This window comes from Corvus hawaiiensis, chromosome 3 (genome assembly GCF_020740725.1).
Source record: "Corvus hawaiiensis isolate bCorHaw1 chromosome 3, bCorHaw1.pri.cur, whole genome shotgun sequence".
In the NCBI taxonomy this organism is placed as follows: Eukaryota; Metazoa; Chordata; class Aves; order Passeriformes; family Corvidae; genus Corvus; species Corvus hawaiiensis.
In genome coordinates, this window is record NC_063215.1 from 42485153 (window position 1) to 42628554 (window position 143402).

A 143402-nucleotide genomic window follows, 5' to 3' on the forward strand; every position below is an offset into this window, starting at 1 on the left:
TGAAGTCTGCCTGTTTACAGGTCTCCTGTAAATACAGTATAATTCATGTAGTAGATATTTGGATTTTTTTTCTTTTTAAAGCTAAATAAGGACTGCTGAAAGGGCTCAAAAAAGCTTGTCTCGACAGCAATGAAATATATGGCAAACTTGCTTGATTTGTACCTGCCTCACTTCTTTACTCACCTGCTTTCTATCCAAAAAAGCTCACGGTGCACTACAGTTAAGAGTCATTAATAACGCCTCAGAGCTACTGATAAAAACAGAGCTCCTTTATGCTAGGATAGTCTCCTTAAGAGACAAAACCAAGCCTTCCTTCAAAACAGGCATCCTCATATCATTCAACTTATTACTTGTCATTCACTTAGCAAAGCAAACACAAAATCTCAGTGAGAGAGACAAACCTTACGTTGGCATTGCTTTTATATTTGTGATTTTAAAATCAATTACAAGCCAGTTAATACATGCACACTGGCAAGTAATAAACTGATAAGCTCATTTGAAACTAGAAGTAGCTATTCCATGAGACAGAGCCTCAAAGACAGGAACAGTTTTTGGTATTGTGCCATATTTCAAAACACATGTTTAAAGTCAGAATATTTTACCCAACTACTCTTTTTTGGCCTATCCCTGGCCACAGCTAATTCGTGCTCTTACATGGTCTAGTGAGCACCTTGGGGCACATATCAACATTGGCTTGGTTGTATTCATCTTCAAAACAATTTGTATGGAAATCATTGTTCATTTGATTCCACACTATCCCTTATTTATTAAAAAGTTTTCAAGGGAAATGCCTCCAACTGTCGTGTTGCTCCATGATATTCAAAATCCTATGTATTGCTTTCCTGTAGTGCACTGAAATGTTTTTGCAGCGTTCATTTTAAAATGATACAAAAATGGGAATGTATGTATTTGCACATTTTGGGATCACTTAAGAGGTATGGAATTAAAAGAGCAGTTGTTATTTTAGCCTTTTCTGGTGAAAGACATTCCTAAGGGAGTTTCCAAAGCCCAGAGAAGTCTAATGTATGTGATGCTGACAAGAGTACCGACGTGTATTTAATTGCTGAGGGATGAGTAGGCCGTCATAGTAAGATTTCTGAAACAGTTAAATACAGAGATCGTATGCTCTTTTTATTGGCATACAGTCACTACCCATAAGTGCATTTGTGTCAAAAAAATAATTTTCATATTTACAGGAAGTGACAGAATTTCAGTTGTTGGAAGAGTATATAAAGCTTTTCATACATAATCTTTTTTATTATTAAGACAGAGAATATAAAATCTGAACTGAAAATCAAATTCAATGCATCCTGGAAACTGTATTCCTCAACAGCTTTTCTTAAGCTTATTTCTAGTTTCTTTCTGCTTTCTCAAGACATCCGTCTAGGACATCTGAACTGTTATGATACCTACTTTTCAAAAATTCCTCACTCTTACCCAGAGTCAAGAGTGTAGTGAGATTGGATCAATACATCATTATTTATATGCCTACCACTGCAAGTAAAAGTCATGTGTTGTAAATTATGCCTTATTTTGCTAATAAATACAACTGCTTACTCTATGTGAAAGGATATAATTAAGGGGGGGTGTTATAACTGATTATTTATCTGTAGCAGTATTTTGATAAACATGCATGTATTCACTAGCCATTAGCTTGCTTATTAAACACATAGTTAAACCGTGTTTCTTTGTACTGAAGCAGTTGATTTCTGCATCTTATTTATGAAAAAATTACCGTTGAAAAAAGCTGCAGAGCTGAGTTCTGACTTAGTTAAATGGATTAATTAATCTGTTCATGAAGACATGCTTCGCAAGTTGCCTGAACTAGTATAATTTTTTCTTAGAAGATACAGCCAATCAAAGAGAACTTACTTTGATGTTAAGCCTTTTCTTTTTCACAACTGGTGTCACACCAGACCTTTTAGGCACAGATCTCTCCCTGAATTCACGTTCTTCTGTAACAGTCACTGGCCTAGAGTTGGGTATTGTTGGTTTGTTTTTTAACTTCTATTATTTCACACTCTTGTTTCTAACAGCAATAGTCAGTTTCTTTAAGTAGGTAATCAGTGACCTCTTTCACTGCATGGTAATATTAAGATCAAAAATTCAGTGACATCATTGCTAATACATCAATGTATTAGCTCTACAGGAGTCACAATTCTTGTAACACTAAGAACCAGCTTTAATATTCACTGTGCATTTGATGCATGTGCCAAAATGTAAAGTTAGCCTATTGTCAGTTTTCCAATGTGTACTGAGTGACATTTATAAACATATTCCATAAAAACATCTAAAATTCTGAGATGTGTGTAATATCCCTGAACATCCAAAGATCTCTCTGAAAACTGGGTGAGGAATATAGTTCCAGAGCTTAACACTGCCACAGGAGATCAGTTAATCGCACATATTCCTAATGGGGTTCAGTCTGTTTAAGTATAGCTTGTATTACAGTGACCCATATTTTACACACACAGCATATAGTACCAGCTAGACCAAAAAAAAAAAGTTACTAAAAATCTATTACACATATCTAAAGAAAACTAAGATGTCCTTTCTCTGTTCTTCCACACCCCCAATAAAGTAATCTCATCATGTCCATGGATTACAAGTGTTTCACGTTAAATCTTTTTCAAGTACTTTAAAAATTTGTTATACCAAAAAAGCTGCCTTTTTCTTTTTAAGTACTTTCTACCATTTAACACAAAATTCAGGTGCAAGAATTTTAAACAAAAAATGAACTAAAGAGCTTTATTGACATCACAGTACATTCAATAGTAATTTTAAGAACATTACAGCTGAAAGAGAATGGCCTGTTTTATAGTCTTAATAAGCACTACCGTTCTTGAAAAAATGTAATACAAAGAAATCCTATTAGGTATTTAATTCTGAGCAGCATTTGGAAAAAATACACCTATTTACAGATAAAAAAAGGATTCTGGTTTCACCTACATAGCCACAATGTGCCTCTATAATGAGACAAGCCTTTTATAACTCATGGAATTTTTAAACGTCATAGCACTGGTGCCATAAATTCCTCAGCGTTTACGACGAAGAGGAGTTGTTGATCTGAAAAATAAAGGAAAAGGGGGAGAAAGTTAATTGGAAAAAATAAAAGACCCCCAAACCCACACACACTTTAGGCTTAGTAATTAATAGTTTTAAAAGATTTTCCAAAGTTACTTTTGCCTAAGACAAAAAGTTTAATAAATACCATACTTTATTTAAAAAGTTCATATGCCGTACACATGAAGACGAATATAAAAAAACTTTTTAAAAGTCAGACAAAATACTTAAAAAGTATACTACCTTGATCGTGACTTAGACTTGTGTTTGCGGCTTGCCTTCTTACCAGACCTTTGAGATTTCTCCATGGAGCATGACCGAATATGCTTCGATTTCTTAGCCTTCTTTTCTTTACTGCTTCCTGGTGATTCAGAACTACTCCTTGCACTAGATTCAGAGCCTGATCGTTTTTTGCTATCTTTGGTAGTAATTTTTTTGCTTTCTTGTCTGGAATCCTGTCTTATTATTTTCACACATATTGAATCACTGCGAGAAAAAGTTCTTTCACTGTCTCTTTTTCTCTTTAATCTACTGTCGTCATGATTGCCAGCCTTACTTTCTTTTTCCTCTTTTTTGGGCTTATCTTTTCTCTTTTCCTGATCTCTCTCCCTTTCTCTGTTCTTCTTTTTGTCTTTGTCTACACCTCCACCCTGCTCCTTCTTCCTTTCATGATCTTTGCCCTCACTTTTATGTTTGTGCCTATTTCCAGTAGGGCTTCTACGCTGATCTTCGGCTTTACGTCTGTCCCTGCTCCTGCTGCGGCTTGCACGGTTGGCTCGCCGGTCTCTTGAGCGGCTGCCGCTTCTACGTCTATCCCAACTTCTCTCTCTCGAAGGACTCCGATTTCTCCGCCTCTCCCCTCTTTCAGCACTGTGATTTCTACTAGATCTTCTCCTTTCCCTTATTTTCTCCCTGCTCCGACTCCTCTCTCTCCTGTTTCTGTGGGAGTAACTCCTGCTTCTACTGCGCCTAACTTTATGTGACGGTGTCCTACTGCGACTGTGTCTCTTCTTCCTTTTGGGAGAGGAAGAACGTGAAGAGCTGCGACTACTACCTGAGCTAGTGCTATAGGATGAACTGGATACTGTGCTGCTACTGCTGCTGCTCCTGCTATTGCTGCTGCTGCTACCACTGCTAGAGCTTCTTGACCCACTCCTTCCTGTCCTCTCTTTACCCTCTTTCTTGAGTTCTGTGTCAGGTGCGATTGCATTTGGAGATCTTTTCTTTTCATGAACCATATCTGCTTCAATTTCTTTTGCCTCCTGTGATGCTAAGTTACTATTTTGTTCTTTGATGATAAATTCATTCATCTCTTTTGAAACTTTTTCATTTTGTAGCTTTTCTTCTGAAAAAGGAAGTACACAGAAGAAAAGATGCAATTAATTTGGAGCAGTATGTCAGTAATTTCCACACTGTTACATTGATGAAACCAAGTTTCCAAGCACCTCTCATAATACTTACAATTAAAACACTGCCACCATACCAACTACTTACCAAGCCACTCTTTTTTTTTTTTTCTTGTAATTCTAGAAAAGTTGACCTCCTGCTTAGAGAAAGTGTAGAGCCCAGTCGTTTTTAGAAGTCCTTGATGCTATTTCATGTTTCAGTGGTTTAAGATGAAGTTATCAAACAAATATCCTGAAACACCAGAACTCCCAAACTGATCTACACATAAGACCTTTTCCTTTTGCAGCCTTTCTGCACATCTGCTTCTCCCCTTGTCCTTCCTACAACACTCCTCTAGTGGTACTGATGTTTCCTGCCTTTCTTTGAGCCCCATTCATCTGGGTTTGAGGATTACTGACTGGTCTGAAGAAGTTGTATTTCTCACATAGTGAGACCCTCAGAGGTTTCCAAAATAAAAATTATTTCTATTCAACCTAGGATCCTTTGCATCACTGCCAACTTTATCTCCCCATTTTAAATTGAATCTAGAAAAAATAACTGACATACAACATTTTTTGCCTAAAAATGGCCTTTTGATGTGGGCCATCATTTCCTGAGTTAATTTAGGGACTAAAACTGCTTCCAGAAACCCAGAGTGCTCCAAATGGCAGCTGATGGTCAAATTTAACCCAGAAAACAATTCCAGCTGGTCCCTGAGTTATTAGGCAATACAGGCAGAAGCCAGTGTATGTTAGAAGATGCTGTATTGTCCATTAGAAATCTTCTGCCTTTCCAAAACACTGCTACAAATGAAACTCTGCATTAGCATTCTTTGGTATTTTGGATGTATAGAATCAGCTGCTTTACACTCTAGATTTGTATTTCTGCAAATAATCCCATGAAGATATCTCCACACTGACATCTGGCTTCCTGCACTAGGAAGACAGAGGTCACAGGCCACCACTCAGTCACTCTCCATATGGCTATCCTTTTATGCATACATCTTAAAACACTCAAAGAGAGATAGGAATATTAAGAAAACCAGAAGTTTCGCTAGTCCAGCCTTTTATTAAGGGCTCCATATGTCCTATTTTATTTTCAGGTGGAGGAAACCATCAATTTTAAGTTCTATTGCAATAGCACTTTCTCCTCCAGCCTGTGAACTTGGTTCATGACTTCTTAACATTGCATCCATCTCTAGACAACTCTTCAGCACTAGGAGCCGACTGTGCTACCCTTTTGACCTACATTATTTGTACAAAAGGAAAACCTTACCTACAGAGAAGCAGAAGTAAATCACAGGGTTTTGGGGTTTTTTTAAAATTTTAATTAAAAATACATTATTTATATATTTCGTTTTGTATTTTTGGCTTAAAATGTGTTTCTTTGCCATCAATTTACATACAGTAAGTAGTAAACTCCATATACAGTGGCACAGTAAAAGCCATTGTAAGATTTACCTTCTAGCTGTTTTTCTAGTAGTAGTTGCTGTTCTCTCTCTTTTCTCCAAAACGCTTCCTGTTTTTGCCTTATTCTGTGTCGTAATTCCTCATCATCAGTATCAGATGATTCAGAGCCTCTGTCACTTCTCTCATCTTCACTGTCTCCTGATCCATAACCACCCAGTCCACCTGCGTGCATAAAGTCCAGTCTATCACGAGGAAAGATTAAGCTTTGTTCTTAATACTTCTGTGAGGCAAAGAGGAGAGTAACATTGCCCTTCCTTCACTTCCTCGTCTCTGAAGAAGTCACTTTATTCTGGTAAGTGCCAGTGTTGTTTGCCAGTGTGTTCAAGGCCCTCGTATCTGCATTGATGCTCACTGTCTGGTTCTACTCCTTCTGGAACAGCTTGTCTATTTTCAGCAAGCAACCACTGTGACCATGGTACTTTTTTCCCATTGTATGGAAAGGCAAAAGAGCTCCCTGTGGAGACTGTAACAGTGCCTGCCTCTGTATCAGCAACCGGACAGAAAATGCCTGGGATCTTTCCCAGAAGACACCCCTGAAATGACTTCAGCTGCCTCCGTAGTCCAAGGCTACAGAAATTCTGAATGCCATATCAATTTTTCCATATGATTTAGAAAACACTGCACTTTGACAGGTATGGAGATGGAAGAGAAACAGACTTTCTTCTCCCCCAGAGATATTAGTAACTACTGGACTGAAAAGGATAAAGTCAATTTAAACATCTGACATGGATTTCTTTCAGTCTGAGGTCCTTAGGATCTTTACTGAGTTAGTTTTGAAACATGAATACTTGTGATGATAATATTCAATCTAATTCATCAATATTCCATGTAATGAACATATAACTGATCACTGACACTGCTGTAGTACATTTTAGATGATAAAAGTCATGTTGGGAGAAATCTCTTGCAGTTGTGTCTCAAGCTGGAATTTCAATCTCTCTTTCTGTGTTGTTTCTGGTAGTATATGATATGGGAGCCTTTGTGTTTATGTAGCTTTTCAAGAAAATAGTAATTGCAAAGATTACAATATTTTTATTTATAGACTTTCACATTAGTCTTCTATCAACTTTCCCCTCTGGTTTGCTTGGATCAAAATAGAAGAAAAGTATGAAATAGTATTCCTTTCTTTGAAGACTGCAGTGTGCTTCTGAAACTATCATACTTTGAAAAGTAAATTTATCTAAAATTTTTCCAGATTTTCAAAATTAGGGCAAGATTCTCATATACTAAATCACTGCCTAGTCCTTTACTCCAGCAACTATCCCACTATATATCAGTAGGATCACCTGTGGAACAAACAAAGGTGCTGATAATGATAAAGTTATCAGAAAGTGACCCATACTCCCAGGCAATTAAAATCTAGTTTCAAAATGCAATTTCTAGAAATGCAAGGCAAAAGTGTAACTCCCCCTTTAAGCCCTCTCAAAAATAAGGAACATACTTACCGAGTCCAGTGAGGGAAGCCAGTGCACTGGACTGTGCCAGCTGTTTTGCAGGAGCTTTGTATCACATCAACAACAGGAACAACATGTTAACACAAATAGCCACGATTTCATAGTCATGAGTCTATGGTATTGTTAAATCTACTACTATTGCTGTTCTTTGGAGGGAGAGAAGAAACATTAAAAACGCATCATCCATTTAAAACCACTTCTAGATTTTTTGACCATGAAGATTTAGAATTTAACTGCAATCAACAGTGAACAGAAAAAAACCAAATAGATACTCATAAATCACTTTTCAAGTTACAGCATCTGCACATAATTTTCAACTTCAGTAGTTACATACTTAGATTAACTGTGTTATGTTAAAATAATCTGTTCTGTAAGTACAATACATGTTAATAGTGAAAGCAAATTAATTACTAACTGAGGACTCAAAGTTCATCTCTTTTCACTTCTGAACAGCTTTGAGATAAAGATGATAGTAGTAAGGAACAGCTACAACTCAAGAGCCATTAACACACAGGTACCGTTTTAACTGAAATGAATTGTATGAAAAAAAATGGAATAACTCAAGTAACTCACAATACACTGCACAGGACGACAGTACATGATTACTGGATTTGAACTCTACCAAGTTGGATGCATTATACTGGAATTGTTCTTGAGGGAGAACTATGGGGGTTAAATGTTCTAAAGACATGCAAATACAGAATTTTCGCAGAAGAAACTAAAAAAAAAAAAAATCCCCCAAACCCAGCATACCTTTAGTTGCTTTACGGTGAACATCTTTGGCCACATAATAGATTTCTTCATTTGTGACATCTAAGAGAATCTCTGTCAGCAGCATTTTTGTCAGCATCATCTGAAGAAAATTGCATATACAATTAAAGGCCAAAATACCTTGAATAAATGCTGGATTCAAATTATATCCATACAGCTTCACTTCTTTTGATGACTATGGAAGTGGTCTCCTGCATATTTTATTTAATGACCTCTTTCAAAAGACATAACTAGAAAACCAAAGATTGAAGCTGTTTAAATGTCACCTGATTCCACAACCTTAAAGTTTGTATTTTGACTGTGAATTGTATCTGCCTGTATTGTACACAGCTATCCAGGGCACTGATCCTAACGTCTAAGATGACATAACAAATGAGTATGTAAATCAGAAACGTACTTAGACTGATTCCAATTATTCTTCCAAAAAATAAAGAGCACATTTCTGACTGTAAAGATCAGAGGTTACTTATATAGCATTTTATTACTACATATTTTCTACAAAAATTGAAATTATGGTAGCTAGTTCTCCAAGTTGTTTATGTCTAGCCACATGCTCTACAAAAATACATTCATCAAACTTAGTAGAATTCAGGATCTTAATTAACAAGGATTCGGTTGTACAATTTGCATGCAACTGTCATTTCAAAGTATGAAGGTTGTGCAGACACAGTGAAACTGCTGCTGATCTAGGATTTAAGTTTGTAGCACTTCCTTGCAAGAATACCTTTCTTGAATTCCCTTTCACAGGAACTGAGGTTGAAGCATAGATTTGAGATAGGTGCATTTAATCACTAAAAGTTTTCAGAAATTTGGTAAGTGAAGCAAAACCATAGAATTAATAAAGATCAATGCGAAGATTACAGTCATTACATTCTTTCACTATTGTGCTAAATTTGAGTTATATAACCGATATCCTTGTTTCCATGAGAAAGACTGCATGATGAAGAGACATGCAAATATAACCCAGCTTTAGTGTACAATGCATACTGTACCCCAATGACAGTATCAGGCATAGAAAAAGTGATTTACTTTGATATGCCTGAAAAATATGAGCAATTAAACAGAAATACTTATTGAGAACACCAGTATTAATACCATTTGATACTCCTTTTCTTCTTCTGTCATTTCTGGTTCACTTTGCTCCTCTTGAGGAGCTGGGGATGGACTCCTGCTGATTTTCCCAACACTTACAGCCTCTGTGTTTTCAGCATCTTCATCTTCCTCATCACTGTCCTACAAGAACAGCATCATACATTTCAGGAAAAACTTAAATATCAAGCTCCTTAGTCTCTATTTGTAATAGTCAATTTCATTTACTTTGTACTGAAATCTGTATTTCAGTTATCATAAAACCATTTATTTTCTCCCTTCCTAAAAAATATGCGGGTACCTCTACCCACACAAGCTAAGAAAATACTTAGTTGTCAGTTCCCTGCCAAACATGTACTTTGAACTACAAACAAGATAACTGTGGAAGTGAAGGCAATGCAAGGCTTCCTAAATTGGCTCAGTTTAGCAAATACAGCTGAATTTTTTCAGCTGCTGATTTAGAATTCTTTCAAAGGATCTGTATGTTCCAAAAGGAAGGGAAAAAAAAAAAGGAAAAAAAAAAGTCCAATTTCATCCTTGTTTCTTTGCTACTACAGGCCAAATTATATACTTCTACCTCTTAGCCATTAAAAACTTCAAAACATCAAGTAATTATCAACAGAGCAGCAGCTTAACCTTACTTTAAGCAACAAAACCAATGAGGTAACCACAAACACAGTCTCTTCTTTAAAGAGACTAAAAAGGTGATCTTTCAGGAAATACAAACCTGAGCAAAAAACAAACCCTTCTACTTACAAATTTACTTTTCTGAGGTAACCGTGGACCATCCCCTTCTTCAGCATCCTCACTTCCCTTCTTCTCTTTTTTAGACATCTGTGAACGCTGCTGCTCCATTCTCTCTTTTTCCAATTTTTTCTGTTTTTCTCTTTCCATCTTTTCCAGGCCCTCACGAATCCAGGCAGGCAGAGTTCTACGCTTCACAGCATCTACATAAGCAAGGTTTACAGTTTTGCAAGACGAAAAAACCTTCCCCCCAAAAAAGGAACAAAAAAAATCCCCCAAAACAAAGAAGCAAACCCCCCACCCCCATCAAAACAAGTCCCACATCTGATTGTGGGGAAAAAAACATTTATAATGGCTTTTTCTTTCCCTGCTCTTTTACTTTCTATTAAAAAGACAAAGGTCATCAAATTTTGCAATTCTTTATAAAACACAGCTTTTAGATTTTTTCATTAAGGAGTGGTTAACATGTACCAATCTGTGGAGGCTCCTGCTTCACAGGCATCGCAATAGGTGAACGCTGTCGATCTCTGAATGAGGGTCTTTCCCTTCGATTTTGAGTAGGTGCAGGAGGTGCTGGAGGACCTGGTGGCCCTGGTGGTCCTGGCTGCCAATAAGGTGGGTGAAATCCACCTTGAGGTGGACCAAAAGCAGCCCCATGCTGAAAGAGTAATGCAGTTTATTTTTCTTCACATGGTAACACTAAATGCAGCATGTGAGCAAGTCGGTCTACAAAAATCCATGCAAGTAGGAATCCACGATTTCTATGCTATTGAAATCTCTCAATCTCTCTTACTGTGGTCCCCAAGAAACAAGTTTCCTTTAAATATTTAATGACTAAACTTAGATTTAAGCAGGTATTCTTAACAAACCTGAAAGGGCTTCAACCAATCTCCTTTCATATTGTGCTAAATACTAAGCCCTATAATCACCATCTATCTCCATCAGTTCCGTGCCAGCTTAGCACCAGAGCATGCAGTTAAATCAAGAGTATACAAAATTAAGATTTAAAAGTCTACCTATGTTAGCAGTCTTTTAACTACAGCATGAGAACAAGAATTTAAAGTTCAGCCTTTTATTACATAAGAATTTTGCACTGTGCACTTTCTAGTAATCCTTCACAGATCTTATTAATATGGCTGATTAAAATATTAAATACATAAATATGAAATTTTAGTACAGATCCTGGGTTTTGGGCAAGCTGTATACAATCCAAATGTCGTAGGTCTTGAGGCATACATGCAGAGTTTTTTGTTTTAATATTTACTGCCCAGAAAAGCCTAATGAAACAATTTAAGAAGAGAGTGTTTAGGAAAAACGGTATAGCATCAAATATTCTACTGAGTATTTAACTCGCTAGTACTGAAGCACTCTCCATTACAATTTCAGGTTAAGCATCTCTTTCATTCACTGCAAAACAAGTTTTCTGTAGTATTTAGAGAAGCTAATTTTAAGAGTTTTTCCCATGACATAAACAAAGAAAATTATAATTAACTCATGTACTGGAAAATTAATGGTTGCCTATTTAACAATACTGCTGAACAAGAAAATTGTAACAGGAAAAATAAACAAGAAGATTAAAAAAAAACCCCTTTCTGCCCATCTTCCCTTGTATTTGTTTATGAACAGGAGGTAGGTTTTTAAACAGCTAGTCTGTCATTTATATCAGGAGTTTTGAAAGAAAAATATTGAAAATAGAGGGAAGATAAAAAAATTATTTGTGTTTAAAGATCTGTGCAATGCACCCTGCTATTATTATAAAACCAGCTACATGTTTATTATGCTATACAACTTATATGCCAGAATGAAGAAAAAAGTGGATATGGATTTTATTTTTAGAAATACCATTGTTTATTCAAAGAATCACAGTAGATAGATATGGAAAAGATCAATGGATCATCCAGTCTATCTGTCTGCAAATACAGGACTGTTTCCTGTGGTACATTATCTAGCATATTTAAGCATATCTTTCTGAACTTTATTTTTTTTCCTTCTCCTCTTTTTTTTTTTTTTTTTTTTTTTTTTTAAACACAAAGCTACATAATGTTAATTTATATACTGGAACACAGTGATTCATTTTAATACTGCAGACAACAGCCATTTCTCATTACTACTGGAGAAAAATAAAACCCTTTGGCCTCTGAACGTAACAGAGAACTCTAAAGTCTCTTCTGTAAAGTGTTTGGTAAAAATGTGTCTTAGCAGATAACAGATTCTGTAGATGTTTGTAGAACTGAAGAATGAAAGTCGCCGCTAGATGATATTAGAGGAACACATCCATGGAAGGGACTCTGCGCGTCTACAATATTAAAGCAACAAATATGTTTCACCTGATAGTCAAACTGGTTCACTGGCCCCATTGCAAAGTTATCGGGAGGTCCCCCAAAGTTGTGATTGTTCTGGTTAAATATATGCCTGTTGTCGGGAGTAAATTCCCCACTGTCCTGACTGTTGCTGTCTTCAGACGGAGGAACAATTTCCATTTGACCTGGGGTTGGAGTCATCCACTGCTGATCTGGAGGTGGGTGAGGGGGTTGGTGAGGCATTCCCCATTCTGTTTAGGATTTAGAATACAAGTCAATACCAAGTTAGTATAATTTGTATGAGTCATCAATCGCTCAGTGTTCTTGTATTTATCACAAGGTTCCTCAAAGCATCACGGATGATAAAGTAATGAAGAATCATCAATCTACAGACTCTATTATACTGTCTCAATAATTTCTTTAACTAAATGAAGGAAATACAAATGGCTATAGCTGAACTAAAACATGCAGTATGGGGACAGAACTGGACAGGCACAGACACCCTGTAAACTTGTTTTTATAAATTTCTAGTGATAGTGAGTTCACCACAGGACTTGTTTAAATTGTTTAAACTGTTAAAAAAACTGCTCCTACTTCTCTACTTCAAATTTGAAAGCAAGGACTTGAAATACCTCTTATGAAGAGAAAATGGTTTTGCAAGCAAGCACAACCACTGAAACCTGTGCTCCAAAGTCCTGTGTCTTGATAATGGATGATTTCTTGGATTGTCCAATATCTAGCAGAGGTCCTAGAATAAGCTGTAGTCATAAGCCCTCAAACATACGTTACAATTGGCTAACAGAGTGAAAAGGGTCTAAGGAATGAATTAATAGCTCATGTGGCCATAATTTTTGAATGATTCCTTAAAAAGACAAAATTTATGTGCACTATACAGATACTTACAGACCATGACAGAGCTGCGCTATAACTTTCACCAGTAACAGAATTAGTATCTAGCCTCTCAGGTTAATTCCCACCTTCCATCCAGTCCTTTAGTACATTTTTCTAATTTTTACTGTCCTTCCCATCTGCATCATAATTGGATCCATTACTGTAGCAACTAAAAAGTGTTATCACAGTTTTTCTATTTCTGTGAAAATTTCTACGTACTGTACAGAAATACAGCTAGAGTACACTCTGCCACATAGAAAAGTTAAAAATTCTTACATGTGCCTACAATAACTCGTAGCCCAGCACAGGTAGGTGAAACCTGATGGCTACCTCCCTTTTATTATGTGCATATAAGAACTGCCAATAACATATTAAGCCTACTTATATTAAAGGTTACATTTCAATAAATTTGGATAGTGACAATGAAAACTGGGAGTATTATTCTTTCAACCATTAACAGAATCAAGCATGAAGTGCAATTGAACACATGCACATAACTATCCTGTTCATACACTTCAAATTGCATTATAGTGTAGTGTCATAACCCAGCTTTCAGAAAACAACTTCAGAAAAATTCTTGGCAGAAAATTTCCAATTTCTATCCCATTCTTATTACCAATAGTATCTTAAGAAGTTTTAAAAAGAAAATTAATTTTTGGAAAAAACTGAAGTTTTGAGGAACTGAAAATAATTGATACTAACAGAAGCGTCCAACCAACTTTAACCTGCAATAATTGAAAAATGCTGACAATCAGATACCTAAGCTAAAAAGGGTAAATCCTAAGTATATGAAACGTAATAAAAACATATTTTTCACACAGAATTTTGCTGATCTCCCTTTTTAAAGATTTTAAGACACCTAAAGCCATCATCTACCCGTTATATTGTGAACTCATTCTACATGTCAAGATCATGCCAGAAGCACGTATTACACTACAGGAGAGGCAACAGTAGCTCTCTGAGGGGCAGGTGTGATTAATAAGTCAACTGGTAGTTTTGTATTTTGAAGCCTGAGGGACAGGGCATGTTCACACCAAAAAATGTCTGACACGAATAAAATGAAGAAACATGAAAAACGGGAATGAACCGGAAGGGAAACAAACCTGGCTGCCACATTCTGTTGAAATTGGGATCCCCCTGAAAATTATTATGGTTGTTTGGACCAGACTCTATTCCTGAAATATCCTGTCCGTTTGGCATCATTCCTTGTTGTTCCACTACATTCTGCTGCCCTGAGGCTTCTCGCTGAGCAATCCATGCTTGAGCTAATGCAGCCCAGTCAATCTGGCCTAAAATAAACAGAGGAAGTTAAAAAGGTTAGAACTCACATGTCTGAAGTTTAACACTGTTTCTCAATTACATGTCCTATTGCTCAAGATAAACGGGCAACGTTTACCTTCAGCAAGTACTGTGAGCACCATTAAAACTTACTCACAGTGTACAGTAAAAGAAATCAAGCAAATGTCAGTGTACAGACTTGCTGAAGTACAGTTGCTCTGCATATGTTCAAAATGTCATAAGGCAGATTATTTTACATTCGCATTAGCACTCAGTGGGTGGTAGAAATGCACTTTTTTCATAAGTGAGCTAATTTTGACATCAGAAATTAATATACATATCCTTAAATTATAACTTCATGAAGATTTGAGAGCAAGAAAGAGACGTAGTTAGAAAATTATTTTTCAATGTACACTCTTCGTATAACCATTGCCATATATTATGTTTCAGTTCTCTCTCCCATTTTTTTCTTTACTGCCATTCCTACCAGTAAATAAATAAACTGCACTCTCAGGTAAGAACACTAGTATGTCTTCTGCTTATTATCAAGTCAGGAAAACTCTCCAGTGAATTTAACAGAAATTAAAGTGACAATAAAACCCATGTGCCTGATCACTTTGCCTTAGTATTAAATACACACCTGTATTTTCATCCATTTCTCTATTTCTCTTGATATTTTGATTTGTTGTCACCCCATTCTCAATTTAAGGTATATTACGTTCTACTGTTTAAAACGTTTGGTGGTTTTGGTGGGGGGAAAAAAAAATCCAAACAAGAGATCATGATTATCACTGCTGTAACCTAAATCAAGAATCATATTAGTCTTCCAGTGAGGTTTTTTTCTGTATATATATCTGCATTAGTACTTCTGCCAAACAGGTATCGAATAAAAAAGCAGATTCTCTCAAACAAAGGATTCAGCTTGGCTAAAGAACTGACAGGGATACATATCTGGTATATGAGGTCTAAATGTTGATCTATATGACTGGTAAAATGTTGGTAATTTGTCTAGGATAACTCAGGTTTCTTGCCTGTTTTTGCACATTATATATTAACTATGCGAAAACATTTGGAATCAATATGTGTTTTCTATGTTTTCTCTTTTTTCTAGTTCAGAAAAGCATCATAAATGCATTATCTTGAGAGCAGCTACAAAAGGCAACTATGAGTCATACTCTGTTACAAAGATTGAAAAATTCAAATGACAACATATTAAAAGAATTAATCCACAAAGCTTTCTATATACTTACTTGGATCTTGCTGGTGCTGAAATGACTGCATCCACTGCTGTTGGTTCAAAGGCCATTGCTGCCAAGGTTGTCCACCTTGATCCCACATCTTTTAAGTCTTTATATAGTCTATATTTCAACTAAAAATAATAGTTGTATGTTTAAATAGATGCCCATGAAATATCACATAACTGAAACTTACATAACTGCAGATATAGTTAAGCCTTGCAAAGCAAGCTGAAGCAATGCTGGCTTAATATTTTAAGCTGGAGGAAATGGTTCATCCTTCAGAGTAATATCTCAAATATTACTGTAAGATTTCAGGAGTCTAGTACGCTTTCTCTGTATTTTCACCAAGAAATTAACTACAAAATGATGTTCAAGGAGAGATATGACAAGTTGGTAAGACAAGATCTCATCTGGCAATAAATGCAATTTAAAGCAAGTCAAAATATAAAAGGCATGATTGGTATCTTTGCCTGCTTCTTAGGGAAAAGATGTGTATTTCTCTAAACAAGTGTCATGCAAGGCTGTTAAGCAAGACAAAAGTCACCAAATGGTAAAACACATTGTTTATGATTGCACAGGAGAACTGCACAGGTACAAGACAGTGCCCACATGCATTTTAGGCATTGTACAAACTCATCTTAATTTCTAAATAATATATTCCTTCAACTCTGAGAAAGAAAAATAAATGACCACACAATTACCACATTGTCCCTTAAAATCATGAGAAATTATTTTTGCCGTGCTGTATATATCCTCACTGAGCAGGCAGCAGCAGCCCTAGGTCCGGACGGCAGGCAGCAGAGCTCCACAGCCTGCTTCGAGTAAAGCTCCAGGGGCAGCTCGACATGAATTTGCTGAGGCACAGCAGAACAGGCAGGTGTGCCCGTAATGGCACACTAGCTCCTTCCCGTCATTTGTACCTCCGGCACGCACCTAACCTGCCACACATGGAAGATCTGAGAGCAGCCACCTGCACTGCTCTGAACAGTTTCTCTGAAGATATAAACTAGGCACAGTTCTGGGAATACCTCACTCCAGAAGCTGTTCCCAAAAACCAGTATGGGTAGGAATGCACTGAGTGTGACCCCCTCCGTCCTACCCAATCTGTTAAGAACTTCTCAACAGGCTTTCCACTCAATGAATATATCATCGTGGAATTTAAAATACAATCCTTAAGCTCACGCTATTAAAACATCAAGCATGTAGATTGTTTCGAACACTCCAAACTTAGAAGAGAAAAATTCATTCCCTGAGGTCACAGGAGCAGCACACAGGACCCAGTTGTGGCTCACAGCCAATTGCAATAGAGAATAGATGAATAGAGCCTCTGCTTCAGAGCAAACCAGCTCAAAGCAGCCAATGCCACTTGGGTGGCCAGCCAGGAACAACGCCAGTGGCTCCAAGGGAGTGGGACACACACACCCCACAAACAGCCCGCTCTCAGCACATGGACAAAGCGACTGGAGTGGAACCTGCTTGGAAAGGCATCTTGTGCTTGCCTGCTTGCACAAGGAACTGCATGACTGCATATGAAGAGAGCATCACTCTACAAAAGTGCACCACACAAAGAGCTGCACACAACATCAGGGGGCACCGGGCCACGGGGAGATGAATGCAAGTTTGTATTTTGCATACTTCTGTCAAATTAAATCTTTTATCTGAAAAACTGTAGATCACCTTTGTTCTGAGACCATTTACTGTCAACACTGTAGAAAAATTACATGTGTGGCTCTGAAACATTCAGTTGCAAATGCCTTGTGGGGGGGCTTTAAACAAGACCAGATCAACTTTGGCAACAGGGGAAGTATTGGGCAAAACCTACCTAATACTTTATTAATTTCACTATCTTTTCTTGCCAAACTAAGTATGGAGGCTTTTTCCCATTTCATGAATGCTTTTATTATATTCAAACCTTTAATAAGTGAAGACCCTGCCCTTTCTTTTGTCCCTTTTTATCCACAATTTTATTTGTACCTAGGAAATTAACTTTTTTACACCAGTTGAGTGTAAGGGTGGCTACTAATGCACTTAATGCAACATTTTAGCTGACCTCTTAAACTAGTTCTCCAGGTATTCATATATACATATTTCATACACTAGGTATGAGGAAGTAACTGCAAATACTATTTGCCCCCTAAAGTAAGAAAAAGGTAATTAAATATTTCTTCCTTTCCTCAGTTCATCTTTCTATCCAGAATAAAAATTCTTTCAATTGTCAAAATAAACTTGTTTACACTTTCAAAGTTGTACGAATTGGGGTTCAAGACTACTACTGCACTGCACAGCCTCATCGTGCCGCTCCCTTTGTTTCTAGCTGTTAAATCCCACTAGCAATAATAAACATGGATTTCACTAATTCTGGTAGCACTTTTTTACCTCAATACATAGTACATTGCAACAGGTTTGTGGAATTACACTAAAATACACTCAGCAAAAGGCTTAAATTTTTTCACTAATAATTTATAAGACAGCTTTGCATATAACCAAATGCAAAAAAAAAAATGTACACAGTTAAACATCAATTTCTCTTATCAAAGTGCAAGAATATTAAGACCATTCTACAAATTCAACTAAATTGGAACCTCCTACACACAGCTTTTACGTGATAGGATTAGGTGAGATTTATTTGTACTGGACTGGCTCTATCTCTGTCCTAAATTTTTCAGTATTCCAGATTTTTTAAACATGCTCCAGCTAACACAATTATATATCTATTTCTCAATTGAAATGGACACTTAGTATTCTGGTCTTTTTTTTTTTCTTTACTCTCAGGCCTTGATCCTCACTATGGACAAACTGAAGCATTTGTTTAGATCATTAATACAGTCTAAGGCAACAAATGTCTCCACATCTCAGTATAACCTGCCCTCAAGTCAACAGCTCCCTTATTATTTTACAAGGTATTCAAATCAATCTTGTGGGAAAGATAGATTACATTGCAGCCTGTACCAACTGGCATCTGAAATGGTGACCAAGGGATAGAGCAGACAGGCAGTGACCTCAGTCAGCAGCAGCATTCATTCATCTCCTGGCTGCTCTGTCAGCAAGTTATTATGCCCTGGGACACCAAGGCCAAGTCCACACTCCTACAGAAAGTGGTGCTGAACGACCCCCACAGTCTCCCCATCAGAGAACAGCACTGACCCAGGCCACCTTGCACTCTCTGGGCTGCTTCCAAGCACATTTCAGGTGTCAGCATGGACCTGAGACCCAACATGCAGTTAGGACATGTCCATTCTGGTTTGGAAGGTCAGAGGCTTTCACTCAGTGCCAGCTGGCTGCAGGGCCAGAATAAAATGCACAGTTGGGTTTTCGCTGTTAGCATACATAGCTGTTTCTCCACTGCTCTGCAACATAATATGGCCCGGACTTCAACTTGCCCTAGAGAGATTATTTCACCTTATTACTGCTATTCTGGAGAGAGAAATCAGGTGGGGAAGTGCAAAGCAATAGGTCAAGGCATGGAAATGGTTTCTATATTGATACACAACAGTTTGACAAGACAGCAACAACAGCATAAAACCCTGAAGAACTTCAACATTTGATTAATTCAACTTATGCCATTCAGAGCAAACTAATTTAAAGTCACTGCTATTTGAAACAGATAATTTTAGTTTGTGAACTGTATTTGAAAGCTTTTAATTCTGTACTGCAGTTGTACTTCTACTGTTTTCCTGAAGAAATGTTGATTTTCATAGGTTGGCAACCATAAAATATGCTGGTTTCCAAGTACACAGATTTATTACCAAATTCAGTGTAAAAAAATTCTTTACTAATCAGAAATATGTACTACACAAACACTTAAGCAATGACATCACTTTTTAATGCAACTGTACATGCAAAAGCCCTTTTTCAAATATAATGTGAAAACTGTCCAAAACTATTTTTCGTTTATTTCAATTCATCTTCCTTATTGAGCAATGTTTGTTTTACAAAAACAGGAATTGGATATGGAAGGAATAAAATTTGCAACTTAAAATGTTTATAAAACCAACCTTAATATATACAGGCTAAAAGAGAAGATCATGTGTATTCCAAAATTTTAGTATTGAAGACTAGATGATGTGTTTTAGTATTGAAGACTAAATGTGTGGCTCAGGGCCATTGACCAGAAGAGGTTGGTTCTAGGGCCCCTCTCTATATGGTGACCTGGAACAGAAGGACACTGTCATTTTCAGGGAAACAGACTCCCCTGCTTTTTAGTTCTCCACTTATTTTCCTGCATTTTCTCCAAGTTTTCACCAACTGGTACAAGGTAAACACAAAAAAGGTACTTGATAATTTTTTTTTTCATTTACTACAGGGAGGCTACTGGCATTCAAAGATGGTTCATTGACTTGAGAAACTGTTTTGCTAAGCACTACAGTGTCTAATGGTTTCATCTGCTGTTAAGTGCCAGAGGCAAAACCCCCCTGGTTTTAGCTCTTCATTTTCAGTTGCCTTGCTCTAAAAGGTAACTAAAACAAACACTTAGGCTATTCGATGTTACTCTTCTCTATATAAAGGGAATGTAACTTTGTATTCTGCTTGTAAAACTCTACTGAGTACGCAAGGACCTTTCAACAGAATCTCAGTATTGTCCTGTCAGACATCACTGAGTTTCCTTCCTAGTGATGATATTTTAAAGATGTCAAAAATAAGAACAGACCAAGTCAAGTCATACAATAATGAACAAACCAAATGTGAGAGTTACCAATGCAACACTTTTGAAACTCAGTACCATAAATGGAAAGGGCACAAATTACTTCAAAAAGAACTCACAAAACACAGCAGAGAAAATGTAGCCTGTACTCAGTAATTTTAAAATTACTGCAAGGGATTCACCTCCAGTACCAAGGCAGGAGAGGAGGAAACAAACCCAACAAACAATGCCTCTCACCCAGCAAATCAGTAACTTAAAGGTTTAAAGCAGCTGGAACCTTTTGTACTGATGTATGTGAAAAGAAACAACCATTATTTTCCTGAGACACAAGTAGTAATTAATAATGGAGAAAAGAGACTCAAAGTGCTCTCCCACCTAAATAAAATCTGCATTGACAAAACTAACTTAGGATGCTGCCACATGAACTATAAACAAGTTTTTATTTCTTACAAAGTTCCCAAATCAGCATCACCTGAAAGAACAGGCTTCACCTAACACAATGGACAGCTCTATTTCCCAATAGTGACACAAGGCCAAATACACAGCAGAGCATCCAAATCGCAGTGAAACAAGCTTTATTTTCTACTGAAGTTGGGGGGGGGGGGGGTGGGGAAGGGAGATGAATACTGGCTAAAATTTACTCAATTCAAACATTAGAAGACACTAACAGAAGGGTACCTCAGCTGAGCAGTCATTAAGACACACCCATTCTGACATCACTAGTGCATACAAGAGGTTTGAAAAGCAACAGGTTCAAAGAATGGATCCATTTTGTAGGCACCTACTTACAAAGGAAAATGCAGTTACTACCCCTCCTTTATGATGATGCGTTAAGGTTCCTTTACTTAGCTGTTCTACCCTCCAATTCAATTGGACATAGCCTTTTTTCTTTCTCTCTCTCTAACACACACACAAATAAACAAAAGAACATTTATTGGTGCTTCAAGAGCTGTTCCCTGATGTCAGATCACAGAACAGGAACCTGAATCTATTAAAAATCTGTTTACCAATGAAGAAACAGAAGCCAATTCAGGATTCTTTTTGTTTTATACAGAAGCACAATCACATGAGCAAAACACCCCATCAATTCACATTTAATTCCAGTTACATGTACTTAACAGATTAGGAAAAATTCATATAATACCTCAAAATTTTGCTGGAGTTCTTAAGAGCAAACATGTTCTCAAATATGTTCTTTCACATGTTGGGGTTTTTTATTTTTAAATTAAATTTGTACTCAAAGGCTGGACCAGGATCTGCTGAAGTTTTATTAAAGCAAATTACCGGTATGAAAATGTGCCACTCTTGAGAGGACTGCTAGTGAGGGTGCCCCTGCTGATGATAAAAGCTGAGACAGTAACACAGATAGGACTTACCTTGATCTCTACCAACCTCTGAGAGCCAATAGCACTCAAACATTTAAATGTGGTGTCAAACTCTCTACTACAATATTTAAACTAACTTTTCTTTGGGTAAAGACATAGAAAGAACAGATATTTTTAAAGGCACCTTTCAACTCCTCTCCTTGATTGTAACACGCATCTCAACTACAAATTACACCTCAATGTTAACCTGTTCTTTTAGGAAAAAAAGGCAACTCCTTCAACCTATTTGTTTGCATAATAAGTTATTTTCCAAGACAGTTGTATGATGTGTCCAGACACACCACACACTGAAAAGCACACAATCACAAGGTACTTACCAGTAAACAGAATCTTGAGTGGTAATTCACAAGCTCACCTTTCTCTCTGGGAGACTCCCCCAAGCACTTCCCACAAAACACAGTTATCTTGCAGCAAATTACATATTTCCATACCAACAGGAATGTACCCTGTCAAGGAGAGCATGGTTTCCTGAGAATTTGCCAATGGCACAGTGCTTAGTGAAGTCCCCTGTAGCTCAGTGCCCACTGATGTCAAAGATGTGGCCATCTTTTAGACAAGGCCACCAAACAGAACTTGAGCACTAACAGGCTCATTCAGGTTCCCTGGACAACTCTACCTCAGCAGTTTCATAGTGTAAACTCATAAAATCTGCTATCAGTTCAACAGTACTTGTGGCAGAGCTAACTGCACTCTGACCTCTCAACAATGGAAAGGAACAGTCTTAAGGAGCAAGGCTCAGTCCTGGGAATGTCAAAAGACAAAGCCTGCTTGTCATCCTGGAGATAATACCTTCCTTAAATGCCTTATGACATTGGCTGCAGCAGAACTGAAAAATACCAAGAAATTTCCCCTGGAAAGATAAGAAAGATCTGTCCCTAAATAAAATTTAATACAGTTAATGGAATAACTGAATTGTTCCAATTCATGCAGCTAGTCCAAGACAAGAAGCACAGACTTAAAAAGTTAGCTCAGCTCCAGAAAAGCATCAAGAAGATAACTAACCATACCAAGCTGTCCAGATGAGTGCATCTTGTGCACTCTTTCTTGCTCCTTATAAGTAACTCCCATCACTCTGACAATCTGCTTCTTCCCAGTATGAATGTTATACAACATCCTAACTATGCAGAACACCTTACAGTTCAACAGCTTCTGCAGCAGATACACAGATTCTGAATGGCTTGCCTGGAAATTAATGAAAGTGAAATATCTTAGCAATGAGGAAAAAAAGCATTGTTTGGAATACAAAATCAAATATTTGTTAGAAGCTAGACTATCTCAACTCCAAGAAATCAGGAGACAGCCTAGGAATAAAGCTGTCACTAGAAGGAGAGTGGCACACACCTTCTGCTGCATCATGAGCTGAAGAGATCAAGGTGAGGAACTCCTATGTCAGACATCAATATCATTCGACCTGATCCTCAGGGCACAATCTGGCGGTCTGATTTATTCAACCTTGTAGACAGACAGACTAATGATTCTGGAACCTACAGAACCCACAACCAATAATCAACAGCTTTCTCATGCTGAGGGGAGGCTGTTGCATCACCTTTCTGATCATTCTACTCATCATTCCTGAACAGCAGGTCAATATATGACACAAGATGGCCTGACAAGTTTTACTTGCAAACTGAACTCTTAACACACTGCTGCAGAAGTTTTTCTGGTGACTAAAAATCTTGTCTTGCAGGCATTCCAAACAGGCATTGCATTTAGCAAAGAAATATCCATTACCTAAATAAACAAGGAAGAGCAGGCCACCATGCATACTTGGAGAATCCCTATACAAAGAGTCTTTGGCACTCTTTCGTACTCCATTCACAGGTCAGATATCTAGGTCAAAACCAAAACCAACCAAAAAAAAAAAAAAAAAAGCCAGACAGATGTTCCACATCCTCCAAGATAACCTGACAGTCCAGCCATGACTTTTGGACTATATTTAGGTCTACATAGTTGAAGGGAAAGACCCCAAGAGGTAGGAGTCCTGGTTTGTAACAAACTGCAATTACTGGTTTTGAAACACATTATTATTAAACATTCAGTGTCATTAGCTAGGTAATCTTTTGGTGTGAGCTTAAGACAATACAAGCAGCAAAGGCACATTAATCTCTGACACTCTTTGTAGAACCTGGGCTACAGAAGTTATCCAAGTCACATCTTGAGAAGGATCTCAAAAGCATCACACACTCTGTGGGCAGAGTTTCTTTATCTCATATAGACTTAAGCTCTGAAGGTGAACCCAAAGGAAAATGGAGATGTTTCAGAAGCAGAGCTCCTTGAAACCAAGAGCCTGATTTCTTGACCTTTCATGTGGGTGCCTTGTTCTAATGTAAGGTTTTTATCTTTCCTTCAAGGTAGCTGGTATTGACCCCGTGAAGTTTCAGCACAGTGACTGAAAGCTTATGATGAGTTTCCATGATGAATTTTGTCTAACTGTTCAGTTGCAAGCAGGATAAATCTAATCCTACATTCACCACGCCAGGATCAAAGCAGTTACCAGAAAGACAGGAATTAAGCCAGTACCACCAAGAGTTCAAGCTGAACAAGTGCTGCTGGAGAGCTGTTTCCCCCCATTATGCTATTGCTTCAACAGGGTCATGATAGGAAAGACATCACCAACGAGGTTGGAAGGACTAGTGGATAAATACTCTAGGGATACAACACCAAGAGTTCACAATAGTTCTCCCAAGCAATTAGAAAGAGCAGCTCATCCATGGTATTATCACTATCTAACCAAGCTGTAATCCAAAGACAATAATGGACACACACTGTACAAACTCCAAAGATGTCTATATCAAAGTACTCCAAACTGGAAGGAGATGTAAACTGAGCACTTCTTCCATGACTGTGTCACTGGAATAAAGGATACTCTTCTGTAAGAATTTGTACAATTGAAGAGAACTGCACAAGAAAAACAGCTTTGCATACCCAAAGGAGCCCCCCCACCCAGAAGAAAATTTAATGCATAAAGGGTGTCACAAGAATTATCATCAGCTGGTGGTCTTGGCATAGGAGACCCAGGTAAGTCAGAACACTTCTGCAGCTAAAAATATCTGGGAATCTGGAAAAGCACTGTATCCTATGCATCCACATAGCAATGAACCCCGCAAGTTACGACAGAGGGTCTGCAGACACATTCACTCAAAACAAATGCATATCATCACTCAGACAAAAACATACCAGCTTCCATTTGACTTGGGAGAATTAACATTTACTACTATATTATACTCAGCTGATTGGAAAATTAAGTATTTATGGCGTGAGTTAAGTCTGCAATAAATCAGAAAAAGCTGAAGTAAGTGTCTTGCTTGCTACTCTGTTTCACTCATTGCACTTTCACTTGGAGGAAGACTTCTATACATCATCTAGGGCACCACTCTTAAGTTGTTGCAGGTATTTAATGCCTAGATACTACGTATCTTTTCTCCTCTTAAGAGCCAGAAGCTATATCTATATGCCTGCTGGGATCTGTTAGCATGATGTCAAGTCAAAGAACATGTCAAATCTTCCAGCTCACTTATAGTTGTGTATCACTAAAATGCTGGAGGTCAACTTTGCTCCACTCCATTTTTAACATCAGAACCGTTCTCAGACTGAAGAACAGAGGCTTTTCAAATGTGTAACCAAGATCCAAAATACAGGACCAGAAAAAGAACTGATGAAAACAGCTTGCTCAGTATCCATGAAGTTCTCCAGAACCTAGTTCACACATCACTACGTCTGACTAATATTTACAGTGCTAACAAGATAAAGCAGTGTGAACAAAGGTCAATAAAAAAAAAGAAAAAGAAAGAGAAAGTACTGTGAAATCTTCAGGGAGTCACTCGAGCAGTACAGCTTCCAAGATCTGCCATTTCAAACTTAAATCCACATATCCACTGAGCTGAACACAACTCTTTTTTAAAAGAGAAAAAGGTATTGGCAGCCAGGTATCATTTACTTATTTTTTGTATTTCTAAGACATAAGGAAGAATTTTTGTATTTCTAAGACATAAAATCAAATCAACATGATTTGATTACCATAAAGTACCAAAATCACTGCTAGAACATTTACTACCACAGAAACATTATCATAACTTAGGCAGTTTAAGTCAAAACTCAACTGGGTTTGGGGGGCAAAAAAAAGGCCAGTCTGATTATTTTCTTCATGTATCATTATGCTGGAAGTCCTGATGCAGGATTTTCAATTACCCCTGTAACCCAGGATTTTTTTTCTGAAGTGGATGGTCCATCTGCAACTTCCTCTGCAATGAACATGCTCTGCACAAAAAATTAATAGTACCAGTAGCTAAATAAACTACTCCTCGCTGGTCATGAGCAGATATCATCCTCAATGATAACTACAGTTATCACTTAATAAGGGATCAGCTAGTGATGAAAGTAAGAACACTTTAATAACACCTACCCAAAATATTAGTTTTCACCAAAAGCAGACTTAGAATCATTACATACCTCAGTCATGAAAAGAAGTGAGATTGGACACTCCTGTCCCCATAGTACCTTTGCATAATCCTGCACCTAACTAAAAATCAAACACAGCTATGACTCCACTCTACCACTACAGCTTATACGGTGAGTTAGTCACTGAAAAATTGTGGAACTGTGCTAAATTTGTGGACTCTTAAGTCCTACAACACCTCTGAGCCCAAAGCAGAGAAAGCACTCTTACCAGAGCAGTTTGTATGTCATCTGGGACAAAGACACTACAGAAAGTCTTGTAATGGCATAATAGTAGAGATGGCACCAGATTTGCTGCTGAACCAAACAAATTAAAAACCAGGAGCTTGTCTGTCAGTAACCCCAGCGACCTGTCCCCGAACAAAGGCAAGACTTTCAGTTCCCCCTCTGTTCTACAGGCAGGGGAGCCACAGCATCCATAACCCCCATGAGAGCCATTTTTAGCACAGCTAGACTCCAAAAAGAGGTTTCTTACTCGTACCAACAACACAGGTGTTCGGCTGGACTGGAATGGCATTTGTAACCCTGTCTTTGGAAAATTATGTTAGATTACTATCTGCTGGTACACATGCCTTATGCTTTGAAGACCACCATTCCCCCTCTTCAAAAGGTGGCTGACTCTGCCTTAAAACAAAACTTTTAGGGCAACCCATGTTCCCTGTATCTCACACCTTCCAAGAGACTGTTTGCTTGAAAACATTTACAGGTATAACTGTAAGAGAAGCAAACAACAACCAAGGTGGCTGAATACTCTGCGTAGTAATTTGTTACAGAAACTTAGTACATTTCAGCTGGGGTAGCACATCATAGAATCACCCAGTGGTTTGGGTTGGAAGAGACCTTCAAAGACCATCTAGTCTGACATCTTGCATGATATGACGTTGCCGAATACTCTGTCCAACCTGATCTTAGACATTTCCAACCATGGGCATGTGCGATCTCTCTGGGAAACCTGCTCCACTGTTTCACTGCCCTTATCATAAGAGATTTCTTCCTTATATCCAGTCTAAATCTAAATTTCATTTTAAAACTGTCATCCCTTGTCCGGGGCCCTGATAACAAGTCTTCCTCCATCTCTCCATCTTTCTTACGTGCCCCCTTTAGGTACTGAAAGACTGCAATAAGGTCTCCCTGGAGCCTTCTCCAGGCTGAACAATCCCAACTCTCTTTGCCTGTCTTCACCGGAGAGGGGTTCCAGCCCCCTGAACAGTTTTGTGGCTCCATCCTTAACTGTAAAGCCTAGCACATCCCATTAAAGTTCACTTCAACAACTTTGTGGGATTGTCTAATGAAGTACAGGGAATCTGCAGGGATAAGTGCCAAAAGCAAAAAGGCTTTCAAACCCATCATCTGTCTGAGGCTCCATTTAAAAACACCCTGCGTTTTCCAAGCTACTAGTCCAGGTATCTTACAAATGCTGCTCTGTGAATTTTAGTTCTCTGGAGCCCTCCAGTGGAACGAACTCATAGGAACGGCCACGAAACCCATGAAACAGCACAAATATCCCACAAATACATTTCATCCGCAGGAGCCAGGCTGCTGACACAGCCAACTACCAAATCCCAGGGCACATGTTGCTTCCCTAACTAGGTTACCGGCTAAACCAAGTAGCCACTCTCCCCCGCGCATCCACGGACGCTGCTTGCCCAGCAGCCAGCGGCTTCCCCGCCTCGGCCGGGCCGGCTGCGCGCTCCCAGCATCCCAGAATCGCCGTCCCCGCGCGGTCGCGCGCTCGGCACCGGCCTCTCCGGGCCCCGCCAGGGCAGCGGCGGCGGCGCGGGGCGGCCCCGGGACATGCGCAGTGCCGGCCCCGGGCCCGTCCCCACCGGGGACCCCCGCCGGGGGGGGTCGGCGCAGGACGGGGGGGTCCCGGGGGTCCCCGCCAGCCCCCCCGCGCCTTCGCCGCGCATGCGCGGCGCGCCGCTCCCCCCGGACGGGCGGCGGGGGAGGGCGAGCGGCTCTCGGCTCGTCCCTTCTCGTCCTGGCCGCCGGTTTCCGCTGGCGGTGCCACCGGTTCCTCACGCCCGGCGAGCAGCTGCTGCCGCCGCCGCGGCGCGCGGTGGCCTCCCGGCTCGGCTCGGAGCGAAGGGGAACAGCCGGTCAGCGACACCCGCCGGCCTCCCGGGAGCGCTGGCGAGCACAACCCGCCCCGCTACTTACGCGCTCCCCCGCCGCCGCCGGTGCCGCCGCTCCGCGGCCGCGCTGCCCCGGCTATCGCTCCTCGTCTTCACGGACAAGACAATATGGCGCCCGCTGGCGCTCACCCGGAAGTGAAAGTCGTCACGGTGCTGACCCTCGCCGGTGTACACGGGCGCCTGCCGCCGCCATCTTTGTTGAGGGCGGCCGAGCGGCGCTTCCCGTTTCCCTTGCCCGGGGGCGCCGCAACGCCGCCCGGCCGCCATCTTTACTGCGGGCGGCCCCGCCGGTTCTGCTGCCCGCGGCTCTGCATGGCAGCCGCGGCGGGAGAGGGAGGCGGGGACGGGCTCCGGCCTGGGAGCGGTGGGAATCAAGCGGGATTCACGTTCCCGCCTGCAATAGTGTGAGGAGGCCCCGTGGCTCCACAGGTAACTGCTAGTCAGAGTGTGATCCGTGTTTCCAGTGCGGGGCCGACGTGAAGAAGTATGTAGAGCTGGTAGCTAAGCGTGGAAGTACGTAAGCGGACAGGCTCTGGGCAATGGCCCTACACTGAAATACACAGTAACTTCTGTGTTGCACAGCTGCAGGGTGTCAGCATTCAAAGTCAGGCCAGCGGATGGCTATCAGGAGTGTTTGTGAAGCAGGACAATTCTCTAAGTAGTTTATTCTGAATATCCAAATTAACTTTTGTGAGTTCTACCTTGAATTTTTCCTTTTGTTTTAAGGTACGAAGGAAAAACAAAAACACCTGCGGTAAACAGCTCTTCTTGAATCGTCACTGGGGATGATTCTGTAGGCAGGGACTGAGTAATTCCATTCCTTTGTGTGGAGCAGAGGTTTCCATTAGCTGGCACATTACTTACCAATGTGATCACTGCCTTCCCTTCCTTCAGCGTCATGGATGCAAATGCCTAAAACATCCCCAGTCTCTCTGATCATTGCATAACACTTTATATTAATACCCACACAGAGTAACACAGTAAGTTAACTTTTATAAATCTGTAGAAAACTGAAGGCTTCAAGAAACTTCTGTAATGATTTCAGTGTAAGATTTGTCAATGCCACTTAGGCTACATATTAGTGTTAGCTGAAGTGTTCTAGATTTTTCCCTTTTTGTGTCACGTGGAATGGCAGAAGTGTTGTGGAAGTGCTTTCCATGGACAGAAGTGTTGTGGAAGTTTTAAGTCTGTCCAGTGTCGACTCACAGAACTCTGGAGTGATGCTTATGGATGGACAACCTTCCTGCTGCTACTGAAACTGGGCATGTGAGGGAGTCCCACTCTTGGTCCTAGTCTTATCACAGAATTACAGAACTCAGTTCTTGTAAAGGGAACAAACTTTATGCCCTTTGTTACAGGGGGTAAGGCCAGGGATATAACCAGGGTAGCTTAAGTGTTCAAGGATACAGATTCATCTCTGGGGAGCTCTTCCACAGGCAGTGATGATGTGAGACAGGACAAAAGCAAAAATACGTGAACTCAGTGGTACAACATACAGCTTATATTTAAATAACACAGTTTTCCACATGGCTGGATATTTTATTTACATATTTTTCTAACAATATATAACAGATAAAAAGACAAAATAAATAGATGACAAATGCAGCTATACTCTCAGAAACTTGTTAAAGCACCTAGGATAGACTGGAAAACTGGTAAGACTTGTGTTTTTAAAATACAGTCTGTATGTAAGACCCTGTTTACTTAGTAATATTTGGAATTAGAAATCTACAAAAGAAATGTACCATGTATCAGCACTGTAGTCCAATTCTAAAAATACTATTTGTTATTTAAATACCTGCAGAGTAGAGTCAGACTATTAGTTCAAACAGATGAAAAAAAGAAATTAATGAAAACTAGATGAAACTTTTACATGCTTGATTCATTGCTCACAAGTATTTTGGACTCAGCAACAAGATTTTTGATTACTTTGATTGCCTTTTGTGTAAATGCAGGCACACATGATCAGGCATTATCTCCATGCATAAATGACCGTCGAATCAGAACTCAGCTTTGTGGAATGGCTAAATAGGGAATGGTGCCTATTGACATAGTGGTTTCCCTACTGAGTACACTACAATGATTCCCAGGTTACACAGCCCAAAAGCAAAAAAACTCCTAAACTAGCAAAGCAATGAGGTAATTACTAAGAAGTCATAAACCCACTCAGAATAAATGCTCTTCTGTTTTCTTTTAAAAGCAGTGCTGCACCTTTACCTTTTGTACTAGAAAAATAGTAGAAGCTGCAATAGACATAAGAGACATTCTTGACACTTAAAAGTTAGTGTTTTCTACTGCTATAAATGAAGACGGAAATATTTGTAACTTTATATAAAGTAGAATGTACACCAAGTAGTTTTGAAGTGGTTGCAATGCATTGCAACTGTTTTATTAGAACATACAAATTCACTTAGACGTCTTATATAATGTTGTGCAAGTCAAGTGTTTTGACTTATACTAAGACATCCATCTGAAAATATATTTTATAATCTCATTTACAAAAAAAATAGATTACGAATCATTTTGAATAATCACTTTTCCACCATTTCTGCAATTTGTTTATACACCAACAGGAGAGGTACAACAGCTAGAACAGCTGGCAAAATAACAGCCTAAGATACAGCAAATAGACACAGAAGCAATAATAATTTGTTCTAAAATAATTCGACTAAAATGATTCTACTGAACAGTAGTGGCATTTCTTTCACATAGATATATAAATCTTTGTATGAAGGCATGAATTTGTACAGGGTACAGCAAAAGAGGGTCCAGATATTGAAAACTAAGGAATATCAAATCTTTGTTTAATCAGGGCTGCTGTAAAGCTGTTTTCTGAGGTGTGTTACCACTTTTTAATGAAAATTGAATTTATTAATTTTTGTTAACAGAAGAGTTGTATTTGAATGCTTTCTTTGTTCCCATCTAATTTGTTCCCATTTTAATACATCTTAGAGTTTCTACTAAAGAAATTACTCCTTTCTTAGTTTGTTACCAATATGTTCAAATAAGATTTTTATAATGGGTTGAGAATGGAGATGCATTAATTTCATGTCCCTTTATGATCCAGTTTGTGTTAGTATAAAAAAGAAGCATACAGAGAAGCAAATGGTGAAGTTAAGACATTTCAGCCTTTTAATGAATTTATAAACCACTCTCACCTGCTACCACTTGAAATCCATTAGCAAGAGCACTTCATTGATACATACAGAGGGTGCAGATGGGAAAGGGGAGGAAGGTTTGGCAGACTGCATGGATGTAATTTTCTAAACAAAGGCGATTTCAGTGTGTACATTTTGGGTGGCAAAGTTCAGGGTTTGTTTTTCCTTCCCCTCTATTTGTAGCCATCTCTTAGGAGAACAGACTAATGCAAACATAGTGTCTGTACACATATTGTAGACAGGTTAGTATAATAAACCTCCCCATCACTTTTTGCCACTTTTGGCATAAATTATATATAAATCCAAAGATAACAAAGCTCTTTCTTATAATCTGTACTAACTGCTTAGCTGATGCAGTGGTCTTTGTTGATGTCTCTGTTCTGGGGAAACTTTTGTAGGGGGTTCCAGTTGTCCATATATGTAAATCAGGTAATTCCCATGGGTGAAGTTTACTTACTGGTGAGTGAGGAACTGTTTAATTTTAATCCTTTGTAATTGTTTTACAGGAGCTGTCTTGTGACTGGTCAGCAGAGAGCTGCTCAGGAGTCACAGCTTTTCTCAGGGATTGGTGTCGCAGCCTGTAGGCAGAGCCAGTGTGGTGGTGAGGACAGGCCCGACTACAGCTACAGTAGCTCTTCCTGCAAGAGCTTTGCAAGTTCACAGAGTAAGTAATGAGATTGGGAACCACTATATTATGTTTAAGGATCAATGAAAGCAAAGAGATTGACACAGAGGCCTATGGAGACCCCAAAAACATAAAGAACAGATGGGGCTGATGAAGAAAGTAGTGGTGCCCTTGTGAGAAGAGAAGGGTGGGACGAAGAGAAAGCCCTTTTGAAACTATTCCACACGAAGACACAGGTTACTGCATTTTCTCAGGGTGGGGGACCACAAAAATATAGTGAAGCTCTGTAAAGAGTAGATGCTGTAGGCCTGAAGAGATTTTTGGTTGGTAACATAAGATATTTTAAGGAGAATCTTAAACTTTCAAGCCCTTCACTTAAATTCTGAAAACACATAGCTTTTCAGTAGTGTGCACACATCTGGCAGTTGCAGGAAACGGCAGCTCCTAGACTCTAGAATCATATTTAACATTCTAGCACATACAGGATGTACACCCTTGTTTTCCCAGAATTCTCTGAGCTTCTTTTCCAAGTCCTGATAAGGAACTATAACAAGTCTTCAGTACACACATTTATGTAGTTTCTTTAGAGCCAAACTTTACACAAAAACCTATGTCTGTCTAAAGGACACCATGACTTGCATCTACAATTGTGTGTGACGTCTTGCATTGGTCATCAGTTTTTTCACTTCGAAGGCATAACTTCACCTGTTGCCTTCATTTTTAGAGAATGCTTCCTTCTGTAGTATTTTCATACCTGTTCCTGACTCAAGGCTTAGAGCTCCTGCCAACACAGCTTTTTATTTCAAGTCAGAATGCCTCATCCAGGGGCAACAGTGATGGCTATCTTGGATAAAGGCATTGGCTCTTTTTCATGGTACTCTCTCTCCATGTTCTGTAAAATACCTAAACACAAGTAAATGGTCCCTGGCTGTTAATGAGAAAATAATCCTGCCAGCATCTTTTATGGCATCCTAGTCAGTTATGTCCACTTGGGAAAATTTCAGCAGTCCAATCTGCAAACTCCAGATATAAAGAAGCAAAGACCACCTCAGGAATTTCCTGAAAATGGCATAAAAAGTAAGAAGTAACAGGTTAAGAACCTTGTTCAGTTTCTCTCCTAGTTGTGCAGTCTAGGGAAGTAGTTCTAGGCTAAAAAGTAGATCAATACAGGTACTTAAATTCAGTAGTTTTACAATAGTCAGCAAAAGGAGGAAGGTCAGGCATCAGCTACTCAGTCTGTCTGCTTTAGGGTGGAGTTCTCCTAGCAAGATTGTGTCACACAAGTGACACTTAGTTGCCATTTGCTATGACTGTTGCCTGTAACTAATTCTGAGTTTTAATCAATTACATACAAAGAGAAGGCCGGTGTGTGTAGGTGGATGAATGGTACGGGAAGATAAGGAGCTAAAAGAGAATTAGGGTATTTTAACCAACTCTCCTCTAAACATCTTTCTTTCTTACTTAGTGTAGACTCAGGTTAAGATGTTGTTAGCTGGAATACAGATGGCTAAAGCTGGCTGCTTGGTTTCTCTCAGTTTTACTACTTTTGGGTAGACTGAGACAATTTTCATTTGTAGAAGGAAAAAACCCCATTGTTTTGGCTAAAACACATAGCCTAATTTTGATCTGAACAGAGGAGTTTTCCTTTTAAAAATAAAATCCTGTGCAACCAGGGGCTCACTCCGTTATGACAATCAGTTGTATGGCCTACAATCCTTAGTGCCTGCACAAGAATGTGCAAGTACTGTGGCTGTAAGATACACCTAAGGAGTTTGAGCAAATGCAATTCTAGCAGGTTCTGCCATGTTCTCATGCAAAAGAGGGAATGCAAGTGGGATGAAGCTCTGAAACAGAACTAGGGAATAGGAGAGTCAGGCAGCTAGGTATGACAACATGTGCTACAGACAGTAATAGGGACAGGATGTTTTTTCATTAAAAAAATATTACTATAAATGAAAACAGTAAGCATGTATTAACAGTTTTTTCTCTACTAAAGAGCAAGTCATAGAGGATGGAACTGTTACAGAAGTAATTTGTATTTCAGTAACAGCTTATTAAATAAATTAATTACCACGTAACTTCAAGTAGTCATCAGGTCTTGACCGTAGAATGTATCTGTTACTCTCTGGGATGGAAATAAGAAATTACCAAAGGAAGTAACACCTCAAAACAGGGCAGTCAAAAAGTCTAGAAAAACCAGTTCTGCCACTAGGACACCTGCTGTCCCCCACTGCTGACAAAAGGAAGTCCAGACATGTATCAGAGGGCAAAAGTCATCATTTACTGTCCAACTCATACACACAGTGCAAAAATAATTTATAGTTTATTACTCCTGTCAGAAAAGTATTCAGGAACAGATAAACCAGTTCATGTTTAGAACCAAAAGTAACAGCATTTACTGAATTATGCTTAAACTCTGTACATACACAAGCTTATATGCTGTACATTGTCATAATTGTGAAGTTGAAAAATTACTAAATACAGAAATTATTTGCAATTCTCTTTCCTAGAAGGTAAAATAACAATATCTGTTGATGGATTTATGGTGTGTGTATGTATCTCGGAGGATATACTTACGCACACCAAGTACATACTTATATTGAAACAGGAGTACATTGCTATACCAGTGCCAGTTGCAGACAACTGAAAGGGTACTGGGTATCTGAGGGTTCACTGCCACTATTTAGAAGCCATCATTTTCCCAATCTATTCCCAGCTCTTATCAGGAAAGTGCATTACCCAGAGACAGCTGTTGTTACTCCACTCTGGAAGGACTCTGCTTTCCAATTACTAAACATGGAAGCGACACACTTTGACAGGTTCTTGTTTGCAGGAATCTTAACAGCTGACATCCAACCCAGTGATGGGAAGGGTCTGGGCTGGATCAAAAGAAGTTGAACACTTTGTATTGTTACTGTACACCAGCAAATCCAGGCACTTAACGCTATCAGTATTTCTATTCTCAACTGTTCTAGAGCTATGGGCAAAAGCTTATCTTTATTATAATCAAAAACAAACTTTCCCTAGACCTCAGTAGGATAGGACATCATCTTACATTCTAATGGTACTGCATTTTAATGAAACCAGAATTTTAAAAGTTTGGCAAAGTGCATACTTTAAGAGAATCATTCAGATATTTATGATAGTTTAACTGAACTTCAGAGTCAAAATATGATAAATTCTCTACAAGATAAAGGCACAATATTTACAGGTACTCTTACCACTGCAGCTTTAAATAAGATAAACTAAATAACACTACCATCTTTGAAATTAAAGTGTTAAGAATTATAGTAATAATCTTTCATAAAAAAGTAGATATGCTTGTGCATTTAGTACTCTTGATTCTGGAACCATCTGAACATGGGCATCACTAACGTACACCCACTGTCCTCCTGATGTTCCCATGGCTTCTTTTAAACCTGAAATGCAGAAGCAAAAGAAATTTTTTCTTGTCTTTCACAACATTATCAAACAAATACAGTGGCTATTTCGAAAAGCAAGAAAAGCTTCTAACCCACAAGAGTAATTCATTACTTAGATGCAGTCCACTATTCATAGTTGGAATGTAAGTTTGACATGTAAGTTTGAAACTTACACGTCAAAGAGCACTGTAATAGAAATTGGTGGAAGACAATGCAATGATGCTGCCATGGCTTTTTTCATTTTTTTTTAGAAAGCCAAAGACATTTCAAGTACAGCTTGCTGAGTTCCAACAGGAAGTTATACTAGAACACAACCAGTTCTGACATTGAAAAAAGATCCTATTTTAAAAGCTGACCAGTGTAAAATTAAGAACATGAAAAGATCTAATCTGTTCTAATAATCATTGCAAGACAAGCATTAGACTGAAGGAAACTTGGATGTCATGAATAATGTAAAAGATTGTCTTACTGGAAATGAGCTTCAAATGCAAAGTGATACAACATAGGATAGAAAAGATAATGCTTGGTTCTCACTTTCCCCCAAAAGGGAAAGAGTAAATATATTTACCCAACTCTTGACAGCGTAACATATTATTGCTGCCACAAATCTTTTACTAATAGATTCTGATTCTGTCCTGGCAACTTATTTCATTCTGCATATCCATCAAGTATTAGTAAGAACTAGTGTGCTCTTCTCAAACAGAAACCCTACACCAAACCTTATATCTTCCATGAAAAAGATTCCTGCTGTTCACATTAGACCAGAGTATTCCAGATTTTTAAGTATGAAAAAATTCCCAATCCTAAAATACATAAGATACATAAAATGCTCAAATATTTAGAAAATGTAATTTAATTTAATGTCATGGATTTGACTGGTGTACTAAACCATTTTCAAATACTGGATGTATTATTTTGACTAGGAAAGAGAGGAAAGTTTTCCCTCAATTATCTGTTTAATGGCTGAATCAAAATTCCATTGTTCACTCAGCTCTATATGGGATTAACAGCAGAAATAGGATATGCATTGTGTGCAACAACAACAAAAGAGAACAATTAATAGAATCATAGGTTGGTTTGGGTTGGAAGGGACTTCAAAGATCATCTCGTTCTAACAGCTCTCCCAAGGACAGGGACACCTTCCACTAGTTCAGGTTGCTCAGAGTTCCATCCAACCTGGCCTAGAGCACATGCTGGGATGGGGTTTCTACAACTTGTCTAAAAATCACAGATTACTCTCAGCTAAAAAATTATTTGCTATAAATCCCTGTAGACAGTTGCTTTTGGTTTACAGTGAAGGAAAGGAAGCTCTGTCTGTACGTACCCAGAACGGTTTTAGTGGTAGAAATATGCTCTAGCAATTTCTTGGAAGATGTCCTGACTTTCACATACGCCGCATAATGACCACCTCTCATTGACCCACTGTGCTCCACTATTCCATAAAGACTATACAGCACTCTTGCACCATCCATAACGTTCTGCATTCCCAGAAACACAGAAAACAAAGGTGAATTATTTCACAATGAATTTTACAGGTGTCTTAAGTACCTATCAGCAGTACTATTCCGAAAGAGGCAAACAGACATCTACAGCATTTACAACAGTGAAACACCTCTATTACAAGTACTCAGTAGTCTTGTTAATTTAGTTACCATAGAGGCAGTAATACTTGTCCTTAATGCTGTTAGATACACCAACATCACCAGGGCACCACAGCTTAACTAATACTAGCTAACATCTGTGATATTCTTGTCATGAATGGAATTGCATATAATTACAGTTCTGATCTCAGGACACTATTTGAAAAATTCACTCTGTAATTTAATTTAAAAAGGAAGAAATAATCATCATTATCGTCATCATCAATCCAATTTAACTTGTGATCAGGACAACAACTGCTGAAGTACAATAAAGATTTGAAATGGTACCTTGCAAGATGCAGCGCAAAATGGTGCTAAGTCTAAAATCAATGGGAAATCCACATGCCTGTTTACTTTCCGTAGACTCAAACCAGCCTTCAAAAGAACAGAAAGGAAGACTGTAAAAGAAATATTTTTACTACGAAGCTTTTTAAAGATAAGGTATATCACTATACTATTAAAATTAACCAAATCCAAGAGTAAGATTTTAACTGATTTAAACCTTGTTATGTTTTCAATACAGTGTCTGCTACACATAAGCATGACAGACACATAAGGGGTTTCCCTGGATACATCAGGATGGCTAAATGCACTCTGAAGGTGTTAGGATAATCACAACATCAGCATGTTTCAAACAGTGCTTCTACCAGGTCTCCATCTAAAAAGGCAGCATTGGGATCACAATGGCACTTGAAGAATTGCTTGTTCACCAGTGGGGCAGAGGAATATACAAGAGGGGTTTGGCCTCTTACCTGGTGGAATCTTTTCAGGTGGAGAATAAGAATAGCAGGAACTGAAGAAATCAGCAGCTGTTTCCGAGCATTTGTGTAGACACCTTCCATTTTCTTTTCTGTATTTATGAATATCAAAATAATTTTTAAAGTGAAGACAGTCATATGGAATTTTTAAAATATTTTCTAAACATCTGACAAAATAGATCTATGCTATGATGGTTTTGTACTTGTTATATAAAACACAAGGGAAATTTTGTGGAGTAACAGAAGAATATTTTCTCATTTTTCTAGTTATTAATAAACATAATCTGCAAAATCTGAGCATTATTTTAGCCAGTTTTGTGCAAATCAGATCAGAAGCAGGAAGCCTGTACACTATCTAGGTCAGCTTGCACACTGAGATACCTACATTGTCTGTTACTATAGCACCCAACTTTCCTGTTAAAACCTAAAATAAATGGATGATCCCTGGACAAAAACTGGAAGGCACAAGTCTCTTTATCTATGCTAATGTCCTAATCACTGAGAGTTTAGTTTTCCATTCTTCAGTTCTTTCTGAATGACTACATACTTCATACTTATTTAAGAGAAAGGTCTGAGGAGAACTGTCTACTTCAGGAAGCCTCATAACTTATTGGTTTGAGCATACAGGATTGGGATATGTGGCCTCCAAACCCCGTATGGTGCATAAGGCACGGAACACAGGGCTCTTACCAAAAGTAGCACAGTGAAAACTCCACAGAAAAGCTCCACAGTAAAAGAGAACATGTCGCTAGCATTTATTTTTGCTGACAAAATTAATTTACTGGTTTTACATATGTTCAAAAGAAAATAGTTCATTTGAGGTATAATGGTTAATTTTTAATCAGGTGACCTCTTACATCTTCTGTTTTAGAAGGAAAAAATAAATAATGATTAGTTGTGAATTGATTTTACTTTTCCGTTTTTCATGGTGCCCATGGAACCCAAGTGTTATTTATATAGCACAGTCCAATGATGATTACAGGAATGATTATAAAATATTATGTTTAGATTAATTTTTCTGAATTTACTCGTGCTTAACTTGTATCTCTTCAGGTATCTATAAATGCACAGCAAACAGGCAATTTTTTGTTATTATAAGACATCCCTCTATATTTTATTTACAGATTATGAGAAGAGCTTAATTTCTTCATTATTCTGAATTTCGATACCAAAAAACCCCCAATCCTCTTAAAATGTTTATTTTTCATGAAATTTAAATTGTTTTTCTTATTCAGTGAATGCTTGGGCTATACAAGCATCAAGGAAAAGATTGTCAGAAGAAGGTACTTCTCTCTCATCTCCATTCTTACAAATCCTGGAAGTTTTTTTTCCTCTCTTCATTACAACTCTCTTTTTTTGCCCCTTTTCCATACATAATTACATTACTTCCCTGAGTATGTAAGCTACTGGGGCTGAATATTACAGCATTTATTTCAAAGCTTTGAGGATTGTAAGGAACAGAAACAGCAGCAAAGATTAGTATCGAGCAGTGCATATACTCAGTTTATGGTCATCTTTAAATTCATTATCTTGGATAGAATAAAGGTGCAAAATAAATTCTATGTTACATCTACAATTATGTTCTAATATAAAAATTAGCCTTGTTGCCATTGCCTGATGAAGTTTTAAGTTGTTACAAGCAAGTTCTGCTTGGGGAGACATTTTCTGTTTAGCCACAGCAGGGAGGCCCGTGCTGGAGCAATGGAAGAGCAGCCAGCACACAGGCTTTGGGAGGCAATGCTGGAAACGGTCCAGAGGTACAAGCACTTTACCTGTGGAGCTGGTTTTCTTCTGATACTTCTGTTTCCTCTCTGTGCAGCTCTCACATAAAAGCTTGTTGTTCCCCATTAAGAGCTCTACAGAGGTGAACTGGTAAAGGCAGGACTGAACAGAACATTCCTTTGAGCTAGTTATGTAGCTTTGGGAAAGTGTCTGGAAAGCATTTTGAGGGGTTTGGGATAGTGAGGATTTGCCTACTGAGAACATGGAATTATTTGATAAGCCCAATGCTGGATCGCCACAGCTTGGTCTCTTATCTTCATTTACAGGCTCACAGAAGCTAAGCTTGGATATGGCACTGGAAATCATCTCTTCGTTGCTGTTGCTCGGCTTGTTGTGTGGTGTTTTAGGGTTTAAGTGGTTGACGTGCACACCAGACACGCTGCTGGGTGGGCTCAAAGTTGTTTGCTTAGAAGCACTTTCGCTTTCTGAGGCTTCACTGTCTGCATCAAAGCTGCTTTCAGAGCGGCTGGCTTCCTTCTCACTGCCCTCTGTCTGGCTTCCATTGACAGCTGCCTCAGCAGTGGGGTCTTTGGAGTACAGGACACCAGAGCTACCTTCCAGCTCAAGCTTTTTGGCTTTTTCCTGCATGATAACAGGACTTCTTTCTTCTTCCTTTGAGGAAGCTTTTCTGGCAAGCCGTCTCTCATGGTTCAATTGATTCTGTAAATCATGGCATTATTAATTCGGTAATAGAGGGGAGAAATAGAAAGCAGATTTGTAAGCTGACATCTTTTGAAACATGATTCAAATTCAAAGCAAATTCTTGGGGGGTTATATTGTTTTATATTCTTCATCTCTCATGTTTAAGATAGCTGTGTTCCTTAAGATGTTTTAATACTAATTTAGGATTAGAAACCTACACCCCAGTCAGCTAAGAGCATTATACTTACTGAGAGATCAATACTTCCCACAACTAATTACTTTCACTTTGTGACAGCTGTGGATAGCACATTTGAAGTGGTATTCGCTAATCTAATTTAAGCTTCTAAAAGGTTCTCAAGTTTAAGCTACTCCCCTCACCTCCCATGAGAGGCGTTAGTTGATGAACAGCCCCAGAAAAAATTCAACTCACCTTGCAGGCATTTATCATAGAATTAACTAAAGCATCCCTAGGAGGATGTTTGCTGATTTGAATATTACCTGAAATTGACTTTTTAAAAATCAAGATTGCAAGAAGAAAAAAAAGATTGCTTCCACAGAAAACTACTCCTATAGATTGAAAAAACCAAACCCACAAAGCTGCCATAATTTTAGGTGATTTGCAACTGTTCATGACTCTTTTCTTGCCTTCTTTTTTTTGGCTGCTTTCCAGAAGAAATGAGCAACTTTCCTTCCTCTTTTTTATTTCCTTTATTTGAATTGGATCAAAATTGCAGTGGTACCAATGGAAATCCTTCCACTCACCTCAACAGGTTGAGTTTTAGGGCTTTTCTTCTAAAACAATGTTTCTGCACTACTTCTTTCCATCCTTTCCTTTGTTTCTACCTCATGTCCTTCTTCTACTTCTCTCTCATTCTCTTCTCCTATCATTGTTTTATATGGTTATTTTATATGGTTATTTTTTCTTCACATGTGTTTAATGTGTTAGGACCTGATTCAGGAGAGTTTTTATGGTACTCAACAGAGCACAGACATTTGCAATAGTCCCAAAAGCAACATGAATTGAAACTAGCCTGCAGATTTTCTTTTTCCCTATAAATGAAATGCTGTAACTGAAAGCTAAATGGTTACCAATGACTGTCATTTCTTATGCTTCTAATGATGACCTAAATATTTTAAAATGAGTCTATGTCAGCTATATGTATACTATAAAACCCGACTGACATGTGTCAAAATTCCCTGGAAGTTCCCAGTCACCCTAGAAACTTCAGTTAACTCAGGATGACTGGTTAGTGTGAGTATATAAGTTCTTACCTTATCTTTTGTTAAAGTGTGTTTCTTGACAATTTTGGGTTGATTATTCAGTGTACCGATAGAAGAACAATTATACTGACCAAGATCTGCCTCCTGTACACTTTTACTTTTACCTGTTCTTCCCAAGGGCACAGGTTTTGCAACCTAAGAAATTAGACAGGAAATCAGGAAAGGCAACATGTCAATTTTGTTAATCCTTTGCAACCTACAGAAAAGATGAATGTAGGTGGATTTTTTTTGTTTATTTTAGAAAACAGTGACCTACATAAAACAATTAAATGGCCCCCTGAATTGTGACATAAGACTACTTTCTAATGTTTTTTTAAATCATAAACTCACTGTCATTATCTCTGAAGCTTCAACTGAAAGCCACAAGGAATATGAATGATACAAAATTTCTGTATGTAATACAATACAAAATAATCTATTCTATTATTGTATAAACACATGTGTAGCTGTATGAGATGTGACTTTATCAAAAGGGACACAGGTCCCCAAGTCAGTGCCTGGTGCAGTCTGTGACAACAGAACTGCCACACACACACCCCCATCACATTACTGGCAGCAGCACATCTCAACTGTAAAGGAAAGTGATGACTATAAAGTAATGCCCATCCTCAAGTAAGTGCAGCAACTGCTAAATGCCCACAGAAATTGCTCTCAAACAGAACCCACAAAGTTTCCTTGTTACACATGAGAGCCAGGAAGCACAAGGGCCCAGATACTCAAAATGCTGCTAAAGCCTTAATTCCCACAGGCATCTGCACTCAATGCACCAACGAAGATGAAGAATTTGTTGTGGAAAAAAATTGGTGTTTGGAGGAGAATACATTTTATATAGAAAAAAATATTACATTAATTACTCTCCCTTAAATGTAGTAGATGGATATATGCAGGATGAGGGAAGAACCACTCTCAACCCACCCCCACTACTCTCAAATGAAAAGCCCAAGTTCTGAAAAAACAGTTTATGCCTTCAAAGGAACACAGCTCCTCTGCAGCTAATGGAGGCAATCCATGAAATGCTGAGAACACCAGAACAAATATATTCAAATATCCATTTTTACAGTGTCTCATCTTGTAGGTAAACATCAGCCCAAGGGACTCAGGTTCTCTAGATGCAAACCAATAGGTTAGAATCTGCCTCTCTGGACCTCCAAAAAAAGAAAATGCTTATAATCATTCTATTTATATAAGTACACACGATTAAATTAAGCTAATATCAGACTTATATATTCTCTAAGTTACTAGGGGCATTTGATCCAAGTTTGGACTAATTTAAAGATATATGCACTTATGACAGTGTATGCCTATATATATATGTATATATGTAGAAAATCATATAAGGAATAGATGGATAACAGTACATGTATTTATGGACAAGGTTACATTTTTAGGCTTGAAATCAAAACTATGTGTATATGCATAAATAACTTCTTAAGGGTATTAAAAACAATCCACTGGAAGCAATAGTTACTTATTACATATTCTGTTTCTTACCCTCTCCTCTATTATAGGAAGTGAAAGATCAATGAAAGGTTCTTTTACTGTTGAAATCTTGAAGAAAAAGAGAAAGTTCACTTAAACACAAAGAACAGTATGTGGGCTTAGTACATAGCTCCCTTTATTTAATCAATGTATTACCAAAAACTATACAAAAAGCTAATTACTTACAAGATGTATGAAACTACAATGAAGAACTTCCCACTAACTTTTTAAAAAAATTTATTAAGTTAGCTCAAATTTTCTTTCTAATACCACACAAAGCTTCAGCACACAGACACAAAGGGCAAGGCCATTCATCTGGGCATGAACTGACTTGAAGCAGTGTGGTGCTCAGTTTATCTGAGCTCCAGATGGATTTTCAAGTCACATGGGCCTCTGTGGTACCATTTTGCAGAAAGCTACCTTTCAGAGTTTCTTGATTCTGACACTTCTGCACAGGTGTTTGAGCTGTTATGCAGCAAGGACTGGTTAATGACAGTTAAGTGACAGGTTCTAACCTCATGCTCTCAGTTAAGATTAAGTCAGTCTTACTGGTTATAGTCAAAAGCTTTGTTAGATCTTTTCACACCATATAGTAATTGGTAAAATAAATGCAGTTACAGGGGAAAAGAGGACTAAAAGAAACCAACCTCTTTTTTTGTACTAAGGTTTCATTTTGCCATGTATAAGCTGGAAATACCTTGCAAAGCATACCTAGACAATCTCTTTCAGCACTTTCCATCTGCCTTTATCACTAAGTTCCTTAGGCTCTCTCCCTTGCTGTTCTTGAATTCCTTCCAAAACTGACTTATCTTACCTCTGGAAAGACTGTGAAAAAAAACCTTAAAAAAAGAAGTAAAAATCACGTTGTACATTTAAGTCACAGTCATGCCATCAATTACCGTGTCCCTTCTCTTCTATCTGTGACCCCATCTTCCACCTGTGACACGTGGTATGGACTGCAGGTTTATATGCAAGGGACTCAGGAACGCTTAGGTTCCCGAGGTGCAATAAATGAGATCAAAAGCAGTGCAGCTCTGGTGACTGACTGCCTGGTGAGCCATGTTCAAACAGGGGTTCCTCTACAGTGTCAGTCTGCATGGCCAAACATGTATCAAAAATATCTTGCCAGTGCAGGCAAAGGAGAATGAAAGCTAAACTCTTCCTCGAAGGACTACAGCTAGCATATTCCCAAGTCCTGTGCAGGCAGAATGTAAGAATCCAGCAAAAATAGATGAGACATGCAAAATACATACAACCTCTGTTTTTTATATAGTCAAGGTTCTTCATTGGTACTAGTAGCACATTGAAGAGTAATCTACACATCACACACAGGGAACTTTACCTGGCACTGCAGGACTGTGCTTAATTTTTCAGATTGATTAATTTACTTAATCTCTATAATATGAAATAGAATGTTTTAAACCAAACACAAATGTAACATTCAATTAGAAAAGTCATGCAAACAAGATTTTTCTCTTTCAAACTTAAAAGAAAATTATAAGGATCATGGAAAGCATTTTTGATGGAATGTCAGTAATATTAATTATGAAAGGAATATACTGTTCATTAGAGTTACTACATTAATTATAAAAAATACTTGAAAGAAAAAGAAGTAAATTTTTAGCATTTTCCCACTCATTCTAATTCAAAGTAAGTAATTTCCAATTTTCAGGAGTACCCCAGAAGAGTAGGCAGGAGGATTTATGTTTTAAGATAGGTAAGTGTTTTAAAAATATCAAATAACACTGACGTGTAACACATATGATTATAAAATTTGGAACCTCCAGCCTTAAGTCAGATGTAAAATCCAACCCAGTACTTGAATCCTTTTTGAATTCAAAGGATCCCTCTTCTTAGGTTTGGGAGAATAATGCTTTAAAGAAGGAATAAATAATTTCAAATGAGAAACTTTCAATAAAGTCTTGTTTTTACAAACAAACACACAAGTATAAAATTGGCAACACAATTTTATACTTTCAAGACAATGTAATCAAACCAGTATGTGATCTATTCCACATCAAACCAAATTCCAGAATACCTACATTTTCACATTCCTCACACATGACAGTGCTAGTCAATTCACCAACAAAGATCCTATCTATGAAGTTCATCTTCACACCCTCTCTTCCATATGCTGAAAAAACATTGCCTTTTTTAAATGTGAAAAATAACACATCCAATGCCACACTATAAGTACAACAAAATTCTTTCCAAGATATATTATGAAAGCACAATTTTAAACATATTCAAAATGTTTTGAATACAGTAACTAATACATCATATACTGTTATCTCAACACTTGAAAATATTTTAGTGAGAAGGTTCCCTTTCATCCTTCCCTTCCCCATCTTCTGTAACAGAATAGTAATATTGCATCTCTTAAGAAGAAGCTTTTTAAATAAAATCTCAGTTTTCTTTTGAATACATAATACTGCATTGCCTTGATATAGACACTGGGGTAAGCAGACAGGTTATCACCCTTTCAAAATGTTTTTTTTCAACTATAAAGCCCTAAAAAATGTAAGAAAATCCTCTTCTAATACATCTTTATGCCTTAACATTTGCAGATTTGGGAATGATGACTTACAAAACATCTTAACCATTAGGACTTTAATTAAAACAAAATCCCCCGAATTAGAACTACTGAATAAAAAAACACACGCAAAAAAAAAAAAAAAAAAAAAAACCAAAAAACCAAACAAACAAAAAAAAAAAACCCAAAAAAAACCCCAGAACCTCTTCTCTTGAAATAAAATGCCTTCTTTAGAAACTGCTGCCTATCTTGACTTTGTAAGTGCATTTAGAGTGCTCACAGTACCAGTCAACTAACAGAAATCAGTTTTATTTATGGAAAGTGGCCTCTCTGAGTATAAAGTAATTATGACTATATAACAAATATGGAGCAGGCTATTTTAGAAAACAAAATTAAGTTCTACCTATTATTAAAAGATGCATTATTATCATCGGGGAGCCTTTCTCCTGGATACAAAGACGCAAGTCAGCTCTCTATACTTTAGGTACGCACTAGGCGGCACTAGAGTAACACAGAATAAAGCCTAGCAATCACAGCACTTCGGATTTGTTCGCAATAGGCAGTTCTGAAGAAAATGGTATTTAAAGACTAGTGCAGTTTTAGAAGTTTTCAATAAGGAGTTGCATACCTTTGACTTTTCTTCTAGTTTCTTCATCTGCTGTCTTAGTAGTTGGGTTATTAAACGCTTTTAAGATACCAGTTTGTATACGCTAGAAGTAAAAATAAAACCAAGTATTTTAAGTGTAAACATTCTAAAAACTAGTAATATATTAGACTTTATCTTGTTTTATTTCTATAAAATAAGCATAATTTAATATTGTAAAACTACTGTTGTTATTCACTAACAATGTCAAAACTACATGAGCTTAACTTTAGTAGATCATCATCTAAAAATTTCCTTTTCTTAAAAGGGAACCATCATAGGGCACTTTACAGGTTACCAAGAAACTATGAGATTTTTAGTAAACTAATACTATCCATTTCTCCCATTGCGAATGGACTAATACTGATTGACTAGGATACAAAATACTTGGAAGGCAGCTAAGTGTCTTTTAGTAGCCAGACTTCAGTGACTGCGTTTGGGCACTATTTTTATCACTTCTTTTTATTTTCTAACACTGCAAATTCCAGAGGTATGTTAGAAAACCTTAGAAGAGAAAGAAAACTTCTTATGAATCCACGTAAATGTTATCAACATTTACTCAGAAAAAATCCTAAAAACTACAGGTTTGAAAGAAGGATCAGAAAAAAGCAAATTCATTAATGAATTTGTAGCTGCCCCTCCAGACAGGGAGTGCTTCTGCCCACTATTTCTCAGCTGCCTGGAGGTGAGGAGATGTTGTGTTCCTGGCAGCAGAACTGCATGGGCTGGTAGAAAAGCCCAGCCTCTGACACACTGCAGAGAGAGAAGCAGGAGGATTAATCAGGTCCCCTGACTCCAGTATGCATGACCTGTACTTCCCCTTTTCCTGGCAAATGTCCTGTCTCTCTGATCTACAAATTCTAGTAACCTGTACAAGTCTCCCTTGTCAGTGTGCAAATGACATTTATAATCAAATACTGAAGTCACACTTAGAGCAAAGTACATTCTAAGAGACAAATAGTTATACCAAACCTTCTGCAACTCAAACCCAATGTCCTAACAGAAAGATTAATAAATGGCTCTAGTTTCCAGGCAGCAAAGCACACTTCCAAGCCACATATCACAGTAGTGTGAGGATGACAGACAGCATCGGAGGTTTGGTTTCCAGTTCAGACACCCATCAGACCAAGTCATACTCCGACCTTATGAGTATGTGACCTGGCTTGTGAATTAACTCCCGCTGCCCCGAGCTCAGCTTTGTTCATCTTAAAGCCAACAATATACTAAAAGGATTAATCAATAGGTAATTCATGAAGTTGAGCACCATAAATGGGTTTAGGGCCATAAGCAACCCTTTTGTTGGGATTAGCGCGTTGAACCATTTATTTAGGTCAAAGAAAGACATAGTCTTTGAATGGGTAGGGTGCTGTGGACAATGGCAGCAGACATTAATCAATTAGCAGCAGGGTTCAGCCACTTCAGGCCCTGGTGTGAAACCATCTCCAGCCCACATTGCTGGAAACAGCAGACACTATGTCATCTTTATTGTTGTATGGCCAAGCTTTTAGCTTAAAAGTCCACTTGTGTACAAACACACTTTCTAACTTTTTGCCACAGAAATATGAAAAAGTTCAGCACTGGTGTCAGATACAAACACAAAACCACACAGAAGAGGCAAAAGTACAACAGGATTTTTGGTTAGCTCCTATAAATAGTGTCTTGTTACTTATTATATGTATTTCTCATCAACACTTAGGGTTTAAAAACAACTAATCCTGGCAGGGATAGGGAAGTGGGGATGGCCATGTTCAGCTGTCTCATAGGTGGATGGCAAAGCAGCCAGCCACCTTTCAGCAGGGCTGTTCCCTCTCCCAAGAAGGAAGTTTAAAAGCAGCATGAAAGAGGAAGTTTAGCAGCTGTAACCCCTGCTATGGGGTTCTGGTGGCAAACACGCTGCTGCAGGCAGTGCCCAGCCAAAGCCCACGTGGTGGAGAGGCCACAGGGGCAGCTGCTGGGCTCCTGCCTGTGTCCAGCCAGCACAGGTCTTATGTTTGCTGGTTGTCTGCCATCTACAGACCTGAAACATGGGATGATTAAAAAAAAACTGAGAGGGAGGGGGAGAGAGCTTTTACTAGTGTTGTCGGTGGCAGAGCACCCCGAGGTGATAAAGATGTGTCTGCAGTCATGCACCATTAGGGCAGCAGTGGGATGTAATTGCAGGGCAGGGTGGCACCCACCTCTCTCTGTCTGGTGATGGGGTGGCAGAAATACTGCCCAAAAATCACCGTAAATTCTCGCCATCTTCCATCACTCTTTTGAGGTAGGTACTGTAGCTGCTCTCTAATAATAAATGATTCAAAAGGCAAATGGTAATGCAGGTTACTGCAATGATGGCACATCCGCTGGTGAAGCTGACAGGAGACTGACTTGAGGGGAAAGCACAAGCACCTCCTGAAAAAGCAGCTTGTTGTAATAATCCTGCTTTCTGTGAATCCTCCTTTGTCAAGAAAATATAGTTTTCACCTTTTATTACACGAAAATCAAAAAATAAAATAATAAACTTTCCCTCTGCTGCAAAAACATAGCAACTGTTTTCTAAAGAAATCAGCTGCTTCTGTTGTGTACCCTGTTCCAGACATCATTTTCTAAGTGTGACAGTGTCAAGGTTTAACTGTTTTTTCTTGCAGTTCAGTTCTGTTTATAATCAAGAATGCTGCTGACAAGACCAATAAATATTAGTATTCTGGCAGGATGGGGACTTGTTCAGCTGTACTGTAGTGCCAGGAACTGGGCTCAGACACAGCTTTACATCTTATCTGTGAGATAATTCAGCTCAGGATCATGACATTCATCAGGTTACTAAGTGAAAGGGAAGAGGAAGTACTCTGCTCAGTACAAGATTTAAGGCCTTCCTTTAGAGGAGGCCTAGAAAAGGCTATTTACCACAAAGTATCATCTGAAAAGAAGGGTCCAAGACTAAGTCAGATAGATTAAATCTGATATGGTCAAAATAGCAACCAAACACACCCTTTCTTGCGTGAACAATGCAGGAAACATAAATAATGAAGGAAAATAAACAAAATTCACACAGGGATGTTTTCAATATAACAAACTGCTTCTATTCTTCACATACTTGAATGTAGATTTTAAGCAATGAAAAGCAGCACCTTGCTGATAAAACAAGGAGTTCCTCACACTTTCAAGAGACACAAGAAACTTTGCATGATTTTTTTTCTCCTACAATTTTCAGTGAAAATTTTCAGTTAAAATTGTGGGCAGGGCCATAGCTAAGAACTGTTAATTTTTGTTCCAAAGCTTTGAATTCACTTTGTCAGCTAACACAGAGGTCCTAACTTTATTTTCTTGACATCTCAGCTGTCTTTTTTCCCCCCTTTTCCTTTTTGTAAAGGCAAACAACTTGGATTCCTAAAGTTGTCATGTTCTACTTACAATACTCCTACTACTACTAACTGAAACTTTCATTCCAATCAACTATCTTAACAAATCAACATGAACATAATTAAATATCTTTCAAAAAAATATATTTTTCTCAAGACAGTGAAAATAGACACTCCTACTCCATTAAGCACATCTTTAAAACACTGGGAACATGAAGAACATTGAAGCAATGACTGGTATTTCACTTTTAAAAGACACACAAAGACGTTACTTTTGTCTCCTCAATCCTGATTGCATCCAACAGATAGTGCAGAAGCTCCTGGCTGTCCTGCTGCTGGAATCCCTTAAATCGAGGAGCCCTATGAGAGAAACAGTAAAGAATTTTAAATTATCTTGGGGGGTTCTTAACAAGACAATGTCAACATCAGACACTTGTTGGGTGCCAGGGTACAAATAGGTACAATCCCTGCTGGACCCCACGGGGCTTTAGGAAGCTCCTGATGTGGCAGGCAATTTCATCAGCAAGGCTGCACTTTAACCTGGGTTGCAGTTTGACTTTATGGAGTATGGCTTGCCTAAAATACAGATTTGCCAGTAGAGTCTCATCCATGCTAGCAGCTCTTTCCTGACAGACTACCCCAGTACATCTGTACCACCAGACATTCCCAATGTCATGGAAGAGAGAGAAAGAAGATTTTCCAAGTGCTTAACCTCCTTTGCTATCTCACCATTGAGGAGAAATCTCAGATGTGCATAAACAGTCCTTTTAGATCACTGGCAGCATCCACATGATCCTCAGAAGCCAAAAGAGGAAAAACATCTGTTTCTGACTATGCTCCCATTTACACTGGTGATGTTTTAGGCAACTGCACAGGGGTAATGTTGCATCTGTTCTGAGACAGCCATTCAGTAGTATCAATCACTACTATTAAAGAACTGTTGAATTCTTTTTTTACTATTCACAGCATCTAAATGTATTCTAAAGATCATATTTTTCAGGCACGGATTACATAGAAATTAGAAAAAAAGAACTTATGAGTACATGGATAGATCCTTAACGTGTTCTCCTTACAAAGATAACCACAGCTAGAAGGCTTCTAATAAACAATTTGAATCTTCAGGTTCTTGCAATCCCAAATGAGGCTGTGTAAATATTCACTATTACCACATCTCTATTCACATTCACTGCAATTGACTGGCCAAATACCTGTCTTTCCAGGCAGGTTACCCTTTAGATCTTTAATTACAGTCTTGAACTACCTGATCTAAAATGAGATTCCACAGAATCACAAGGAGTTGGAAGGGACCACTGGAGGTCACCTAACCCAACCTCCCTGCCCAAGCAGAGTCCTCTAGAGCAAGTTACTCAGGATTGCAACAGGTGGGTTTCTGAATTTCCAGTAATGCCACCAAATGGCAGCTGTGACTCTTGTTGCAGACTGAGGTGAGCACATGCAGGCCTAACCATGTGCACCCCTTCCAAAACCTAGCACCAGGACAATTGGATTAGCACAGCTCAAACAGGAATTTTATTAAACTGGCAGAGCAGCCAGAAAAACCAACCACTCACTCAGCTCCTCAATTTTATTAAACACACATTGAGCCAGTTTTCACTTTGAGCTGTGGATTGTGTGCTGTGGCTAATCAGCACACAGAGCTGCAAATATATATTGGTATTTTCCCTGGCACAATGATCTCACATGCCCAGCAAAGCTGTTGAGGGTTCTTGAGAGTGAGTGAGGCTTCCATCCCACTCATACTCTAAAGCTGCTCAGATTTGCCTTGGAAGTTTGTGCTCATGGACAGCAGTAATTAAAGGTGACCAGAAAACACACCAGATGTGCAACGTGCCTGCAACAGTAAAATCTAAAGCTGGGCAAGGTGTCAAGATGCCAAGTTAGGGCACAGCAGACATAGGCTACAGGCACGATAGTGATACAGGGGTCTCCGTTTTGAACGGCTCCTTGGAGGCACTTTGGGGTGTAACTCAAGAAGGATTGAAATGACAAGGCAGATATGTAAGGTCAGTGCCTAAAATTAAGTGGAACAGATCTGGACCTGCGTATGCAAAACAACATGTTCACATTTAAATAGGATAGGATAATTTCACATTGCACTTCATATCCAGTTTTTGACAGAAAGTTGACAATATCCCTAGTTTAAAATGATTTAATGATGCTACTGTACTGTAAGACTATAAAATCTGGAATCAGTATCAGACTTTTTTAAGCATTCTTTTGAAAGTGAATTTTTCTTTCACAAGCAAGTCAACCTCAAAAATTAATTTCAAATTTAAAAATTAAAATAATCTTAGAAATTAAATATTTTGTTTGATATTCCTAAAATTCACTCTTTTCTTCTATTGAAATCACATGTTTTATTTCTAATAATTTTGATTATAAATTGCAAATACTTTCTTAAAAGCACTGAACCTTTATTCTGGCTCCAATAAAACACTCAATATACATTTAAACAATAAATAACATATGTAGCTGCATGCACAGGTTTGTATGCATGCACAGTTTCTCTCATTGAATGTCTAGGAATCTGAAAAAACTTTTTTTTTAATCCAGATGGCAAAATCAGTTCAATTCTGAGAAATCTGGTTAGTTCGCCATAGTATTATCATTAACTTATGAGAAATTTCTTGTTTTCCTGTGGCAGTGAGAATCAATGAGTATATTCAGCCCATCTTCTGCAGTATAGGCACATTAATAGCTCCAGTATAGCAAAAAAACCTTCCATGTATACACATTCTGGATCCTGGTACTATAGGGATTTTATTATTTTTTGGCCACAAAAGCAAGACCTCTGTAAGAGACACTACAGTACAAAGGAAGAAAAATTAATAATTGCTTGACAAAGGACCAAGCAAAAACTCCATCACTGTTACAGGAGGGTTTTCTTTCACTGCAGAGACACCTCACAGAGCTAAATATTCAATGCAAATAAGGAAAATGCCCACACACACTTCTTGTTACTGCCTATGATTTGCAGTGCAACCTCTCACTGATGAGTATACAATAATCATTTCAGAGGAAAATTAATTTACTAATTTGTATTTCAAAGTAAAATAATTTACCTGCATGTTTCACACAATTTTATCAGTTTACATTAAGAGGGGAGGAAATTAACTCAGCCACAGGAGTTTTTCATTTTTTGTTTTGGTTTTTTTTCATTTTATTAGAATATAGTGCATTTACAAGTACAAGATTATTTAGGCTTCTCAGGGCCTGTACTAAATCTATATGCCTGAATTTTAATGGAAACAAGGATGATGGGAATGTAACAGCTACCACTTTAAAAGTGAAGTGGTAGGGAAAGTGACTTGTAAAGATTCCCTGTAAGGTTGAGTCATTTACTTGGACTGACAAATGATGTCATTGTTAACACTGCTTAAGATATAGTTAATCTGTCATTCATGTACATAGCATACTATGTAATGTTGCATATAATTCTAAATATCTCATGTTTTGTGGAAAAACATTTGAGATTAATGCATTTGTTTTGGGGGGGAAACCACAAGAGGAAACCAAAAAATAACAATAAAAAGGAGGGAGGGAATTTCACACCTCACAATGCATTTACTGGAAACTTCCTACACTTAAAAACCAGTATTAGAGAAGAAAAAGGAATTAATCCATGCTGATACACAGAAATCTGACAACTAAAAGATGTGTGCTCTCGTCTCCTTGAAAATATGCTTCAAGCAATATCCTTGGCAAAAGTGAGGGACTTGGAGATGGTTGGTTGAGTTGACCGCTCACAGATGTGCTGACATATGGAAGCCAGTGCCAATGCGATACAACCTGTTGTACAGTGTCAGCAGGATAATGACAGAACAGGTTGAACTCCTGCTAATGGCCATAAGTGGTGAAGGACAACTGTGACATCTACATGCATGCTACTTATCTAGCCTCTCGTTGCTCATCTGGAGACCAGTTATAATTGCTTGACTGTCAGTTAAAGAAATACTTTTCATTATGATCTACTTCCTAGAACGCTGTAGTAACAAAAACTACATAGTAACATAGTATTTCAAAGAAAAAAAAAACCTAATAGTTTTAATTCCTATATTATATTCATTTGAGGGAAATTAAGCTATGATTTAAAAGCAGAACTGGGATACAATTAAAGTCATTCAATCGTACTGCACAAAGCCGACATACTTTTACTGTCTCTAAAAAAAATCTTCTCCAAAATCATCCTTTCAAGGATTACTATCTTTGTGCAGAAGATAGCCTAATACCCTGGAAAACTTTAGAAACAACAATAAGTGCTTGGAAACAGAAAACAGAACATACTATTTGATTTTTTCCAGTAGGGCAACATGCACAAGAATCCTTTAATGCAGTACATACACTACAGAGTTCTTCTTGCTAGGAGGTGCTTGGGAGGAGCCCAACCAAACAAGGGCTTGGCCCCACATGTAAGTAACAGATAACACCAGGCACAACTGTATTATCTCAAGGGCATGGATAGACAGCACTTAGCTCTCCTTTGGATGTTCTGGGTGATTTATTTCATCTTTTTTGTCTCACCTTCCCCCAAAAGGGAAAATGAGATACCTCCACTTTCTTGCAATGCACCAGATCAATTCTTTCTTCCTTTAAGATTTCCAACAGCACTCTGTGACAGCAAGTTCCACAGGTTAACCCTATAAAATGTTTAAAAAACTACTCTTTTTTTTTTTTCCCCTGGCTCTAAATCTGTTGCCTTTCAGTTTCACAGACAGCTCCTTGAACTCTTACAAGGGCAGTTAAAGAAGCACAACTAATTTATCTTCTATCATTCATTGTCTTCTCTTGCTGTCACGTCTTCTTTTCATGTTCTCTCCTGCCTAAACTCCTAATATTCAAGTCCCTATTGACATAAAGGCTTCCTATTTTTGTTACCTCTGCCAAATTCTGGTTAACCCAAATAGAGAATACACCTCCAATGTACCTAAAAAATTTATTTCTTCATTTTATCTATAACCTTTGCTTACAGAGCTCACCAATACCACACATTGAAAATACTTGTGTTCTCCAAAGTGCTACACAGGTCTTCCTCCTGAGCAGAAGTGAACATAAAGCTCAGGAACACATGCAGATGATTTCTGCCAACACACACTTTTACATGCAATTCGTCTACTTTGCACTCATAAACTTGTTCCTAAAATTATGAAAACTTTGTCAAAGTTTGCTGAAAAAAAAGACATGCAATCTCTCAACTGTTGCTGCGCAGGGAAGCTGTAATCTCCTCTGTCAGATCTCCTGAACATGACACAGCACCACCAAGCAAGGCACACAGAGGCATGACAGGGACACAAAATAATTCGTAACATCAACTGTGTGTTCTGCTGCTATTATACTTAAATGGTAGAAGTCATATGGGAAAAATAAGCAAGCAAAAAATCTTTTCTAAAAAGATATTTTTCCCACAGAAATATTATTTTGCCGACAGCAAAGACTCAGAAAGACTCCTTAATTAATGAGAAAAATCCTGTTTCCTTTATGTCTTGTATCTTGTATAACATTACCTTAGTTTTCCTCAGCATTTCCTCTCAGAAGTGATAAATGTGGAATTGTTTAGGTTTCCCCTCCAAAACTATAGTCCTGTTAATATTAACAGTCTTAACCACACATGACCTCCATTCTGCCAGTACCACCTCTGCCTTCAGTTCTATTTTCTGCTCATGAGAAGGAAAGATGAATAGTCTTTGGAGAAGGAAGACATATGTAGATTTTGTGAACACCAATAAAATCTTTGTTAGGGAAGCATTTTTTCCTGCATGTTAATGTAGCAATAAAATATCTCTATTAATTATTATTTGATGGAGGTTTGAAGCAGCTAAATTCTGTAACTCCTTTCTGGACTCATCACTTATATGCTGCAACATTTACTTGCTAGGCAAAGCTAAGCTTTCTTCCACCAATAAAATTATTCAATCATAAAAAATAAAGGAAATAAAATGTATGTCCTCTTAATACATCAGTGTTGCATTAGTCACTAAGTCTCCAGATAAGTCAGAAATCTGCAGTCCTGATATTCAGCATAGTGGAAAACCAACAGAAGGGCCCCGTAGCTATGCTCACAATCTGTCCTTGCAAAACATCTGACAGCTGCAACACTAACAAAATTAACAGTGGATGAATTAGTACCAGACGCTAAACAGTTGCTATAGAAAGACTCATCCATTCCTTTTCTTCTTCTCCCCTTCTTCAACCTGGCTACTCCACCACTTGATAAAATTAACACTCAGTATCATTTTTTTCTTTTGTTATTTAATAAAAAAAAGAGCACCACAAATGCCCTTTCAAACACAAGATTATGAACTTCACACCATGATCTCCTCAGACTCTTGAAGAAGCAGTTTGCAGCTGAAAATGACTGTGTTCCACTTCTCTTACTGCTTTTGAGCAGTGAACGTGTATCCACTTGCAGGTTTTGGGATCCCACTCGGACATGCCAGAGCTGCAGCTGAACAAGGCAGTGTCTGCAGCCTTTTCCATCCTACACTATCTGTACAATCTCCTCCATAAATTCCTTACCGAAGAAAGGTATGGTCATATGCTTTACACTTGTACTGAGACAAGATTTGTGATGGGGAAAGAATGAATTTAGAAAGAAAAACGGTTGCAACTGGAGTCAGCAAGCTTTTATGCAATGTATATAAACCCAAAACATTAGTATTAGAATGCCTCCTCCATGCCCTCCTCCCCGGTAGTTAACTGACTTGTCTTTCTCTGATGTATCTCCGTCATTTTGTGTCACTGTAGCTCTCCCTTTTACACATTCATCCTGTCATCTCTTTAGGAAACTTGTTGTTTGAAGTTTGCTTGTTGAATAAAAAGAGTTCATGCTAATGCAATGTGAAGACCACAAGTAGTGCCTGCCTCTAGGATTACTTTATTAGCATGACCTCTTGGCAGCATTCAAGAAGCAGAGGATGCTGCAGTAACACAGACTTCTTCCTAGCTGAAACTCCTGCAATCTTGCTCTGTGCTCTCTTGCATTTCAACCTTGCTGAAGAACAGAAAGCCAACTTTAAAAAAAAGGGGGAAAAAAGGCTTTGTAAAAATGGCATGACAGAACACTGCATTCATACTGTTAAAGCTAATAAATAGTAAATACATTAAGTTGGCTAAGATAAAGATTTCTTATTCTCCTACTTTTACCATTGCACACCGCTGAATTTTCTGGAACCACCCCCTTTCTTGCTTATGTCACCAACAATTATAAACAATCCAAAGACCAAAACCTTCTGTCATACCTGTCCAGCCCCTTACTGCCCCCAAACACCTAACTTCTCACTAACAGGATGTGGCTGACACTTTTCCTATTGATAGCAGGGCTAGTAAAGGGTTTGTAACTACGTGGTGTTCTGCAAGGATAACAGAAGTAAGAAGTAGGGATGAAGGCAAGGGATGGTAGGAGCTGGCAGATACATGTCTAAACACCAAAAGTCTGCTGACCACATTAAAATGTTTCCATTTTAGCTGCTAGTTAAAGTGTATGCACATCTTAATGATCAAAAGACAACAACAGAAGAACAACTAGATAGCTGAGATTTAACACTGACATCGTGTGATGACTACACAAATACACACAGAGCAGATACAAAATACCTGTCACTTTTAAAAATGCCATGCCATCTGAAGTGAACTGCATTGTGATTATTTCACAATGAATTTGCTAAGGTGAGCTTCAAAACATGTTTTACATCATCTTTTCCCTTCGATCCTTAACACTTACTGGGAAAGAACTACTATTGTTATTCAATCATTTCCCTTCCATTTCTCAGCCAAATTTAATTCTTACAATCACATTTTTTGAGACAGCCTCAAAACACAAGGAGGAGGAGTGAGAAAACAATACAGTTTTTTTCCCTATATATTTTTCTTCCAGGTAGATAATGCTAAACAAAGAACACTGCTGTTTGACTCAAAAATGCTGTAAGGTCACTTTATACACATTTCCTTTTACAGCTCAAAAGAATCAAAAGGGAGACAAGTACAATAGGAAAAATATAATATTACATTTCTGAAGTGGAATTTTGAGGATAAAGAAAAGGCAAAGACTTATTTCTTTACAGAATTAAATTGTCCCTGCTCTAGTCTAAAAGCTTTTTAAATCCATTCCTGCTCAGTAAGGTTGTCCTGGAACACCATGGTAGGAGGCTGCAATTTAAAGTTGCTTAAAGTTCCTTGCAACAATAATGTAGCAAGTAAATTATCATGCAATATTATTCTTTTTTAAATATGAGATTAATATATACCATCCTCCAGCTACTCTGCTTCTACAGATTCTGTTACTTTAAAGTCAACGTTTAAATATTTGTATCAACTTTTAAGTAGGTCTTCTACAGGTGTTTTGAAAAGCAAGAATGTTTGCATCATCATTGAAAGTACCTACAAAGCACCACTGTAAACATTTTCCACACCAAGGAACTGGAGTTTCTTTAGGGTTTGTAAGCTCTTTGCAATCTGGAGCCATATGCCATTTCAGTACTGCTTCGAGTCCTTACTTGCTAGACCCTTTCTAATTTTGAATTGATGCCAAGGTTAGACATCATAGCAGAGGTTCCCCATTTTAAAATCTTACTCTTTTTTACAAAATACCTACACACACTTTGCAGTGTTTGCACAGCTTTATGCTAATAAACACAAAACCTGGAAGGTAGTCCTATGTTCTTTAGTTTTACCATGCCCTCTTCTGCCCCCTCACACTCAGTTTGAAGCCAATTCAATGTCCATGGTTATGAACTGGGCCACACATTATGGGAAGAGCAGGTACAACCCTGGCATGCAACAAGGAGTCCTGCAACTTTAAAACATGAACAAGCTGTTTTCTGGACTGCCCAGTAAAAATCTAACAGCTTCTTTAGAAAGGACAACAGACATTGCACCCTTAGAAACACATCACTGGAAATTAAAAGAATAAGTGAAAGATACTGACAATACATACTTTTGACAAAGCTGGCTGAACAGCACTTTGGGAGAAAGAGGACCTTTTCCAGCCTCCCTCATGCTGTGAAGGAACAAGAACATTGCTGAAGTCAAAGGTCCCGGGCTGGAAAGGTTTACCACCAAAGGATCCTAAAACAAAGGTAAATTACGCATCAGATTTCAAAGGTGATGACACAAGACTTGTTCGAGTTACTACACACATGATAATGAGCAATATATCTTTCAGTCTTAACAGTGTTTCAGGGTGTTTTTTTTAAATGTTGATGTCACCTATTTGATTGAAATAGTTTAAGAGCAGGCTTATTATTTAAGGAATAATAGTCACAAAACCAAACAATTCTTGTTGAGCAAATTGGTGGTAACCAATAGCTTTGCAAACAGGCATGTCAATGAGCTGGTCTCATTCTCACAAAAACAGACAACCTTTGTATTACCTGCTTTACTCTTATGCCCAACATGCACTGAAATTCAACTGGAGTGACAACCCAGGTGACCACCGCAGTGGGCCAGCATAAGATTGTGCTCAGTGGCTCTCTGTTACCCAGCCTTAGGAACGGGGTGTCCAGCTTCTCTGATCTGTGAGCTACACACTGAAATTTCCACACATCCGTCAGCCACAGAAACGCACCCTGTTCCTCCGTGAACCAGGTGCTGTGAAGGTACCAGCAGTGGTTCCCAGCAAGAGATGAAGGCAGATCCCACACATTCCCCATGGCACTGTGAGAGAGGCACAGGGTGCATCCTGCACAGCCCCTCTTGATATAACATTTACCCCGCCGGCACTTCTGGGTTTGAAAAGATCCAGCCAGCAGCCACTCAAGCCAGTCTTAAAGCAGAAGATAGTCCTGCATTGCTTACACACCAGGTAAGCAATGGTCTCAATGCGGTCTCAATGGCCGCACACCACCAGCACTCCAAGGTTCGTATGTGCCCACAGTGTTCCCTACCAGCTGACCTGACTCTCAGAAAAACAGATATCAAGTGCCAGATGAACAGTTGGAGAGGATGCCTTGTCCAGAGAGCAGATCCACACAAAACGTAAGCCCGATGGACGCACGCAGATATAAAGTACGTGCTTTATATACACTATCAAAAGGTGGGAAAAGGCCCCTTACCAAGCAGGAAGCTACAGGTTTCTACATTACTATTAATTAGACTACTGCAGCAGTCTAATTCTGCATTGGCATATAAAGACCAGAAAACACAGTCTTTGCTCCAAAGACCTTATTTACATTGTAAGCATTGTCATGAAACTAAAAATAAATCTTTCAACCTTATGGCTGTGCAAGTTACACATCAAGCATAACCCAACACCCCAATGGCTTTCTAAGCCTTTGGGCAAAAACAAGCTCCAGACTTCTGTTGTGGCTCAGGAGAACTTAGTGAAACATGTTGCTGCTCAGAACTGCCACTGGAGGAAATACAGACAGCAATGCAGTGAATTTCACACTGCTCTCGTCTGGAGAAGCTACAAACATCACCTACAGCAACACAGTGAAATCTTCATCATTTTAAAGGTATCTGAAACAGAATACCACTCTTCTACCCTCACTGCCACCAGAAAGCTCACAGCAAACAGCAGGAGAAAAAAGGAAAAAACTAAGAAAAAATCCTCTGTAAAATATTTGCTTCAGCTAGCAGAGCAAAAGGGGTATTATCTTTATTGCCAACAACATATAATGAAACCCCAAGTCTCTAAAACATGACCAGAACAGCAGAATATTCTTTGGATAATAGCCACAGGAGACACTTTCCCATATGCCTGCAATGAGCTTGAGGAGAAGAAATTTGTTCCTCACTGAAATTTTCGCTTCTCTCATTTTAATCCCCCAGGCTGTGAAGCACGCGATAGACTTTACATGACTTATCAATGAAGGGTTGGGATGGAAAATATTTCATGGACACATTCTAGAGCCGAACAGACTATATCCTTTATCATATGTTCATACTGAAGAAATTAAATGGCAAAGAAAAATAAACCTGCTGCTCTTTCTTGAGATCAGGCATTATTTGATACTTCAATATGACAAAACATGAAAGCAAGTAATTCTTCCTCCTCCTCCACGGCTGAGTAATGATTTTTGCAAAAGAAGTCAGTTCACAGGCAACATAAACCAGCTAAAAAATTAAAATGCAAAGGAAATGGGAGAGTAACAGTGTGCTTTTAACAGTGACGTGATTTCCTGTCCTCCAGCTTCTTCCCACATTTTCCCAAATTTGTATTTCTCAGTGCATACTTACCAATTGAGAATCTGAAGTATGACAGATTTTTAACTTTGTTCCTTTCTCCTTTATCTCATACATGAGTTCATTTAGTACATGAGTCTGTGCCAAGTTCTTAAAGGAAAAAAACCAAAAATACACAAGAAACATGCTGATTATTCAGATACACAGTTTCTTTAGTTATATATTCTAGATTCAGAGGTAGACAAAACCAGATATATTTCATAATGTATAACTGAGGTTTAGATCAGACCACTAGAAAGAGTTCTAAAAAAATCACTGATCTGGCTGTATCTAAAATTGTATCTATTTCTTTTTCTGTAATTTCAAAATAGTTCACTAGTAATAACTTTGTTATTTATGTTGAACAAGATTTTTTTTTTTTTTTTTTTTATGATGAGGACATTATTATTAGAAACCATTTGCCTCTTTCAAACTCTGCAGTCCCTCTCATCATGCCCCATGAAGCACAAAGGCTTTGGCACACTGAAAAGTATTACCTCCCTGAATTTAGGAGTGAAACCAACTCAATATATCTCAGCTTTGTTTCTTGATTTTTGGTCAACTCTGATTGCAGATCACTTAGGTTTCTACGATGCCCTAAGTATGGACAGATAACGATTTGTAATTTTAGTATCTCTTTGATGAGTTTTGTAATCAACATCATAAACACAAGGTAAAGTGTACCGGTGCAGAACACCTTCGTAGCAGTTTTCTTTCACTTGTTCACTCCTGTCTGCAGACATAGAGATGTCTCTGCTCAGCTGACAAGCAACAGAATGGTGCAATATAAAACCCGCTAAGGCTGCTGCTTTTTTTGAGGACATTAGATTGGCTGTACACTTAACATCAACAGATGTATATTAGTATAGCTCATTCCTCTTATTCTAGTCAGAAAAAACCTCATAATCAATAGAAGTAATTTTATAACTGCATCCATTGTAGGGGTTTAAAATCATCCCAAAGCAGAGTGCAGAAATTTACATTATGCACAAAGTACCACTATTTATATGACCAGTATGGTAAATACCCTGCATTAGTCATGACTGATAATGCTGAACTTCAAATAAAACCATATGCTAGAGTACAACCCACACATATATGCAGTGTGTAAAACACTTGGCATTTTCACTTGTCTCATTACTGTGCAAAATGCTACTGATCCAGGAATTCTTTTTTATTATAACAGGAAATACTCCTTGGATAACAAGGAGTAAAAAGAATTTGTAAAGGACTTTTAGAAAGCAGAACGAAGACTCCTAACACTCAGAACCTTTTCAGAAGCCCATAGATATTATACAGATGTAGTATTTCTGAAATCCATTAAGATAAAGTGGTATGATCTTTCCATCTTACCTGCATGACAGCATTAAAAAAGCATGTATTTCCTAAATTATTTATCCCTTTAACTGGAACTGATGCACCATTACCAGAGCTTTTTCCTTTCAGTATTTCACTTGTTTCACTGTTTTCTTCACGAAGACGTATGATTTTTGATGAACCTATAATTAAATTACAGATTAATATGACCACATAATTGCATAGTTTAATGAATTGAGTCTTTTCATGACTATGTTTATTAATTTTAACATACGTGGAAAGATACCTTGATAATACTCTAAGCTCCTGTATGCAGTCTTAAAAAAACCAAAAAACCAAAAAAACAGACATCATCAGATAAAGCCCTGGGGGGCAAAAAAAACGCCCTCAACAAGTACATATATTCTACAAAACCTTCCATCGTAATCATACTGTCCTATAAGACTGTAACTTCCACAATTACACAAGCAATAAATAAACTGAGTTCATTTATTAGCAATAGGCAGCTGAGTTATATGTTCATTAGACACACTAGAAACACCACTGAAAGGCCGCTTTTTGGTGCATCTGAATGGAGGTAGCCGAAAGTTACCACTGAATGCTGCAAGTCTTTATCAACTATAGTGTTCCATTCCAACTGCCTTGTCAACAGCCCAAGCAGATTCATTATCCCTACATTCGCTCCTCAACCCACCTTCTTTTGTCACAGCCTGAGGAATTGCTAATGCAACCCACATACATACAATGCTAGTGTTTTAATTTCAAGTAACAAAAAATTGATAAAACTATGCTATAACATCCACATAATTCCCTTTTTCCCTTATTATTTAAATAGATGAGGGGCAGCAAAGTTAGACAGTCATTAACTTGTAGCCTAGAGGTAATAGAAAGACTTGAGATAACAATATTTAGCCTTGAATTCTACTAGCAACTTTCATATTGTCATGGTTGCAGGACTAAATGTGAACATTACTGACATCTGCAGTGTCTTAAATATTGATTAACAATGCACGTCAATGTAAACGAGTTATGGACTTAATAGATGCCAAGAACCATGATGCTACAATCTCTGTCTTGACATATGAATTCATGTATTTGTTCTAATGAGTTTCACATTGAAGTCTCATTAAAGTGTTCTTGAGAAATAACTAACAGACCTATTTACGTTAATGAAATTCTCATACCAAAAGGTTCTTTTATGTACACTCCTAAATACCTTCTTCCTTGGAAAATGAAAAAACAATAATTAAATAAAAAAGAAGTCATTCAAATATCTGTTGTATCTGGCAACAAGCTTCTGACCCAGTCTGCCTGCACCCTACAGTGCCATCGAGGTGCAACTATTCTTCCAAATTGTATCAGAGTTTTTCGAAACAGAGTTAAAGGTGCTTTGCTGTTTAAAAATATTTTTGAATGTTCTTGTTAACAGTGCTTACACAGCTTTAAATTACTCTCCTTTCCACTCAGGTGGAAAATTAAGAGAGTACAAGGACAAAGTAAAGACCGAGTTCTCCTTGAAAAAGCAGACAAAGTGTTTTTGAATGTAACAAACAACAAATGAGCTGCTCATACCCTGAAACAGTCACTGTTTTATGGGCTACATGAAGCAACACCTTTTAACTGGCATGCTTAGAAGGGACATTCTACAGTGTCTGAGGCTTGTCCACCCACAGAGCTCCAGAAAACCACAGCATAGGAATGGGAGCTGCAAGTATCTGCAACTCAAAGGCACTGCTCACTCTCAGAAGTTTAGTATTATAACTGGAGATGTTTTCCCCTCAGAGAAGTGGGCCATCCAGAGTAGTGCTGGGGAAAAGAGATGGTTAAAAAAAAAAAAAAAAGAGGGGAAAAAAAGGCCAAAATTGTGGAAATGATTTGTGTATTAGTATACCACAGTTGTTGCATTTATCCATCGGCATTCAAAAACATCTGGGGCAGCATCTTAAAGTAAACAATGTTCACAAGGCCATCTGGACAAAACTGCAGGCAAAAATTAAAGCATAAGCATATGGAAAAGCAGATTTTTCTCTTCCCTTTAGCAGTACAGGATGACAAATGTCAAACCTAGATCTGTCCACGCTTCACTGTGCTATGCTTTGCAGCACCACCTGGCTCTCCTTGCACAGCCACCAAATATGGACAGCACTGCCACAGCAGACCATATCTGCAGGGCAAACTCGATAAAAGCATTTCACTTCATGGTTAAATGGCAGCTTCACACAAGTAGCAAGGTTCCATTTGCTGAACCTTACATATAAATTATTTCAGGGAGGGAAAACAAAGCCGAAGCATCCAGCTTTGTGATAAGAGCTGGATGAATACACAGTTACAAAACACAATAAATGAGAACCAGACATCCGATTGCCACAAAGCTGGATAATTAGTATAGGGATAAGGAGAAGTAGAGGAAATCAGAAAAATGCCTGGATGTTGGTATCAAAGTTAGGAACCTCCTTCCATTCAGAAGGTTTTAATTACTGCCTCTTGATTTTTAAATAATTTTAAAAGCACAATCCACATGACATTTTACTATGTTTTTGTATCTGTGAAAAAGTCCTGACAGAATAGCGCTGCTTTGCCATTACAACCATTATCTGCTGCCTTGCTTATAACACACAGATATGTTTAAGTACATATACAGAGCCAGAGGAGGGACAGCAGTTTTTAATTTAGCTCTGTTCAGTGTCCCCGGCTCAGTGATAAATGACAGACAGGCCTGAAGCTGAATGTTTACTTGACATGTGAAGAGTTGGTCAGTCTTAATAGAACATGCTGGTAATGACTGTGATAGCTAATACTTCTACAGATTGGGGCTAGAGGGTCCTTCTGCAAGATTAACCCAAGGCTACAAGCATGTTATTAATCAAAAGGCTAATATGTAATTTTTTAAAGTGAATTTGCACTGAACAACTGTTTCCTGGACCCTTGCCGTTTCAGTCTTGCAATCCTGTAATTTAACAGGCGTGCTTTGGGGTATGAAAAGTGACTTTTAAGCCAGTATATACACAAGGATCCCAGCTGAAGGATTCCATCAAAATGGCTGTCATCTGCTGCTGCCCACAAGGACCTTCAGCTCCTGGCCAAACAGAATAAAAGATGTAGTCCAACTCATCCATCCACATGCAGTAGTATTTGTTATAAAGGACCTTGTTAACATTAATGACAGCAAGGCAGGTGAAAAGCACAGAAGTAATCAAATTCAGACTGATTTCTGTCATTAGTTTACTCATCTTTTAGAAAGTTGACATGGTGACCCTTAAGCTCTCTGCCTTTCTCAGGTAGTGTGGACATCGGCCCTAGGCAAACCTGTCCATCCCCACTGTGCCTTGGACTCACATTCAGACCATGCCCCTCTGTCAGACTCTTTCTGCTGTTTTCATGCAGAGGTGACCTTTCTAATCCAGCCATAAAAGGAAGACTCTCACTTAAGTTGTGCCTTGATCATCGGAACCTTCTTTTCTTTTGACAAAGTGTATCTGGCTACAGAGACACCCTACTTGAGCACTCTGCCAAAACCCACTGCCCAGCTCTCCATCCAGATCATCACACCCTACTGACCACCTCTCCATAGGCACCAGGTCAGTGCCTGCCTCTGGTCCCACCACGATATCCACCTCCAGCTCTCAGACAGCTGCTTTTGTACAGAGACACAGCCTTCATGCTTGGTGAAGCTTCCTGACACCACCCAGCTCTCCGCCATGGTAGAAACCCCCTTCCCACCAGAGCCCTGGGAAGAAGGGCAGCAGAAACTGCTCCTCTGCTACAGCTCTTGCCTGCAAAGCACCCTTTTCTTGCTGCTCTTCTCTTCAGTTTTTCTTGTGCCTGCTCTGCTCACCTGTGGTCCTGTCTCATAAGCTCTCGGGAGGCAGGGAACACTGCTTTGTCCCACAGCTGCTCAGTACCAGCCTCATGGGTAGTGACTGAGATTCCTAAGCCCAACGTTAACATGGACAACGATTCATTGCACAAAGCAGAGCCACTTACTGGACCAGGTGTACAAACACACACGGTGCCGACACATCTGCTTGCAAAAGAAAACTTATTGTGGGTTCCCTATCAATTTGTTTTACCAGCATTTCAAACATTTGCAGTGCACACGGACTTCTGTAGCGCCTTTGCGGAAACTGAGCTGTGTCTGGGGGTGCAGATGGTATGTAAGCAAGAAGATAAATGACATCAAATTTTTCTTTCAGCCAGGGGAGTAAGCACTTTTGCTCATCTTTTCAACACATCTTTTTTTTAATTAAAAATAAGGGCTCCAGGAATACGCACTTTTATTCCAAGGTCAAGCCTTTTCTATTGAATACAACTCTGGTACTTCAGCTGAAGGTCTTCACAGTAAAAGCAAGGTTAATAGACTGCCTTTCTTTTACCAAGTTCTCATCATGCTGTTCTACAAAATGCTACTAAATTGTCTGGCACTCCTTTTTTATCTAAAACATTTAGATTTTTTTTTTGACACTGTACAACAATGAGAATCCAACCCTTAGAAAAACATCCTGGTTTTCTTCTGAAATGGGCACTAGCTTTACATTTTAAAAGCCCAATTTCTCTTGCAGTGTTACAACCCTAGCAAATCAAAGATTATAAACAGTAATTTTATTTCTTTGAGTCTTTCCACAATGTTATAAACTAGAAAAGACATCTGCACAGTGTGAAAGAGCAACCTGTTCAAGGACTGCTTTTGACCCTCAGATGCTCAGATGACTTGTGTTACACCTCACAAGTAAATAAGTGGACAGGAAAGGTAAGAATCCATGGTTAAAAATGACAGAATGCTTAAATTTTTTTTTGTTGTTGATGATTCAGTTTTCATTCCTTTGCAAGGAGCTTACTAAAAAAAAAAGCAAATTTGAAAGAAATTTCTGACCAATAACAGAAATGTCATTTTGCCAAAGTGTATTTCAGATTCAGAAGATTCAGAGAAACAACATAATCTGTTTTATTTTGCTAGTGAATTTTAAGTAGATAGAATGGTCTTCTATGACTCCAAACTACATGTAGTAAAAGTCACTTAAGAAAGAATACCATTTTTTTCAATATGATCTTTTGTCAACTGATAATATCCACAGCAGAATGCAAACCTGAAAAGTTATTCATCACACTACCTGTTTTTCCATACAAGTCAGTAACTCTCACTTGTACTGTAAAATTATATCTATTTTTATACATCAGTTATAGCCATCAAAATAAAAAACAAGTTTCTAACTTTCACTTATTGGCAAATCCGGGCAGCTGAACTTACTAGCAAAATCTCATTTCTCTCCTTGCCCCTTCCCAACAATAAATTTAACTACAAAATTCGAGAATATATCTTCTTCCTTCCCATTCTATTGCCACACAAATCAATTTAATTAACTGCTCTATAAAAAGTATGCAATCTTATGTTTCCACTGACACATAATTTGGCTTTTGTAAAGGAAAATACACATCAGATTCACTTTTAAGACTGCAAAACAATTTGTTGTCTCCAGTAAATGAGCAGACACACAGATTGCAATGTCTCAGCATGGTTCCTGTGTACTACATGTGCATTATGTCCATGTGAAGCTCACAAGTGTGCCACACAGACAATACTGCACCTGCCTTTCTGTGGAAATCATCGTGGCCTGCTAACCTTCTCCACAAAACAAATTTCTGGGTGGTACACCCTAGAAAGCAATCTTGCTTTTTTCTTCCAGCTTGTGCCCAACATGACCTCTTAACCAAACAGACTCCTCTAAAAAAAAGGGGGAAAAAAAAGAAAAGAGCAGGCATTGCTGGGTACAACAAACCATAGGATCAGATGTGAAAATCACACAGCTGCAAGCATTCTTTTGGGAACCCAGCACTGGGATTTATCTCAATCGCTTAATGTAATTACAAAAGTCAGTCATGTAGTAGTAATGTAATTTGCACATTTTTACAGCTGAAGTTGAATCTTTATGAGAGGCCGAGTGAAAAGCAGGGATCCTGCTGCCACACTATTCCACCACATTAGTACCAAATGACAAGCATTTTGCTTTTGTTTATTTTCCAAGATGCATTAATTAGGAAATCTATATAACCCTCCCTCACATGTTTCAACTGATCATTTTATCTTTAAATGAATCCTGCACTTCTGAGAACTGAAAAAAAAAATCCTAGCAGCCCTCACTTGCTACTTAATCCATGTTCATACTGCATTTCTACAGAAATTTCTACACAATGCTATTTGAATTTTAATGATGCACCATGCCAACCAGTTGTTACAACAGAAAGAAATCCAGACCTAAGATGAATTGTTGTTACAGTGCCACATTCTGCCATGAGAACTGTCTTCACTTTGACTGCTTTTTTAGAAAGAAATGGAAAAGCAGTGGGGAAAAAAGCACAAGATTGATTTTTAAGTGAGAAATATGAATTAACTGTCAGTTTTACACTACTTGTTTCTCACAAGTTATTTTTCCTTTTTTTATAAATTAGCTTATGTTTTTAAGGGGTGAATATACAAAATAAATTTTAAAAATTACACCAACTAATAATTTAAAGAATGACAGTTACACTGAAAATATCAATGGAACATGAAATAAAATGCTACACTGAAAAAAATTAAACCAAAACAAAAGCAGAGTGAATTTTAACAGCTATACATCTTGTACTTTTGTGTTCTGGACAACAGCATGAATTTCATTTCAATTTCAGGTTTTATTTTTTTAGAATCCCTAAAGGTAGTCTAATGAAAAGAAAAGAACCTTAGATAGATTTCTGTAGGGGAAGTACCAAGTCTGTCATTTATCAAAATGAACCAGGAGTGCCGATTCTGGTCAGGAGTTCCCTGTCATGCACACCAGTCATTTATGAACACACGGCTGTTTTCCAGCCTCTTCCAGCAAGGAGCCTGGCCCAAAACAACAGACTGTCCCAGGCAAAGAGCTTTTCTGTCTTTTCCTTGCGACTTAGGAAAACCCAACAAATCATTTTTGGGCCCATGTTTCCAGAGCTATCAGGGATGCAATCCAAACTGCTCAACACAGACAGAGTAGAAAGGGTCACAGACTTCCACCTTTAAAACATCACTGGAAGTACACACACACACTTTATGCATGAATCCAAGCCTGCACTTGAGCCTCAACCCTTTCCCAGAATGGAGCAGGAGACGTGACTGCCCTGCAGGAGCAACCCTGGCATGTTCAGACCTCTTGCTGCCAAGGCAGGCACCCTGCAAGGCTATGTCTAAGCCCTAAACAAAAAAATATATATAATTTTGGTTCCAGTTACAGCAAAGTTCCCAGTTATATCAGCAAACACTTACATGAAATATATGTGTTTTCAAAACTGAGTATCAAAATTAAACACAAATGCATATACAGCAGAAACATATACATATGCCACCCTGCTCTGCTATAATACACTTACTGTTCCTGAGTTAGTTTGGAATTTTAGTTGCTTACTTTAAGACATTTCACAGAATACGTCTAAACTTCATAATTTGAAAGCTTTAGATGTTTTGAAGTTTCACGAATTAAGAATCTAAGCCATGAGGCACAGAGTTGTATCACTCAGAAAGTTGTATCACTCACTCAGTACAGTAATGGAATAAAATTGTTTTCATTACATTATCTGAAAAAACACCAGAGCATTTTCATCTGCAAGAAAGCTGCAACACCCATTTATTACACATAAATTTGGAACTAAAGCTGTGAACAAAAGTGAAATCACATGCTGTATTTTAACTGCTCCAAGAAAAAAGATGCAAAAGGTAGCAATATATCAATTTATTAAAATCAAATAATTTAACATACAACCTGTGACTACATCAAAATATCGTATTTCTAAGTAGTCCTTCATCTTCATCCCTCAAAAAATACATAATGCCTCTTAAAACCAGTAGGATTTATGCACATGCAGCTAGAAGAATACTTAGTGTCATTCAGTAAGGCAACCCTTCTCCTTTCTTACTTCTAACCAGTTGATTTACTCAAGGTGGTTTTTGAGAAGCAAATCTGGAATTCAATGCACTCTCTGAGTCACAAGCCAGAAATGCTGCCAAGTGCATTACAGTAGGGATGAATAAAGTTGACATTATCAAGAGTAGACAGCTGAAGGCCAGACATACAAAGTTCTATCAACTATCACATATATTGAAAAGGTATATTAGGCTCCTAATACAAGAAAATAATTTAATACTATCTTATTTTAATAGAAATGAACATTTTATCAATTAAAACTGAATAGCAGAAAGGGACATTACATCCAACAACAGAGTACTAGAAAATCCATTTAAACAAATCTAGCTAACTGTGGAGAACAAATTTAAATCTGAAAAATTTAAGTTGTGATACATCCATACCAATAAAATTAAATTTATTTATAGTGAATGTATAGTGTACACTTTGATATATTTTTATGCATTAATTTATATGGCCTTATTTAAGGTAACAACTCTTCTATGGTAAATTTTCTTTGTTAAAGACAAAATTTGGAAACGCTGTCCTACAGTGCCCAAAATATTTTTAAAATGTAATCATACTGGAGAAAAAAAGTGACATTATGTTTTGACAGGCATTACTTCCCCAAGTAGCTCTGCAATTATAAATTACATTATGGTCACATTGTACATAATTTTTCAATTGTATTTTTAATGGGACTCAAAATCTGAAGTGCTTATTTTTAGAGACAGTACATTACAGGTATCTCCAGATAAAATTGTTTGTGCAAACTTACTTGGTTCAGCCCTGGCACCATGTTTTTGAAGGAAGTCAACTATCTGAGCCAGAACCTTTTTGTTGCAATGTGTTGACAGCTCTTCATCACATTCATAACACCTAAACAAAAGAAGAGACAAACTGGAATCCAGGGCTATCCGCATGCACATCTCAGCTTTGGCAAATTTGCCAACAACCTCACACTAATTACTTAAGCTCTCAGTTTCAATTTTTCACGCTAAAAATTGGAATAGAATTGAATTCCTTCATTTCTTATACGCTCTTCTATAGATCAGTCCCAATTCACTGTGGTCCTTACAGATTTAAATAATTTCAGAGAACGCAATGGACCAACGTATTTTGTCTCCAGAAAGCCTGCCCTTCCTCTACAGAAAGTATTAATTTTATCTGTCATAATCAGTCTTTATCATGAGAAGAAACTACTTTAAGTCATGTGAAGTCCTTACATACAAGCACACACAAACACCTGCAGACTGATTCTTACCATATGATCCATGTGCTTAGGTTGATAACGATGCAGTGAGGTTCTGTGCGTGCAGTTTGGAAGTGTTTCAGAGAATGCTGGCCTTCCGAATTCTTACTACATCCCTAAAAATGGAAACATCAACCCAGTAAGGGTGGGAAAAGGGAAGGAAAAGACTATGTTATTAGTAAATAAATTACAAAAACTCCACTTTTCAAAATTAGACAAGAAGCTATTCTGCCCTGTTCGTTTAGCATTCTTAATGATTGAGAGGAGTTAACGTTCTCATCTTCTCTACTTGAAAAAATCAATTAAAAATATAGAGATTTATTAAGTTTGTTCTAAGTGAATAGAAATAATTCCTAGCTTTTGGATAAGTATTGAATAAATACGAATAGACAAAAATTTATACCATTCACAAAAGCAAGAATTCTCTAGTAATTGTGAATGAAACAACTACATGGCATATTTAGTCCACAGAATACCAAGAAAAAGGACAGCATAGGTAACTCTCACTGCTCAAGAATGTCAAATGCATTCCAGACAGCAAATGAAAAAAGTACATAAAGTGCTTTGTACTACAAAGCTGCTCCGAACACACCATTTCTGTAACAGCAATTTCAAGAGAAAGCATTTGCAATTGTTCAAGTATTAACAGAGTGGGACTTAGATTCAGGACTGGCTCTGAATGAGGCACGAATTTTAGAAGCTTTTAACAGCATGAAGAAGCAGACAGAATTAACTCCTTTTAAAAGCCCTCCTTAACTAGAATTTTTCAAACAAGATATATGAGTCCTCCTCAGATCTAGTTAACTATCTTCCGAACCCTGTGAATAGCACGTTTCTTTGCACAATCAAGTATGTTCATATTATACTGGTAGGAGCTGGCTTCTGTCCTTACTATAGTAAAACCAACTGAAATTCCAAGAAAATTGTGAAATGTTTTGTTCAGGCAACTATTGGCTGAATCAAGCCTGACAATGACCATAAACTGAATTTTGCTGTATCAATCTTTACTTCACTCCCAGGGCAGAAACCTGTGCAAGCCGTTGGGGTCAGGACCTACCATTTTAAACTCTGAGGCCATGATTTGACATTATAACTGATCCAGTCTAATGCCACAGAAGCAGCATTCTCACTCCAGCACAGTCCTTTCTCCCTGGTTTCAATCAAATCTAGCAACTGAGTGTCCACAGCACAAGCTCATTCAGCAATACACGTTTGGTTTTTCATTCATTCATTCCTATTTGTGGGAACTTCTGCAGAGGAGCCAGCTGAACGGATGCATTTTGCAGCCACATAGTTCCCAGAGCCAATTCTCTCTAAGTGGCAACAGGATGCAGATAAGAACAGAGAAAAGGCAGGACTGTCACTTACTAATCATGCCACACCTCACCGTGACACATAAAGCTAACCCTAAACTCTGCCAAAAATGAGACAAGAACATAAGGTCACATCCCACTTCCTGAGGAAGCTGAAGCATGGACTCTCACAACTAAGCACTTATGTCACACTGTTCCTCTGGAGGTAATGAGATGCCAAACAGACAAGGATCCACAACAGTTGTATCCTTTAGAAACTCCACCTCTGCAAAGTGAGTGCACTTGTGTACCTGAGAGCCACATTTGAGACACAGCCAGATGTCTGAAGGCGCCACGGGTTCACCATCGCTCATGCGCCTCTCCTTCAGGCATTCCGCACAGATTGACCACACGCTCTGAGCCACCGCTCTCTTCACATGATGCACATCCACTGCTTGGCTCACGTGCTGGCAGGTTAAGCCTACAGAAAATAACACAGACTCACTTTCATCCATCAAAAATAATAGCTATGAAAGGCAGCACATGTACGCTGAAAGACCATAATCTTCAACGAATTCAGTATTAGGAAAAAAAATCAGCACAGAATTAAAGTAGGAAAGATCAGCCAGCTGCTCCTCACATACTGAATTTTATGAAGGAATCTTTTTCAGTCTTTCCATAATGGAAATTCTTTTCAAGTCAATAAATGCCACCTCTTAAAACCAGATAAACTACTTTGTACAAAAGTACAAGGATTACTTTTGTACAAAACTAATTTCCCCTTTTTTTGACAATAAAATAATACATAAATCTATTTTTGCACATAACACAGGCTTTTGACCTCTTTTCAACCCATAAAAAAAGATTTTCAAATACCCATGCATCCCTACTACAACTGCTCATTCTGAATGTGAATATCAACCATTCTTCTCTGTCATATTTTTTTGCACAAATTCCACTAAGTCACAGAATAACCTAGGTTTGACATAACCTCTGAAGGCCATTTTGTCCGAGCCCTCATCTAAAGTAGTCCCAACTACTAATTTAGATCTGTTTGCTCATAGCTTTGTGCAGCTGAGTGTTGACTATCTTCAAGGACTGAGATTTCACCAACTCCCTGGAAAATCAGATTTCTGTCTGACCACCCTCAGAGTGAAAATAAAATAAATTTCCTCACACCTAGTCAAATTTTCCATGCTCTAAATTTGGTCTGTTGCCTATAGTCCTCTCATTGTGGACCTCCTAAAAGAATCTGGTTCTGCCTTCTCTGTAACTACCATCAGGCAGTCAATGAAAGAAATTACACTTTCACTCCTTTGGCTAAACAAAGACATTTGCTTCAGCCCCTCATCCCACAGCATGTTCTCAATCTCCTTAAAAACGTGGAGGGGGTGAACCATTGGCCTCACTCTGACAAGTCAGCCTTTCTTGGACGAGGGAGCCCACAACCGGACACAGTTCTTCCAATGAAGTCCCACAAATGCGGAAAACATGGAAAGAATCCCCCACCTGCCCTGCACTCTCATTGATACAATCCTGCCTATAGCAGGCACAAACAGCACAGCTCGGTTTTATTCAGCGTGTGCATGAGGACCCCCAGGACCTTTTCTGCAAAGCTACTTTCAAGCCATTAATTCCCACCCTGTAATTGCATGTGGTTATGCCCAGGTGCCAAACTCTCCACTTGCCGTTGTTGAACACTGAGAAGTTTCTGCTAGCCCATTTCTCCAGCCAGTCTAAGTCACTCTGAATGGCAGACCTATCCTGCATATCAACTGCTCTCCTCACTTTGCTGCCATGACTAGATGGCAGAGCATAGCCTCACAATGACGCCAACCAGTTTTCTCAGCAACTTCAGATGCATCCCATCTGACCCCATGGACTCGTGCACATCCAGCCTGTTTAACAGCTCTCAATCTTCTACTCTGGACAATATTTCTATCCCAAAGTATCCCATTAAGGTCAGGAGCCAAAGAGGATCTAGTGCAGAGCTTACATGTGAAGACAGAAGCAAAGGAAGAATTGAGTTCCTCAGCCTCTTCCTCCTGTGTCCCTAGGACCCCTGCCCCCTCACACAGGAGGTTTGCACTCACCCTAGTCTTCATTTTACTGTCACTGTATCCATACAGGCTCATCTTACTCTTCACATCCCTCATCAGATCCAAATCTAACTGAAGCTGCTTTACCTAATCCCTAATCCTGCACACTCCAGACCTCTGCAAGGGCAGCCCAAACCTGTCTCCACCCTCTCTGCCCTTCTTTTTCCCCTCTGCGCTAAGCTGGAAGCTCCCTGTTCAGCCAAGAAGCCTCTTGCCACACGTGCTTGACCTTACATGGAGAGGAAAGGACCATTCTGCTTTGAAGAGGTTGTCATCGAAGATCAACCAACTCTCCAGCCCTTCAGAGCAGTCATGCAGCGTAACAGCTGATCATGTCATAAACACTTGACTGGGGATATTTCTGTTATAAATTCAAGCAAGGAAAGTATTTCATGGTACCATGATTTGTGGTTTTCATCAGTCAACATGGAAGTTATTAATCCTCAACCTCAGGACAAACATCACCTAATGTACTTACCTGAAATATCATCTGAAGAGTCCTCATCCTGTGGCCTGTTAGGCCTTTTGCTTCTCTTTGGCTTCTCAGGGTTGGTTCTTGATGGATCTTTCACCCGCATCTGTTGCTTACTAGGAAAGACAAACAGAGGTGGCTTTATTGTTATTGCTATTGAAATGTTTCATCGAATGTAGCAAGTTTGAAAGCACAAGATCAAACCACACATTCGAACCTGGCGAACGCAGTTTTAGACTTGGTCTAATGTCAGCTACTATGTAACAAGGAGTATGAACGTGTCAGGAAGGAAGTCTTAGGAATGTCACTAGATCAGTTACAGAACATGATGAATTGTATCTGTAGGAAAAGGGGACACACTCACTTCTAAGCAGTGATGTTAAATATTTGAGAGATCAAGATTTTCTTCATAATGCTATTGCAAAGTAAGTTATTACAGAGCTACAACCATAACATACCAGAAAAACTTCATCAAAATAAATGTTTCTCTTCCTTAATATATATCCCTTATGAAAGGTTTCAGTCATCATTTACCCTTGGCACATTCCCTAAAAGTTTTTGAGCAATTTCAAACACTATAAGAAAATAAAAAAGTCTTCCAAATCTGATTAAAGTGTTCTATCCTATGAGGGACAACAGATTGGAGTGCAAGCTGACCCCTCTATTAAACATTGGAGAATCCATAAAGATGAAGTCTCTCATAGGAAGTTTGTGTCATTAATCAAGAAGTCCTATGAGGAACAGAATTAAAGCATAGATATTTGCCAGTAAACTTTAAAAAAAAATCCTCAGAGATTTTGACACACCAGTCATTTAATCAAAATCCAAATGTGAATTCACTGAAGGACTGTAGTTGTGCATCAGACAGACGCTGGGGCTTAGTTTACAGTTTGTCTTTTAACAGTGTTGTTCATAAAAACAGATTTTTGTTTTCACATACAAAGCATATGAACATAAAATAGTCAAATATTCATACACTGCAAACATGTGAGCCATTCTGTTCAGAAATAAAATGACATCTTATTGTGCACCAGAAACAGGCTAGTAGTGTCACCTGAGCCACCAGGACCAAAGATTTTCAACTGTGCTACTGCATTTAGGTGTGGGAAACCTCTAAAACGCCCTACATTTGGGAATACCAAAAGGTATATTCTTACTACAGATCAATTAGTTAAGTTTGCAAAAGTTTAGCAGGTTTGTCTACTTAAGGTTTTTTAATCTTTTCTGTATATGCGTTTACACCTTTGTACCACTGAAGCTCGAGAGACACAGGAATCAACCATTATGTTGAATTCAATATTCCCTCTCCTTATTTATCCATCAAGCCAATCAGCAGAACAGTCATCAATATCGGTATTAGAGCACCATCACCACTGGTATCTAAACAGCCTTCCCTGAAGTGAAGCAGGCAATTTGTACCTCCAAGTTCCTGTTCCCAGTTCCTACAGATTTGGATAGATGTCCCTGCATTTGCCACACATGCTAATAGTGCTGGAGGTTTTCTGCATGAACCTACCCATTAGAGATTTGCTTTGGACAAGTCAAATTTTTGTAGAGTATGAAAGAAATCTTTACTTGCTGCTTCCTTGCATCAACGGCTTCACATCTCCTCAAGCCTTGCAAAAACGCAACGCATTTTTTGCAAAATGCTACATTTACGTAGAAATTAGCTTACACTATATTAAATACCATGTTCTTAAATCACAGATTTCAAATTTTCCTATACTTATGGTTATAAAGCTTAGACATGCAAGTGAACAGTGCCACTGAATTCAGCTTTGCTGATTTCATGGGTTCACAATTCCTGTTCATACAGTAAGAAAGACCTACATATTCCAGCTCTTGATTATGTATTTCCAACAGATGTTAGCACACGTAATGTCCATCAGCAGCCATGCAACCTGGCATCCCTAAAACATGAGGAGGTTCAAACAACTTCATCTGTGTCTTTCTGCCTTGGCAGCTTATCATATATACCCAAGTTTCATGTGAAACTACCCATCACCACTTGTCGCACTGCCGCTTAACTGAGCACAAGATTAATCGAGACATTCATCAAACACTAAGGCCTATAGAGCTGCTGTGAGAAAACACAAGGTCCTACACTAAATTATGTAAAGAGTCAGTAGCAAAGACAGCAAAAATGTCCTCCCTAAAGGAACATGGTTGTGTTTAGGTGATTCAACGTTGACATAAACAGTCTATCAGTTCATCTCAGCATAACAATTTTGATCTCTTTGGACAGATTATGTAAAACTGTCCAAACCACAGACTTCATCCCAATGAAAGTGATCTTCATATCAGTACATTTAGAGGGCTCAAATAAATAATTGTGGGCCCAAGCAGCTGAAATACAAGCAAGCCTTTACCACCTGTGAACTCCGGTGACTGACAGCACAGGGGATAGGATCTGGATCAGAGCACACACAGACCACTGCTGGACCCGTATCCTAGGGACCCTCAGGACACTGGGAAAAAACAGCGTCAGCTGATACCCACAATGACTGAAAACATGGCACTTCAAGCCCAACATGGCATTAGAAATGAACACTGGTGTAAGAAGCTGCATTCACACTGCACAGCCCAGACACTTTTCAGTTTCCTTTCACTAAGAGCAGGCAGAGGAAAAGACAACATGGACCATTAGATTAATTACTTTTCATGGACACACACATAGATGGACATCCATCACACAATGTTTACTGACCTGTGAGCTCTTGGAAAAACCAGAGCATATCAAGGACTTAGCCAGCCAGGGTTTGTACCTGATTTTGAAAAGCACGGCAGTGTGATGGAAGGGTAAGAGCAATGAGCTACTCCACACAATCTACGATGCAAGTAGCACAGTGTATATGGAGTACTGTCTGCCCTTTTCCAGTACATTCAGGGACTGCAAACATTACAAATTAAAGATCCCATTTAATAAAAACATGATCAACATCAATCAACGTAATTTCAAAATCAAAATGTTTATGCCAGGAATTTGATTGTTATATTTAATTGAGTTAAATGAGGAAGAAACTTAAGATGCTTCAGAAATAACTTCTCAGAAATATTTCAGTTCATGGGAAATAAAAGATTTGAGATTTTATTGGAATGAAAATCCTGAACAAACATAGATTCAAGAAAGCATAAAATACAGCTAAGAAAAAAACAAAAGGGATGCTTTATAGCTTATTGTTGGCCATAGGCACAAGCCATTCAGGACAAGCAGGAGAAAAGGGAAAAAAAAAAAAGAGAAAAACAATTCAGACAAAACAAACTTGACACACTGAAGATTAAAAACCATGGTAGTATTCCCATGATTTGCCTCTTTCCAACCCATTCTCATTTTTTTTTACTCTGTCCAATGAGTATTTTGTGTCTATAGCCACCAACCATGGAGTATCCTAAACGGGACAGACTCTCCTCCTTTTCCTATGCAGAAAAGCCACCACAAGCCCTTGCTTGAAGTTTCCTTTTGTGATGGAAAAACAAATACATTTAAGTTCTTCATTTTGCACACATAAAATCAAGTCATGGAGCACACGATATTTGACTAATGTATCTGACAGATAAAAAGACACTGATTTTTGTGGTAGAAAAACCTGAGTTTAGAGGGTATGTTAGCTCTACCCTCATCTCTACTTGGCACACAGTAAAAATCTTAAATAGAAATTATGCAGTTTCATTGGGAAAAATCAAAAAATACAAAAACCTAGATTAGAAAAACCTAAACTTTTTCCTTTCAAAAAATCATTTCATACAAACCTAAGAACTAATCCTTGCCAAACGTGGTCAGATTCTTTGAGCTCAGCATACAAGAATTTGAAGTGTAATCATCACCATCACTAGCTATTCTCAGTTGACTTTTCACTTCTTAAAAGACTCCTAATGTCAGTCTTCCTACAAAAACCTGATTAAGATCAAAACCTCCTCACTCAACTGCTCATTTCCACCATTCTAGAAAGAACAAACCACTTCAAAAGCAGCAGAATGATCTGCCTATCTAATTTTAAACGCTTCAGATTTGACAGAGTGCCAAAAATCAATGTGCTGAATTTGTTAACTTAAATCTATGGTGTGCCTAGACTACTTTAAATGTAAGATATGCTTGAAATAGTCTCTATTTAACAGCATTCATATTCCTATATTTAGAAATTGACCCTCTTCATAAAGTATATATTTAGATACTTACAAGAGTTGAATGTAGTTCCTAAAATAAGTAACTGCTACTTTTAAAAAAAATTGCATTTTACAGTAATTCAGTACAGCTAAGACAAATAAAAGTTACAAGGCTAGTATGACCTAAAATCACTTTTCCTTGGGAAACCAAACCAAACCAAACCAGCCCAACCAACCAGGTTATTCCACTTCACAACATCTTTATGCAAGGGAGTGGGAGAAGCAAACTGTCTTCACTTCCCAAAACCTTTTCCCATCTTATCATCTGGCACTTCTTACCCGGAAGCTGAGCCCCTCCTCATAGAATGTCTACAGTTCACTTACTAAATGCTGAAATGTGTCACCTTAGGGAGTTTTTCCATGCTGTACCTTCACCATGATGCTTATAAGAAACACAAACCAGACCACCAGTATGTTTCAGAAACAACCTGCTGCACTGATTAATACCATATCACTGCTTCCATCTGCCTAGATCACTTTTCCCCTCTTCTTATAACCAGGGTGTGAGCTCTTTCAGACAAGTGCGACATTTTTGTTCTTATTTGTGTAATACCTATTACAGTATTTTTCTGATTCTTGATTAACTAGGATTACAGTTGCATTACTAGAATGCAAACAAGACAAAAATTATGCAAAACCCACCAGCCTAAGCATACTTACTCTATAAAATGTACCCAAGTGAGTCTACAGATAATCTCCAGTACTATTTCAGATATGGGTAATGCTCTCCCAGTAGGACTGCCCATTAACTGTGGAACCAGTATTGTTAATTATTTCATCAGTGAGCACCTAAATTCAAAGAAGCTGGGGAAAACACATTTACCTCAATCTCTCAATTCATCTGAGGTATCCTGAATTCCAGCTGTCTCACCACTTGTTGTCAAACTTTCAAGTTAAAATTGTATCATTTTATATTGCTAATGCAAAGAAAAACCTGTGTCATACTGAAAGGGCAGAGCATACACTGAATACTGGGAAAAATTAGCACTTCATGTGAAAGAAACTTTCATGCTAACAGAAAGACAGCACTTTCATGTTAACAGAACTGTCCAGCTGTCAACAGCAGCCTTGCACCAAAGGGATTAAGGAACAGCACAGATGTGCAGATTAAGTCCAAAGATGCTTTGAAACACATCTGTGAAAGGTCCCTGTATGGATCAGTAATGCCAGATCCTCCACAACTGCTGCATGTTTTGATGTAAGCTGCAAGCTGATGTATTTCGGACATCTGTTCCAAGCGTTACCTGTGGCATTTTGGCTTGCTCGCCACTAGACCAAGTGTCACGCAATCAAAACAGGCCCCACATCCATCACGGTCAGCAGCCGGGCAGTGTCACCCATCAGCAGGCCGGGAAGCTCCGTGCTCTGACAGCCACCGAAACCTCTGCGGAAAATGAGCCCCCGCTGCCTGCGAGAGCAGTAAAAGGACCAGAATTGCTGACTGGTAGTGGCAGCCAAGCTTCTTCCCCTGGAAAATGTCATCTGAAATTCTGAAAGCGCCATCTCCAAGATTCCCTAGCCCAAAGGTACATCACACATCCTACACCATCACCGGAGCTCAACGCCAATCCTGACGTCGTATCACAGTCCTAAAAGGGTGAGACACTGATGTACTTTTTGAGCAAGGAGTGAGACAGAGGCTTTGGACCGCTAGATACAATTTTCCAAGTGACAGTAAAAATCTCATAGCATCTCTCACTTTCATTAATCCACTTTATCCAGCTGCCCATGCTAAGCATGTTTCATCAACTTTCGTGTTTGTATCCTGCACAATCCTCCTCAGATTTCCTTCTGAAACCACTTGCCACAGAAAAATTACCTCTAAAGATGAACAGAAGCCAGATGTGTCCAGAAACAAAAATGAAAAGACTCTGTAACTGGGCTTATGACTAGAGTATATTAAAGCATTGAGCGGGTAAAGAGAGTAGTACTTTGCTGACATATTTTTGCTAGTATTTTATAGCAAAATTATATGGAAAATTTCAGATATACCTGTCAACATCCAGCCCCATAAAGCAAATTGCAACTTTTGTTTATGTTCTCTATCCTGCATTAAATGTTTGGGGTTTTTTTATAATACACCAAAAGGGAAAAACATCTGGGTAGATGCATTTGTGGTCCAACACAGGTCTTCCTAGAAAACTCATCCTTTAAAAAGCAAAACACCTAAGTACTATAAAAAGAGCCATAGCTTATAACTAATGATGTTGGCTTGCAAGTGAAAACTTTGTATGTGAAAAGGCAGTCAGATGACAGACTGTGGACTCCCATGATACAAACACCAACGTTACTGTGCCATCACCATAGAAAATCTGAGGGCATAAGAACTGAAACAGCTGGAGAGTAACCAGTGAACCCACAGTACCCTGCCAGGACAACCATGTGGCCAAAAACTGGGGAAAAAGCAGTCCAAGATGTCATAACAGAAAATAAGGGCAATATTTACTTTAGAGGACTTTTAGAGAAATGCTAATTCTGTGAATTCGAAGAAATAAAGGAACTGTGGTTGCAGCATGTGTGTGAGACAGAAGGCTGAAACCCACACAAGACAATACTTTAAGCTAAGACTCCTGCTGTACCTCTGCCTAAAGGGCTGAGCTGGAGCAGATGAAGGAAGACAATAGCTGCATATAACTTCCTATCTACTCTGTAAGGGTGTTGTGGGAGTTGGTTAATCAGTGAGGGTAGAACAGATAAAACAGTAAGTTACTACTAGTTTGAGCTCTTTGAAAGTCTAAGTCTTGCCACCAAGAACAAAAAATTTTATTCCATTTTCTTCCTCCACACAGACTGCCCCAGTTTGTTTTGATGGCATGTCTGAAGTGGAACAACTTGTCCTCGATCTACAATTGATGCTCAAAACAGAACCCCTGAGACACTAGCTGCAGTTCTGTGAACCTCATAGAAATAAAGCTACAGAGCACCAGGTCTTCAATATTTCATGAAGAAATCTGACAAAATATTTACAAATGTAGTAAACACCAGAACAATTTCACAAAGGCATATTCTGCTTCATTCTTGCACATGCTCGTGCCATTACTATGCTTCTATTTAAAAAGCTAGAAAATGAGAAGGGAAAGAATCCTTTAAATACAACTCCACTCTTTATGTTTGTATGAGGATTATTTAATGGAATCGGGAAATACTTGTAGTTAAAGATGACATGCAACTAGAATAGAGTGCTACACCTGCAGCTATTGCCATCTGCTTCTATGTTCTTGATGTCTTCATTCTACTGCATCTATGTTTAATATGCTGTCGTGCATACCCTGCTTAACAGCACAAGTAGCAACATAGCTATAGCAAGGGCAGGACAAAGTCCTAAAGTAAAGGACGTGACAGCGAAAGACAGAAAGAAAAAAAACGGAATCAAATCAGAGAATCCCAATAATAAATAAAACGTGGAGAGTTGCAGCTATGGGTTTAGAACACCACGTCTCAGATTAACCGCGAGCACCGGCACCGGGCTGTCATCTAATCCCCGGGCACGGGCGCGGAGCACCAACTTGAGGCGGCGGCGGCGGCGGCAGCTGCAGGCCGGCACAGGCAGCGCGGGCCGCGGGAGCCGCGCAGCGCGGAGCCGGGCGCGCACCGCAGCCCCGTGCCCTCCGCCGGGTGACCGGGCCGCGAGTTCTACCCGGCCACAGGCGCCGCCACCGACCGCCCTCAGTCTAACACACCGCGAGACGCGCTGCGGGTCACGGAGGCGGCCCGGCGCTGCCGTTCTTATGTCTCGGCAGGCTTAACCCGCTCCACACCGACAGCGGGAGGTCGCCACCAGCAGCTCGTCGCCGGCGACCCAACACGAGCCGCACTTGGCCACCAGCCCGGCGGGAGAAGCGCCGGGCAGCGCTCCGTGGGTGCCGCCGGCAGCGGGGAGGGGCGGCCCGCCCGGCCCGGGGCCACGGCGGGGCAGAGCCCCCTCCGACCGCCCCCAGCCCGCGCCCCGCGCCCGCCCGGCGCCCCGAGGGACGCGGCTCCGCAGGCCGCGGGCCCGGCCGCCGCCATGGCGAGGCCGATCGGCCCGGCCCGGCCCGACCCTCCGGCCGCGGCCGAGGCTCCGCGACCCCCCCCCCCGCCGGCTGCGCAGGACGGGCCCGGCGCGGCCCCGGCACCCCCCGCGCTGTGCCGCCCGCCCCCTCCCCGCGCCCCGCACTCACGGAGCGGCGGGCGGCGGCGGGCAGGCGCGGCGGCGGCAGGAAGCGGCGGAGGAAGCTCCGCTCCGCTCCGCCCCCGGCCTCGCCGCGCCGCTCCCCGCCCCAGCCGCAGCGCGGGCGGCTCCCCGCGGAACCCGGGGCAGCCGCACGAGTGGCAACGGGGTTGGTGCTGGTTCCAGGGCACAACGCATGTCCCGGGTGGGAAGAGCGGTGGGGAAGCGGGACCGCCCGGGAGCGCACCGGGGCCCACTGAGAGGCAACAGGTAGCGACAGGTCTGGCTGCGGGGCACCCTGGAAACTCGGGGCAAGGACGGTGCAAAGGGTGGGGTGACCTTCACGTCTGAATTTTGCTGAAAGACCCCGAGACGCTGCGCTGGGTTTGTACCCGTGGGTAGTGCGCTAAGAGGGGGTTTGCCAGCGCGCAGGGCTGTGGACAGTCGTGCCCAGAGGTTATGCAGCAGGGGCTGGGCCCTGCGTGGATTTCCGAGGCACCCACCGTGGGAGGGACATCAAATGTGCATATCCCCGCCGAGGACAGGCAGAGTAAAGGGTGTCCAGCACTGGAGGGAGGAGCTAGTGGAAACTGGGTTGGGTGCCACTGAGTTTCAGTGTGGGAGGCTGTGCAGAACGGGAGAGTCAAGTGAAGGAAAGGTGAAATGGAGAGAGAGTCCTAAGAGGTGAAATGAAGGAAGCTGCTGAGGAGGGGTTGGATGGGTGCAGCCATGAAGACAAAAGGAGAATTGAATGTGCTGCTCCCCACCTTCTCACCAAGCTGCGGGAGTTACCCAAGCTTGATCTGTTCTGACCTCAAATTCTCAGTCTTTCACAAGACAGCTAGTGGATGCTTCCTATTTTGGCAAACGAACTAGTTTCAAGAACAAGTGTGTTCTCTCCTTTTGTACATAATATGATCCAGGGTCAAATTAAAACCATAAAAACGCATCTTCCTGTGAGTATGCATTTCATATGACAAGTGTTCTGGTGCTTCACATTGAACGCATTATGGTCCTTATGGTGATACATGCAATAAGTGGAGATGAACTGTGGTCATTATTTTACTACAGATAAAATATACAGTAAACTATCCTTCAAAAGATAATTTCTAGAAGCAGTGTGTTCTATCCTTACCTTGTGGGAAATGGAAAATGCATAAAACCTCAATTCATTTATAGATATACTGCTTCAGACAGGCAATTTGCAAATGCCTGTTAAGGAGGCCATATGGAGAGGCTGGCAGAAGGGCAGCTAGTGAACCAGTTATATGTGCCAAGTTCAATTTGTCACACTTTACAGTACAAAGAAATATTTTGTTCTTGTTTTGAGAAGGAAAACTCTTACTAGTAAAGATTCCACAACATACTCCTCAAAATGCATCTTTTATGAAAAGATCCAGCATGCCTGCTTTCAAATAATAGAATTGCTGGTATGTAACATCTACAAAGGTATGCAGTAAATACAGAGTACTGATTTAAAATGTGTGGAACAGAAGGACCCTCATTTCTCCACTCACATATGTCTTGGCCATTAGTCCTTGTGGCTGGAAGACTGACAGCTTTCAAAAACAAAACAAGGGTCTTGGTTCAAAACTGAAACGTTCCAAACTGAAACTAGGGATCATAGAATCATAGAATATCCTGCGTTGGAAGGCACACACAAAGTTTGAGTCCAACTCCTGGCTGTTCACAGTACAGCCATAAGAATCACACACCATGTGGATCAGAGTATTGTCCAAACACTTCTCGAAGTCTGGTGCCATGACCACTTCCTTGAGGAGGCTGTTCGAGTGCCTGACCACCCTCTGGGTGAAGGTTTTCGTAATATCTAACCTAAACCTCCTGTGATGCACCTTCATGCCATTCCCGCACATCCTCTCACTGGTCACCAGAAAGGAGACCGGTGCCTGGACCACATCTCCTGTGGCTCTACGGGGACAGTGACAGTGGTGAAAGTTGTGCAGGCTGGTGCTAAAATCACCTTTTCTCCTCGGTATAACACTCAGAGGCTAGGTTTTTTAAAATTAGATTTGGCATCAAAATTCCTCATCTGTTTACTCTCCCAGCCTTTGGTACTTCCAGGCGTCTCAACAGTTTGAGTTGGCCGGTAGAATTTACCCCGCCCAGGCAAGGCAGCAGTTGCTGGATGTACCGAAACCGGAGGCGGTGTCTGTGTGACCCGGCTGCCCGCGGTGCCGCTCCCCGATCCTCTGCGCGGGCCAGCACCGACCAAAGCTCCGAGCCCCCGCCCCTGCGGAGAAGGCGATGTCTCCTCCCCGCCGGCGGGGGCGGGTGGCGGGGCTGGGCCGGTCCTGGCTGCGCGGCCGCCATGGCCGGGATGGGGCTCGGGAGCTGGTGGCGGGCGGCGCGGGCCCTGCGGGCAGCGGGCGGCGGCTGGAGCCGGGCGGCAGCGCCCGGTGAGCGGGGAGCGGGGGCGGGCGGGGAGGGGTCTGTCCGGGGCGGGCGGGTCTGACCGGCTGTGCCTCCCCGCCAGGCCCCACCTGCCGCAGCCTCTGCGCCGCCGGGGCGCCGAACCTCTCCTACCAGGAGCTCAAAGACTTGAAGAAGGCCAGCGTCCTCCACATTGACGTGCGGGAGAGGTGGGAGATCGACAAGTTTGGAAAAATCCCGGAGTCCATCAACATACCGCGTAAGTTGTCAACGCCGCTGTGTGCAGGCGTCGGGTGTTCCTTGTTCCTCCTGGCTGGAATGGGCAAGGCTGCAGTCAAGTGGTGGTGACTGAGCAAAGAGGAACGGTGCTAGAAAGCTGCTGGCATGTAATAAGGCTGAACTTTTCCTCCAGAGCAATTGGAAGTCTTGCAATGTAAACCTGTCTGTGGATGGAGAATAAACAATACCTTGTTTTCTGTATTTCCCAGTGGGTGAATTAATGGAAGCTCTACAAATGGACCCAGCAGAGTTCAAGAAGCAGTATAATCAAAAGATGCCATCCAAGTCAGACCCTGTGGTTTTCTCCTGTTTGGCAGGAACAAGAAGTAAACAAGCACTTGGTTTTGCCATGTCCTTGGGTTTCAGCAGGTATGACTTCGTGTGTAAGGATGGGATTAATGCTACTTCCCCCCATGAAGCAGAACACGTACTCACCTTGTGGGCAAGGGTAAAAGTTTACATGTGGAATATGAACAAAATGATTGGTATTTGAGTTAGACACCTCCTCTTGTCTCCACTGAAACTGAAAGATAACACTGGATGTTCCAGCTAAGTGAGGTGTACCACCCTCTGAAACAACCCCTCAGCAGCTCTGCGCATGTGCCACTGGTGACACAAACTGCTCCAAGACCACGCTGCCACTGAAGGGTCCTTCTGCCTCTTAGGGCTCCCTTGCTGAGATGCTTCTTCCTTATACAGCTTCATAAGCACTAGTTCTGAGATGGAGGAAGATTGGAAGGGTGGAGAATTGCTTGCTTTGGTAGAAGTACAATCTTAAATAGTTTATGAAACCACACCCTTTGTTGAATTGCAGTTCTACCTGTAATGTTCACTGTTGACAAAGGGTGCCTTCACTTCCTGAAAATCTTTGGATTATTTGCCAGGAGTAAAGCAGTGAAGGCAATAGCTAACAAAGCAATGAGATTATGATAGAGTGAAATCAAATGCAGCATTTGGTTTGCAGAATTGTTAAACCTACCTTTGGAAGGTGCCTTGCTGTTTTGAAGACTGCAGATGAAATCTAAGACATTGGTTATTTGCTCATGTTTTCACTGAACTGCAGTTTATGAACTGGACTATTCCTATTAATTCTAGTCAAAAGCACGGAAGCATGTTCTTGTTTCAAAGTGTAAAATATCCTCCATTACCTGCTTTTCGTGCTGCCTAATTGAAGGAGTCAGCGTTGTTTTGCGTGCTGGATTTTTGTTTTCCAGAGTTTAGTTTTGCACAGGGTATGTCAGACCTATAGAGTACGTAGGTTTGCAAGGAAGTAAAGATCAGTGTGCCGGGTTTCTTTGGTGACATCTGAAGTATTAGACACAGTAACACGTAAATCTCCCACTGCTGTGAGTCTGTGCTCCTGTTTTTAAAAAAGAAGCGGCAATTGTTTCATTAAGCCAGCTGCTATTTCTTGCATGATGTTTGAACTCCAGCAGTGTCATTTGGAAGAAGGGAGTTACAGAACTCATGGCATGGAAGCAGGCAGTATTAGAGTACCAGGAATGTCCATCTGGCTCATTGAAGCTACGTTCAAGTGTATATGGTTGCAGAGAATTTCTGTGCGTTTTTTTAAATCTGGTTTTTGTGGGGTTTTTTGTTTGTGGGGTTTTGGGTGTTTATTTTTTACTTTTGGTTTTGGTTTTTTTGCTGTGTCCTTGTAAGAGACAATATTAAGAAGGACTCTTCTTGAGAAAGGTATCTTCTGCATATTTTCAGAGTTCAGCAGTATGCTGGTGGCTTTGATGACTGGGTAAAACATGAACCTCCAGAAAAGAAATGAAGACAACTGCCCCAACCCTTACCTCATCAATGCTTCAGGATGGCTTGTAGGTTTTAGCAAACTGCACGCATTCCAGTTCCATAATAAAGCTTACTGCTGGCTTCTTGTGTAAATGGACGTTCACCTTCAAATAGCCATGCAAATCAACTGCTTGGTTTAAATTATACCCAAAGACTACAACACGAACAGAGGACATTAAATTTGCTCAACCTTTCAACCTTTACTTTGGGTTATGGTTTTGGTGAATGTATATGAAGAGAACCTAAGTCTGATTATGTCTGCTTTTTTGTATGATGTAGTTTATGACTGTTGAAACTAATGATGATAAGGACAAATAAAATTACTATTTCTCAAATACTTGTGTTGGGTACTTTGTTTGGAATAGTCAAACTGCAGATATTCTAATGGAATCATGGAACCCTAAGCACAGGTTTAGTAAACTTCACATGTAGATGAAGTTTTAAAATAGTTGCTGTGCCATCAAAAAATACGAGTACAAATTTTTAGGTTTGTAATATGTGATTATATGGCCAAAACATAACTACTGGTCAGAAAATATAAAAGGAAACTGTCCTGATGCTAAAATACTCACTGTTGAAAATGCTGTATGATTCTTTATTTTAAAAGTATACCCACTCTTACATGCAGATCTGCTTCTGAGCCCAGAATGCTGTAAGATTCAGTCAACAACTTCTGTTCTCTCAGCAACTCTGTATCAAGTGAGAATGTGCCTATAGTTGAAGTTACTATTTCAGAGATAGAATCATTTTAGGCTGGAAAATTGGAGGTGTCCAAGGAAGTAACTAAATTCCTTTCCTTCTTTTATGTTCAGTAATTTTCATGTCTTAACTTTAAAAAACATAACAACCCATCCCCACCTAAAAATTTGCATAGTCATAACTTTAAGTTTGGGGTTTTTAAAAATTTATTTAATGCTGTAGCAGCTCAGGGAAACTTGCAAAGGTAAATTGCTTTGACCTCTAGAATGCTAAAGTCCCAGCACAGAAGTTCAGGACTGTGTAGGATATCTGGAAAAAGGAATGAAATTTCTGGTATTGCAAGCAATTTGTGCTTATCCTATAGCTCTTCCATTCTGGCAGTGCAATCTGCATAGTTGGAAGAGGCACTAAAAATACACCCTCTCAAGTTCAGAGAGATAAGAAGCAGAAGTAACAAATGTTACTAGAATTTTATTTCTCTTCAGTCATTGGTTTATAGAGGAGAACCCCTACAGGTGGCACAGCCAGCTGTGTTCACCGTGCTGCCCTGGGGGTGTCTCTTAGAGGGGTTTCTGTGCTCTCATCTTTGCTGATAAGTATAGACACTTTGGTGCAGCAGTCACAACAGAGAGTAATGAGCGCCTTTTTCTTCAAAGTATCATTGACTTTTTAGTGATCTTATTGCTATGCTTTATTTCCAATCAATTTAAAAAACCTCAACTTTTAGAATTTAGACTAACTTCCAAAATACTGGTTTAGTTTAACTGATGAATTAATGGGAATAAGATGAAATTAAAATGCCAGGATGAGCATAAGTATTACCTTGCCGAGGTCAATTACCCTGCAATTCTTGCTCTCTTACTCTCAAAAGCTCTTTTTCAGACTGGATCAGGAGGAATAATGGATGCCAACTGTTTCCTTGGAGTTAGCCAAATCCTGTGATCTATTAATTTTGCCTGTTTAACATGACCTAGACTGTCAGTTTCACAATGCTACAGGCATGTGGTCAAGGGAACAACAGAAACAGAGTGCTGGCTGTGTTGTGCCAGGCCTCACCAGGACTAACAATGCCTTTTGAAAATCACTAAGGTCAGACTGTAGAGAGGATTTCAGAACCACTGAAAATATTTAGCTAAATGTGTAATTCATCATGCTTGGCTGTATTGATCAAGCCACCAAACTTCAGCATACAAATAAACAAAGCAAGGCAATCTAGTCAACTATAGCCATGAGCAGCCAGTGCTTCCTTTGTAGCTACATTAATGTTTGTTGGGAACACCTGAAACTACATAACCACAAAAAATAAACAAGTTATTCTGTGTCACACCAAGATCTATCTAGCCCATTATTTTCTGTTTAGCAGCAACTGGTAATAAACATCTGAGGAAAAGCATAAAACAGGATTAGTATGTAGTGATACAATCTCCAGATAACTCTCATTTACAATTCGGAGTGCTTCAGGCTTTGCATGTCTTAGTATATTCGGGTATTTTCAAATTTTCAACAGAAACTCCCAACAGACACAGCAGTGGTGAGAAATCTTTCCTTTTGTTGCTTCCCAACTTGCCATGTATTTTTTTCATCAGCTGCTCCGGCTTCCTCTGTCAGAAGGGAGCAGTTGTCACCTGGTAAGTCTTCACACCACCCATGATTCTTCTAGACCCCTGCTGTCTTTTCTGAAGAGTTGTGGGTTGTTTCTTTCGTAATTGGAAAACCACTGTATACTTGTCTGATCCACTTTGTTTCCTTTGGGATTTTTCCTCAAGTTGTTCTGGCATAGATGGCTTGTGTTTGCTTTCACACTTCAGAGTCACCTGTTGCCATATAATCTGTGAAGACTTTCAGCTACATCTCTTTCAATGAAATACCACATTTTTATGCACCTCTCCCTTCAAATGAAACACAAGAAAGGTGATTTTTTTCTGTCTGCTTAATAGCAAGACTGTTGAATTCACATTGTTCCATTTCCTGTTGTTTGAAATTACATCTTTTTAAAACTGTCTTCACTGAATCCAGCTCTTTTGACTGCACTTTATTGCCTTTCACTCTTTTTACTGGAATCAGAGCTGATAAAATTAGCCTCACCTTTCCAATAGAGAAAACTATTAGGAAACTCCCAGGTACCATCAAGAAGTGCCCGATATTTTAGCTCTGAGGTTTAGGTCCCATTGCGATTTAGGTGTAAAGTCAAGTCTGCAAAGGCTCTTGAGCAGCAAGAAAAAATTTAACCACTCCAGCCAGAATTCTTCATTCATTCCCCAATTCCAAAACGTGAACTTTCTTGGCAGATAATGTGGTATATGTGAGCTGAGTGATGCTTACCTAAAGAACAGCTCCCGTTTAAGAACTCCACACAACAGAGGTCAAGTCGCTTTGATTTATTCCTATTCCCCAAGTCCACATTACAAATACCACATTTTAGACTTCAAGAAATGAAAGCAAAACAGCTGAATTCCACTTCATCAATCAACTGTCTATAAAAGGTACGGATCAAGTGGCAACCAAGTAGCAAAGACCAAAACGTGTATGTTTCCCACCTCACCAAAGCGTTTGGGGCTGGTTCACCTAAAGGTTTATGGAAATAACCTGAAGAGAAATAAATGCTAGTAGCCTAATGGGCTACATACAAAACCACTTGAGTTGTATTTCACTGAATGACCAGCCAACTACAAAGACGGTGGGGTTTTTTTAAGGGGCCAGTTTTTTGAACTAAGACGCATCACAGAGCACGTTTTCAAGAATCTCCCTCCAGTATTTCAGAGCAGTGAAATGTGTTGCTCCAGGAAAACAAGAAAAAAAAAAAGAGAACAATGTTACTGAACTTTATCATTCGACTTTTATACTTGGGCAAGTTGGCATTATCGTTAAAAATAAAGTTGTACAGAACTTAGTTAGAAACAAAGTTATCTAAAAAATCAGTAAATGAATTTAGGCCAATTCCTGTCTTCAGTGGGATATCTGCCTGAGTAAGGAATGCAGGATATGGCCTTCTGTTTGAAAGAATCTCATTTTCTCCAGCACAAAGTTAACCAAGGAATCCCATTTCAGTTATTCTAGAGTTGCTCCTAACATCCCAATTAAAATTAGCCAGTATGAAGCTTACTGAACACTTGATCCTCTTAAATAAACTCTCTAATAAACCACACAAATTCACACTAACAGTGAAGGCAGACTAACAGTGTATATCTTTTCTACAAAAAAATCCACCATAAAAAATAGCAATAATATCCAGATTTGTACTTGATTGTGAAATATTCCGATTGTACTATACAGTACATTTATTTGAAAAAAAAAAAATCCTAGTATTTTGGGTTTTCTTAATTCCTAACACTTGAAATGTTTCAGAAAACTGCAGAATCACTATACATATTGCACTTCTCTGGTAAGCTGGGCTACTGTGTATCATGGCAGAAACAACCAAGTAGATCTACTGAGGAATACAGCTTTTTAAAATCCAAAAATAGAAACTGACTTTCTTTCCTGCAGCTTTCATTAAAACTGTAACAATATTCTTTACAGGCTCTTCTAGGTATTTGTTTCTGAAGGACTGTGTGTTACTTGTTGCAGAATCTGTATTTATTTTTTTTAAATCAACAAAACTGAAGGTAATGGATAGATTCAACATACAGTGCACTATCTTCCTTCAGTCACAAACAAAATGAAGACAACGCAAGTCGTTAATAGTTACGCTTAGGCCTCGGGTTACTGTCACTCTAAAAATAGTTCACATCAATGCAAATAAAACCAATAATGAACTATTTGTTTTGAGTGAAAAGTGTTAATCTTTTGCAGCTTGGTTTAAAGTTTGATTCCTTACACTGAAAAATCTTAGCACATTTGCTCCAGCGTCAGAGAAAATGATGTAGTTTTAGAGAAAAAGCTTTCAAAATGCTTGACACAAACAAGCTATTTATTCTTCAAGTTCTTTGTCAAAGATGTTACTAAAACCTTCTGTCCATTTCATGAACACAGGAAATATCCCAGGATGTCTTGAGTCAAAGTGGTCCATAAAGAAATTCTTTGGAATGCCTTAAGATTGGCTATAACTAGAGTTCTGGCTACCATTTGGACCCTGTTCTCCTTCACTGTTGAAGAAAACAAAAATATGTCTCTTCAATAAGAAGCATCATATTACATTTTTATACTTTTTTTAAAATTAAAAAATACAGTATTCTGAAAATAATAAAAACCTTTTGAAAGTAAATACTTCAACCTATACACAAATAGGTCAAAATATTCTGCTCAGTTTCATTAAAAAATGCAAAGGTTATTCTCAGCATGCATAAATAACTTCACCATATTTATGTGAAAAATAATTTTAATATATGATCATGAAGCTGCCTGCTGAATCTACTTCTGAACATTGTGAAGTTCACATTACACAAGCATGTGCAAAGGAATTTGCATGTGCAGATTCCCAACAGTGATATTTAATCACAGTAATTAAATACGACATCAAGCAGGCCCAGTTCCATTGAATCTGGTCCCGTCATGGAGCCTCACACTGGGGTTCCTTACATTTGCTGAGCTGTATTGATCACACTCTAATCACATTAACACTCTCCAGAAGACAATGAATGTTATGCTTCCCACTAGCTCCTGAACAATCGGGCTGGTTTTGTATCAGAAACATCTGCACTGTAAAAACATACACTATACCTTAAATTAAACATTCTTAACATAGTAGTCTGGTTTTTCCATATGAAAGATGTAATAAGGAAGTACTGTACCTGTTTGGAGGTGGTTTTGGCTTAGGCATTTTACTAAGAATAGTAGCCATCTCTTTCCTCTCATCAAAGTTCTTCCACTGCTCATACAGCTTCAGAATAACCCTGATTATTTCTAAAATCTGTATTAGGAAGAAAAGAGAGCCTAAGGTCATGCACGATAGTGATTTTACCTTTGTCATAGCCAATTTAAGTGTGCAAATAACTAAACAGGCCCCAAACTGAAACTAAACAACACAATTTTCATATTATAAACAGAGCTGTTTAGCACTTAATCTGGTTGCAATAAAGCATTTAATTATTTTTTTTATTTAATTGTGAATCGAAGCCGGAACGGAGTACTTTCCCTTTCAACTGTATTTACTGCTTCTCTACCTCTGCAAACTAAATACCTTTTTATTTATTATTTATTTGCAAGTACTGTCACAGCTTATAACTAAGTTCCTGGGAAAATAGACACCAGGCAGCATGACTTCAGCTATATGACCATAGATTATCAATACAGTAATTGATGATTATCAATGTTCTATATGTATTGGGGGCACAGTGTGGGAAAACAAAAGCCCAAAACCACGGAACATTAATCTGAATTCTTTCCTTCCAAGAAACAGAACCAAAGAGTTTTTAAATACTTCTTATATGCTTAGTAAGAATTGCTGACACTTCATATTCTGCTTCTGGAAGCGCAAGCATTCCAGTTTGGACACTTTCTATCTACCTTAATTTCCTATTAAATTTCTAGTGCAATATTCTATATAAAAGCTGGAGAATGTTTCATTCATAATATGTTTCATCATTCTCTAAATTAATGAAGTAGACTTGTTTCTTCTTTTTAATACATGAACTTTGATTAAGTGCTAGAGCAATATATGTCCTTGAAACAAAAGTCGTAGTTGGTGAAGAAGTCCATGGTGTTCATGTGAAAAAATCAAGCTTAGACTTTATCACTGACATAAGAACCAATATGTGTAAACATTCGAATATGTTCAGTATCAAGATTATGGTAATTTTATCTATTAACTATAGATTGGTTCTCCCTTGCTGCCAGTTTATTATCACCCTGCCTTTAAATGCATGACAGCATAATTCACAGAACTCTCGAGGCAACACAGCATCCACATTGTGTTTAAATTTCAAGACAAATCCTGGAATACAAACACAATGCTGTAACATCAGTGGGATAAAGGGCAATACCAAGGGCACAGAGGGAAATGGTACATCTCATCCATAACAGGCTATTTAATTCCAAACACTCAGTTTCAAAAAAAGACTGAAAAAAATACGTGCTAAGTGAAACACTGTGGTAAGAAGTATGAGTACTACTTTGATTTGCTTGCTGGAGCTAAAAAAAGGTTAAAGAAGCCAACCTAAAAAGTAAAACTGATGAAGAACATTGTTAGTATAAGGACAACTGTATGCTGAAACCTAATAAATTAATGATGGGGATTATTTGACATGGAATTTGCATTAGCAGGGAACTCAGCTGAATGATTTTGGTGTCTCCCTGTTTAGCACTGATTGAAGTCACAGTGCTGGACATCCTGAAAGTGTCAAAAATGTTCTACACTATGCTATACTCTGCACATGTACAGGGAGAAAATGAGTATGGTATGTTGGCATGATGTCGAAAGGTGAATCAGAAAATCAGATGCACTTGAACTTAAAAGTCAGACTCGTGCTGGCAATCCTGTATGATGGAAAGATGCTGGGAATTCTTTTTTTGGCAAACAATGTAAAATATACTGTCTGGAAAATGGCAACACCAGCAATGCTCTTCTGTTATGCTACGGTTTTATCTTGACTTTCAGAGAAGGCTGATAACCACATAACCCAACATTGTCTACCTTCCAAAGAGATCTGCCTAACAAGATCACTGAATTAAGCTCAAATCAGTATTGCACATATGTAAGACAACCACGACTACCATTTCCGGTCAGTCCATAACAAATGACGGGAATAAAAACAGAATAAAAACAGTGTACCTTTTCCATATCAACAGACAGCTCAGCAAACCATTGCCTTGCATCCTTCTGCTGGACAACACAGGCCACATGTAGGCAAGCTGCAAAGATCAGGTGACATGGATATTGAACAAAGATACACTCCTGATACAGTTAGAAACATTAAATTTTTTATAAACCCTATACAGTTCAACAGAGAAAACCTGGGATTAATTGTCTGACTTTTCTTTAAGGCTTTTTAACTTGCAAGGCTACAGTGTCAGTGCTGTATGAAACACAACCTGAAGCACCTTATGAGGGCACTCTGAGGAATACTTGTGATGGGACAGCACACAGAATACTTTCAGTTAAACATGACAGGAGACATTACTTGTTACTTACCTAGAGCTATCATGAAAGGAGGGTACAGCAGACAAAGATCAGTTCTATATGTGTCATTCACTATCCTCCTGTGCAGAAAAGAACTTGTAAGTATCTTCCTATTCACCTTTAGACTATATTACTTTAAAACTGCTGTCAGTTTGCGAGTATTTTGTCAGTTTTCCAGATGGTCAAAGCAATGAGGCTGCAGGGCAAAACATCAAGGAAAGAGATCTTTTCCCTTGTAAAAATCTCTTAAAGCCTTTCTTTTTTTTTTCTTGTAGTCACAGCAGAAGTTTATTTGGAAACACTATTTTAGTACCATAAATGTCTTTCTGTAGCAGATGTTGATGTATACCATAAGATAATATCTGTTTCACAAATAAGTAAGGGCATGCATGAAAGTAGTACTTCTACTGTCTTTTTGCATTTGAAACAGTTCAAGAATACGAGTTCTGCTAACACACCTAGAAAATCCTACATATTGTTTCTACCTCCTATGAGAAGCTACAACAGAAGGACAATGCTGACAGAAAGAAATTTCCGCTACTCATAGTCACCATTCAGTAATGTTAAAACTGTGCTATTAGAGCTAGCCTAAAAAATAAAAACTAGACCACTGCAAAGTAAAATCATTACAGGGTTAAAGACAGAATAAGCTAAGTCAGGGACATATACCTGTACAGGTTAACTAGGGCACCCTTTGTATTCAAATACAGCTAAGCCTGCTTGGTTCAGCAAAAGCTTAACCACCTTTGAAGTGTAATTGTTAAACACTTGCTTTCTTGATGAAAGGAAGAACTATTTCCATTGTCTTCATTACCATGCAAGAGGTAGCAGCATGTCTTCTTGGCCCATATCTTGCACATATTGGAGCAAAGGTCTATAAGGATGATATACTATCAAACAGCAGTCCTAGGAAAAATGTCAGTGGAATAGAAGTTAGATTACAATGCAGAGCATGTTGTCAGTTCATATTAAAACATTTAGTTTACAAGTCAATTACTGATTATTTTTTTAAGTAGCATTCTGACACCTAGTCCTGCTCTAATGAGGGCAGCGCTCTCTCTAGAATACCATTACACAGCACGGTTGCCAGTCTGTCAATGTCCTTCCCCTAAGAGACACAGAAAGCCACATCTGCAGCACACTGAAACCTCATTTGCTTACAAACCCGTAATTCCCACTTGGAAATACAAAACACTGCCAGAAAACAATCTGTTACTAAATACCATACATGGAAAGCATGCCAAAATAATTGACGCTGGTTTGGAAAGAAAGAGAAGAAAAATTCCACTGCTCTCAAATCCCCTCGTTTCAGGTCCAGGTAAACAAGAAGGAATAATCCTCTTGATAAAAGCAGCCAACTGTATGGATACTACAGGGAAAAGCCACATTATTTACATGTGCTGAACACTTAGGTGAAACACTGTTACTGCACACACTATATATTGCATAGCATACTGGAAAAATAAGTGAATCCCTAAAACATGACTTCTTGTAAATGCAGTTGCTTGTCCTAAAACTCCTGCATACAAAATTCAAGAGTTACTGCCATGCATTAACAGCAGGATCAAGGACTAAATCTAAACAGGAATCTAAAAACTGTATTGAAACAACTTGTAGACACAAACAAAAACTTTGATCTGACCTCCTCTGTGTTCAATTACCAAAATAAATTCTCTCATCTGCTGTCTAACTCACTAAGCTGCTCCCTGGCTTCTCTCTCCTTTTCTCTGCACCTGAGCAGAACTACTCTAGTAGAGCAGTACTAGAGTTCAGCGCTTAACCCATCCAAGTCCAAGCCATATGCAGAAATTAGGCACTTTACCCAAGCCCCCTAAGAAGCCTGGGATGCATCCTTTCAGCTACCCAAGCAAACACAGCAATGGGATAGCTACTCTTATAAAAAGCAGGTATGGCTCCTCTCTTTGAATGGCTCTGGAAGAAACTGTCCCACTGTGCTCCTTTCATCCAACAACCTAATAGTTACAGCACCATCTCAGAAAATGGGAGGCCTGAATTCGGTTTCTTCCTCACAGGATTCAAACCCATATCTCACTTCCTAGAAGATTACTCTAATTATGAGGTTGTTATAGACTGGCCTGAATAGGATAGTACCCACACCTTCTGCACATAGATATATGTGTAGCCCTAGATTCTTCCAGGCAAGAAGAAGAGGGCATAGAAAGAATACAACTCTTTATGGTCATGACTGGCCAGTCCATCTAGGGAAAAAAAGACACTGACATCCCAGTCTCTGCATCAGGAAATTACTCTCCCAAAACCAGAAGCAGTTCCACCAAAAAACCCAACCTACCATTAATTCTAAGAGATAGAATTCACATTCTAGTATCTGTAAAGAAGCAAAATCACAGTTAATAAGCAGCATGTTTAAGGCAGCAGAAAGAATTAACTGACACACAGTTTAACACCACACATGCACAGGAATTCTCAACAACTATTTCCAACAGTCCTAAATGCATTCTATCTGAAACTACAAACCAAACAAAAATAAAACTATTATTGGCAATTGTCTTATCACCGTTATAACTTAACTCCAGTCATAATAACAATTAATTTAAATATTCTGCATTGAGTTTGCTATGAAAGACTGCTTCACTGGCAGCACTTGTCTGGTTTGTTTCAACACCTGGTAGCAGCAAATTGTTCCCAGTGCATAAAAACTTCACAGCAATAGAGAAGTTCTTTTGTAGAATTAGAGCTTCTTCATCAGGCCACTAACATGCCAAACAGCCTTCAAAGCATTTTCAGGTTTAATTTCATATGAAATATTCGGTCTAATTGCAGTAATTAAATCAGCCCTCACTCTTAATAGAGGTGGTGATGTATTAGTGACATCAAGGAAAAGACTGGACTGCTTTGGCTATACAAAAGCAGTACTCCAAAATGCATTTCCATTTGCCTTTTTCTGTAAAATTGCAGGGCAGTTTTATTGTAAGGTCTTAGGTATTTTATATTCTGATGTATCATTTGGCTTTCTAGATTGAGTGAAAAGCAAACCAACAAAAGAGTAGTATTTGTTACAGTCAATCTAAAACTAATTAGTCATTTAACTTTCAAAATTCTACAGCACAGGTCAAAATTGGTTTTAAGAAAAACTACAAAACTTCTCAGCAGTGTGACTGAGAATACCTTGAAAACCACTGGTAAATTTAAATTTTAAGTAGTAAATAAAAACTATTTTTCCAGAGCCATTAAATTTTACAGGCAAAAATAAAACTGCTTTCTGTAAGCCAACTGCTCATGTGTGCAAGCTTGGAAGCATTCCAGGTGCAAAGGCCATTTACTTTCCCTGGAGCAATGTATTTGTAACCAAGAATATTAAAAAAAACCTCTTTTAGATCTCTTTTATCATCATGCTATAGAAAAACTACCATTTCAGTCACCTTATCACATCACTTATCTTTTCAGTTAGCAATTTAAGGAAAGGAGGTTATATAATTTTTTACTTTAGAAAATAACTTTCCCAATATTCTATACAAAACTAATCATGAGCAACCCTGACATACGAGTATGAAAACATTTGTTAGAATTTAAAAGACAGAATTTCCTGCTAACAATTATTAATTTATTTGATCGAGTTGTATTTCAAATAGCATACTTACATGGTTCATCCTATAAGGAAACTCCTTTGGAAAGGCATATGAAAACCGAGTTTTCACTACAGTAAACAGAAAAAAGTATGTTAAAAATAATGTAATTAATACTTATACTTCTTTCCCTTTCTATTCATTCATCTGTATATAGCCCTTCAAATCTATTTGGCAGCAAAACTGCTTTCAGTACAAAAGGTTTGTACTTCAAAGAGAAGAGATGAGTTGCAAGATTTAAGATCCTGAAAGGGAGAGAGAAATACATCTGAAACACAGATTTGCACAGATACTCAGCCAGACATTTGACTGCCACTTTGGACACTATTAAATCTTCTGGTTAACCACCAACAAGCTCAGGGACAACTAACTTCCCACAAGTCTTTATTCACAGAGCTATCCAGCTACTGACATTCAGGATCCCAGTTCCAACACTAAATCCAAATGGAATTTTCACATGGGATTTTTTTACTTAGATTTGATCCTTCAACATGCAAGATTTTAAAAGAACTAATGAAGTCTTAAAAAAGCAAGCCCAAGGGCAGGGTGAGGGAGCTCAGTCAGACTTCTTGCAGGTCCACCATGTAATAATGATCTCCAGTTGAGATATCTAATTAATCTTCATGTATTTTACGAGGAAAACAAGTACAGTTCGTGCACTGGTAAGAAGCATGTTAATAGGCAAAACAAGAGTGATTTCATGTTAGAATGCTGAACAAAGAAAAACAAGAATACTTGAAGATGTGGATTTGAGATTCGTACAAGTGAAACATTTAAAAATCTATTTTAAGTCCTTGTCCTCCAAGGAAAACAGGTAACATTTAACATCCTGGAAGTGAACAATATTCCTTATATTAATAATAGACAATACATTATTAAATGGTAGTATCGATACTACTTCCAGAAAATCAGTATGACATTCACTTCGAAGAAAAGACAGCATCAGTCCTCGGGACCAAAAAATTCACCATTTAGACCTATGGTGGACTTTGCTAGGGAATTTGCTGTAGGACACCAAGACTGGGCTACTGGTCGGAAATTTTAATTATTTCAAGAAAGAGAAGAATTAATAAAAGGGTTTCTCAAGATGTATGCAAACTGAAGAGGTACATGGTAAAAAAAAAAAAAACCACTTTGAGAAAAATCCCACAAAGCAAGCTGCAGACACAACCACTACATGGAGCTGTCCTTTCAGTGAGATGTGTAAACAGAGCAAAAACCTTTTGAAGAGGTTGTTGAAAACCAGTCTGAGATTATCTTCCTTAGAATAGAAGCAAGTGTTATTAACTTCATGTTTCTACCTAGCTAAAAGTAAGCAAACCTCTTAAACCAGCCACTATTACAACACCCCTTTTGTTAGCTTGCTTTTGCTTTTACTTGTCTTGCCTCGTCTTTTCTTGTCTTTTGTATTAAGAGCTCCCAAAAACTGCTGTGTGCTACTGAAGCAACTCTGGTAAAGGAAAAACAGGTAGAATAAAAGAATGCTTGGAGAAAGCCTGTTGTATTTTTCCCCCATTTCCATGAAATGCACAGTACTTATCAGGGCTGACAGGACTTCTACGTCTGAAGGAAGAGCTGTGGGGAAAATTTTCTATAGGATCCTGAAACTGGGATTTTGAGAAACAGCACAGCTAAGAACTAGATGTCCAAGTAAAATCAGCTGCCATATATTTACCAAAATCCATCCAACTTTCTCACTGATGCATCAAAACTTCTACACAATGATGCTTCTGATGTAAAAATAGCAACTCTCAGCGCTATATCCAGTACTGGTCTTGGTCATGCTGGCACTGAAGATGTGCTTCAGTTCCTGGTGGCAGAACTGTCACAGGGCCAGCCCCATGGACTGATACACTCTCTGCATGTGGAGGCTACAGATGCAGCCAGTCACCTGTTCCCTCAATGGCTACGAGGGATTTTGAAAGCGCTGACCTACATTTGGGAGAGCACAGCCAGGAATTGCCCATTGAAAGCAGCTGGACCTTCTGGGTCAGAGAATAGCATTCAGCTAAGGAAGATATCACTTCGAGACTTTGATGGATGAGATGCAAGTAACATGAACTGGGAAATACAAGGCAAGTGGGAAAGATAGAGAATTAAGCAACTACAGTGTAATTTAACTGAATTTATTGTGAACAATAGGTTATAAAATGTATTTTTAGAAATAAGTATCATGTGCAAAGGCTAATTTTATGATGGGGGAAAAGGACTAAAAAAAATCTGAAGGTATACAGCCTACCAAAAATTCTTAAAACAGGTAATTCCATAGAGCTATACCTTTTACTAAACAGAGCCATAAATTTCGAATTCTATCTTTGAGTAGTTCAGAATTCAATTTACTACTTGAGGTTGTCTACCAATTTCAATGGTTTTATTTTATTACTTTGTTTTCACTTATGCCTGGCATAAGTTCCAACCATAATCAACCAAAACTAATACAGGAAGGACCTTTCTGTCTCTATATTTGGAAACAGAAGCTATTCATTCTAAATGGTTTTAACTGGCTCTTATAGTCCTCCATGATTTGATCAAAAGCTGCCTTTTAAAAACAAGCAAAGAAACCAACTCATCTCCCTATAGAAATATCTAACTGGAGTGTAATGAAAATTACTGATACTTACATACAGAAGTAGCAGCAGAAATCAACCTTGTATTTGAAACAACACCAAATTCCTGAAGAAAAAGAATGGTAAATGAGGTGAACCACCTGAAACACCATACACTCACACTGTTATCAAATTAAAATAATGGCTTCTTACTAAACTGGGCTTCTTTTCGCAGTATTGTAGTATTTGGTTTTTTCCCCCACCCCTTTTTTTTTCCTTAAGGTGAACAGGGTTAAACTCTTTACCCAAGAGTTACTTCATTGATTAGTTTATTGGTTGTTTGTGAGGAACAGTAAAGATTTATGAAAGGTACTAAAGCCACAAAAGCTCACCTGGCTAACATTCTTTATATAAAATAGACAAGAGGGTTTCAAGAAAGTATTTGTTTCCTTATCCCATCTGGAGAGAAAACTGTCTTTAGAAACCTGCCATTAACTACCTTTTTTAGTTATGTTTTCATGAAGTCTTAACTCCTGTGCTGAGACAGACAGCAATCTGAAAATTTTCTACATACAGTGTTCTTTCAGGTAAGTCCATAGCTGAATCAACAGTGCTACAGCTGCCCTCTAAAGTTGCAGAAGCTTTAACGTAAGGAAGGCTACACAGACTTCTAATTTAAGGTACATCTATGTCTCTACACTCTATGTCTATGCCTTCTTAATGGCTTATTTAACAAGTTGATAAAAAAGCACTCTCTCCAACACTCACTCTCTTTTCCTTCATGTCTCCCAAACACTGAAAAGTGTCACAGTACTTGTACAGACAACAGTATCACAAGTCAACACTGGTTTAGTAGCACTGTTTCTACCATCCCTAAAGTATTTGAGTTCCTTCTGTAAAATTCCTTAGTGCTGACATATCACAAATTGTCCCATTTGACTTTTTTCCATTACACGGACACTTCTCAAACAGCTGTAAAACTTGCTGCATAACAAAGGACTAACAGCAGCACCCAGCTGATGCTAACTCTTGGCCACATTCAAAGTGGAGTTCCGATGGTGGAGGCATGGAGCCCTCTCACCACTATCCCTAATGGGTCACTTCCTTATGATAACTTCTCAAGGACAGCGCATGAGCTACAACATACTTTTAATTCAAGTAACGAAAGTGTGGTAAACTCTGAGGATCCCTTGCTATATGAAATAGAACAAGATAATTAGGAAAAAAATTCCAATTATGTTTTAAAGTTTGAGTAAACATAAATAAGGAAAAACACACCAGAAAGGAGACACTGCACAATTTAAGATATAGTGTATGTAAATATGTAAACACTGTGTCACAGCGAAACAGCCTTTTAAAATGTTTTTTCAATTTTCAGAGGCACTTTAGGGTTAGTAATTCAGACAAATTTTGAAGGCCTTCTCTGTCTCCTTTTCTTAAATGCTATAGAAATCTATGCAAAAAAAGAGAAGGTTTCAACCCCCAAAGCATGAAGAAAGACAAAAAATTTAAAAGTCCTAAACGTTTTCTTTCTCTCATACATCACATAATTTTACATTAAAAAATTGTAATACTTCATACCTCTACTTTGGATGCCAAAAACACACACGTAGGAGCCATTAATACTGGATCTATACTTTTTAGGGAATATCTGAAATGTTACAACAAAATTATAATATGTTGTTTCATACATGTAGAACGATTAATCTATTAAGAGCACCACACTTCCTTTTGAAAAAGCAAAGCTTAAGTTAACTTTATTAAGGCATAAAAGCTTTACACCATCCAGAAAACAAAAGTGGCACTGTTTTTAATACAGAACTGCATTTTTAAAGGGCTACCAAAATGTGCCTAGCAAATGTTTTATTCTTGTACCATCATAGTAAACAGTCCTACCTGGCATAGAATCTCTTGAAGTAGACTGTAGCAGTGGCAATAACTTGTTGTCTTAATTTAAGATGTTCACCTAAAGCCTGGATAACTTAAAAAAAAAAATGAACAAAAGCTTGAGTTGAGTTTTTTTAAACAATTTGACACCAAATAGCAAAGGGTCTCAAAACATGACTAGTGCTGGGGATTCTAAGGAGCAGCACCACAGTCTTCTCCCTCAGCTCAGCTGCTCTAGTAAGACAACACGCTGCTGTAAACCTACAGACCTGCAGGTGAAGAACCGCTGCCTCCTGAAGCTTGGGGACACCTTCAAAAAGGGAAAGGTACCTTGACTTCATTGTGTATAAAGTGAGTATGACCTTTAAGAAGATGACAACACAAATCTCAGAAGGGTAAAGCTCAGCTATTCCATTTTAGAGCAAAACAAACTCAGACACAGGAAATATAAATCCACAGCTCTTCAGTGCCACACAAAATGGATGGGTTTTTTTCAAACAAGTAAAGCTGCCAACATAAACACGGTCATTAAATTTGGCAGAGGCAGCAGGTGTAAAGAAAAAAAGACATATTTAGTCTAGGGAGAGGGGGTGGGAGACCAGAGGATGCAGTCAGCTGCTCCATCACGGTGGTCCTCTGCCAGTTGGCCAAGAAACAACCCTGGTGTCATCTGTGCAGGTAGCTCTTGTTTGGCCTCCCAGGCAAAGGAAAGGTGCCAAGCAAATTAGATGCATCAAGCTGGGATTAAGAGCAGGGGCTGGATATTAAGAATGGCACAGTGAAACATAAGGTTGTTACTTGTTATTTTTCCCATACTTCTTCGCCGCCATTATTCTGAGCACGGCTTGGCTGTGTGAAGACTCCCTCTTCTTTTTTTCCTCCCTCATGAGAAATGTCAAAAACAGTATTTTAAAATACACTTAAGTAGATATTTAAAATATGTACAGCAAGACCAAGACAGTGACCACTGGTGGGAAAACCAAACAATTCTGTTGTCAGTCATCACTAAATTCTTAGTCTCTATTTAAACATTCAAGCAGAGAGATTTTTACCCATGCTCTTATCACGTATGCCCTGCAAATAGCCAGGGTACACATTTGTCACCCACTGGCAATGCCCAAAGCAACATTAAATCCCTGCCTGTGTCATATCATTCTCTTCCTAGAGAAGAATGCCAAATTGGGACTAGTTTGCCACTGACAGTAGGCCAAGCAATACTTCCGAAAAGGGTGTTAAACCAAGTATGCAGTGTATAATGTATTAAACATTTTATCAGCATATCTTGGGAGATTTGAAAGAATTTTTGCCTTCAATTTGACCATGGGGCTAAAAAGCTGTCCTACTACTCGGGCATCAGAAAAATTCAAGTATTAAGCTAAACAGAATTCTCCAAATATGTTTCATAATCCCATGGGATTTTCAGGAATGGTTAGGCCATCTGCTGTCAGAGAAAATCAAGTGTGGGTTAGGAAAAAAAATGGACAAGAGCCTAGAGAGACTTAATGAAATGGAAGCTTGTATATGTTGGGAAAAAGTCCAATACTTGTAATTATTTTTATAATATTTGAAAAGAAACTATAGGATCATTTATTCCTGTATGTTTACAAAGTAAGTGGTTTCAGTGTTTTGGGTTTTTTTAATAAGATTGTTTTAAATCTGAGTATTTTGAGCAGCCTCTAACACAAACATTACCGCTTCTGCCCAAAACCAAAAAGGGAAAACAACTAATAACTTCTCAACCAAAACCAATTAAGACTTGGTGATCCAGAGAAATCAACATCAGTTCCCTTTTTCAAACTATGTTAGAAGATGATCTTTTTCCTTCTCTTCATAGCTGCAGGGAGCCATACAATCAGTTAGTGATCTACTGTACTTGTTTTCCAATGAGGAAGCAACAGGAAATTGCCCCTCTCCATGCAGATTTTAATTGCTTTAGGGAAAAACCATCTCCTGGGCTGACACACTGAATGTGACATGCTGTGGCCAAGCTTCATCTGCTCTCAGGTAGTGCAGATGGGAGACAAGGGGGGACCCAAAGCAGGGTCCCTATTCAGAGGCAGGCAATCATACAACACATCCAGGGTTTGAACATGGTGAGCTCTGCCTGAGCACAGAGCAGCCCCTGACTGCCCTGCCCATGAAGAGGCCTCTCTGCTAGAGAAGGGGAGAAAGCCCAGCACCACGCTCTCCTCCAGGGTAGGCTGTGTTTGTATGTGCACAGGGGAGACGCTGGCAGAGCTGTTCTCCAGCTGCCCCCAGTCACTCACCATACCTTCAGGGGAGGCATGGAGTGCCAAGGAAAGGACCCTGAGAACCACAAACCAAAACAAAAAAACTAACTTGTTTACTCTGGAAAGCTTTGTTTACTCAAGAAAAACAATGAAGTGAAACATTTAAAAGGCATATTTCATAGTTCAAATTAATACTAGTGAAAATTAGCATAGAAATACAGTTTTAGAAATACCCATACCCCTCCTTTTGTCTCTTTTTGTGTTATGAAGTTGTGACACTTGGTTTTCACCTCAAGAAATTTCAGAAATGGATCAAATGGGTAAATCATTGCTAGCCTGATTTCCTGGTGCCCTATAAGCAATAACACAGATGTATTCACAGTGATCGTGTTTATAGCATATGCAGTTGTTACAAAAATAACTAAGCTAAGAGAGAAGCTGGGATAAGTATCTTTCACAGTATCATTCCAACACTGACATAAGATCTTCCAGTGACCCTGGGAAAGTCACTTCACTTCTCTAGTCTGGCCAGATAGCTGAAAAAATAAGCATTCTGTACTTTAAAGGACTGCTGCAAAAAAATTTAAAGAGCTGCTAGCAAACAAGCTACTATTTAGCAATATCCATTGCCAAAGGAGATTTTTAAAAATATTTCAGTTCAAATATCCAAATATGTCAATTGCACAGAGAAAATTTTAAGTGCCTTTGTAATCTCATATACTCAGGTGTGGCCATTCATATGGATAGTTACACGCTTTGCAGGATCAAGTAAATCTTAGACAACTTCACACACAAGTCCCAAATTCTTTGGGAGAACAGGCTGCCTGCCAAGCTCTCAGAAACTCGTGGACAATTTGAGAGGCAGCTGGTGCTGGGAAATCAGACAGAAGACAAAACATGGGCTGTGTTGCAGGTTTCAGAGAATCTAAATGAACACAAATAACGAGTTTCTAAACTTTGCTGTTTAAGAGGACAGTGCAGATCACCTAAAATACTTACCCCAGCCTAAGAACCCACCAAAAGCCCAGGCTGAGTACTAATGCTTGACACTGAGCTTTTAATACACTAGCTTAGCAGTTTCTGCTTGCTTCTCCTCCTTTTATATTTTTGGTAAGAACCTCTTGAAAATAAGAAAATTTACTGTTTCATCCTATCACAGGTTAAAAATGTTATAGATGCAGCTAATTAGCCTGCAAGTTGTCCTAGAATTGTGCTAATATAACTAACAAATAATGATGTTATTTATATTCCAAATCTTTGTTAAAATAGGCTGTGAAAGTATATGTTATACCACAATGAAAACATTACATTCTCTAAGCAATTCAAACCTCCATTTAGACATGGCAGACATTGCACAGATTTTATGGCTGAAATAAAAAAAAGTTTTACCATTAGTAAAAAATATCTGTAGCTTCCAATATTCTTCTTCAGTCAGAAATTTCAAGTCTTTCTGGCGTTCTTTCAATAGATCTTGTTTATCCAAAATCCATTGTAAGCTAAAGGAATGGAAAATAATTTCAGCAACTCTCCATCAACATTATACTGAGTGTCTCCTGTACAAACAGACTATGGATTAAGGCTCGGGGCTAAAGGGCTTGTGGCCTTTAACAAAGCCACAATCTTCCCAAGCAACTGTTCTTCAGGATTTTCAAAAGTTAGACAACTAAAAAAAAAAAAAACAAGCCCAAACCCAAAAACCAAACAACAAAACAAGAACTACCAGGGGCTGAGATTACCCTCTACCAGTAGCAAACTGGGCAGGCTGTACAGATCTTAGACCCTGACAGTCACTAACAAGGTTTATGTTTCAGCCATTACATTACGGGCACCATTCAAACCTTGACGCGCTCAGCACGAGGAGTTTTAGGGCAGAATCACCGAATCAGTTAGGTTGGAAAAGACCTCTGAGGTCCTCGAGTCCAACCCATGACCGAACACCACCCTGTCAACTACACAGTGGCACTGAGTGCCACGTCCAGTCTTTCCTTAAACGCCTCCAGGGACGGTGACTCCACCACCTCCCTGGGCAGTCCGTTCCAGTATCAATCACGCTTCCTAATGTCCAACCCCAGCGGAGCCCCGGCTGCCCCGCCGCTGGGGACAAGCGTGTCAGGGACCCAAGCGCCCGCACTCCGCCGCTGGAGCCCGGGGCGGCGCGGGCACCGACACCGGGAAGCGACCCCTCACCCGGAGCGCCCAGACGCTTCCCAAGCGCCGGCTGAGCGGGGCCGGCTCGAGCTGGTCCCGCACCCGAGCGCGGCTCCCGCCAGGGTCCCGCGGCGAGCAGGCCCCGCCGCCCGCCCGGCGCTCCGCCGGCCGCCCCGGGCCTCCCTTCAGCGCCATGCCCGCCGCCCGGCCCGGCAATGAATGGACAGAGCGCGGCGGCGGCCCGCAGCACCCGTGCCCCGCGCCCCACGGCCGCGGCACCCACTAGTGAGAGCTCTGCCAGAAGTTCCCGGCCATGGAAGGAGCGGAGCGGAGCGGGGAGGAGGCGCCCGGGCCCGCGATGCCCCGGCCCCGCCGCCACAGCGCCGCCGCCCCCGCGCCGGCAGCAGGAAGGAGGAGGCGGCCGCCGCCGCCGTCGGCCGGCAACACGCGGCACTGGGAACCGTTCCCCCGCGCGCGGGTTCCGCCCGCCCCGCCGGCCCCCGCAGCCCGGCTGGCTGGCACAGGGACACGGTCCGGGATGGGCCGGGAGGCACCTTCCTAAACCACCCTGTCCAGCCCCCCGCCATGCACAGGGACACCTTCCACTAGACCAGGTTGCTTAGTGCACCGTCCAACAGGGCCTTGAACACTGCCAGGGATGGGGCAGCCACAACTTCCCTGGGCAACCTGTTTCAGTGCCTCACCACCCTCACATGGAGAGAATTTCTTCCTTATATCCAGTCTAAACCTGCCCTCCCTCTGTCAGTGTAGAACCGATGTTTCTCCCAATAAGGTCCCAACTGTAAGCACCCAGGAGGATCCAGAGCTTACCTGTCTTGTGCTGTCTCCACCTCACCTAAATTTCCCTTTAACTTACCTGTTCCCAAGTTTTCATGGCTCAGCTTGCTCCATGCTGGAATTTTCCTCATTGGAGAGACCCTCTAGGGGTATTTTCTTAATAATTATATAATAATTATAAATTTAAAATATAAACAGGAAGTACATGGGCCTGCTTTCTTTTCATGCTCTTTCCTGTGGTGGCTCTCAGCTTCTGAGTGGGATCTGAGATGTATCAACACATGTACTGAGAGGTATCAATATCGTGCACTAAGATGCACCAATCATCTGAGATGTGTCAGGCCACGGGGAGGTTGAACCAAGGCAGGAGCTGTGGGTGCCTGTACCTGCGCTGCCGCAGGATGCAGTGCTCCTGGCAGGGTGAGCGGGGAGAGAGGGATTCATTTCTTCAAGCAGCAATGTCGCTAGGGCAAGTACACCTGAGTTTTGCAGCAAGATTAATAAAAATGGACCTCGTTGTCACCTCCCAGGTGAGCCAGCCTGCCTGGCATTTGGCATGGCTGGGAGTGCACGGCCACTGACAAGAGAACCTGGGCAAGGCTGCTGGGACTGATGTGGTTGGAGGTCAAGTGTCCACACTCATGTCACACGCTGGCTAACACCCCACTCCACATGAAGGTGGGGGTTCAGTAATGCCATTTGGCAGCATGCAGCAGTGCCTGATGGCCCTGGGGGCCTGAGAAGGGGTTCTGGGCAAGGTGAGGGGAGCTCATGGGGCTGGGAAGGGACAGCCAGGACTGAGTATGCTCTCAGGGACCTGGCACATAGAGCTGGTGTATGGTGTGCCAACATGGATGCAGAAAAAGGGACCTTTTTGTTTCAATAGGAGTCAATATATCATCCAAGCTCTTTTGCGTTAAAGCTGCTATCTAAATCATTAGGTTTTGCACTTTATCGCCTCAGCTTTCCAGAGCAGATTCCTAATTTGCTGATTAACCAAGAATGTTATAAAGGTGAAACTCCAGGCTTTTCAGACACAGTCCCACAGGACTCTGCAGTGATCTGTTGCTGGCAATGTAGCTAAGATACTGGAGTTTCATTGGGAACTATGAAGCAGAGAGGGAAGATGCATGGGTAAAATGGTGTCATGGTTTAGAAATTATATTCTCAATTATCGTGTTCACACTGAAACTACTCCAGACCCCACGTGACTCGCACACTTCCCCATCCCCTTGTCCATCTCCTATGGGTGGCTGGAGAGCAGAGTTGGAGGCACAAAACATAAAGATCATGGCTTGAGAGAATAACAATTTACTGGAAACAGCAATGAGACAAAAAAATAGCAATAACAGCAACAATACTAATGTCAGAGCGTACAAGAAAAGTTATTGCTCACCCTGTGGAAACCCCCAACAACACCTGACTTCTCCCTCTGCAGTGCTATCTTGGCCTGCAAGTGAGCCTTTTCCCTGCCCTGTTCTTGGAAAATTACATGAGGTGGTATAGAATAACCTCTAGGTCCTGGCCTACAGCAAAAATTAACCCTGTCTTGGCTGGAACCAGGACAGATGGAGACAGTGGTGTTTCTAAATGCCTTTGCTGGCAGAATGAGACACCAGTCTGACATACCAGAGAGAATCTAGGTTTCACACCCTGTTTATACGTAGGAATGTGGAGGAGGGAGGTAAAGAAAAAGTATTTTGCATACCCTTTACTTTTCCCTTCTCATTGAAAGGAGACATGATGGAAACCACAGGCTGTGTTTTGCGAGGAGTCTGTGGAGGTTCTCTGACCTGATGCCTTTCTCCAAAAAGCCATCCAGACTTTACAGGGTATGGGAGAAGGAACTTACTCCGCTCTGTCAGTGTCACAAAGAGGTGAACCAGATTGCCAGCAAATGCCCTGGATCACAGCCACCCACAACGGCATTACACACACCATAGCACAGCACTAAGGAATCAGGAGACAGAGAGAGAGAAAGATAGAGGTTTCTGTATAACAGTCATCACCTCACTGAACATACTAGAGCAACCGAAATAGCAGCAACTCTCATGCTTCTGGTTATCACATCAAGTGAGCATCTCTTTTGTTTTCACCATCTTTCTCTACCTGACCCCAGCCTTTTTCTTGCTCTGATTTAGTACCTGTGTTTTGTTACCTCATGGTGGTGATTTGGGCTTCTGGGCAGTCAACAGCTGGATGAACATGAACCAGCAATGTGCCCAGTTGGCCAAGAAGGCCAATGGCATCCTGGCCTATATTAGAAATAGTGTGGCCAGCAGGACCAGGGCAGTGATCATCCCCTGTACTTGGCACTGGAGAGGCTGCAGTCTTCAGTGCAGAACACTCAAGTTCTTTGTTCAGTTCTGGGACACTGAGGTGCTGCAACTTGTCCAAAGAAGCGCAACAGAGCTGGTGAAGGGTCTGGAGCACAAGTCTTATGAGGAACAGCTGAGGGAACTGGAGTTGTTTAGCCTAGACAAAAGGAGGTTGAGGGAAGACCTTATCACTCTGCAGCTTCCCTGAAAAGAGGTTGTAGCCAGGTGGTGTCAGTTTCTTCTCCCAACAAACAAGAGATAGGACAAGAGGAAATGGCCTCAAGTTGCAGCAGGGAAGTTTTAGTTTTAAACTTGCCTTACCAAAAGGGTTGTCAAGTGTTGGAACAGGCTTCCCAGGGAAGTGGTGGAGTTACTATCCCTAGAGGTAGTTAAAAGATATGTGGATGTGGCACCTGGGGACATGGTTTAGTGGTGGACTTGGCAGTGCTGGGTTAACTTGATATTTTCAAAGGTCTTTTCCAGCCTCAACAATTCTATGACTCTACACTGCAGCATGGCAGGACATAACTATTAGGGACTGGGCAGGAGATTTACCATAGCTATGATAAATACCATTGCTCCACTGCACACTGGGCATGGGAAACAGCTCTGCTTGTCCTGTATCTGGCACCACAGGGGCTGTCTAACACTGCTGGAATGGGAGCACTTGGCACCACAGATTCTTGCCAGCTCCACTCCCAGACTGTCTTTTTCCCAGGGGAACAGACCTCATATTGCATGACCCCGTTTCACAGCACTGCAGCAGACCATGCCAGTACCAGAGCTATGGAGAAGGAAACTCTCCCTGCTCCACAGACCCAAAACCAGAGAGAAACAAAGACTCCTTGGGATACACAGTGCCCTGCTCAGCCACCGTCCTGGTGCCTTACAAGGGGACACCCTGCCATGCTGGAGATCCTCCCTGCAGAATGGCACCCAGGGGGCTCCCAGTGCTTTGGGGGGTCATTCTTAGCCCTGCAGCATCCCTTGAGCAAAAAGGCAAAGGTTCCTCTAGACTGGGGCATGCTGAGGATGCCCATTGCCAGGCCAGGAGTCCTGCAGCTGGTGTGGACCCACAGTGCAGGGGGGCTGATTGCCATGTGTGGATGCCACTACAGCTCCATCTCCCTGGAGCCCAGCTGGGAGATGCTTTCTTGGGCAGGGGCATGGCAGGGGGCAGACAGGGCAGAGCATTTTCCCCTTGACATTGCTTTTGAACCTTTCTTTTCCAGGAGCTGTGTGGAGGATCACTTTATTTACCATGTCCTCTCTGTGTGTTTGTGTCAAAACAAGCAAACGAAGATTTCATGAAACAGATGTGCACTGCTGCTGTGTGTACTGATGTCTCCTGCTCAGCCTCAGACCTGGCTGCTGCTCTGAGGGACATCCAGATATTGGATGAAAAAATTGCAGCCAAGAACCTGCAGGTAAAATTATACTTTGTTGTATTTGTGAGATGAAATTATCTGTCAGCTCTTGCTGATCTCTTCCCCCTCTGCCCCCCTAATAAAAACCGTCACAAACATATTGAATATACTTAGTAGTCCATTGCTAGATATAAATATACACAGGATAGTTGGATAGATTTTTTTTCCCCCAAAATAAATGCTTCTTCCAATCCACATCTTATAAATAGCATGATAAATAGGATGATACATGGCCAGTTTTTTGTTCATGGGTCCTCCTCCACAATTGGCAATACAATATTTTCTTTATCTTTTTCCCTTAGATGCACACAAAAACAGTCTTTACTGATACTCTCAGGTTTTTCATGTCCACATATTCATCTGATAACTGAAAACAGTACGTATCTTTTCACAGATCTGACAATAAGCATTCTTGTTTGCCCTCCGCTGTTTAATATCCCCTCAGGAAATGAATGAGTGGTACAAAACCAGATTTCCTGACTTTAATCAAGCTACCACAAAACATGCTGAGAATGTGAGACATTTCAGGGAAGGAAGAGGGAAAAGAAGTGTAAGTGGAATTGAAAACCCCTTCCAGCTTATGTTATGTCACTTCTAATGGAAGCCTTTGTTATGATTTCACTAAGTTAGGTAATGTGACAGTTGTCTGATATTTTTCCCAATAATAGTGGTCTTTTAGGCTATATTTTGCAACAAGCGAGGTGGATTGGAGGAGTGGTGACCCTGGATGTGACCCTGTGTCAAACCAGCAGGAAGTAGCCACAAATAATGTTTATACATATGAAATAAAAATTCAGCTGCTCAGTAATGCATGTATCTGAACATAAGGATCCTGCTGTTCTTGAATGACAATTTCAGGAGCAAAGGATTTATGTTGGAGAATTCTTAATTTGAAGCACCATCACACACAATTGCCCTCCCACCACACACACACAAAGCACACTCCTGCAGAAGCAACCACTTATTATTTTACATAGAAGACATTCAGAATAATTTCATTAGATGAGGGAAAGACTTTAGAATAATGAGGGCTTGGTATACAGCATGAGGATAAATAACAAGAGACAGAGGTGTTATTAAAACCATCAGGTCTGTTGTGAGAACTTCTTGATGAGGATAGATGGTTCAGCCACCTCCTACTGACCTTTGCTTAAAATAATTTTTTTAAATCATCAGCATTCCCACATAGTAGCCTGTTATTTCAAAGGGTTTTCCTTTCTGGCTCACAGATACTCTGGCATTTAACCCCACCTCCTCTCAGTAAAACATGCAGCAGGAACATATGCAGGATGGAGTATCATATCAATGTTATGTTGGTTTGATTTTTTTTTCCTCCTCTGTTCAGCTTGAAATGCATCCTCCACTCCAATGGTTCAGGTTTTCCATTCAGGGAATAACCTATGGGTCTGGATCCTGAGCAGCACACCCTGCCCAGGCTGAGATGGTTATTCAGTCTGTCCTTCAAACCCTGGGAGCCACACAGATCAACCTGCAGGCTAGACACCCATTCACATGGGGCATGTGTCCCATCAGGGAGGGCTTTGCCTCCAGGAAAGACCAAGTTGCCAGGGTCACTCCGTTGGGGACCTCTGCTGGGACATGAATAGTGGACTGAGAGTCTCTTCGGTAGCCTGCACCTCGCAGGGAGAGTTTGCCTCTCTCTCACCTCTTCCCAAACATTCAGTTAAACAAGCATTAAGCAGTTATGGACAATGAAAGACTTCCTGAGAAGTCAGGAGGCTGCTGCCCAGCCAGGACAGGAGATCTCTCTACCCTGCCTGCATGCCTGGGTGCCTTGGGGGACCTCTCTGCACCCTAAACAACTTTTCATAGAATCGTAGAATCATTAAAGTTGGAAAAGACCTGCAAGATCATTGAGTCCAACCTTTGACCAAACACCACCATGTCAACAAAACCGTAGCACAAAATGCCACATCCAGTTGTTTCTTGAACAGTTCCAGAGAGGATGACTCCACCACTTCCCTGGGCAGCCTGTTCCAATGCTTAACCAGCCTTTGAATGAAAAAATTCTTTTTGATGTCCAACCCGAACCTCTCCTAGGACAGCTTGAGGCCATTTACCTTTATCCTGTCATTAACTGCCTGGAAGAAGAGATCAATTCCCACCTTGCTTCTACCACCTTTCAGGTGGCTGTAGAGAGTGATAAAGTCTCTCCTGAGCCTTCGTTTCATCAGACTGGACAACCCCAGCTCCCTCAACTGCTCCTCATATGATTTACTCTCCAGACCCTTCACCAGCTCTGTTGCCCTTCTCTGGACACACCCCAACACCTCAATGCCCTTCTTGTAATGAGGGGCCCACAACTGAACAAGGATTTGAGGTATGGCCACACCAGTGCCAAGTAAAAGGGGACAATCACTTTCCAAGTCCTGCTGGCACACTATTGCTGACACAGGCCAGGATGCAATTGGCCTTCTTGGCCACCTAGGCACATTCTTGGGTCATGTTCATCCATCTGTTGACCAGCATCCCCAGGTCCTTTTTCACTGGGCAGCTTTCCAGCCACTCTGCCCCCAGGCTACAGCACTGCTTGGGGGTTTTGTGACCCAAGTACAGGGCCCAGCACTTTGCCTTATTGCACTCCATAGAGTTGGCCTTGGCCCATCAATCCAGCCTATCCAGATCTTTCTGCAAAGTCTTCCTACTCTCCAGGAGATCAACACTCTCACCAAATTCAGTGTCTTCCTACTCTCCAGGAGATCAACACTCTCACCCAATTTACTGTCATCCACAAACTTACTGAAGGTACACTTGATCCCCTTGTCCAAATCATTGATAAAAATATTAAATAGGGCTGGCCCCAAAACTGAGCCGTGGGGAGACCCCTCTACTGACTGTCTACCAACTGAATGCAACACCATTCACCACCACTCTCTGGTCCCAGCCAACCAGCCAGTTTTTAACCCATCAACGGGTTCACCTGTCTAAGCCATGGGCTGCCAGCTTCTCCAGGAGAATGCTGAGGGAGACAGTATTGAAATCTTTACTGAAGTCCAGGTAGACAACATCCACAGCCTCTCCCTCATCCAGTAGATGGGTCACCTGGTCATAAGAGGAGATCAGGTTGGTCAGGCAGGACCTGCCTTTCCTAAATGCATGCTGACTGGGCCTGATGCCCTGGTTGTCCTGCACGTGCCAAGAGATTGCACTCAAGAGAATCTGTTTCATAACCTTCTCCGGCCCTGAGGCCAGGCTGACAGGCCTGTAGTTCTCTGTATCCTCCTTATGACCCTTCTTTTAGATGGGCATCACGCTGGCCATCCTTCAGTTGTCTGGGACCTCTCCAGTTAGCCAGGACTGATAATAAATGGTGGAGAATGGCTTGTTAAGAAGAGAAGGAGAAAGCAAGCCTGCCCTGAGGGTGTAGATTTTTGCACTGAGCTCTTGGCCCTTCCAGAGGAAATGGTACTGCTGTGAAATGGAAGTGGCTTCCAGCCCACCCTCCTGCAAAACACCGGGGATGCTCCTTTGCCACCCCAGGCCTGCACAGGGGATTTTCTCACTTCTGCAGCGCCTCTCCTTCCTTTCTCACTATTCCTTCAGGTTTTCAGTCAAAAACCTGCATTTCTCCCTGGAGAGCAGCTCCTCCACCTTCAGCCTGAACCTCCTGCCACTGCGGCGGTTGTGTCGCTTTTATTAACTCGAATAAAATGAGGAACACTTATTTTCTTGCTTGACTCAGTCCCGTGGAACCTCGGGAGCCGGATTTTCTGCACGACTTCATGAAGGTATTGGGTAACCTTGAAGCAACCCGGCAGGCGGGAGGGGGTTGCGGCTCCTGGTGAGCACGGCCCGAGGAGAAACCCCCCCTTCCCCAAGAAGCCTCTGACATAACAGGAGAGAAATGAGCGGAAAACAGAGAAGCGAGTTAATTAGTTGCATCTTCGCCGGATCACGCTTGAGAGACGCTTTTACAAGGGCAGCCTTCGCTGCCTTGCTCTATCTGGTAACGAACGGTTTCTCTCCAAGCCAGAAACTCAGAGGCGTTTTCTGGATCTATATAAGTAAGGAATAACTATACAACCGAAGAGAGAAAATACATTCCTGCCCCGTTATATAATTCCGTGTCTCTATTCCCCCGGACAGGTTTCATATATGAGAAACACACATATATCATATGCACATCTTTCCCAGCCGGTTTTGCGGTCTCCCAAACGGAGTTTGGGAAGCTGCCGTCTTCTCGCCCCAGGTTCAAACAGCCTCCACCACAAGCCACCTCTGGGGCCGGCCCGGCGGGGCCGCGGGACAGGGATACCGCAGCCTGCCCCCGACAGCATCCCGCAGTCTCTCCGCGCAATATGCGCGGCTGCGCTGCGGACCCCGCGGCTCCGGGCCGGCTTCTCCTCCCACGGACAGACTGCGGGGGGAGCGCCATAAGGTTGATATTTATAGGAATTGAGAGACATGGAGAGCAGGGCTCGCTCTGACCACTGGCGACAGCTTCAGGTGGGCTGTGATGAAAATTCAGATTATTTCCTGTCCTGGGAGCTCATCCCAGGGGACGAGCGTATTTTTGATTTCCCCAAATTCGAAAAAAATAGGTTTTTTTCTTTGCAAGGTTAAGTACTGGAAAATCTCAGCACACCGGCTACAGGGCACACAGACTGTAGAAGGGGCTGTCCTTTCTCAAATTAAAGCTGTCCGGAGTTGCAGGGGCGCAGCAGGGCAAGATCGGGCAGGGCAGCGGACTTAGCCCGCAAGCCGCAGTGCCAGCGGGTGCGGACAGCGTGGTGTGGCTGTGGCAGCTCGGTACCTGGGGGTGCGGCCACCTCGAGGGCTGCCTGGAAGGCTCGTCAGGGATGACTGGAAGTCAAGTATTCCTTCTATGAGGGCTTGCGTTTGCAGAAGGTCCAATCCCACGCTCATCTGGAAGCAGTTCCTGTACCTGGGGATGAGCCCTAAAGCGCGGGGGGCTGCTCTGGCTGACACGGAGCGTTGAAAACATTTTCTCAGCGGTGACTGAATGTGCACGGTCGACTTTTTTTTTTTTTTTTCCAAATACCTCGGGATACGGGTTTAGAAACAATAGTGGCAAGTTCTTTCTCAGGCAGAATACCTATACGGTGGGCATCCTAACTTTAAAAACAATGACACAAAAGAAGGGGTTAGTTCTACTCTGTATTTTGAGCTGACCAAAGCTTGATTCATATCCGATTTTAAAGGTTCATTCTACAAACAATTTTGGGAGGTCGGCTTATTAAAAAGACCCCCACGCCAAATACCAAGCTGTGATAGAAATATTCAAAGATAAATAAGAAATATTCAAAGACAAATAAGATTTTTGCCTCCTGGCTGTGGAAGAGCTAACCCTTCTGTATGTGTGTGCCCGAAGTGTGCCCTTGTTTTTCCGTGTGAGAGATGCAGAGTGAGACAGAAATTTTGAAGTTAATCTGTCTTCTTCTTCTAAATGCGTATTTGAATATTTAGACTGAAAGATGATGACACTGGGGAAGCTGAGGGCAGCGGTCCACGGGCGATTGGGCAAAAAATACTGAATAATTTTATTTAGATTTTATTTTAATAGCACAAACAATGAATAGAAAGAACAACATTACGTTTGCAGGCTGTTATGAAAAATTGTTTTTGACAGATGACACCTACAAGTTTCTTTGGTCTTATAACTCCGAATCTGTCAAAAATGATGCATATTTCAGCGTCGGAATATACAATGGCAAAATAAACAGAAGAAAAAGAGCTGTTCTTAGTGATGTATTTGATAAGCCCTAGATAATGTGGGTTTAACCTGCGGTATTCAGCATATGTAAATCAAATACTTTTGTGTATTGCATATTTTTATTGGGTGAAAAAAAAGAAAAAACAAAAGGAAAAAAAATTCAAGTCACAGGGACCAGAGAAAGACCTTTCAGTTTGTCAAATTCATTAATTAGAGAGCTGCACATACTAGAAGATGCATTTTCTTGCTCTGCTTCCCGCCCCCACCAACAATTTTACCATGAGGGAATGTTTACCAGAGTGTAACGAACAGTTTCCGATGGCTGCATTTTTTTGCTAAAGTTCTATTTTTTTCTTCTTGCTGATAGTCGTATCTTGAAAAGTCGTATCTTCAGCATAAAACGCTGAAACCCTTAACAACATTATATGCGCTCATTAGGAAGTCAGCTCCCTTATAGCCCTTTCTCCTGCTCGCTGGCAAAACCGATCTCTTTCTGCATTTATACAGTTACCAGCCAGCCAGCAAGCTCTGCCCTGCTCCCTGGTGCCACTGAACTAAGAGATCTTCCTTCCAGCAGCTACCATTTTTTCATCCATTTCTCTCTTCCGTGCCAGTGATTTATTTCCCCTGCCTCTCCTCAGATCAAGCGCTGGCTTCGGCGGGAGCCTAACAGGCGAAACCACCGTCGTTGCACCTCCCGACTCCCGAACCGAGGGCATCCGCCGCGGGAGCGGGCATGGCGCCTTTTCTCCGCCGCGCCCGGCTCCCCGCTCCTGTCCCGGCACTGATGACACTTGCTTCTGCCGAGGTCTTTGGCAGACACCTACGAAAAAAGCTCCGGCTGTGTCGTTGCTGTTACCGTACTATAACTCTGCCCCTCGAAGAGAAGATTTACAGAAATTAAGTGCCTTGTTTTACAGCTGCAATTCTTCTGTAATCACAGAGCTGATTTTAAAATAGATTAATCCACCCTACTCCTCCCCGCCCCCCCCTCGACTCCCCCCCCCCCCCCCCCCCCCCCCAGCTCCTCAGGAAAATGAAATAAATTTACAGTCTGCATAATTCTTTTTTCGCCTTGAGCCGAGCTTAGCACGGCAGAGAAGTCCTCTGAGGATGAGGAGGGGAGCTCTGCGGAATGGGCTCTCTGCCTGCGTGCTTTGGCTTCCCCTGTCGCTGCACAATTTCATCCCTGGAAGAGATTGAGGGTCTGGCTGGAATCTATCAAGCTGTCAGAACGGATAGAGATAGTCTATGGAAATGCTCAGAGAAGGGTACTCCCACTGTATATTTAAAAACCCCAAACAATTAAAGCTTAGGCTGAAATAAAAAGTCAATGCTAGCTTGCCTGCCTAGAGGTGGAGGGAACCTGATTTAAGTGTTACAACCGCTGTCATTACAAAGCCGACTCAGAGAGAGCTCAGATCAGAATATAGCTCCATGAATTGGATTCCGGGGGATATTTGGTGCTGGAGGACGGGGAGGGAGGGAAGCACCCTCTGTTTCCTCACCCTGCTGCTCCCCGGAGCGCAGGAACAACTCGGCGCCACGCATGCAGATGTTTCCTAAGGCATTGGTCCTGTATACGTTCGGTAACCTTTGGCTCTTCCACATGCTTTTCAATAAATAAAAGCCCTGTCTCTCAGGTACGGTCAGGAAGGAGAGGAAGGGCCTTCATCCCTGCACTCCTATCACGAAAACCACGGAAAAAAAGGATCCCAGTGACTCCAGCACATCCATTTATGAATAAATCTCTGTGTATATTTACACATAAACATACTCGGGTGCGTGTGTACGGACTCGCGGGCAAATCTGCATCCTTGCTGCCTCTGAGGTACCTGCGACACTTATGGTTGCTGTAGCTGTAGGCAGCTGCGCGCAGCTCTGCCTATAACCGGAGGAGCAGCCTCCGGGCAGTGGGGCCTCCTGGACATCCCTTCCGCAGGCACCTCGGGAGTACCGGCCAGCCGGAGGCCGAGCGCCCGTTCCCTCGCCCTGGCCCAGGGCCGCGTTTTTCTCCTCAGGCAGGGGCCAAGGTTTGTCCCGGCAGGAGCAAACACGGCAAACACGGGGCGCCCCGGCCGGGCTAGGGCTGTGGTGGCACACCCGCCCCGTCCTCCGCTCCGAAAGCTGGGGCAGCGCTGCCGGCTGGCGCGGGGATGCCCTTTCCTTTTTTATTTAAATATCGTAGCCGTCTCGGGCGGAGGCATGTCAGGGCTGGGCTTTTCCCTTTTCCTCCAGCCCTTAGCCAACCGTAGCTGCTGCGAAATTATGTCAGGGGCTTCTCCCGGGCTCAGCGGCCGCCACCCGGCGCGACCGCTGTGCCCCGTCCCCGCACACCGCCACGCACGACCGTGCCCGCCGCTCTTTGTCTTGCAGAAATACGAACGTCGGGCACCCGGCGGTGCGGGTGGAGACTGGGAGCAGAGGGCTCTGTCAATCTCCTCTAAACCAGATCTTCCACTTTTCAGGAGTGGTACGCAGTGGCAAACCCACCCCAGAGAACGGATTTCAGTCCCTGACCTGAGACTTCAGCAATATCTCAAGGGTCATAGCGCTGCTTTCCAAGCCAGCCGAGCCTCGCATGTCGCATCTCAATCCCTGTTCAACGCTGGAAATGGGGCACCATGCCCATGAGACTCACGGGACACTCCCCATTTCCTCTCCCCACCCGGCCAGACCCAGGGGGTGTGGGAAGGTGCCCGCATAAGTGAACAGCGTGATCAGGTGACAGGGGCAGGACCCTTCCCACCGCCGCAGACAAGCCTACAGGTAGTCCCAGGGTATTTCCGGCAGGGAGGGGATACCCAGCTCAGCATCACCACAGAAAGTTGTGTCTGTATCTCCCCGGGGTTGCCGAGCTCTGCCGGGCGCCGCTGGGACACGGGCTGTGCCTCCAGCCGGGTACTTTGGCGCAAAACCGCCCCGTCGGGGCGATGGCTGCTTTATAGAGGAGAGTGGAGAGGGTGAGAGCAGCAGGCGGTCACCAGCTCTCCATCATCACTTTGGCACAAAGTAGCCTCTGCAAACAAAGGCCCTGGTAGCGGTACAGGCTCTTTTCTGTCTGACTGTGATGGGATTAAACACGGTCTTTCTGGTAACTGACCACGGAGTTTAGAAATCACTAACCTAATTAATAATTTTCTCACCACGTTTTGGGCTCCCGCATGCAGACTACCTCACACACGGGATAGTCACAGTGTGGAGGCCAGACCACTCGCTGTGGCCCCACAAGCATAGAGTCCATAGCAGCGGCAGGATGCTTTGCAGTGCCGGGGCTGCCAGGGCACGGCTGACACGCAGACGAACAGGCAGCGCAATAGGTGGATATGGACGTGGAGAAGATTTGGGTTAAAAACACAGACTGACAGAGTGGTTTGGGTCGGAAAGAACCTTTAAAGATCATCCAATCTGGGCCATGGCATCTTCCACTAGATCAGGCAGACTCGAGCAGGGAGAACAGCCCTCGGCCATCCCTGCTGCAGCAGGACGGCAAAAAAACCCCCCCTCATTTCCCTGATGCCAGCCTGGCCTGGGCAGACAGTGGTGTCTGCCTGAGACTCGCATCTCCTCTCCCTGCCTCCCTTCCCCTCTGGGAGCACGTTCATTAGGCTAGGATCACCCAGGGAAGTTTTCTCATGGGATTTTTCACTCCTGTGTAACCCCCAGGATTTCTAAACCCGAAAGCAAGCCGAGCACGAGAAACCTGAAGCTTGCTGCCCTTCCCTCCGAAAGGAAACCCACTGCCAGGGCTCTCTGCCCACCACTGCCAGTCCTTGTCCCCGGCAGTTGCCACGCTGGCAGCCCCGCAGAGAGACATTAGACCTGTCATTTTCTGAGTCTCCTTTATTTGCTCAGTTTCTCCCCGAAATCTTTATAAATCCCCCTTTTCCAGGGGGAGTGTCCAGGCGGGTGGAAGTCTGAGCACAATGAAACCTGAGAATTTCTGTCACTCTCTGCATATGGTCCGAAGTGCTTTAATCCCAATTAGGGGCGGCTGACACACGGTCCTATTCATCCCAATCAGCTCTTGAATACATTTGCCTAGAAATGAACTTCACAAATAGACTTTCTCCTAAATGTGCCCAACAGCAAGGAAAATCGAATTGAGGCAGGGGCTCATTCTGAGGCGATCGAGGGAGAAAAGGTATGAATTTATAAGGTACACCGAAACATTGCAATTCAGCAACAAGTTTACTGACTTTTATTTGCACCATGTCAACCGAAAGAACCAAGAGATACGGTGGGGGTTGCGGGAGAAGGGGAATACGGTTAAAAGGCAACTTTAGACAGACTTTGAATACTTTATGCGGCAAGCTTCGCCTCCAATTGAAGTTGGGCTAAAAAGAAAAAAAATCTCAGCCCCTACACTGGAATTTTTTAACGAGCACAAAACGTGTTTGAATCCGATCTGGGCTGACGCTCTCGATTAACAATACGAATACCAAATCGAGCTCCTGTCATCTGCCCGGATTCCCATAGAACCTGAATTACTATTCAAAAGCTGCTTTAATATCCCACCCGCATCTCGTCTGCACCGCACAGCTGGTTTGGGGCCGCCGGCCCGGCCGCAGCCGCTCTGCCCCGCCGGTCGGCACTGCCCGCCCGCAGCACCGGGCACCGGGCACCGGCAGCGCCGCGGCGGGGAGGCAGCGGCTGCTGCGGGCAGCGTCGTGGGGGAGGAATGACAGTGAGGGGAAGGAACAGAACAGAGGAGAGGGTGGTAGAGGGAAGGGGTTTGAGAAAGAGCAGCTGAAACTAGAGAAGGTGAGCGAGATCGAGGAAAAGATACACGGAACGTGCAAAAGAGAAAGAGGAGGGAAGGCAGGGAACAAGGAAAGGGAGGGAGAAGGGAAATAAAGGAAGGGAAGGGAAGGGAAGGACAAAGAGGAAGAAGAGGAGAAAGGGGGGGAAAGAGAAGCGGAGAAAGGGGGAAGTGAGAAAGAAAAGAAAGGAAAAGAGAAGGGAAAAAAGAGAAAAGAAAGAAAAGAGGCATTCAGACTATATTGGTCTCTTCCGTTTAAAGTGGATTTCCGAGTTTCAGGGTCTCAGCAAGCCTCCCCCCTGCCCTCCGCCCGGTGCCTTGCATCCCTATCCACCTGCCACGGAGCCTAAGGGTCGGCTCGGGCAGGGACGGGAGTCTCGGACCGTCCTGTCCTTCAGCCCGGGGAAGGGCAGCCCTGTCAGGGCAAAGCCATTTGGGAAAAAGGTCACCCCGGGAGCCGCCGGCTGGGCCGTCCCGCCGGAGTATGGCCTGCTGAATGAACTTGCAGCATTTTGTTCCAGCCTCCGCTGTGGTGCTCTGTGGCATAATGAGCCGGGCCCTGTATACAGGCATTCATGCTGGTCTGAATGTGGTGTTGAACCTTCTCTGTGCCGGAGCGGTTTGATGGTTTGAATGGAGCTCCCTGGTGGGACATTGCTCTCTGCAACTGTGCCTCTTTGGATGACTGTTGTTCCTTAACATTCATGCCTCATTATGGGGCAACCTGTTAAATCAGGGAGAACAGTGTGCCAAAGTGTTACTCAGGGGCACCGGCAGTTCAGCGGTGGGCATAAATAAGGGCCGCCAAGGAAAATAACTTTCATCGCATCTCTGGGCAAAAGTGATCTCTCTTTAATGGTGCCTCTAGTAGCCCGGTTTAAGTATATAAAGAGCGATAGTGGAATGTTTTGATTGAGTCTAAACATTGTCTTTGAATAAAGCTGAAACCATGTAATTAATGTGTCTTTTTAATAAGGGACAATACGGTCGTTCAAGCTATTTAATTTCATTTAATTTTCCATCCCATTTGCTCCAAAGGCTGCTTTTACTTTTAACACCCGGCCTTTCATGCTGCATCTTGCTCCAGTGGGCACATTAGATCGGTTTCACCCTTCCTTTTTAGGGAAGGAAAAATAAAAGAAAATGTGGTTCCTTTCCTCTTTTGTGGACAATTTATTTCACTTGGGGAACTTCAACTTTGAGCCACAGGACAGAATAAAAATTGGAGAACTGGTGTGAATGCTTCCAGAGCAAGGGCTTTTCTTTTCTGAGTGGATGGGAACCAGCCACAATCGGCTATATTAATAAATAACTTTCCTCACAGTCGGCCTTTACATGGTCCTATTGATAAAATTGTTCGCGTGTCGTTCACGCTTTTTGACTCATTAAGGCCTGGGAGGGAGCGGCTCCCGAGGCGGAGCAGTAGGGTACCTTGGTCGCCTTAAAGGCCCTCTCTCTACCTCTGCGGCTCTCGGAATTTCAAACCGGTCTCATCCTCGAGTGGCCAGGCCAGAGGTTACAGGGACATGTTCATGGCTTAAATTTATTGCTCTCAACTTCTTGTTTATCCTTTTTTCCCCATTCAGGCCGCTGATCAAAGGGGTCATCTTCAGTTCCCCACATCCTCTCCCCCCTCCTCTTCCCAACCCTGCCGAAGTGAAAACGAACCCAACTCTGCTCCCGGGACAGTCCCTGGCGTTGCACCCCGGAGAGATGCGATCGATGGTCACCGATGCTCCAGGCAGAAGGCGCGGGGTGGGGCAGGGGCGACATTTATCTCGCGAGCGCACCAATACGGATCATTACTAAAAATACATTCACAGCCTACGCGGACTCAGTGCCGGCCAGCAGCCCCCGGAGCGGGCGGTGGCAGCGCCCCGTCCGGTCCCTGTCGCCGTCCCTTCCCGGTGCCGTCCGTGCGGGGGAGCCCCGCGCTTCCTTCCCCGCGCCCGCGGGCAGCGCCAAGGGCAGAACGGGCCGCACCGACCAGCCCTGCGCTCCCGCCGCTCTCTCGGAGGCTCTGATCCTTCAGGGCTCGCCCCGGCCGAGGCAGCGGCCGCCGGCGCCCCGGGAAGGCGGCCGGCCGTCACCGGGCGGGCTGGCAGCGCATCGCCGCGGCGGGCCGGAGCGAACGGCGGCCAGCGTGGGCAAATATCGCAGCAGCGGCGGCGACTTGCCAGGCTGAGCTTTAAGTGCTTTCCGGCCCGGTGAAGGGCAGGGAGAGGGGAAAGAAGATTTTTGCGACCGCCAGCTGGTGAAAGGTGCCGGTTCTAAAACCGCACCCGTTCCCACGTGCGCATCCCTGTGGCCTTTGCTCCCACGGTGCCACTCGTGACGGCGGCAAACAAATCCAGAGTAAAGCTACCACACACAATCACATCGAAAGCGACGTGCCAAGGTTTATCTTGAAGAAAGCGGGGTTACTTGAGAAGAGCCCGCTCAGTTACCTGGCGTCTGTCGGCAGATGTACCTCTAAGCATAGCTTTTTGGTTTTTCTTTTGAAATTTATTAGGGCTGACTATTAGAAAAACGCCACGGGGAAAAAAAAAAAAAAGAAAAAGAAAAAAAAAGGAAAAAAAAGATCCAGATCTGCAATTGTTTCTGAAAACAATGGATAAAATCTCCTGGGCAACTTTGCGACTTCTCCAAAGGAGAAAGGTTTAGAAATCTTCTTTTTGGAGTGTTATGAGGTATGGAGTGGAGAAAACCTGCCAGCAGGAACTAGACAGGACTATAAAAGCGAAAGTGGAAAATTGAATTTGTTACTGTCCTCCTTGGTCTGACATGCACATCCGAACTGTTCCATGCACGTAAGAAAAAAGTCGCACACCTTTCCTTTTCAGCTCCTGGAAAATTCCTGGGACATTTATCCAGCTTGAGTTATAAAATGACTTAATCCTAGCTCTTCGTTGTATCTTAATTAAAATATTTATGCAAAGAGGAGGGACACAGGCTCACACTCTGTTCAAATAGCTTCGTTCTGGCTTTATTTACAGTTGCTTTTTGCAGGTTCCACCTCCTAAAGCGGTCTCGGTGCAAGAGATTTTGCGTGTGGGCGAGGAACTTGTGGATGTATTAAAAGAGGAATCCAGCTGCACACTGTTTGCTAGACATCTGTGTTATCTGCTGGCCGTGCCTGCCTGTTTCCTGGTAGCTGTATGTCTCTATTTCCTCCTGTCTCTATTTCTTAATCGCACGAATTACAGACACAGCTTCCCCAGCACTCGCAGGTGCAGCGATTTGTGTTTTACAAGGGCTGCGGCGGCTCATATTTTGTGCTATTCATCCTCCTTAAGGATCAAAGCTCTTCTGAACAGATTACTGGCCTGAAACCAAACCACTGAAATGGTAATATGGTCGTTCTTTAAAAAAAAAGTGTAGGTATTTTCTGGTGTTTTCCCATCAAGTACCTGCCCAATTTCTGTATGGCACACGCCGGGAATCAATAGAAGTTAACAAGTCCTCAAAACATTCCCCATCTCTTTGTTTAATCTCCTTTACAATAAAGCCAAGGGAAGAGAATTAAAAATCTTTGAAGTATATTAAACCTCAAAAGGCTCAGCCAAGTAGACTTAAAATAGTCACTTATTTTCCAAAACTGGTTTGTCGAGGAACAATAAAAGGAAGTAAAATTTATGGAGAAATTATACAGTGGATTTGTCACTTAAAATATCGTAACTGTCTCGGGGACAATACCCCATGCTGAGGATTAATGGTCCCTCCAGACCTTTGATTCACCAGCGCCTTTTCTTTGCCCTTGACAAATTGGATTTTTAGGAATGGGAAGGTCGCCTGGCCCATTGTCTGCCAGCCATTCACTCTGCCTGATTATGCAGGAGGGTTAGGGAAAGGCTCCATGTGACCCTCTTGGATGGGACTCCGCAGCTGCTCGAGGAGCCAAACTCTCTCACCAAACTCTGCGCCCCAGAGCATCCCCCTGCCAAGGGGTACCCCTCCTGCTCCCGTTGAAAAGCCGGCGTCCACACAGCGCCGCGTCACTCTGCGGGCGGAGATACGCCTGTGCTCATCCTCCCGCCGCCTGCCGCTGTCACTCCGGCCCCCTTAAGTAGTTGGGGTTCCCGAGCGCTCACACGCAGCGGCAGCGATGCAAACCAGCAGGGCTCCGGCCATCAGCGTCAACGCGGAGAGCTGCATCCCGGCTGGGCTGCGCCTGGGTCCTGTGCCGGGCACCTTCAAACTGGGAAAGTACCTGTCAGACCGCAAGGAGCCAGGACCCAAAAAAAAGGTATTTTCCTACGGTCTCTCCTGCACCGCTGGACCTTGATTATTCGTTGACTCGGGGGAAGCCGGCTTTGGGAGAGGAAGCTGCTCTTCCCCCGTCTCTCCTCGATCCTCCCTTCTTAGAGCAAGCCAGGAAAGCAAAGGGAAGCATTTCCAGAACGTCCCTGAGGTGTCTCCCCGTGGTTCTGCCAGGAAAGCCTGCCCGCCCGTGCCCTCTCCCCCCTCCTCCCCAGTGCCGGGGCCCCCAGCCCCGGCCGGCCTCCGGAGCGAGGCCAGAGGACACGGGGGCTCTCCCGGAGGAGCGGCCGCGCCTCCCCCTTGGACACAGACGTGCTGGAAGCGTCGCCTGAGCCCCGTGCCCGGTGTCGGAGGGCCCTGGTCCCGCCACCCAGCCCCCGACCCCGGGGCTCCTCTCACTGGGGCATTGCCCCTTTCCCTGGGTAGAGCCAGGACGTGCCACGGCCGGCTCCTCGCTCCTGGAGCCCCCGAGAGACGGGGACACGCGGCTACCACAGCCCCCGGGTTTTGTCCCAGGAAGGAGCAGGGGCAGAGGCAGATGCACCGATTTATTTCTGCGCTTGGCTCGGGTTCGTGCCCTCAGTCCCTCTCCCCGGCCGCGAGTCTTTTGGCTTGGGCCTGAAGGGAGGGCGGGGCGAGCGGGCCGGGACTACCCCGGAGACGGCGTCGGGGTGCAGGTCTCAGGTGTCGGGGCAGCCCAGCGCAGTTCGACCTCCCCCCAAAGCCCGGAGCTGCAAACAACCCGCACAGCCGGAGCGGGGGGGGGATGGCGGCCAGCCGGCTACCGCCTTCGGGGTCAGTCCATGTCCGAGCGGAGGAGCGAGGAGGAGGTGGTGAAGGGCTCTCACCCTGTTCATCAGGCTCTTCAGGGGGCTGCGGATGAGATTCCTCCTTTCGCCCCCCGGGCAGCCGCGGCTCACGCGTTCCGCTCTGATTTTTAATGCACTTTAATTGTTTTTAAACGCTCTGCCAGCCCACTCAAATTTATTTCTCATCTGGCTCCCTTGGTTTCTCCCTTTAGACTGCTTTGTTCCGATGACTTTATTGCACGGTCATTCAGGGAATGGGCACTTCATTTTCTCTTTGTATGGGCAAGCAGATTATGAAGTATGGGGCTGCAGGGACTTTGTAGCTAAGCAGAATCTTCTCCCCTTTCCCCCTCCCCGTCTCCCGACAAGTCCTGCATGTCGCAATGGTTTTGCACGGACTCAGAGACTGCACAAATTCTTTAAAAAACCCCTAAAAATCGTACCTGGGCATTTAATATAACGATAAGCAAAATGTAGCAGCTGCAACTGGACAAGGTGCGTTTGGACCAATGCGACCCAAGGGAAAAATCCCGTTTCCCCTTGCGGGGCACGGGGGTCTTCCATCCTTACCCCCCAGAGCTGCAACCCCCGCTAGGGCAGCCGCATCTCTCCCAAGGCACCTGCGAGCCGGGGAATGTCCTACCAAAGCTGGGGGAGGATGGAAGCGTCAAAAGGGCGGCAAAATGAGATGCTCTCGCCGCTGCTTTCAGCTGCGATGCTCAGCCCCCTGCCGAGTGTGGGGAAGCAGCCCGACGGGCCAGGCAGAGCGGGCAGGCAGGCAGGGGGACGAGTAACCTTTTGCTCTCTTTGTGTTTCGTCTCACGTGAAAATGGCAACAGTGTCGCCTGTTTTCCAGGTGCGGATGGTCAGAGGGGAATTAGTGGATGAAGCCGGGAGCTCAGCTCTGGAGTGGATAGGGTTAATCCGGGCTGCCCGAAACTCCCAAGAGCAGACACTGGAGGCTGTTGCGGATCTGCCAGGAGGACAGGTACCCCACCCGCGGCTCCGGGCTGGCCTGGCACCTTTCTCCGCCACCTGCCTCCCTCTCAAGCCTCCTGAAGAAGTTTGCTTTCTTCCCTTCCCAGATTTTCTACCGGGCGCTGCGAGATGTCCAGCCGGGAGAGGAGCTCACCGTCTGGTACTCCAACCCTCTGGCGCAGTGGTTTGACATCCCCGTCACGGCCACGCCGACACACGACGAGAAGGTACAGATGTGGGCACTCATTTCGAGCAACCAAATTAAATGAAACAAAACAAACCCTCCTTAAATGACACCTTTGCCGGGAACTCAAACTGCTGTAGGCAAACGTGGGCCCTCAGAAAAATAAATGCCAGTACAGCTGCCGTGAATTTAACCCACCACCCTTTAAACTAAGACTCCATCTGCTTACATTTAAAGGGTGATCTATTAACTCGGTAGCGTATGGAAAGGCCCCGTGCCTCGACCTGTTCCGTCATCGGCCCGATTTAATGATCCTTTGATAGGCAAATGGGGTTTCTGTGAAACGTCGTTATAGTTGGTATGCGAGACAGCAAATTGGCCTCAGTAGTTTCTAAAAACATCGGGTTTACCTTCCGTGTTCAGAGTTTCAGAGACTCTTTTCAGGTTCTCTTGCGGGTAGATTCACACAGTCAAGTCAAAACCGGGCAGTACTGGGCAGTCCCTGTAAATTAAGATACGTTAGGTAAAAAGTCGGCGTCAAATCACACTGAGATCAGGATATCCAAAGATATCGGGAAGGGGAAGACACCCGTCTGGGACGGCTTGTTTCAATCCGCAGATCTATTCTTAGCTGGAATTACACTGGTGTTAACAAAATGATAAGGTGGCAGCACATTAAAAGTGAGGGGAAAAGAAGACGAAGCACTTCAGTGTTCACCTGTCGGGCTTCTCCGGCGGCAGGCACCCCCTCCCATTGGTCCTGGGTCCGGACGCTCCCTGGGGCGCCGGTGGCGGCAGCTGCCTGGGGGTACTCCCTCCCCTCAGGCTCGGCCCGCTACGCGGGAGACGAGGGAACCCCAGATGCTCCTGCTTGACGCAGAAAAATCCTTCAGCTTGGCGGTTGTCCCCGGGAAGGGAGGGCGTGCACGATCCGGGCAGGGGCTGTCCCCTCCCCCCTGTCACGGCTGGCCGCTCCGCAAGGTGACCAGGGTCCGGCCCGAGGGGACGGCGGCGGGAAAGCCGGGCTTTGGCTATTGTATCCCATCGACTCCTGCCATGTGCAAGAACCCAAATGCCTCCTTGTACGAAAACTACACCCGGAAAAGAAACTCATTGGTCACGTCTCTGTCCCCGCCACGTCTAAGGGCAGTGAGGCCATGGATCTGCCGAGGGTCACCCCCTCGAGAAGCCCGGCGAACTTTCGGTAGCAAGGAGGACACGACGCTGGGTTGTGTCCCACTCGTTTCCAGCAGCCCTTGACTGCGGATGGGTACCAGCGCTTACTCGGGAGGAAAAAACTAAAGAGCTCAGGTCTGCAAGAGGATCCCAGCGTGCGGCATCTGACTCGCCCCGTCGAAGCAAGGCTGAGTTGCAAAGTGCCCCTACGGATCTGCTATGTCTTCAGCCCCACAGTTTCCAGACTGATTAATACAGACTCAGAAAAAGTGTATCAGCATGCTGAAGTGCTCTTCTTTTAATGATCGTATGCTGAAAAAAAACCCGAAAAATAAAAACAAACCCAAACCCCGAAACCTCCACCAACCGAAAAAAGAAAGTGGAAGAAATTCAGAGGTTTTTTTTTTTTTTAAACACAAAACGAAAAAAACAAATCAAATCAAAAATTTGGATTTCTTCTGTGTTTATCTCCATTGATTTGGGTCACCGCTGTGAGAAAGGGGGGGGGTTTAGTGTTTTTTTTGTTGTTTTTTTTTCCCCCCCTCGAGCGGTGTTTGTTGAACTGGAGCTGAGCCGGGGAGAGCGCCGGGCCGGGCACGGTGGCGGTCGGGAGCCGGTCCCGACAATCTTTTGCCGAGGATACCAGGGCCTCGCTGCGCCGCTGAAGAGACCTGCAAAGGCAAACGAAGACAGCGGAAAGGAGTGGAGGCCCGTGGCCGTCCTCTTTTCCATCCGTACCGCTCCTTTACCCGTTTTCCGATGCATGGTAGTGGCATTGCCACAGTGGTTCCTCCTCCCGTGGCCGCTGCCTCTCCGGGGCCCGGGCAGACACAATCCCGTCTCTCTCCCTCCTCAATGGGGAGAAAAACAACGTCCAACGCCTTCACAATGCTGCGAGGACACAGGCGGCGAGATACACGCAAGAGCGCGGGATGCTTCCACGCGAGTTCGCACACGAGTTTCCCGGGGAGAGCGAAGATTCCATTTGCATTTTCCACCCGCAGCGGACACCGGCTCATGCCAGTCAAAAGCCGTCTCAGGAGGCTGGTCACGGCCATCGCATCCACCCCGGCGACTCGCCCCCCTCGGGTGCCCCGACAGACGCGGGGCGCGATGCAAGGTCTCACCCCCATCATCCCCCACGGGATTCCCTGAAACGTGAGGAGCTGCCCCCGGGCCTGGAGCGAGCTCTCATTTCCGTGCGGCACTTGGCCTCACTTTAGGTGTTTCTGTGCATTAAGCTGCGGGGTGAGGGTCAGCTGGGGACGGTCAGGGTGGGCAAGAGCTGAAAGGGAAATTCGGAGGCTTATCAGCGTAGTAGACTGGGAGAAACGAGAGAGAGAAAGATGGATACAAAGAGACAGAAAAGGAGAAGAAAGGAGAGAAGGGAGAGGGGAAGGAGAAAGAGGAAGGGAAGGAGAAAGAGAAGGGAAAGAAAAGGGAAAAGTGGGGAGAGAGAGGAAGGAAGGAGGAAAGGAAAGGAAAGGAAAGGAAAGGAAAGGAAAGGAAAGGAAAGGAAAGGAAAGGAAAGGAAAGGAAAGGAAAGGAAAGGAAAGGAAAGGAAAGGAAAGGAAAGGAAAGGAAAGGAAAGGAAAGGAAAGGAAGAGGGAGAGGAGTGCAAGAGAGAAAGAAAAAGATTCCTAGACAGACAGGTGGCCACAGAGGCGGCGTTTCACCGTCGGGGCTGGGGAGATGCTCCTCCTTGGGAGAACCCTCCCTACAAACAAGGCCAGGAGGAGGAAAGAGGAGCTTGAGCCTCTGCGGTGTCGGGCAGTCACCACAGCCGCGGCCACCGAGGTCTGTTCCGCTTGAGAGAAGTCGAAATGGGACGGGGCACAAAGGGCATTGTCCTCTGAAAGGGAACGATTACATATGGCCCATACATATCGGATATTGTCTCGCCGCGTAATGAGGGGCTCACGATCATTAGATTGGCCTTTGTTCGGTGCAGCCGACTCCCTGACATACGCTACCTCCTCTGCAAACGCCAACAGATGGGCCCTCCGACAGACGACTCGCGGCAGCAGCTGCTCCCCCCGGCCCTACGGCACTCCGCTCGCGGGAGCTCAGCCCGGACCGCGCAGCGCCCGCACCGCTCCGCACTGTGGCACAGTACGGCGGGGGCGGGACGAGGCGGAGGGAGAGGGGGGATGCGCGGGGATGCGCGGCCGCCGCTGACGGGTCTCTCCGTTTGCCTCCGCAGGGGAGGAGCGGTACATCTGCTGGTACTGCTGGAGGACCTTCAAGTATCCCAACAGCCTCAAGGCCCACGTCCACTTCCACTGCGCTCTGAGCCACGGCCGGCCCTTCCTCCATCACGACCACGGCCGGCACGCTGCCACCGCCTTCGGCCTGCCCCCCAAGGAGCCGCCGGCCGCCTCGCTGCGCGGCCACCCGCCGCCCGGCTGCGGCCCTCGGGAGGCGGTCAAGAGGGAGGCCGTCGCCGCCTCCCCGCCGCTCGCCAAGCCGGCGTTGCCCAAGCGGGCGGCGGGCAAGGAGGAGCAGGAGCGCGCCCTGGACATGAGCGTGGGGGCCGCCCGCGGGCCGGGGCCGCTGCTGGGGCCGGCGGGCGGTAACGGGCTGGCGCTGTGCCCCGGGGCGCGTTCGGCCTTCCGCCCCGCCGGGTCGCTGCGGGAGGAAGCGCGGGGCGCCGCCGCCCTCGGCTTCTCCAAACTGCTAGGGGGACTGAAGGCGGGACGCGCCGCCGCCGAGGCGCCGCCTAAGTGCGGAGCGCTGCCGGGTGAGGCCGCCCCGCAGGCAGCGGCGGCGGCGTCTGGGCTGGCTTGCGGCGGCGGGCTGCGCGCCTTCCCGCTGCTGTCGCCGCTGGAGGAGGCCTCGGCCTTCCGGCAGGTGGAGCGGGGGCTGCCCGCGGCCGCGCTGCCGCCCGCCCGCTACCCGCCGCTGCCCGGCGGGGCCCTGGAGCGCTTCGCGCTGCCGCCCTTCGAGGGGCTGAAGGCGTACGCGGGGGAGTGCGGGCTGCCGGTGATGCCGCTCACCGTCTACAATGGGGAGCTGCTCTACGGGGCCGCGCCCTACTATCCGCTGAAGCTGCACCTTGGCGGCCTCCTCAAGTACCCGGAGTCGGTGTCGTACTTCGCGGGGCCGGCGGCGGGTCTGCACGCCGCAGAGCTGGGCTCACTGGCCAGCATCGACCGGGAGATCGCCATGCACACGCAGCAACTCTCCGAGCTGGCGGCCGAGAAAGGCCGCGGGAGGCTGGAGACGCTGCCGGCGGGGGCGGCGGGGTCGGCCGGAGGGAAACCCAAGACCGGGCACCTGTGCCTGTACTGCGGGAAGCTGTACTCGCGTAAATACGGGCTGAAGATCCACATGCGGACTCACACTGGCTACAAGCCACTCAAGTGCAAGGTCTGCCTGCGGCCCTTCGGGGACCCCAGCAATCTCAACAAACACATCCGCCTGCACGCCGAGGGCAACACGCCCTACCGCTGCGAGTACTGCGGCAAGGTGCTGGTGCGACGCCGCGACCTGGAGCGGCACGTCAAGTCCCGGCACCCGGGGCAGAGCCTCGGCAAGGCGACCGAGGACAAGAGTGACTCTGGCTACGCGCAGCCCGAGCAGGAGCAAAAGACTGATAACGAGAGCGACGTGGACGTCTGCTTCACCGACGACCAGAGCGACCCGGAGAGCGGCAGCCGGCACCGCGAGCAGTGATGCGGGAGGCGGCCGGGGCGGGGCGGGGGTGAGGGGAGCGCTGCAGCCCTCCCTCCCTATTACTCTGGGCTCCCAGGGCGGTCCCATGGGAGGCCGTGTCGCGGAGGAGCGCGGACTGGCGGGCAGAGCCGCCGGCGGGGCAGGCAGGGGTGCGCGGGCGTCCCCGGGTTCCCTCCGCAGCGTCTCCCCCGGCGCTGTAGCTGCGGTGCCGGTTCAGGGGCGGGAGGGCGAAACCCTGGCGGGCCCGGGATCCCGTTGGACAGGAATCGCATCCCGATAGGCGCCCGCATTTCAGTGGCCATATATTTTTATTGTACCTTTGTGTCGAGAAAATTGTGCCTTTTGGAAACGATTTTTTTCTATGCGCTCTCCCATCACTCGTTCCAGCGGTCTGAGCCGTGGGGCTTAGCAGCACACCCGGGTCTGCAAGCGCCTCTGGCACCTGTACACTTTATTGACACTTCACCTGTGCTTGCTCGGGTCCTAATAAAGCAATACCAACAGCTTTTTGGAAACGCAGAAAAAAAACAGGCAGCAAAAAGCCATCCTTGCAGCACTGAAGAGGTTCGCATAACAGGTGCACCATTTGATCGAGTTGCAATTATTTATAACAGATAATATTTGAGTAACAAATGTAAAATAAATATTAAAAAGCATGAATCTAAAAGCACGCACTATATAATTTTAAAGGAAATACACTCTCTGTTTGGTAGAATACAAATGTGGTGTATGTTTGTTTTCTAATGAACGATGTACAGTGGATACAGTATTTTGGTCTTGGTTCCAGTTTGTCATGCGGTTTTTTAAAAAAAGAAATAAAGTTACTGACAAACTACTGCTTGCCTAGTTGTTAACTGAAGTGCTGTCAGCAGGATCTCGTCTTTCTCCACGATGCTTCTGATGATCAGAAGCTCAGACCCATCTGCATACAGCGTCTTTGGTTCAAGCTCTAAATAACTTGCCCCTGAATATATTGTCGGAGCATTTGCCTTCTCTCACTCGGCAGAGCCAAAGGGTAAAAATCCCAAATCCAATCCGTTCTTCTCTGTGCCTAGGATTTCAGAAATTTTTTTTGTTTGTTTTGTTCTTTTTTGTTTTGCACAGGGCGAGGGCAGAACTGTTAAAGGCTGAACATTATTAGTCTGTTTTTATCTGTTTGCACTCAGTCAAACGTGCCCTTTTTTGCAAACACTTTTCTTTAGAATTGTTGTTACTTTTATTTGAGGGGAAAATCTTAATATTCTTTATTATGAAAAACCTTAAAATAAAGACTGTCAGAAAATTACCTGTTTCCCCTGGCAGCTCCTCCAATTCACCAGGCAAAAGGATGCAACACTGCCGACAGCGACCCGCCAGCTGTGACTCGCCAGCTGTGCGGGTCTGCCCTCTCAGGTCCGAGCTGGGGCTTTCCGTGTGCCCTCGGGCAGGCAGAGAGCCGGAAGGGAACCCCACTTTTTGGTTTGGCATAGCTCACAACTCTGAACCAGACGGTAAATCTCTGATTGTTCGATACACTTAAAAGACTGTGAGTTTCCAGAATCGAGCCCTATTTCAGTTCAGGATGTAGGCGATGGAATGTAAAATACAAACAAAACACTTTCAGTATCTGAGAGAATTTCAGACACAAATCTGATCCTTCGTTTGCTCACTTAAGACGATACCGTGCTTGACAGCAATCGGAAGCGGGAATTCAAATGCCGATCTTGAATTTTCTTTAAAGGTTTGACGCTGTAGCGCTTTTCCCCTCCTTATTTGGGCTAGTGCACCCACTTACTCGATTCATTTTATCCCAAGATGCAAGTTGTGGTTCTGACATGAAAATAAATGGAAACCCCCTCTCCTGCAGAGAGCAGGATCTTGTTCATCTGTTGGTGGAGTCGAAAATCCTGTTGTCATTTATAGCACCGTCAGCAGGACCTGGAATATTTCCTGCCAGTTCTTTATTTCAATATATTTGTCTGCTGCCTTCCTAAAGGAAGGCACCCATCTTGGAGCTGCTGCCGGGGAAGGAGGTGTCATGTGTGCTCTGAGATCGTGGAAAAGGTATAATAATTAAACTGTGATACAGAAAATATTTTCGTGTATGTAGAGTTTGTGAGTAATAGAAATGTCCCATCAAATACTTGGGCCACCTTTACAAAAAAAAAAAAGAAAAAAGAAAAAAGAAAAAAGAAAAAAGAAAAAGTACTCCAGAGAGTTAATTTGTGTTAATTAATGGTCGATATATATAATAATCAGTCTTTGAGTTAAGAAAAAACCCAAAACCTGAACTAAATATAACCAGCCTCAAATAACCAAAGTCAAGTAAAAAAAAAAAAAAAAACCAAAACAAAAAACCAAACAACATATGGTTTGTCTGGGGGTTTTGTCTCTTTTTTTTTTTTTTTTTTTCCCCCCCCCACATTGCTATGCAGTGGCTGCATCGAAATACAAAGTACAGGCGGAGACACGCGGAGAAATACTGCCACATTCTCCTTTAGGGTCCCATTCCTGCGACGTTCCTAGCGGAGACGCACCCTCCAGCACGGGTCCGCGGGCAGGGGCAGAGGGCGAGCCCCGGTGACCGTCCCGGGATGCTCCAGCCGCCCGAGCGCTTCCGATCCGCGCGCGGCGCTCCCACAGCCCCTCGTGACAAGCTGTGGTTGGCTGCTTGGTGTTATTTTTCATTTTCTCCCGTCTTAAATTTTATTTTATTAAATTTTACTACATTTTGGGTTATTTTATTCAATTTTGATTTATTTTGTTTTATTGTGCCTGTCAGGCCCAGGGATGAGGCGACAACGTTCTCCCGAAACCTCCGTGATCCGGGCGGCGTTGGAAGCCTGGGCCGCAGCCAGGGCCAGGGAAAGCCCAGGGCTCCGGCGGGCTCCTCGGGATGGAGCTCAGGGCCCGTCGCTCCCGCTGCTCTCCCGCTGCTCTCCCGCTCATGCCGGGCGCGCTGAGAGCCCCGGGCGCCGCCGCTGCCCCCGCGCCCTCCCGCAGCCCCGGCCCGCGCCGCCAGCGAGGGCGCTGATTGGCTGAGCCCTACGGCGGCCCGCGCCCCCATTGGCCGGTGAGCGCCGAGCGGCCCCGCCCCGCGGCGGCGGCGCTGGGAGGGGCCGGGAGTGTCCCGGGGCCCGCCTGCGGCCCGGCGGGTTGCAGCTCCTGGGCTCATTGAGTCATGTGCCGGTTCCCGCGTCCTTCGGTTTCCCTGTGGGCAAATTTGGGTCTGAAGGGAGGTGAGAAAAACTGCAGGTCTCAGGGTAGGTGCGGAGCTGATGGCAGGGCCAGCCGGGGCACGATACCCGCTGGGTTTTGAGTTCTTAGCTTCTCTAGGTCTACCATTGCGTCTGGATGGCTACCATTTGTGGCTAGGGAAAAACAAAAACAAACCCACAAATTTTACTTTTTGAATTTGTAACTATTGATAGCTGCAGTAAAGCAGGTATGTCCTCTGCATTTTATAATAAAGGAGAAAATAATTAACCACATTTGCAGGAAAAAACCGTGGAAAGCATAGGCAGAAAGAATGGTGCTGAGACTGAAGAAAGATTAACTCCTTTAAAATATTACTCATTGAGATGCTTGTTTGCTTAAGGGCCGTAAACATTAAATGACAATATTTCTCTATTTTATTTTCTATGGGAGGACTCAGGTTTTTTGAATCAAGTTGAACAGGGAACAAGGAAAGGCTGCATTTTGTCAGTGAAGGATAGAACATTATTGCTTGTTGGAAATTTAAGAGCCAAGAGGAATAAATACAGTGAGATGATTTTTGGACATTATTAGAAACTAGTCTAAGCATTTTGCAAACTGGTCTTTCAGTTTCCAAATATTCACACTCAGCCGCAGCTATTCTTGCAAAAGCAATTGATTTCTGTAACATCCCATTTTTTAAATTTGGGAAGCAATTTTGATGGTTATAGACTTGCCCTGTATTAGCCTGTTCATAGAAACACCATCAAGAAGTCTGGATGCGTCTGGCAGGGGGTGCAAAGAATTGCCAAGGAGCAGATTGTAAGGATCTTGAGGGTAATTTTGGTTTTCAACCAAACTTGGTTTTGGCACAAAACTCTGTCATGTATCTTACTAGTTAGTGCTGTAATTGCTGTTGTATCCATTGCCTGAAGATGCACATGGGAGATGTGAACGACCAAGCTGTAGGGCAGGGTCTTACAGACCAGGGATCTAGGTCTTACTCCTCTAACCTTGCTGAATGGGTTTAAACCTAGGCTTGAGTTTACAGCTTCAAACAATGTCTAAAATTTCTTGATCTTGTGAAGGTGTTGAACACCTGCTCTCCCCAGTGAAGTTACTGGGACTGATTTAAAATCTGCCAAGTTCTTTCACATGTAACTGGGATAGGTGTAGTCTGCTGTAATGCAAGTGAGTTTAGATTTTGAACTGGTTGATTGTACAGTACTCAGGGAGGACTTGATCTCTTTAAACAAGGAAATGGCTCTATATACTTAGAGGAATATAGTTTCAAAGATTTTTGTATTAAACTCATATTTTAAATCCACACACATGCACACACACATGATCTGTTCAGAAAGCTCTGCTGTAGGTATGAAAATATGTGTGGTCTTAAGGGTCCCTTTTAATGGCTGCAACTTTAGTGTGGCAAAGAAATGATTTATTGATCCAGAAAAACCTATGAGTTTGTTTGGGTGCGTTCATGCTGAAAATATTTCCAGGGAATGGTTTTTGGTTCTTTTTTCACTAGAAGTTATGTGCTTGGAAGTACATTTTGAAATAGTCACTGGTTGTAAGCTGTGTTTGTAAGCTGTACTTTCAATATAAAAAAGAATCCCCACACCTGTATCTGATGAAGTGACCAGCAAGCCTTAGATTCATTCTTCCTATGTGCCAGGGAGACATGAGGATGGGAGAAAATCTAATTACACTTGGCTTCAGGTCAGGGAATGGTGAAGGTCAAGAATTCTGTCTGAAAAGAGCAGTTCTACACTTGACTGTGAGCAGTTACTTTCTGAATTTTCACCTGAAGGTAAAGTTCAACATGTCAAGGTCATGTTCAAGCTCACTGGAGTTCATTGGACCATATCAGATAAAATCTACAAGCAACAGAAATGCTTCCAGGTATATTCAAAGTCAAGCCAATGAGGAATGATTCCCTACAGCATATATAACACTATAAACTTGTATTTTACAAGAAACTGGAGAAAGTTTCTTAACAACTGAAAAAAGCCATAGCTGAAGAAACAGATCACTAGATCTGAGTTGTACATTCATCTACATTTAGAGCTGATATTCTGGAATGTTATGGAAAGCTATGAACAAAGTTCATAAACTTTTTATGTAGCTTTGCGTATGAGTGTGGCTTTTTGATGTTTAAATTTTCATTTTTTAAGTCTGTTGTGTTTGGAATGTATGGAATGTTGGAATGTACCCTGTTTCAAGGGTAGTGGAAGGGCTTTCATTTATCTTCTTTTTGAGAAATTGTAGACTGCTTGCTCTTGAAGAAAGTGGTTTGGTAGCAGGTAATTTGAAGTCCTGATCTGAAACGGAGTAAACGTGATTTAAAAAGACAGCATCAATAAAGTGAGGTTCAGAGTGCTAAGGAATAATTCATCACTGTTCTGTTGTTTGCATCACCTTAGTTTCCTTGCAGATGGTTAAGCAGTTGCAAGGAGAAAACTTTAGGAAGAATGGGAAGAGGTGAAGTCTTTATACTCCTTTGTAGTTTTAAAACCTGCTGGTGAGTCAGAGCAGCAGAGGCCTGTGTTTTAGCTTTGGACTGGTTTTTACAGCATGAACAATTTTTTTTTGCTCTGTTCAGAAAATTGGAGGACTAAAAATATGTTTCAGCTCGGAGTCCTCCCTTTCTGTGTAAAACTTGCACTTACCTGTTTTTCAGTAGTCTAAACTATGCAGTAGCTCACCAAAACAAATAACCAAAAAAGCAGATAGTGTATTTTTTAGTATATTTATTGAAAAATCAAAGAGGCTGGACACTCTGGGGTTTTCAGAGGTACTCCACCAAAGATCTTGCCAGCTACAGCATGGGGCTAAAGCGTCCTGTTGGGAATGCACATTTGCAGCTGAGCAGCAACTTAGAATTGTGTCTGAGTAGCTGCACAGCTGATGGTTGGCCTCCAGTTTGTGCTTGTTATTTCTCCAGAGAGCCCCTCCCTCCTTGTAGAAACAAGCAAAACTGACATTTTTTGATAGAAGCAAAGGACTGTGGGGACCTTCAGCCTCTGGTCTGAGTTCAGGCAGGATTCTGGTTGCAGCTCACAGCACCCTGTGGCCCACAGTGACAGCTGTCTTTGTCAGTGCCCATAAGGAAAACTACTTCAGCTTTGCAGAGGCCAGAACTCACTGCAACAACACACTGAAATTTTGTGGTCTGTTTTTTTCCATTTCTGTTTATAAAGCAGAAACTTAATTTAACGTCCCTTTGTTTTGTGTTGCTGACAGCTAGCTAGCTAAGAATAATGCCTTTTGGACAAAGCAGATGGAGGAAGCCAAACAATTTTTCAACAAGAGATTTAAACTGTAAACAAGTTTGTTATAATAAATTATTTCAGTGGTTCTGTAACATTGTATGCTGATATCAAAAAAGGCAGCTTAATTATTGAGGAAATTAAGGAGAGTTAAGTTCCTGAACGAGTTAATTTTAGTTTCATGTGGGGCAACAAAGTTGCTTAAGCTTAATTTCTTGAGGTAGCCTGTATTAGTTTTAGAATATGCCTCTATACTTTGCCATGATCTTCCAAAACATTTAAAAATAGTTAGAGACCCTTAGAATTTCAGAATAATACATATTTTTTTAATAAAGTAATAAATAGGAAAGAGATGTACAACTTTTGTTCCTGAATGAAATTTGTTGGGAATAATATCTCATGCTTTTGTCATGAACGATTTTTTGTAATGAAAAAAACCCCCAAACATGTTGTAAGGGGATATATAAAAGAGTTGAAAAATATAATTAGCAAAATAAAACCCTACACAATGATGCAGACAATTGCCTCAAATATTGCATTCAATATTTATCTTAAATGAGAAGAATTTGTATAAAAAACATAACCCTTATCTCTGATTACATACATCTCTTCCATAAAGGTCTGATTCACCATACTTCAGATAAGACCTTCCTGCTTCTTCCTCTCAGCTTAATGTTTTGGAAATAAATAAATTTTAATGTGGTGCAGAAACTAGTAGCAAATGAGAATCCATAGTTAGAAGGGTTTCCTCAAATGGTTCTTGTAAAATGCTTATCATATTTAAAGTCATATTTGTAAGACAAGGAATACATTTCACTGATTAAGATGTATCATGTAAGAAAACAAACAGATCCTTTGCTTTTACAATGCCTTCTTCCTTTACGCAGCAGATGGTGCTAGATTGTGAATATATGTCAATTTGATTTATTTATAGTCTGAAGAATATACGGTGAAAGACATGGCATGTACAATGTTCAGATAGACTACATAGCAAACTGATCTTTATAAACTCATTTGTTTTGGCACAGTCTTCTGTGGTGTGCATGCTTTTCCTGATATCTCCTCTGCACCCTTCCAAGATTTTCAGAATTGCTCTATCTATTGTGCTTATGAAAGATGCCAAACCTAACAAGCAGTTGAGTGACAGAATTGCAGTCAGTTCTAAAAGGTACCTTTTAGCTAAAGAATAGGCAGAGTAGAGGTAATAGGAGTTTGTCTAAACTTCATTTATCTTTTGTACTAGAGCCTGTACTGTCAGCAGCATGCCAAAAGCCTGGCAATTTTCCCAATCCAGGTCTGTGTGTTAGCACTCCTAGACTTAATGGTACCAGCTATAGCTATGCTACTAAAAAGACAAACATCTGCAGAAGGGTGCATGTTTAGACCTGCACTTAGACTGCCCCTCAATAGGTCTTTGGGCTCACCTATAGTGCCTATCTGCAGCCTGGCATCTAAAGCTGCTAGAGGTAAGAGAGCTGCAGAAGTGACAGTGCACAACTATCAAAGCACAGAATGCCACATGGCTTCTAATGTTATCCTGCCCTTGTGCTCTCCTGCCTCCATCCAGCATGAGCCACTGTCAGAGTACAGTCAGCTCCAGTCACATCACCTGTACCTCAGCATAATTGGATTTGTTGGCTGAAGCATTACTCAAGGAACTCGGTGTCTCACTCTTGAGGAATTACAATGGACATTTGGTGTATAACTTTTTGGGGCTCTTTGAAAAATTCCAGATGCAACAGTATGCAAAATAGGCTGTTTTGTCCCTTGACAGTGGGAACCTTTGTTAGAGTCGGTTAGCTTAGATCCTGACTTCTCCTTTAGGAAGTGATAGATCAAGAAATATGCAAAGTTAGAGCTTATTTGCCTCACCCAAGACCAAGAGGATGAAAGAGGCAGTGTCATTGCAGCCTTTCCAGAGGCCTTTCCTGGACTGGAGAAATAACCTTTTGGGATCCTTCAGGTGCTGATAAGAAATTCAACAGAGAAAAAAAGCCTGCTCAAACACAGAGGAAAACTAGTATGTATTCACTAAGACATTCTCAAATGTCACCCCAGAAGTCATGTCCTGAGGTCAGTACATTGGTAAGTTTGAAGAATTATTATTATTCAATTAATGCATTAGTAATGTAGAGACTAATGAGTTTCCAAAAGAGTGAATGTTTAATCCTATCAAAGAAGTGGTTACTAAAGCAACTGCAGGAACTTTAATCACTAAACCACAGCTAGTGTCAGTATAACCAGGTGTTGCTGTAATTCCTAATAAGTGAGTCTTTGAACACAATAATGGCATAATTATTTAGTGACTCCACAGATGGGGAAAACAATATGAAAAATGTCCAGAGTCTTGGATCGTCTGAGTAATTTTCTCAGAAAGACAATGAAAGTGTTACCCAAATTCATCTTTTAATATAATTGCCTCAGTTTGAATGTTTATGGAAAAAACCTCTTGTATTATAGCTTCCCACATACAGTTCAGACTCCTTGCTTCAAGGTCTTGCATGAATTAGTTCCCATCTGTCTTTTTTTCCCCATCTTCTAGCCCATTTCTTGCCTGCCTTGCTTGGCTCAAACCTCCCCCTTTTCCTACTTTCCACCTCTGATTTCTTTTCTGGTAATAATACTTTTTTTTTTTTTTTTAATTTTGAAAATTGCTTTATGGGACCACAAACATCTTGTTTCCCTGCTGAAGAAGATTAAAGTGTAAAAACAAAGAAATCATACAAGAATTATGTGTGTGTTCTGTGTGCTCTGTATGAAACTTGCCTGAATATTGAGAATGGACTATATGTAAGTAAC

At 41.9% G+C, this 143402-nt stretch overlaps 5 protein-coding genes across 15 annotated transcripts; 2 read left to right on the forward strand and 3 right to left on the reverse strand.

Moving 5' to 3' along the window:
- Positions 1-1110: 1110 nt before the first annotated feature.
- On the reverse strand, positions 1111-28433 carry PNISR (PNN interacting serine and arginine rich protein). 2 transcript variants are annotated; one of them, XM_048299507.1, is made up of 13 exons: positions 28326-28417; positions 22028-22156; positions 15696-15814; positions 14271-14456; positions 12304-12527; positions 10448-10634; positions 9989-10179; positions 9239-9376; positions 8126-8225; positions 7364-7417; positions 5910-6080; positions 3307-4408; positions 1111-3066 (listed from the first exon to the last, which is right to left on the reverse strand). In XM_048299507.1, exons 3-13 carry the CDS (start codon positions 15781-15783, stop codon positions 3036-3038), a joined length of 2472 nt encoding a protein of 823 aa, XP_048155464.1. In that variant the 5' UTR covers positions 15784-15814; positions 22028-22156; positions 28326-28417; the 3' UTR covers positions 1111-3035. The 2 variants fall into 2 exon arrangements, with proteins under 2 accessions (XP_048155464.1, XP_048155463.1); XM_048299506.1 differs by lacking the exon at positions 22028-22156 and having other exon boundaries at positions 28326-28433.
- A 2220-nt stretch (positions 28434-30653) lies between these two features.
- Positions 30654-83465, reverse strand: USP45 (ubiquitin specific peptidase 45). Of its 7 annotated transcripts, none has more exons than XM_048299509.1 (18): positions 83443-83465; positions 75125-75234; positions 72859-73028; positions 71268-71371; positions 70782-70882; positions 62133-62278; positions 60795-60890; positions 58552-58682; positions 49874-49961; positions 46249-46330; positions 45130-45221; positions 43100-43156; positions 41600-41743; positions 39676-40345; positions 37898-37995; positions 37434-37520; positions 36830-36983; positions 34343-35502 (listed from the first exon to the last, which is right to left on the reverse strand). In XM_048299509.1, exons 2-18 carry the CDS (start codon positions 75222-75224, stop codon positions 35369-35371), a joined length of 2454 nt encoding a protein of 817 aa, XP_048155466.1. In that variant the 5' UTR covers positions 75225-75234; positions 83443-83465; the 3' UTR covers positions 34343-35368. The 7 variants fall into 7 exon arrangements, with proteins under 7 accessions (XP_048155467.1, XP_048155468.1, XP_048155469.1 ...); XM_048299508.1 differs by lacking the exon at positions 83443-83465 and adding an exon at positions 80527-80545; XM_048299510.1 differs by lacking the exons at positions 41600-41743; positions 83443-83465 and adding an exon at positions 80527-80545 and having other exon boundaries at positions 30654-35502.
- Positions 83466-83827: 362 nt separating this feature from the next.
- On the forward strand, positions 83828-88237 carry TSTD3 (thiosulfate sulfurtransferase like domain containing 3). Of its 2 annotated transcripts, XM_048299519.1 has the most exons (4): positions 84632-85849; positions 85927-86082; positions 86312-86471; positions 87819-88237. In XM_048299519.1, exons 1-4 carry the CDS (start codon positions 85579-85581, stop codon positions 87880-87882), a joined length of 651 nt encoding a protein of 216 aa, XP_048155476.1. In that variant the 5' UTR covers positions 84632-85578; the 3' UTR covers positions 87883-88237. The 2 variants fall into 2 exon arrangements, with proteins under 2 accessions (XP_048155475.1, XP_048155476.1); XM_048299518.1 differs by having other exon boundaries at positions 83828-85849; positions 86312-88237.
- A 2727-nt stretch (positions 88238-90964) lies between these two features.
- Positions 90965-108467, reverse strand: CCNC (cyclin C). 2 transcript variants are annotated; one of them, XM_048299515.1, is made up of 12 exons: positions 108359-108467; positions 107317-107423; positions 103706-103790; positions 103391-103460; positions 101885-101936; positions 99279-99334; positions 97970-98005; positions 96473-96564; positions 95671-95738; positions 95311-95390; positions 93332-93450; positions 90965-92686 (listed from the first exon to the last, which is right to left on the reverse strand). In XM_048299515.1, the coding sequence occupies exons 1-12, from the start codon at positions 108388-108390 to the stop codon at positions 92632-92634; spliced, it is 852 nt and encodes a 283-aa protein (XP_048155472.1). In that variant the 5' UTR covers positions 108391-108467; the 3' UTR covers positions 90965-92631. The 2 variants fall into 2 exon arrangements, with proteins under 2 accessions (XP_048155472.1, XP_048155474.1); XM_048299517.1 differs by lacking the exons at positions 103706-103790; positions 108359-108467 and having other exon boundaries at positions 107317-107398.
- A 17642-nt stretch (positions 108468-126109) lies between these two features.
- Positions 126110-134992, forward strand: PRDM13 (PR/SET domain 13). Of its 2 annotated transcripts, XM_048299572.1 has the most exons (4): positions 126110-127321; positions 129001-129132; positions 129230-129348; positions 132684-134992. In XM_048299572.1, the coding sequence occupies exons 1-4, from the start codon at positions 127181-127183 to the stop codon at positions 134155-134157; spliced, it is 1866 nt and encodes a 621-aa protein (XP_048155529.1). In that variant the 5' UTR covers positions 126110-127180; the 3' UTR covers positions 134158-134992. The 2 variants fall into 2 exon arrangements, with proteins under 2 accessions (XP_048155529.1, XP_048155531.1); XM_048299574.1 differs by lacking the exons at positions 126110-127321; positions 129001-129132; positions 129230-129348 and adding an exon at positions 132053-132594 and having other exon boundaries at positions 132686-134992.
- Positions 134993-143402: the final 8410 nt, after the last annotated feature.

What these genes read in the sequence shown, in the direction of transcription:
- PNISR (XM_048299506.1), bottom strand. Translation starts at nt 15,783, where the DNA reads ATGTGGGATCAAGGTGGACAACCTTGGCAGCAATGGCCTTTGAACCAA. An exon ending in TCAGCACCAGCAAGATCCAA is followed by an intron (nt 14,457 to 15,695) that starts GTAAGTATATAG and finishes TGTTTATTTTAG; the next exon opens with GCCAGATTGACTGGGCTGCA. An exon ending in ACTAGAAAAACAGCTAGAAG is followed by an intron (nt 4,409 to 5,909) that starts GTAAATCTTACA and finishes TTCCTTTTTCAG; the next exon opens with AAGAAAAGCTACAAAATGAA.
- USP45 (XM_048299509.1), bottom strand. Translation starts at nt 75,224, where the DNA reads ATGCGGGTGAAAGATCCATCAAGAACCAACCCTGAGAAGCCAAAGAGA. An exon ending in ATACTTCAGATTCTCAATTG is followed by an intron (nt 58,683 to 60,794) that starts GTAAGTATGCAC and finishes CCTTTGTTTTAG; the next exon opens with GATCCTTTGGTGGTAAACCT. An exon ending in ACACTTTAACAAAAGATAAG is followed by an intron (nt 40,346 to 41,599) that starts GTAAGAACTTAT and finishes CATGATTTACAG; the next exon opens with AATCAATTGAACCATGAGAG.
- TSTD3 (XM_048299518.1), top strand. Translation starts at nt 85,579, where the DNA reads ATGTACCGAAACCGGAGGCGGTGTCTGTGTGACCCGGCTGCCCGCGGT. An exon ending in GAGCCGGGCGGCAGCGCCCG is followed by an intron (nt 85,850 to 85,926) that starts GTGAGCGGGGAG and finishes CCTCCCCGCCAG; the next exon opens with GCCCCACCTGCCGCAGCCTC. An exon ending in GGAGTCCATCAACATACCGC is followed by an intron (nt 86,083 to 86,311) that starts GTAAGTTGTCAA and finishes TGTATTTCCCAG; the next exon opens with TGGGTGAATTAATGGAAGCT.
- CCNC (XM_048299515.1), bottom strand. Translation starts at nt 108,390, where the DNA reads ATGGCCGGGAACTTCTGGCAGAGCTCTCACTA. An exon ending in TGTCTGTTGATATGGAAAAG is followed by an intron (nt 93,451 to 95,310) that starts GTACACTGTTTT and finishes TTCCTAATACAG; the next exon opens with ATTTTAGAAATAATCAGGGT. An exon ending in CCAAAACCACCTCCAAACAG is followed by an intron (nt 92,687 to 93,331) that starts GTACAGTACTTC and finishes TTTCTTCAACAG; the next exon opens with TGAAGGAGAACAGGGTCCAA.
- PRDM13 (XM_048299572.1), top strand. Translation starts at nt 127,181, where the DNA reads ATGCAAACCAGCAGGGCTCCGGCCATCAGCGTCAACGCGGAGAGCTGC. An exon ending in AGCCAGGACCCAAAAAAAAG is followed by an intron (nt 127,322 to 129,000) that starts GTATTTTCCTAC and finishes CCTGTTTTCCAG; the next exon opens with GTGCGGATGGTCAGAGGGGA. An exon ending in CGGATCTGCCAGGAGGACAG is followed by an intron (nt 129,133 to 129,229) that starts GTACCCCACCCG and finishes TTCCCTTCCCAG; the next exon opens with ATTTTCTACCGGGCGCTGCG.